General features: G+C 41.8%; 2 protein-coding genes across 4 annotated transcripts; one reads left to right on the top strand and one right to left on the bottom strand.

Annotated features, from left to right (window-relative positions):
• The first annotated feature begins 24,816 nt into the window (after positions 1 to 24,816).
• On the top strand, positions 24,817 to 42,490 carry ACTA2 (actin alpha 2, smooth muscle). The gene is made up of 9 exons (XM_055560018.1): positions 24,817 to 24,968; positions 28,272 to 28,426; positions 29,775 to 29,903; positions 32,846 to 32,956; positions 35,260 to 35,344; positions 35,723 to 35,884; positions 37,617 to 37,808; positions 39,094 to 39,275; positions 41,883 to 42,490. Exons 2-9 carry the CDS (start codon positions 28,298 to 28,300, stop codon positions 42,024 to 42,026), a joined length of 1,134 nt encoding a protein of 377 aa, XP_055415993.1. The 5' UTR covers positions 24,817 to 24,968; positions 28,272 to 28,297; the 3' UTR covers positions 42,027 to 42,490.
• Positions 42,491 to 53,315: 10,825 nt separating this feature from the next.
• Positions 53,316 to 106,678, bottom strand: STAMBPL1 (STAM binding protein like 1). 3 transcript variants are annotated; one of them, XM_055560268.1, is made up of 11 exons: positions 106,038 to 106,219; positions 75,421 to 75,503; positions 72,153 to 72,392; positions 68,415 to 68,490; positions 66,150 to 66,245; positions 63,389 to 63,764; positions 61,615 to 61,739; positions 59,021 to 59,158; positions 56,970 to 57,082; positions 55,058 to 55,157; positions 53,316 to 53,818 (listed from the first exon to the last, which is right to left on the bottom strand). In XM_055560268.1, exons 3-11 carry the CDS (start codon positions 72,353 to 72,355, stop codon positions 53,762 to 53,764), a joined length of 1,284 nt encoding a protein of 427 aa, XP_055416243.1. In that variant the 5' UTR covers positions 72,356 to 72,392; positions 75,421 to 75,503; positions 106,038 to 106,219; the 3' UTR covers positions 53,316 to 53,761. The 3 variants fall into 3 exon arrangements, with proteins under 3 accessions (XP_055416243.1, XP_055416242.1, XP_055416241.1); XM_055560267.1 differs by lacking the exon at positions 106,038 to 106,219 and adding an exon at positions 106,278 to 106,678 and having other exon boundaries at positions 53,317 to 53,818; positions 72,153 to 72,370; XM_055560266.1 differs by having other exon boundaries at positions 53,318 to 53,818; positions 72,153 to 72,370; positions 106,038 to 106,218.
• Between the last annotated feature and the right edge of the window lie 28,392 nt (positions 106,679 to 135,070).

Here is a 135,070-nt window from a genome sequence, read left to right as displayed (position 1 = left end):
CCACTATCTCCTGGAGTTTGCTCAAGTTCATGTCCACTGAACTCAGGTTTGTCTGACTCTAAAGTCTGTGCTCTGTCTTTGCCCAATGTCTTGACATTGCCTACCTTTTTTTAGTGAATGAGAGTTTGTCTCTTGCTTTCTTTTGATATAGCACCACTCTGAAACCTTGTCATATACCAGAGCATAGAGTAGGATGTATATTCTCTGGCACTGGAGCGCTTTCTGGAAGGGTCTGAAATACCTGGCCTAACTTTTCCTTAGTCTTTTCCCCACCTCACCTTTCCTTTCTTCCTGTGACCTCATGTCTGTCACCCCCATCCGTCGTCTCCGTCTTTGTGGTCTTACCAACAATTGCGACATTAGATGGGAATTGGAAAATGTCCCTCCCTCACCCTCCCTTGGAGCTTTCCCACGCCCTAGGATTGCATCTCTTCATTTTTCTTTCTTTAGATACTATTCTAGCCCTCATTCAAAACAGAATTTCCTATCTACTTTTCATGTTGTGAGTATAGCGAAAGTTCACAAACCACAATGACAAAGGGTAAAGCATTGGCCAATTTCTTCAGAAAAAGTATTTCCTCTCTCAGCCCAATGATTGACACATTACTAACCTTTAGCCAAGAGTTTAACTGTACGTAAAAGTGGAAGTTGCTCAGTCGTGTCCGACTCTTTGCGACCCCATGGACTACACAGTCCATGGAATTCTCCAGTCCAGAATACTGGAGTGGGTGGCCGTTATTTTCCTCCAGGGGATCTTCCCAACCCAGGGATCAAACCCAGGTCTCCCACATCGCAGGTGGATTCTTTACTGGCTGAGCCACCAGGGAAGCCCACTAGGAAGTGCTTTTTGCACAATCTCATGTGATCCTAACATAATCTCATTATGTAAGATTGTCCTCATTTTACAAATTAAGAACCTTTGGCTTGGTGAATTTAGGTTATTTGCCTTAGTTACACACGCCAGTATAGGGTAGATCTAGGTGGAACACAGGTCTCAGGTCTCCTAAGGTATCCCTCCATCAACTAACCCCACTCCCACTTTGATGATGTATTGCCTTTGCCCTTTGCTAACACTGACTTCCTGGCAGTCAGCCTCCCCATGCCCTGTCCCCAACCTCTCATCCAAACTGCCTATCTGGAAGGACCCTCTTCCTCCACTTTGACCCTGCAAATCCCACTTCTCACAGAAGGCAGAATTTAAAACTCTAGCCTTCTCTGGCTGTCTTTGTGACCTTTGTGACCTTTGTGACCCATTGTGACCTTTCAGAACATAGAACTTTCTCACCACTTTTGAAGAGTAAATGATATTGAGTTTCATATTTGGAATCTGTGAAAATCATCTTTAAAACAAAACAAAACCAAACCACATTTCCGGTAAATCTATATCAACGTGGAACTGAACTACCCCCCCCCCCCCATTCACCTTTGCCTTAAAAATGGACTTGACTTTATTTAGCACCAGATACATTGCTAAATCAGAAAACAAGGTACTTGAGAGAGGGGCATCCTTTACTACTGTCTTTGAATGGAGGCTTTGAACTTAAGTCTGTCTGGATCCCAACAATCTCCTTAATTAGATAAATATCTATAAGTATCTGCTTTGTGGCATGGGCTGTACTAAGTCCTGGGAATAGCAGTGAGTTGAACAGGTGTGGTTCCTGCCTTAACAGATTTTACAAAATGATTGTCATTCTCAGCCTTGACTCCCCTTGCCTGAGGAACACTTATCTCCTTTGGTTCACCAGACACCTCTCTTCTGGTCCTCCTCCTTCCCTGCCATCTTCACCCTGGTTATGCTTGACCTCCTGCTACTCTCCTCAGCATTTGTTCCCCTCACTTTCTCAAAGATGCCCTAAAGCTTTGACCATCCCCTCTTCCCAGATGACTTTCAGATCTCTCCCTCTTTCTCCCACTTAGGTTTACCTTCCCATTGCACTATTTTAATTCCTTTTCATTTTCCACTTATCACCTCAAACTGTTCATTTGTCTAAAACTGAGCTCTTTGATTTTCATCCAGACCACAAGGGTGAGGAAATTGAAAACAGTGAACAAAATAAAAAAGTCAAATTTCAAGTGGAAACAAGCCCACGATTAGTCTTTGGGCCCATCTGGCCATGCTCAGAACCCACAGACTTTGCAGCTGTGTTTTGCTTCTTCTGTCTTTTAATTTCTGTAATTAGATTGGAAGCTCCTTAAAAGTAGGAAGTGTAACTTTTACTGTTCCATATTGTCAGGGTCTACCCTCAAAGTCTCCTAGGCACTTTCTACTGTTTGAGGAGGTTTGTGGTGAAGATGCAGACACTGGAAATGGCTTTAGCTATTTCTATACAGACTCACCTGGAGAAGGCAATGGCACCCCACTCCAGTACTCTTGCCTGGAAAATCCCATGGACGGAGGAGCCTGGTAGGCTGCAGTCCATGAGGTCGCTAGGAGTCAGACACGACTAAGCGACTTCACTTTGACTTTTCACTTTGATGCATTGGAGGAGGAAATGGCAATCCACTCCAGTGTTCTTGCCTGGAGAATCCCAGGGACGGGGGAGCCTGGTGGGCTGCAGTCCATGGGGTTGCACAGAGTCGGACACGACTGAAGCGACTTAGCAGCAGCAGCAGCAGCAGCAGCAGCAGCAGCATACAGACTCACCTGTCACTTGATTGTGGAGTCAGGACTAGATGGCTAGCAAACTATAAGGCCAAACACCTATAATCCTTTCTGATTGAACGAGGCAAATTATAAGGCCAAACACCTATAATCTTTTCTGATTGAACGAGGTTTTAATTTTGCCCTGATTTTTAATAAAATGATCGAAAGAATTATATCCATGCTGTCCTTCCCCAAAGTTCAGGGCTTTGAGACATGTTAAGATAAACAACAATGTCATCATCCACAAAAGTAAAGCAGAGGGACAGAGAGGAAGAGAGAGATGCCTCAGCTTGAGACCATTAAGTTCTCTTTCCCATTCTTTGCTAGCGTGATGACTGCTACACAAACCAGAGTTTAGTATCACCCCTAGATGAGTAGCATACATTTTCAGGGGTCATGACAATTACTTGGCCAGACTTGCCTCCCTCCTGGATGCTGGCATCTTCTCCTCCTGAACATCTCTCTTTGAAGTCAGCAGGAATCTGGTCTGTGATGAATCACAAGGCCTGGCTTCTCTAGGAACCAGAGCTGCCAAACCTCCCTGCTGCAGAGCCTGACCCCATTTTTTTTTTCTTTCTTCGCTTTATTCTCAGCTCTCATCTCCCTCTCTCTGCACCTCTCCCCCTGCACGCACACCAGTGCAGCCCATTAGAACTGGCTTAATAACAGCTAAAGAATCTATCACTTGAATTGTGTTTGTTTTTCTCTGTTTTCCAGGGTTTTAGACAGTGGACCATGTTCCTAAACATAAAATAATGTTTTTTTTTTCCTCACCAGTGCCCAGTTTTTGGATGCACATTTTATTCTTCTCTTTACTCCGCCTCTGGTCATCCTGTTTTTTCTCCATTAAGCAAGGAGACATAAGGACAGCTGGATTAGTGTAGATGTACATCAGGACAGGAAAAATCCTCAGTTCTGTCCTGGGAGACTGTCAGGCGCCATCACGTTCTCAGGACTGAGCCTTTTGTCCATAGAAACCACATTTCCCCCATACTAACTACTTTCAAAGGCTCACTTGTATTAAAGATATTTCTCTACTGTTGATTTAGGGAAGATGGTAGGATTCTGGGTGTATTCAATGGGATGGCCGAGTGAAAATAGATTTGGTTTATTAAACAGGATGAGGGAGAAGAGGAACTTTCTAGGTTACCCTGACAATCAACCATGGCTTGACTTTCACTTGGTTTGTAATTCTTTTTTTTTTTTTGAATTTTAATTTTTTTAATTTATTTATTTTAATTGGAGGCTAATTACTTTACAATATTGTATTGGTTTTGCCATACATCAACATGAATCTGCCACGAGTGTACACATGTTCCCAATCCTGAACCCTCCTCCCACCTCCCTCCCCATACCATCCCTCTGGGTCATCCCAGTGCACCAGCCTCAAGCTTCCTGGATCCTACATCGAACCTGGACTGGCGATTCGTTTCTTATATGATATTATACATGTTTCAATGCCATTCTCCCAAATCATCCCACCCTCTCCCTCTCCCACAGAGTCCAAAAGACTGTTCTATACATCTGTGTCTTTTTTGCTGTCTCACATACAGGGTTATCGTTAACCATCTTTCTAAATTCCATATATATGCATTAGTATACTGTATTGGTGTTTTTCTTTCTGGCTTACTTCACTCTGTATAATTGGCTTATAATTCTGAAGGCATATGAGGAAACCTTTTTACCTTCAATTCTGTTCTCAATTAGTTCACATTGCTACGTGACCCTTTCATGTCCTTCAATGAGGACGTCATAACAAGCCAGCCCGTTCCCCCATCCAGAGTGAAACCAAAGACCAGTTCACTTCTGGGTTTTAATCCCAAAACTATGTATTGACATTTGGGCAAGTCTCTATCTTTGCAGCAGCAGGAGAAAAGGAAGACTTAGGATGTAGAGATGGATAGCATATGGGTCCTGTCCCCTAGAGAAGCTAGGCAGTCAATATAATTTATGGGGTCATAGCATGGGTTCTGGGAGTTGAACTGTGGCTCCACAACCATAAAGTAGGTGGGCATGGAGCAGTTACTTAGTTTCTCTGGACTTTTAGTTTGATCTGTAAAAAGTTGTTAACAACAGAATGTATCTTCTATGCTTGTTATGAAGGTATAGGTAATTCATGGAAAGGGTGTGTTTCACAGAATCTGACACAGAGTCATTTCCTGATGAGTGTTATTATTTCCTAATATTATTTCCTAATATTTCCTACTATTATTTCCTAATAGTGTTATTATTAGTATAAGAAAGTCAAATTGCCAAGAGATCCAAATGGAGGAAAGGTTGCTTCTAGCTTCAGGGACCATAGAAGACTATGGAGAAGCTGCTGCTGAGAGGGGTGGCCCAATTTACCATGTGTTAGTGGGAGAGAAAAAGTGAAAGTGTTAGTCCCTCAGTCATGTCCGACTCTTTGTGACCCCGTGGACTGTAGCTCACCAGGCTCCTCTGTCCATGGAATTCTCCAGGCAAGAATACTCGCCATTTCCTCCTCCACGGGATCTTCTCAACCCAAAGATCAAGCCCTGGTCTCCTGCATTGCAGGCAGATTCTTTACCAAGACAGCAAGCTCGCCCTAGTGGGAGAGAACATCCACTTGAATAAAAGTCCGTTCCCGGAGTGGTCCCTGACCCTTGAGACCCCTAGGTTCCCTGGCAGTAGGCTGAGCTGGAGCTTTAGTGTGAAAGGACTGATGACTACATCGGCTGTCAGCACAAGCCTGGTGGCTTTCGTTTCTTCCTTCCGTTGCAGTTGGTTCCAATAGAACAGTCTTTTGCCTCTCCTTCCACTTGCTGACAGGTCAGAGAAGGTATGCAGACGCTCTCTCAGTGTACACAGAAAACAGGCTCGTGCAGATTTGTAGAGTTCTGACAAGTGTACTGACAGTTATGTTTTCTCAGCTTCACCTATTTCTGTGAAACTGATAGAGACTTCTTTTAGCCTTTTAATAATTCAGTCCTCAAAAATATTAATTCATTCAATGCTGGAGAGGCCAGGAATAAGTTTCTCCTTTGGGATTCAGAGTAAAATATTTTTGCTGCTTATTCAAAGGAAACTGGGGATGTGGGGTGGGGTGGGGGAGCGTGGGCAAAACTCCCTAAACCAGAGTCAAGCATCTCAAACAACGTCAACATCTTTTACAAACATTGGTATTGATTTTTGCTAAGTCGCTTCAGTCGTGTCCAACTCTGTGCGACCCCATAGACGGCAGCCCATTAGGCTCCTCTGTCCCTGGGATTCTCCAGGCAAGAACACTGGAGTGGGTTGCCATTTCCTTCTCCAATGCAGGAAAGTGAAAAGTGAAGGTGAAGTCGCTCAGTCGTGTCCGACTCTTAGCGACCCCATGGACTGCAGCCTACCAGGCTCCTCCGTCCATGGGATTTTCCAGGCAAGAGTACTGGAGTGGGGTGCCATTGCCTTCTCCACATACACACTATACATGTACACTAATACCGCTACATTCCCCAAGTCTAAGGAGAGAAGACAGGTTTTTACTACCTTAACTCTTTAGTATCTTCCACTTTCTCTCCTTGCTCTCATTCTAGAAAGCTTATTCAGAGCCCACTATGTGCTGGGCACTGGTTTGTGTCCCGGCGATGCAGCAGTGAACACAATTGAAGAAAATTTCCTACCCTTTAGAGTTTACAGTTCAGGTGAAAAGCACGTGTGGCCCCACTTAAGCGAGCCCAGAACCCGCAGATTTATTTCCCCAAGGCTCTGTTCTTGCCCTTTCCATGCTGCTTCCCATATTCTTCTTGCCTTTCCACCTGAGATTCTTGCCTTAGAGCTTTGGGAAGCCAGAACCAACAGGAAAACTTTTGTTATGTCTACTCTGGAACAAACAAAACACTTCCGGTGTTTTTCGTTTCCTTAAAAAAGAATCACAAATTTATCTTCTTTTCAATTGGTTTCCCTTCCATGGAGCTAGGCTTCCCTGATGGCTCAGTGGGTAAAGAATCTGCCTGCAATGCAGGAGACACAGGAGATGAGGGTTCGATCCCGGGGTCAGGAAGATCCCTTGGAGTAGGAAACAGCAACCCACTCCAGTATTCTGGCCTGGAGAAGCCGTGGACAGAGGAGCCTGGAGGGCTGCAGTCCATGGAGTCACAAGGAGTTGGATGCAACTAAGCACACACGAAATACCCACGGGGCTAGTACCTCACTGAAGCACAGATGCTGACCTGTGGGGGTCCTCTCTGTCTCCGATTTATCGTCTTTCTTTTTATAAATTCAGCAGTCTTCTTCAGAAGCCTTAAAATAGCCCACATATTCGGAGATTTAGAAAACATAGAAGCAGTATCATTGTTTGCTCCTGCTTGAAAGTCATCTTCTTTTCTTTTTAATCAATGACTTAAAACACTGTTTCACTTTGACTCTAGTCGGCAATTTAATGTGATACTAATACAATCCATGATAATAGGGAAAGGCCCTGAGCACCTGTTTCCTGCTAGACATTGCACCAAGCAAAGTGCATTATTTCATTCACTGTCAGAATACCTATATCGTTTCCCCCCACTTTAAAGATGAAGTTTGGAGACCACCAACATTTCATAAATTACACACTTTGGCAATTGCTTTTTCCATATTTTCAAATTAATTGAGTGGGGCTTTAGCCTCAATATCTCTTTTAATACATAAGTCATCCAATTTTAAGTATAAATTCTTTGGACACCTATTCGGTGAAATACATCAAGAACAGTTTTCTGTTTGCTGTTGGTTTCTTAAATCAGGGTCTTGAGAGCCTCGTTTCTTTGCTGAAGAGTCAAGCCAAATTCAATATAGCTTAAATCAGGTTACATTTACAATTCACCTTAATGCCTGTCTTAGACCCAGCTGTAAAATTTAATAAACTTGGTAGCTCTGAAGGTACATGCTTATGTAATTATGCAAAACACACAGGTAATTATGCAGGTACATGTATATATACTTGTTTGTATTTGGTCTGACAAACACTAGATTGCCTGGTGACTTTGGTTCAGTTGCAAAAATGAATATAGGTTTTATCTGAATGTCTATAATTGAATGAGAGCCATTTGAGGTTAGTGCATTTTAAGCACTTTGTATCTGAAGAAAGAATGGCCCATTAAAGAGCTTTGGGGGCACTTTGCACTCTAAATGGGGCCTGCAGGCACATAGTCTTACATCCATGATACTTGATGGAATGATGAATCAGGATGAAGCGATACATTTTTGTTTAGAAAGGGATAATCTCTGGGACTGCATCTCCCTTGCCCCATCAAGACATTTCACTTCCTGTCTCTCTTAAAGATGCTGTTCAGATGGGGATGATATCCTCGAGATCCCTAAGGGTGTGGGACCCCATAAGGGTAAGACTGCATCTCCAGGGTCAATTTCCTGGGGTTTGTCTCCAAAGTTGTACCTGAAATTATCCAAATAAGGAGTTTCTGACTCCATGGGTCACACAGAGGAAAGAAGGGGGATGGTCAGTGGAAGAGAAGCAAAGCAAAAATAGAAAAATGAAATTTAGAAGTTAAAATTTATTTTTGGAAAGACCAAGGACTTACTAAGTTGGATTTTAAAATAAAACAACCACAAACACCATATGGGTTCATTCTTTAGTCTCCTGCAGTGGCTCTTTTCAAAAGTTCAGCCCTTACAAACACATGTATATAGAAACACAGTCTTTGGATCAGCCATCAAAAACACATGAAACACTACAAAATTGCCTTTAGGACTCTCAGTTCAAATACGTATTGGAGAAACAGTCCAGAGATAGATCAAAAGATAAACGAGGCGCTCACTTTGACAGTGCATATGCTCAAATAAAAATAAAGCAAAGTATATTAAAGCAAAAATTATGCGATTGTATGGGATTTATAATAGGCATTGTAACAGGATGAGAGGATAAAAGTACTTATGCACTTATAAGGTTTCAACTTTTTCCATGAAGTGAAACAGTATTAACTCTATGTGGATTGTGACTATTTAAGGAGGCACATTGTAGTCTTTAGAGCAACTGCTTAAAAATAGTACGAGAAGATACAGCTAAAGGGAAATGAAGTGTTAGTCACTCAGTCGTGTCCAATTCTGTGCTCCCATGGACTGTAGCCTGTCAGGCACCTCTGTCCGTGGAATTCTCCAGGCAAGAATACTGGAGTGGGTAGCCATTCCCATCTCCAGGGGATCTTCTGACCCAGGGATCAAACCCAGGTCTCCTGCATTGTGGGCAGATTCTTTACCATCTGAGTTACCACGGAGGCCCAAAAAGAAAATAGACACATTAAAATGATGTTTAGAAAATATTTACATAGCACAAAAGAAGTTAAGAAAGGAGAAAAAGAAAAACATCAATCACTATCAAAAATAATAAGAGTCCCTTATTTTCCTGCTGCCTAAAGACCAGCCAATGGCTGAATTTGAGCTCCTCTCCTCTTGTTAGCTGATGACTTTGTTTCATTTCACTAGAAACGTATAACCAATAAGTAGTTCCACTGACCAACAGCCTCCTAGTTGTCCAGGAACTGTAAATCTGGCTTGAATAAATAAGCAACTATTGGAGAAGCTACAGATCTGTATGTTAACTCATCCTCAGAGTGCTACCCTCCAAACACTTATTCTTGGCTATTTCTAGGGGAAAAGTATGCAGCAAGGTTAACAAGAGGAGTATTGCACAAATTGTTGAGCCACTACATGCTGTAGATCCTGTCTTCATTATACAAAGGTCCTATTAGTAAAAACAAAAAACAAAGGACAACACCTTCAACAAAATTCTCTTCCAGTGATTTGCACTGTTGCTTCTGCTTCTGATAAACCCATCAGAAAATAAATAAAACCCAATGGTCTGAAATGAAAGAGTCAAGTAACGAAATATGGGTCTTACCATTTAGCAGATGTGATTTAAGGAAATGTAACTTCTATTCATTCTTACCTTATTCTATTTACCCAAACATTCACATACTAACAAAAAATTTCAGGGGCCATGTTGACAATGGTTGAGACAGAATCTTATGTCTCCATGCCATTGATTCCTTTTACAAAACATACTACATGGGGTTTGCCCATTTTATGCTTGTATATGTCCTTAACTGTACTTGTTTCATCATGTTAACAATTGAGGATAAAAAACAAATGTATCATCTGTTATTTTACACACTTGGAAGTGAGATATTCATTTAAGCAGTTGAAATTTTAAACTCTAGGTGAAGCAAAAATAAGAAAAACACCTGCCTTCTCCAGCTTTGTTGTTGTTCAGTCACTCAGTCGTGTCCGAATCTTTGTGACCCCATGGACTGCAGCATACTAGGCTTCCCTGTCCATCACCAACTCTGGAGCTTGCTCAAACTCATGTCCATTGAGTTGTTGATGCCATCCAACCATCTCATCCTCTGTTGTTCCCTTATACTCCTGCCTTCAATCCTTCCCAACATCAGGGTCTTTTCTGAGTCAGCGCTTCGCATCAGGTGGCCACAGTATTGGAGCTTCAGCTTCAGCCTCAGTCCTTCCAGTGAATATTCAGGACTGATTTCCTTTAGGATTGACCGGGTTGATTTCCTTGCAGTTCAAGGGACTCTCAAGAATCTTCTCCAACACCATAGTTCAAAAGCATCAGTTCTTCAGCACTCCGCTTTCTTTATGATCCAATTCTCACATCCATACATGACTACTGGAAAAACCATAGCTTTGACTAGACCTTTGTTGGCAAGGTAATGTCTCTCCTTTTTAATAAGCTATCGCGGTTGGTCATAACTTTTCTTCCAAGGAGCAAGCGTCTTTTAATTTCACGGCTGCAGTCACCATCTGCGGTGATTTTGGAGCCCAAGAAAATAAAGTCTGTCATGGTTTCCATTGCTTCCCCATCTATTTGCCATTAAGTGATGAGACCAGATGCCATGATCATCGTTTTTTGAATGTTGAGTTTTAAGCCAGATTTTTCACTCTCCTCTTTCACTTTCATCAAGAGGCTCTTTAGTTCTTCACTTTCTGCCATAAGGGTGGTATCATCTGCATATCTGAGGTTATTGATATTTCTCCTGGCAATCTTGATTCCAGCTTGTGCTTCATCTAGCCCAGCATTTTACATGATGTACTCTGCATATAAGTTAAATAAGCAGAGTGACAGCCTAGGTGTTCTAAAAACTCTTTCCTGCCCCATTCCTAATTATATGAGAAGTGCTTAAAGATCAGGCTTAATCACTTAGAAAGATGTCTACTATTTATCCCTTTAATGGATAAGAGTAAGCCAAGAACAAAGTTTGTCACTACATTTTATTGTCTTTTGATGGTAAAATCCCAATGTCAGACACAAATTCAGACATATCTCTTTGTCAGATTTTTGGATTCATAAATATCGAGTGGAAAATTCTAGAGCTGTGCAAACTAATTTTAGGACTACCCAATGCAATATTAATATTCTAATGTGTGTCCTTTCTACCCTCTAAGACTCACTGCTGGGCTGAGTTGTTTTTAGCTAGAACCAGCTCTATTCAGATAGTCCCTGAATTCCTAACTGAAAGCCCTTTCTCAGGAGCAGGGACCTGAGCTCCAAGAAAACTTTGGAATAAAAGTGGTGATGGAGGACTTGCCAGGTAGGCTAATGGTTAAGATTCTTCACTGCCAAAGCAGAGGACATAGGTTCAACCCCTGGTCAGGGAACTAAGATCCCACATGCCTTGTGGCAGAGCCAAAAGATTAAAAAAAAAATTTTTTTTTTTAAGTGGTAATGGAAGTTGGAGAACACTCAACAATTTTCTGGGTTAGAAGGGAACTCAGAGGAGAGGAGAGTCAGGTCAACATGACTTTTCCAGCATGTTTCTGGAGAGTGGAGTTAAGAGGTGGAGGTTGGAGGAATGCTTCTTGGACAAATAGATCTGCTTGAATGGAGTAATGACATTGCCTCTGAGTGGAGAAAGAACTGGTGAGATCCAGTACATGCAAGTAAAAATTTTTCTTAAGCTGCATTTTAACACTAAATGTAAGGGATTTACAGATTGCCTGAATATTGAAAACACTTTTCTGTCACTAAAATTGCATCTAAATTCATCTCTTTCATTACCAGTATAGTCCACTATCAGCATATTTTGCAAGGAGTGCCTGCTTCTTGAAGGATTAGAGGCACTCACTCATCATCACTGGTTAGATAGCATTACCAACTCAATGGACATGAATTTGAGCAAACTCCAAGAGACAGTGAAGGCCAGGGAAGCCTACTGTGCAGTCCATGGGATCTCAAAGAGCCAGACACAACATAGAAACTGAACAACAATGACAAGTCATCATCAAGGCCCAGGTGGAGTTGGTCCTTTGCCAACATCCACATGAGAGACATTTACTGAGCACCTGCTATGCCCATGTCTTTTAAAAGACACCGGAGATACTGTGGTGAACACTCAGGTCCCTACCCAGTCTAATGAGAAAGGTGGGTATCACAAAGTAATCACACACTATTACAAAGACCAATAAGTACTATTAGAAAACAGTTGAGTGCTCTTAAAGAACATAATATCTAGTTGGGAGGGAGTGTGGTGGTCAGGGAAGGCTTCCAAGAAGCTGACCATCTGAGAGATCTGAAAAATCTGAGTGGCAATAAGGCAGCCATAAAAGGATGACGAGAGATGAAGCTGAAGGCTCAGAAAGTCTCCTTTGCGTGACAGAAAATCTGTTATTCTGGGTGGGTTGTGTCCTTTCCGATAGAGATATCAAAGGCATATCAAGGCAGAGCGGCAGCTCAGGTCACAGCATAGGCTTGGGCACAGTTGATGCCCCAAATACCCCAGAATGTGGAAATGTTTGTATCTTACAAAGCAGTTTTTTTTTTTTTTTTAAGATGGAATATTGACACTAAAGAAAGTTTTTTGGGAGATGAGAGAAGTGGCAAAGCAAACAGTGTATTGGAAAATCCATTTTAATTTTATGAAGACAGTGTGTTCCAACTTCCCCTACTCCCATCACTTAAGATTATACTTACTGGTTCAATAATCAAGATCCTTGTATAAAATTGTCTTGAGTACCATTCAATGTGAGGGGAAAAAACCCCAATGCAACACAGATAATAATGTTCCAAACCCCTAAATCTTTCTGTTTTCTGGGATGTTTCTTCTTATTCAGAAGAATCTTCTACCCAGACACATTTTCCATCTGTATGTCATCTGGGGAAAAAAAGCTTTTTTAATGTAGTGTTTTACCCCCAAATGTCAGACCTATATAAAGTTCTGACAGGCAGAAACTTTTCCTTCTTTAAGCCTGAGAAATCTTCCATCCACGTCCACTTTTCAAGAGGAAGACTTTAAAAGGGGTGAGTGAGGTGTAGGGATCTGTAGAATTTCCACAACACATACACAGTCTGTTACTAGAAAAGAGGACAGAAATTCCTAAATCAACAGTTGCCTGAAACATTTTTAGCAGAGCCTCATTCCAGGCCAGCCAGTGAGACAGAATTAAGCAGGAAAAGACTTTCTGTGACTCAGAAGCTGCCTTCCCTTATAAAGTCAAGGTTCTCCCCAGTGGTATTTTGACTACTTTTGGAGGAGGGGTTGCTTGCATCCAGCTCTCTGAAGAAGCCAGAATTTTCTGTTCCTCTCTACCAAAAAAGTACTCTGTCGACAAATATGTGTGCAAGACACAAACCCTGTTCACATTCTTTCAGGTCAGTGGAGTGCCCGTGTTACCAGCATCTACAGCTGGTTTTTGGATAAAGTCCTCGTTGTCATGGGTTCAATAAAACAAACATGTTTTATTGTTCTATGATGAATTTTAAACCCAAGGTGACCAAAGACCCTGCCTGAAGACTCCCTGCGTTCCTGTGCCTGTCAGGATGATTATATATGTAACCATCTCTACTACATGTAAGAAAATTGCTGCACAGTAAGGAAGTTTATTAATGCATAGGTGTGATCACATGGGAACATAATTAAATATTGTGACTAGTCAGACATGCTGGATGAATGAGAGTTGCTAAATCTAACAGATCTGAGTTAGAAGTTTGCAAAGACTTACATACAGATTTAATGTACAACATATAAATTGTACATAAATAATTATATATACAACCCCACTGAATTGAATACTTTACTTCCAAAGGAATGCTAGAATCATGCCACACTTGCAAGTCACAACTGGAAAATCTCAATTATTGTTATAAGCTACAGCAAAAAAGCAATCGTTATATGCATGATATAGCTTAAATTCTGGAGGAAATGTAAGCTTGCAGGATGATAATAATACCAGAAAAATCTTGAGATTAATTTAAAAAACTCAAATTTATATTTATTCCTATGAGAGATCCAATATAGGGGTTTGAGGGAAGACTTATCAACCATCATCCTATTTTTTAATTTAGTGATGAATAAAATGTGTTAAGGGTATAATCTTTAAAAATTGTGAATCACTGTGTTGTACACCTGTAACTTATATATCATTGTACATCAACTATACTTCAATAAGAGAAAAAGGATAAATGCATAAGGCAATCAGATATATTACCAGAAAAAGAGAATAAACTGGGTTCAGGGATGTGAAGCCTCATGGCTTCTGGACTAGCTGAAGTAATTCACAGAGCTTCATCCTGCTTGTCTTACTGGCCTTAACACGACACTGCCCATGGCAAGAAAGTTATGAAACCATTTGTTCCACGTTATATATTAATCTTTCATCTTAGAAAGTTTAAGAAGCAAGGGTTCTTAGGCTTCTTTTTGTTTGTGTTTGAAGGGTGTGTTTGCAGTTTGGTTTCAGGCAACGTAGCTTGTAATCAAATGCATGTTAGAATGGAAGACTGCTGAGGAACATTCTATTGAAAGTCACCAGAATTCATTATTCCACTGTGTTCTCCCGTCAGTCCTTATAATATTACAATATTCCTATTTTACAAACGAGAAAACTGAGATGCTCAGATGTTAGATGATTTGCCCAATGAGTCAAATTAGATTGTTGGGAAAAAAACCAGCCTTTGAATCCAACTTGATTCCAAAGCCCATATGTTTTCTCCTACTTTGTGAAACTTTTCATCACAGTGCGAATCTCAGCCTGATCCAGCTATGTCAAATTCCAATCAGGTTTTAAAGAAGCGGGAGTTCATCAGCCTGAAATTACCCTATAGGGTCTCAATTTTGTTGGAAAAGGAAATGAATGCTTCAGATTCCAAACTGAAGATTTTAGAATTCTTGAAGCATCCAAAGTTATCTCGTGGGGTCCTTCCTGTTCACTTTCTTTTCTGGGGGCTAAAAAGTATGTCTGATGCTAAAATGAGAGTGTTTGTGTAAACTCTCAGCCGATCTTGGCACTCAGCCTGTGCTGCCTCGGCTTGGATCAGGCCACTTTGCTTTCTATGGGATCTTCCCACTTAAACCTCAGGACCATCTAACGGCACCCTACATTCCCAGGGCTTCCCACAACACTCCGGACAACAGCATTGAAGTATCTCCTGCTATTCAGTTGAGTTAATCCTCGTTTTGGTGACGACTCATAATATGCTCCCTTGATTGGCATTTTAAAGTTTTCAAAGTACTCTAGCAATTTAAGTCTTTCTATAAAATTTATTAGCTCAGGAACCTTGTGCCGTGATTGAGCCGGTGTCATGGTCATTTTGCAAATGAGAAAACTGAGGTGAAGGTCACACCCCCAGCCAGGGAATAATAAAGTGCCAGTTCTTGGGGCAAAATTTGAGCCGCTGTATTTTTCATACCTTACCTTCTATGAAAACTATCAACATTATCAGCCTGTTACCTCATAGATGGTGTTGTAGAAGACTTTTTAGAGTCCCCTGGACAGCAAGGGGACAGCAAGATCCAAGCAGTCCATCCTAAAAGAAATCATTCCTGAATATTCATTGGAAGGACTGATCCTGAAGCTGAAACTCCAATACTTTGGCCACCTGATGTGAAGAGCTGACTTATTTGAAAAGACCCTGATGCTGGGAAAGATTGAAGGCGGGAGGAGAAGGGGATGACAGAGGATGAGATAGTTGGATGGCATCACCGACTCAATAGACATGAGTTTGGGTGGACTCTGGGAGTTGGTGATGGACAGGGAGGCCTGGCGTGCTGCAGTCCTTAGGGTCACAAAGACTTGGACACAACTGAGTGACTGAACTGAACTGAACTGAACCTCACAGATGCCCTCAGGCCAGTTTATACTTTGTATTTTCAGACAATATTTCAATCAGAGATGAGTGGTCATGAAAAGGACATTGAAATATATAGGCCCCCACACTTATAGTTATGAATGACAAAACCAGGGCCACAGGGGTTAGTGAACCATACAAAGCCACACAGACAATTAGTGACAGAGCCTAAAATAGAACAGAGACTTCTGGTCTTGCTCAGTTGCCTTCCCCTGTCTGTGTCTGCTCTCTGAGGACACATGCCTGGGACCTGTCATCTCAAGAGAGATGATAATGTTAATGATGACCCAACCTACACTGTTTTCCTATACTTTGGAGAGTCACATTATCCCCCTACACTCTGCGCTAGTGCTTCTAAGTATCTCTGGTTTAAATGCACATCTTCAGGCTCTGCCCCAGAGAATCTGGCTCAAGGAAACCCCAGAAATGTACATTTTGATAAACTAACGAGTAATTCCAATGGCTAAGGTTCTATAAGCCATGCTTTAAGAAACTGTTCTAACTCAGTATTTCCAAGGCCTGGGATGGGAAATGCACTGATTAACTACATTTAAGGGCCAACTTTTGTAAAGCTGTCCCAGAAACCAGTTATCATGCAATCAATAATCGGTTAGCAGCAAGTCAACCCAAACCCATGGCATATCATAAAATAAAGACTCCTCTAAGGAGTCTGATGTTCCTTTAGTAAAAGGCTCCTCTGCTCAGCAATCTTGGGAAAATCTGTCCCTTGCAGAAGTGCAAAGAGAAGCCTGATGGCTACCCCTGCCTGCCTTGCCAAATGACCTGGACTCTGGTCCAGCCTGCTCCACCCAGGGCTCTCTTCTGGTCATTGCTTTTCAGCAGTGGAAGTAGACTGATAGAGCTAGTGGGCCTGACCTCCTAAGGCTGAGATACTAGACAGCCACACTGTTTAAGGAAAAGAGGGCAATACTAGCATGTTTCCATAACCCTGAAATGTGCTAAAGAAAGCCTAAAGCCAGAGCGCTTCCTTATCATATGCATCTTATCTGTTCTTTTCTTAAAATACATTAGGAAATTTTTCTAAAAATAACAATGTCTGAGATGGTCACTGCAGCTCTTTTAAGGCTTGAGGAAAGTAGGAAGTTGCTTAACTGCATTCCTGAGTTCCCACTCTGTGCCCTCTGGGAATAACCAAACCACAGCCTGCCTGTAAAAGTTTGCAACCTAATGCTGAGTGCAGGGCACACATGAGAAAATCGAAGAGCTTTTAACAAGGAAATGTTATAACCCACTCAACTTTCTCCTTGGTGTAGCAGCTTTGTTACTAGTTCAAGGCTTCCGTTAGGGAAAAATGAGTTTCTGAATTTCATTTTACACCCTAAGCTCTCTCAACAGTTCATGTGCCAGAATTTCTTGCTAATGGTTCCATCTTCAGCTTGCCTTCCTTGTATCATTTCTCTGAAGTCAGCAACTTTCATAAAGGTGCTTACTTTTTCCTCCTTCTGGAGTAGAAACATGGTTGCTTCTACATCCTTTGGATAACTTTGGGAATGTCTCCTTTCTGTAAGAAAACAGCTGACCTAATCTTTTGTTTTAACCTCATATCCAAAGTCATACAGACCTGACTTTGAATCCTAAACCCATCACACAGTAATGGTGTGACCTTGGGTGAGTTACTTAAACTCAGTTGCAGTCCCTAATTTAAGGAATGGATATATTAATAGTACAATTGATGCTTGATATATGCAAATAGCTTAATAAATGTTTGTTGCTCTTGTTAATGCTACCGTGGCTCTGAAACGCCCTTTACTGCTCATGTGCCATGTGACCCTCTTCACATGGCCTTTTATCCCCAGGATTCTGGGCTCCTCCTTGACACTGTTCCTCTAGTTGACTTGGCTGATACTTTCTCCTCTGTAGCTGATCCCTCCGTGGTGTGTATGACTCCAGTCCAAAGCACTGTATATATATTCCCTTTGGTATGGCTTTTTTCTCCTCCAATATGCTGGGTTCCAATTCCAAAACACTCCATGGTGGTAATATCAACAGTTCTATATTTATCCACTGTTTTGTGTCTAGAGGATCCGAGACTTGGTTTCTAGACTAAATAAGTGACTATCAGTCTCCACGGAAGCCCAGCAAATCCATCCATGCACCATGTCGTCCACACTCAAACAATCAGCGAGTCATCAAGTTGGAAGAAAACCCAGGACATCACGTGATTCTGCCCTTCGGACCAGTGATTCCCAGGTTTCGGTATGGATAGGGATCTTTCAGGATCCTATCAAAATTAGACTTCATGCTGGATAAGCTTTATGTAGGTTCTCTGCCTTCAAGAAGATGGAGGGTAGCTCCCCATTATTTAAGTGCATATATAAGCTCCCCGTTATATAAATGCATATATGGGCTGTGCATAGTGACTTCATTCCAAACAGGACAGTGGGGAAGGGACTGGGAGAAGAGAAATTTCACAGTGCAGAAACCTGACAAGCCTCAACCAAGGGATTAAGGTTAATATCAGCTATAATAAGTCATCTTGGTAGCATGTACTTTGACAAGAAGCAATGAAAATGGTGGTACTTTACCTCTGGGCCCTTTCTCCCCAAAACTTAGAACCTCCCAGTCTAGTCATGAGAAAATCATCCAATAATTCCCAACTGAAGGGCATTTTACAAAATACCTAACCAGTATTGCTCAACACTGTCAAGGTCCTTAAGAAAAGCCTAGGCAATGGCACCCCACTCCAGTATTCTTCCCTGGAAAATCCCATGGATGGAGGAGCCTGGTAGGCTGCAGTCCATGGGGTCGCTAAGAGTCAGACACGACTGAGCGACTTCACTTTGACTTTTCACTTACATGCATTGGAGAAGGAAATGGCAACCCACTCCAGTGTTCTTACCTGGAGAATCCCAGGGACGGGGGAGCCTGGTGGGCTGCCGTCCGTGGGGTCACACAGAGTCGGACACGACTGAAGTGACTTAGCAGCAACAGATTGTCACAGCCAAGAGGAACTTAAAGAACTAAATGTTATGTGATGTCCTGGGTGGGACTCTGGAACAAAAAAAGAGGTGTTAGGTAAAAACTAAGGAAATCTCAATAAAGTATGTGTGTGCAGCTGCTCAGTTGTGATCACCTCAGGTGGTGGGTGGGGAGGCTTACTGGGGATTAGTGACCTAGCTGAGTTGAGAAGGATGAGTGGAACACGACAGAAGAATTGGATTTGGAGGAGGAATTGGAGAGGTAAATGGGGAAAGACTGTTCCAGGCAGAGGAAGAGCAAGAGCGAAGGTCCTTACCTATGAGCTAGTCTGATTTGTTAGTGGAAAAGTCCAGGATTATTATGGCAATGTGGGAGCATAGTACTTCTGAGTGGAAGTAGATAGTGTGGAAGATACAGGCAAAATGTAAGTGAAACTATAAGCAAGGTGAAAAGACAGCCTTCAGAATGGGGGAAAATAATAGCAAATGAAGCAACTGACAAACAACTAATCTCAAAAATATACAAGCAACTCCTACAGCTCAATTCCAGAAAAATAAATGACCCAATCAAAAAATGGGCCAAAGAACTAAATAGACATTTCTCCAAAGAAGACATACAGATGGCTAACAAACACATGAAAAGATGCTCAACATCACTCATTATCAGAGAAATGCAAATCAAAACCACTCTGAGGTACCATTTCACGCCAGTCAGAATGGCTGCGATCCAAAAGTCTACAAGCAATAAATGCTGGAGAGGGTGTGGAGAAAAGGGAACCCTCTTACACTGTTGGTGGGAATGCAAACTAGTACAGCCACTATGGAGAACAGTGTGGAGATTCCTTAAGAAACTGGAAATAGAACTGCCTTATGATCCAGCAATCCCACTGCTGGGCATACACACTGAGGAAACCAGAAGGGAAAGAGACACGTGTACCCCAATGTTCATCGCAGCACTGTTTATAATAGCCAGGACATGGAAGCAACCTAGATGTCCATCAGCAGATGAATGGATAAGAAAGCTGTGGTACATATACACAATGGAATATTACTCAGCCATTAAAAAGAATACATTTGAATCAGTTCTAATGAGGTGGATGAAACTGGAGCCTATTATACAGAGTGAAGTAAGCCAGAAAGAAAAATACAGTACACTAATTGGATACTGTATTGGAGCATCTTTATACCAACATCTGTATACCAATACAGTATACTAACGCATATATATGGAATTTAGAAAGATTGTAACAATAACCCTGTATACGAGACAGCAAAAGAGACACTGATGTATAGAACAGTCTTTTGGACTCTGTGGGAGAGGGAGAGGGTGGGATGATTTGGGAGAATGGCATTGAAATACGTATAATATCATATATGGAATGAGTCGCCAGTCCAGGTTCGATGCACAATACTGGATGCTTGGGGCTGGTGCACTGGGACGACCCAGAGGGGATGGTATGGGGAGGGAGGAGGGAGGAGGGTTCAGGATGGGGAACACATGTATACCTGTGGCGGATTCATTTTGATATTTGGCAAAACCAATACAATAGTGTAAAGTTTAAAAATTAAATTAAATTAAAAAAAAAAAGGACAATACATAGTGTCTTTCTCATCTAGAAATTCACCTCAGCCAGTAGAAGTCTCTATGATCAAACCTAATTTCCCAAGCTATCTTTTGGTGATAGTGAGAATATTAAAAGTTGGTCTGCCTCCCAAATCTAACAGGGTGCTCTTCTGCAATCCAACATACATTTTACAAATAATAAAGCACTTGAATACATCTTCAAATACATTACATATTCTAGACAGCCTGACAAGCTTAAAGAAGTGAACAAGCTAATTCTGCTTTTCCAGTTGGCTTTTATGGCATTGTGGACAGATAGTTTTATGGTTTTCTGATCCCTTTCCTAACACAGGACTTGTGCATTATCTCTTAAACGTCTATTAGATGTTAGTAAGTATATCTAATGTCAACACTATTGGTGGAAATATTGTTTTAACTGAAAAACTGTTACAAATGCCTTGATATGCAACAGGAAATGCATCTGCATGTGACTGGATATGGTGTGCAGAATAATGGCCTCTCAACACGTCTGCATCCTAATGCCCTGAACTTATGAATCTGCAGATGTGATTAAGTTAATCTTAGAATATAAAGATTATCCTGGGTTATCCATCAGGGTCCGATGTAATCACAAGGGTCATTCTAAGAAGGAGGCAGGGTGGTCAGAGTCAGAAAGACAGATTTGAAGATGCTACAGAACTGGCTTTGAAGATGGAGGAAGGGGCCATAAATCAAGGAATGCTGTAGCCTCTAGAAACTGGAAGAGACAAGTAAACACATTCTCCCTCAGAGCTTCCAGAAGAAAGATAATTATCTTGATTTTAATCCAGTGAAACCTGGACTTCTGACCTGAAGAACTATAATGAAATAAAGTTTTGTTGTTTGTAGAAAGTTTGTTTTAATTTGGTAAAGCAGAAACAGGAAACTAACACTCTGTCACATTCTACTGGTTAAGAGTTTATGGAGAGAGTAACATGGAAACATACACTACCATATCTAAAACAGATATCCAATAGGAATCTGCTGTGTGACTCACAGAACTTAAACCGGGCTCTGTAATAACCCAGAAGTGTGGGCTGGGGAGGGAAGTGGCAGGAGGGAGGTTCAGGAGGGAGGGGACATATGTATACCTACGGTTGATTCATGTTGATGTTTAGCAGAAACCAACACAATCCTTCAATTAAAAATAAAGAAATTTAAAAAAAAAGAGTTTAAGTCTGCAATTCTTTTTTTTTTTTGCCTGAGAAAGTATCTCTCTCTCACCTCTAGATCTAAATTTCCCTCATAGGACACTGGATAATAATAATAAACAATGATCCCACAGTGTTCTCCATGGGCAAGGGCAGCATTCCAGGTACTTCTCATTTATTAACTCTCCGCATCTCACTACCACCTTGTGATAAGATATGATTATTAACCCTGTTTTTCATATAAGAAATCTAAGGGGCAGAGAGATGACACAGAGCAAATGGTGGCTCTAGAACTTAAACTCTGAATCAAAATCCCTTCTGTTTTGCTCTAAATTTTTTGCACAAAGACAAGGACTGAGGGCTGATTTTCACTACATCTCCTCCGTATGCTGCAAGTCTTTGATCTCACATTTAGTGTGCCAAGTGTCTTCTCTTATAGGAAATTCCTTTGAATCTCTCAGATTTTTCAAATAAATGAGAACATTGTGAAAATAAATACCATCTTCTCAGTATTAGCATATCCCCAGAATATTAGCCTACCTTCCCATGTACCTGCGTGCATGCTCAATTGCTTCAATCATGTCCGGCTCTTTGGGACACTATGGATCGTAGCCTCCCAGACTCCTCTGTCCATAGGGATTCTCCAGGTAAGAATACTGGAGTGGGTTACCATGCCCTCCTCCAGCAGATCTTCCCAACGCAGGGATCGAACCCATGGCTCCTGTATCTCCTGCATTGCAGGCAGATTCTTTACCCACTGAACCACCTGGGAGGCCCTTACCTTCCCATCAGTTCAGTTCAGTTCAGTCGCTCAGTCGTGTCCAACTCTTTGCAACCCCATGAATCACAGCACGTGCCAGGCCTCCCTGTCCATCACCAACTCCCGGAGTTCACTCAGACTCACATCCATCGAGTCAGTGATGCCATCCAGCAGGTATCAAATCAAATTTGCCATAAAATTTTTGATTTTGCTCAAGCAAAGAACAGAACAGAGTTGGGCGCACCCATGCAAATGTGGTTAGAATGGCCATTGTGCCAGCGTGGGCTGGATGAGTTTGCTTGGGCTCCTAGGAGGACTCAAGCTTTGGTTCTGAGAATTCCAGAACTCAAATCCAAGAATGAGAGATAGAAAAGATAGCTTGCTCTCATTGAGTCTTCTCAGAAAAATGAATTCTATGAGCTGAACAAAATAGCTAATGACCGTGATGAGTCTAGAGAAAACAATTTCAACAAATATTCAACAGCAGCAGAAAATCATTTTCTTTGCCAGACATCCATCTTATGTGGCTCTGAGCCAGCATAGACACAGCCAATTGAAATCTACAGGGTACAGGAGATAAAGATTAATCAAGAAATCATTAGGCAATTATTGAACACTCACTGCTTACTCAGCTCTGGACTAGGCCCCAAAGAGGATTAAAATTGCCCCAGCTCTCTATGAATTTACAGTAAATCATCATTGGATTATGTTACCAAGATGGGGTGTGCTGTTTATAGAATAACACATCTGGAGATGATTCTTGACTGTGCTTATAGCCTGAAATTTATTTTATAGTTTTCCTGAACAGCAACCAAGTCATCAGACACTACTGTTTTCCTAATTGCTCTGTAGCTCCTTGGATACATGGCTGAAAGCCCCAGAAAAGATCTGGCCACTTGACTGGGGATTTCTCTGTACACACATCCATACTCACCCAGTGCTGCTTTCTCTCACTGAGGAGGCCTGGATGGGGTAAGCCTCAGACCCAGACAATGAGACCATTTAATTGCTGAGTCAAAAATTTATTTTCAATTACAGGTGCTCCCTCATTAGTGTTGTAAATTTGAAAAGAGAAGGAAAGAAGAAAGAAAGGAAAGAAGGAAGGAAGGCAAACTTGTAAGAAAAATTAAACATTGAGTCATCGTCTTGTAAGTCTGTTTATGTCATTATATTCTGGTTGCTGTCAGGTCTGTGAATATGCACTACCAGAATCGAGGGAGAAAATGAAGAACCATAAAAGTGAACATCAAAACTTATTTTCAGTATTTAATAAACATTCACTTCATAAAGCTATCAGGGACTACACAGACACTGCTTGAGACAGAAGTGAGAGGAGGGGGGTCCTCCTGCTACTCAAATTGCCCTCCCAATGAGGAAAATATGAAATTTTTGCTTCACATACTCCCTGTGATTAAAAAAAAAAACACTGGATATCCCAAATGCCCTATTTTATGTTGTACTGCATAGTCTTCTTCAAGTTTGAACATTCAGACAATTCTATTTTCTGGTTGCCAGAAACTAGAAACAGTTGACAAATGCTTGAAAATACAGAGAAATCTGTATTTTAGTTATTTAGTCTTAAGCTACAGAAAATTACATAATAGTCAACAGCACGATTTCTCAAAGATTAATGTGAGTTTCTGTCTGTACCATAAATCAAGTAAGTCAGATAGAGTAACGTGAGTGAAGAGCTGGCCACAGCTGTGAAACAGAGACATTCACCTTGGGATTTTTTCTCACATGTCAGCAGAAATGCTTATGGTATCCATAAAAAAATATTTCTGTCATGAATTTAGTGAGAACCGTGGCTTGGTGGAGGGGAGTAGGAAAACGTAAAACCATTGAAGTTATCCATTGCCACCTGGGGATGAGAGCTTAGAGCAGATGTGTGTTCATTCACTACCTTCCTTGGAGGAATGCCTGGGTCACACCATCTGTCTGTCACCTGTCAGGGGGTCGTCAGGGCAAGAGGAGGCTCTCGAAGTGCGTGAGAGCCTTCCCTGAAACACATGCTTTGCTCTTGGACTGCCTCTGTGACAGGGGCCTGCGTGGACTCTGCTGGAAGGATGACCCTCAACATGCTGCTACATGGGTCAGGACAAAATAGCAGACACCGCTAATAAACCAGGGACCAAAATGGTTAAGACTGTGCAGACTTCGAAGCGCCTCTGTGAGACACGGGCCCTCCAGCCTGCTCCACTGCAGCTCCTGCTTCCATTAATACCCCCACAGACTTGACTCACAAACCCAGCGCTGATGATCCTCACACCATCTCCATACTTCTGAACCACTGAAGCATCTCTTTCTTCATTGCAGGCCCCGTTTGTGGGAGAACTTTTTAAAGTCCCTACTCCTCAGAGGCTGCTGCTTTCTGTGCTCAGTTCATGAGGAAATGCCCCAAAATGAAACGCTAGCCTGACAGCCTGTTGGCATCTCCTGAGGAATGTGTGAACCGTGCCTGCATATGCCCCCTGAGACTTGCTCTGTACCTCTGGGCATTTCAGCAGTTGTTCTGGAGGCTTGGGGTGTTTATCTCCCACAGGCAGCTGAGCTGCCTCCCGTTTCATGAGCAGAGCAGTGGAATGCGGTGGAAGAGACCCAGGCCTCCGGCCACCCAGATTAGAGAGTTTTGTGCTGAGGTCCCTATATGGTTGTGTTAGACTCCACAGAGGGCTTGAGTCTGTCTTTGTTCCTTGTTTGGGAAGCCAGTGGGAGGGGAACAGGCCAAGGGGCTATATAACCCTCGAGCCTTCAGCTCTCCAGAACACCACCCAGAGCGGAGAAGCCCAGCCGAGAACTTTCAGGGTAAGTGGCACCGGCCCAGAGATGTGGCTTAGATTCCAGCAGCTCTGACATTTCCCAGTATAATCAGATGTCATCTATGGAGATTTTAGCCAGACTCACACACTCAGAAATGTTTGAATGAAGATTGTACTACTAATACGATTGTAGCCTTTAGCTATAATTATCTAACCTCAAAAACAAAGCTAAGATGCAGCCTGTGTCGGGGAGGAAGGGGTGAGGAAGATGGAATGAAATCTATGAGTGTCACCTGCAAAATTTGTTTATATTAAACCAGCAGCCCCGGTCTTGTAGTGCATTTCAGAGGTGCAGTCTAGCTGTCTGCAGTCAGCCAGCTACACAACGATGTATATTTAGACACTGGAAACTCCAGTATCTGCTTGTGGTTCAGATTTGGTATGGGGATTTTTCACTGGACTGTACTTTTGGTGCAACTGCGGTGTCTTGACAGTGGATTTTAGAACTGAACAGAGGTTAGCTGCCTAGCCTTTGATATTGGCTCTTTGTGTATTTGCATCTGGGTTCCTCTGGCTCTCATTGGTGGTATCTTCTATGGGAAAGTCTCTTGAGTGTAACTGTGAGCTTGCAGTTCAGGGTATATGCGCCTCCCTTGGTTGGTTTGCAGCAGAGCATAGCAGGAACTCAACTGAATCTTGGTGAGTAAAGAGGGAGGGAGCTGGCGTGCAACTGACAGCTGTTTGCATTTCAGCCTATGGGATGGTTTGCATTTCTCAGCCAGGCGGGACCACGGAGCCAGCCTCGCCACCCCAGGCTGATCTTCTCTGTGAATCAGGGTTTGGCAGCTCCAGCCCCGACTGGGGTTTTCACGCTAAGATTTTTCCTTCCATTTTGTGATTCATGACTAAATATGGTTTGTGTTTCAAGACCGTGGAGCTGGGAACTGGAGTGTTCCCCTCCCACTAACTCCCTCATTTTTGGCACAAGATGCACTCCAGTCAGTTGGAGCAAACCCCCCTGACCTGGGTGCCGTTCCAAGAGCAGACATTCTAGTGGGTTTTACCTAATTAGGAAATGCTTTGCTCCAAACCCAGCTGCTCATCAGGTTAGATAAGAGTTGTAAACCATTCAGCCAGCTTCTTTCTGGGGCATACAGATTTCTCTAAGGACAGTGCTTGGTTTAGAGATTTTAAGATTCTTCCTAGACATTTTTTTTTTTTTTTTTGGTCAAATAAAAGCACATTTACTAAATTTTGAGTTTTTTTCCCTTGCATGTTGAGGGTTCAATCTATTTCTTCTGCAGTGCATTCTGACACTCCCCCAAACCTTTCTTGCCCAAGGAAAGGGTTACTAAAGATGTGTATTCCTGGTGTCCATACCATCACATTTTCAAAGTCTCCTAATTCTGAATATTTTATCCTGTTTTCAGCTCTTCCTTTTGGTTTGGAAAGTCTGCTTAGCACTTGCAGAGAGGGTACTGATCTGGTGCTGGCCACCTCTGACACTTGCCTCAGGCTGCTGCTTCTGCCTCATCTCCCTTAAATTTCTCACCTCTCTCCTTACTTCTTGATCTGCTAGGAAGAAAGCCAAGTCACATGACTGCCAAACACAATTCAGTGTCAGGAAAGGGAAGGGAAGGGTGGGAAAGGAAAGAGTCAGCCACTTATAAGTTACATTTTCTATTCTTAAAAGTAGAATCTACAAGTTGAAGATCCCTGTCCTAAGCCTGGAAGTAGTGTGGAAAGGAAGCCAAGACTAGAAATAAAAAGATCTGGATAATGATAATAATCACACAATAATTATAATTTAAATTGATAATTTAAAAATAGTATTTACTGGGAATTCATAATGTATATGCCACTATCAATTATTTTAAATACTTTAAAATATCTAATCCCCATAAGACTCTATGTACTACACATGGATATTATTGTTCTTTCATAGATGGATAAAGAGACTGATTCAGAGATATTAAATAACTTACTAAATCACATAGCTTCTAAGTGGCAAAACCCACACTCAAATCCAGGCAGTGAGATTCCAGAGTCCAAGACCATAATCATTGGGTGCTATAATCTTTGCTGTCCCAACTTTACCACTTTTGAGATCTGGACAAGTCACTTCAACTCCTTGAGTCTTGATTTCCTTGTCTGTCAGTTGGCAATGATAGCAAGTGTCCTGGATTTTAAGTTATGTCCTCTAAGGTGAGGTTCATGTTTTTTGGCAAATCACTTCCCCTGAGTTTTCTCATTTGTAGAAATGAGGGTATTAAACGAAAATGTTCTCTAATAAGCCTTCAATTTCCCAAATCTTTAAGTTGTTACTTTTACTCCAACCTTCCAAATTCTGTCATGCAATTCAAGCTTAAATGTGGGATATTTAAAATACTGTGTTCTTACTGAAAGAATATATGCTCGATCTATTTAGAAAATATCACAGAACCCAGGGTTTCATGTAAAACACCTAGAATATCCACCACTTCAAAAATAACCCCCATCAACATCTTGGTAAATATGATTAATCTTTTTTCTAGTGCATCACAATACATTTTAATGGGATCATACAACGCATACCTCAAGCCTAGTATTGCATAAGAATGACCCATAACTTATCCTTTTATTTATATTTCTTAAGGACAATAGAACATTCTACTGCATGATATGTAATTTTTTGGACTCACTCTGCCTTGTTGGACTTAGAGGTTAGCAGTGATTTTTATTAATGGAATGACTGTGACCCCTAAAATTTTAAGCCCCTCCTTAAGACACTTTGATTGGTTCCTCAGGTCTTTAATTTTACCCTTGTATAAAATTAAAGTCCCCCGGATCCAAAAGAGAATATTCTTTTAAACATTTTTTACATGAAATGTTTCAGTACTTCCAAAATTTCACATGCTGCTCATTCCTCAAAATCTACTTTTTTGGAAAAAAATTTTAATTTATAGCATATCTAGAAAAATATGAGTATGGGTATATACAGACAGCAAATTCTAGGTACGTCATTAACAAATGACGGGTGACTTGTCCCTGTGAGATCAGATCTCGTGGGTCGATATTCCATCTGTATTCTGCAGTGGTTCATTCCTTCACTTGCTTAGTCAATCTTTAAAGTGCTTATAGCACACGTGATGTTCCTGTGCTGGAGACCTCCTGTATGAATGGACAAGTCTGAATTTAAGATTACAGTCTGATCAAAGTGCTTTGAAATAAATGGTGTGTTAGATAAGAATCAGCAGAGGGCGCTCTAGGAGAGGAGGAGTCTCAACTCCGGCTGGAAGGTGGGAGTGGTCAGGTAAGCTCCAAGACTGCTGGATCACACCTGCGTTGGCTTCCTCCCTGATCCCTTTAGGACCCTGTGAAGCAGCTGCAGCCGAGATGTGCGAGGAGGAGGACAGCACCGCCTTGGTGTGTGACAATGGTTCTGGGCTCTGTAAGGCCGGCTTTGCGGGGGATGATGCTCCCAGGGCTGTTTTCCCATCTATCGTGGGACGTCCTCGACATCAGGTGAGCAAAATTCTCTCTGAAGCAGAGAGAAACAAAGCCGTATAGATTTGGTCCCTCTATGTCTCTGTGTCCATGGATATTCATAGATTGTTGCTCTCTGCCTAGAAATTATGTAACTTTGTTAGAAATGTACCTCTGATGACTGATGTCCAGAGATAAGTGCCCGTTTCATATACATTGTTGACAGATTACCTGGTGGGAGACTTTTTTTTTCATAAATCGTTTTTGTCTAAATGTAACCACGGTCGTCAGCATCAGAAATATCTATGAGTTATTTGATGTATTCCATAGCTACGCTATGGAAAGAAACTACAGTAAAAAGTCAAGTTGCTCATTCTCAAAGAACCTAATGTGAAATGAAAGTAAGCGTTGTTACCCAATGTAATTTTACATCTGTTAGATGTCAACGAAATACATGTGGATAGACATATGGTAATTTTACACAACATATAGAAAGAAAATATGGATGGCAGCCACAGGGTAAAAGGTGAGAGCTTCATCCCAGAAATTCTCCTTTCACATCAGAAATGTATTTTGCACATTGAGCCTATCTGATTGATATTTAGACTTTTGATTTGGCATCAATTCACAAGAAGACATAATAGAAGCCTTCCCCAGTGAAAGAACTCTGTCTCTTTGTTGAACTTTAACAACCAAGATATTTTGCAAAAATCACTTCTTAAGGAACTATAGGAGCCCCACCTGTTTTGCAATTCTGTCACTCCAATGCAATTTTAAATTTTAGTCATAAGGATTCTTTTTTTCTAAAGATTCATATTAATGACTAAAAAAAAGCATCCCACTAGTTTAGGCAGATAGGGTAATATTGATCAGTATGATTTTATCTATTAGAAACCAAGTACTGAGTGGTCATTTGTAGAAATAATGCTTTTGCTTATAATGGTTAGATATACTCTTGAGTTAGGTGACAGTTCCAAACGTACAGTTTAAAGGATTCACGAGAGGCAAAATGCCATTTAACTAATGTGTAAAATTTTGTATATCCATTCAACAAATAATGATTGAGTGGCAGATACACGCCAGGCAATTTGTCTTACTGGCGAACAAGACAGATTCAATCTTTGCCCTAAGAGAGCTCATGAAGGAACACAGAAGATAAATGACAAAGTCGCCCTACCCTCAAGGTTCTCTGCTATTTGTAGGCCTGTTCAGGCCTGTTTCAAATCACCTAAGGGATGTTTCCTAAGAGCTCAGTAACTATAGGATCAGCCGGTCATTGCTGGTACTGGAAGGACTTTCATTGCAATGATTTAACCCTTTGTGTTTGGACAGTAATCAGTTCACAAGTTCTGAGAGAGGCTGACTTGTAATGTGTTGAACTTTTTAGGGAGTGATGGTGGGAATGGGACAGAAAGACAGCTACGTGGGTGATGAAGCACAAAGCAAAAGAGGAATTCTGACCCTGAAGTACCCGATAGAACACGGCATCATCACCAACTGGGATGACATGGAAAAGGTACTGGGAGAGGCATGACTGGTACCTGTGGCCTGGATCTCAAACGTCTGGCTACTGCTGGGGAAAAGAACAGGCTCACTTTGCCTGGTTGTGCTTTTACTTGTTGGTGATCCTTCTAGATTATTACTAACTGAATTTTTAAAATTCTGAACTTTATTTTAAAAAGCAAATTCCTTGACTACGAGGGTTTATAAATCAATTAGAGGCAGATGGGCTTCCCAGGTGGCGCTCGTGGTGAAGAATCCGCCTGCCAGTGCAGGAGATGCAAGAGATATGGGTTCGATCCCTGGGTGGGGAAGATCCCCTGGAGAAGGAAATGGCAACCCACTCCAGTATTCTTGCCTGGAGAATCTCACGGACAGAGAAGCCTAGTGGGCTACAGTCCATGGGGTTGAAGAGAGTCGGACACAACTGAGCGACTAAGCGTAGCACAGAGGGCGGTAGCTCTAAAAATAAGAACAGTAGTCCTTTGACAGTGGTGGGAATTATAGTCTATTGCTCAGACAACTGGCTTGCCCTCCAAGGACAAGCACTGTATGGGCTTCAAACAGGATAACAAGGGATGGAAGAGCTGGGAAGAGCCTTCACCCACCCACTCCTGAAAGTTTTTCATTAATTTACCCTGAACATTAAAAAAAAAACTAGTTGTTCTTTTTTTTTTTGCTTTTAGTTTTCTCTGTAGAAAAGGGGCTGTGACATTGTAGATTTGGTACATTCCTAAAATGTCCCTCAACATATTGAAGCACAAGCAACCAACACAAATTTTTAAATAAACAGTTCAAAAAATATCTCCCTGAGTGGCATTAAGTGAAGTCTTTCTCTCCCAGACCCATATAGAAGAGCTAATGAGAAGAGTTAAATCCGAGGATTTTGATGTTTGCTCTTAAGCATCATGGAAACAAAGTGATCAAAGAAAAAGCAGAAGAAATAATGAGAAAGTGACTTAAATTTTTAAATGCGGCAAATATGTTAGAACCAGAAAACCTGGACTTTTATATATCTGTCAGCTCCACACACACAGATACACACACATACTGTCTCTCACGATTTTAAAAGAGAATAGTCTTTGAAAGAAAATAATGTTGTTAGAATTTATCAGTGGTAATGCTGAAACCTCTGCTGCTCTACAAAAGAATGTGTTTCATTAGGTTTGCTGAGTCTAAGAGTCTGGATTTGGGTGAGACTGCAGGAGACACTGAGGAGGAGATAAGAATAGCGATGAGAAAATTCTCTTTTAAGACTTTCTCCATGCAGCTGGCAACATCACAGAAGGGATTCACCTGGAGAAAAACAAATGAAGCATTCTGTCATTTCTAAAATGTAAAGTGTCTTCTGGAGAGAGAGAAGAGAGACAGAGTGGGGAGGGATAGAGATTGGTTGGTTTCTAACGATGTTTCAGAGTATCCACGGTATTCAATAAGATTGGCAGAATTTCTTTTCTTTTTTTTTTTTTTAAATTTCTTGAGCACTGTGTTGCTTTTACTCCATCAAAGGAGTAGAACTTTCAGGAGTCTCATTTCCTTTCTAGAAACCGCAAATTCAAAACCAAAGAAACTGCAACAAGATAAAGAATCTTTAAAGTCAATCTTGCTTTTGTTAATGTACGAACTTTCACTAGCAGTTCTTGTTTTTATTTTGTTTCAATTCTAAATGAATTTAATATTTCAGGCACTACTGGAGAATTTTGGGGCTTTTAAAAATAATTAATCACCTGAACTCTTTTCACAACAGTTTGTTCTTTATGGCATCCAGGGTTAAAAAGGATGCTTACAGAGAACTCTACTCAATATTCTACAATAACCTCTATGGGAAGAGAATTTGAAAAAGACTTTTCAGTATAACTGAATCACTTATCGGTACACCTGAAACTAATACAATATTGTAAATTGACTATAATCCAATATAAAATAAAAATTAAATTACAAAAAGAAACAGCTCAAAAAATAAAAATAAAGCGCATGCTTAACCATGAAGCAAACACAAGCATATTCAAAGTACATCGTGCTAGAAACAGGGACTGGCTTTTTGGGGAAACACCTGAAGGCCAAGGTCTGTCCATGAATGAAAGGTCCAGTGTGTGCCAACCAGGGTAGGCGTCTTTCAACCCTGGGGAGCAAAAAGAGGAATGGAGGGGTGGAAAAATGCCCTTAAATATTAAAAATAACCATTAGGTTTTCAGATCTGCTTCATTCATCCATTCATATATTTATTCATTTGTCCTTTTACTTGCTACACTAAGTCACCTGCCCATGAATATTAATTAAAGTGGGGGCTTCCCTGGTGGCTCAGCAGTAAAGCTTCCTCTTGCAATGCAGGAGACACAAGAGACATGGGTTTGATCCCTGGCTCAGGCAGGTCCCCTGGAGGAGGAAATGGAAACCCATTCCAGTATTCTTGCCAGGAAAATCCTGTGGATAGAGGAGCCTGGTGGGCTACAGTCCATGGGCTTGCAAAGGGTTGGACACGACTTAGTGAGCACCAGTGGATAAAGAAGATATAGTTGAATAATGGCAACATTTGCTCTGGGCCAGGCATGGGGCTAAATAGTAATTCTATTTAGTCTCACAAAGACATGAATTATTTTTATATTCCCCATGAAGAGATTGTTGCAGGGAAGGGTTAAAATTTGCCTACACTCATATAACCAAGAAGTGCTTAAGCCAGGATTTGAACCCAGGTTTCACTCCAGAGCCTATGTCCCTAACCATTACCCTATCCTGCCTCGTAGATGTGGGTTTGGGTTTTTGCTCATTCACTTACTAGGTGTGAATTCTCAGGGAAGTTCCTTAGTCTTTAAGCTTGAGTCTCTGAACCTGTAAAAACGTGGGCACATAATGAGCACTTATGTTTGGACCTGGTTTCATGTGCTCATTCTGGTCCCTTTTTGAGGGCTGTCATGCCTCTGCTGCACCTCATTGCTGTGCTTTTCCTTGGTCCCCTAGATCTGGCACCACTCTTTCTACAATGAGCTTCGTGTTGCCCCTGAAGAGCATCCAACCCTTCTCACCGAGGCGCCCCTGAACCCCAAGGCCAACCGGGAGAAAATGACCCAGGTAAATACCACTCTAGGACCCAGCACTTTGGGGCTTGGAGGACGTCCTTGAAGGGGGTTGTATAGAATAGCAGATAAAAGGCCCACCCAACAGTCCACTCACAGGCTGACAACTTTCCTGGATTCCCAAGGCCACGGGCATCAGACATGCTTCCTGCAGGAATGGCCCCTTGGCTCCAAGAGCAATAGGAAATTGTCCAGATTTAACTGCAAAGGCCACATGTTTAGGTTTAAAGCTTCTAAGGAGAAGTCATTTCAAAGTGCAGGATAACATACAATGGAGAAGTTTGGTCCTAGAGTCAGATCCCAGTTTGAAGATTCCATCTGTCACTTATCAGCTGTGTGACTTTAAAATATCCACTTAATTTTCATAGACTCAGTTTCCTTGTCCATATGTTGAGAATAATATTAGTACTATTATTTTTCATATGATTTGAAGATTAATGAGACAAATGCTAAATGTGTTTCACGGTACCTGGTATGATAAACACCAAACACGTATTTACTATTATCTTTATTGTGACTTTCTGAAGCTCAGAGATTTTGGAACAGGAGACTATCTATTCCATCATCCAGACAAAGTTTCCAGTTTGGATGAGCTGCTTAATAAATACACCTAGTGTCAACTTCAGGCTTGTTATGGTTAAGCACTGGGCTAAGCATTTTATACAGATTGTCTCTTTAAATCTTAACTTAAAGCATGAGCTATTATTATCCTAATAATATAAATGAAGGCTTCCCTGTTGGCTTAGTCAGTAAAGAATCTTGCCTGCAATTCAGGAGACCCAAGTTCTATTCCTGGGTCAGGAAGATCCCCTGGAGAAGGAAATAGTAACCCACTCCAGTATTCTTGCCTGGAAAATCCCATGGATAAAGGAGCCTGGTGGGCTATATACTCCTTGGGGTTGTAAGAGTCAGACTTAGCAACTAAACCACGACCAATATAAATGAATAATTTGAGACTTAAGTACATTAGGTGATGGTCCCAAGGTCACACAGCTAGAAGTGTCAGAGCTTGGATTTGGCCCACAATCTTTTGACCTCAGAGAATAATAAACATAAACACTGCAAAGCCTTTTTCTTGGAAGAGCTCTGGATGCCTCATCAACACACTAGCAGCTGTTCTCTGCAGGGGAACATCTGTGTGTTTGGAAAGGACCCATGATGCAAGAGATGCTATTTCTTAAGGGAGCTTTTTTCCCAGTGAATTGTAAAAACGAACACTTGGGAATTATGGCCGTCTAGCAAACTATGCTCGAAGAAGGCAATGGCAACCCACTCCAGTACTCTTGCCTGGAAAATTCCATGGACGGAGGAGCCCGGTAGGCTGCAGTCCATGGGGTCACTGAGAGTCAGACACGACTGAGCGATTTCACTTTGACTTTTCACTTTCATGCATTGGAGAAGGAAATGGCAACCAACTCCAGTGTCCTTGCCTGGAGGATCCCAGGGATGGGGGAGCCTGGTGGGCTGCCGTCTGTGGGGTCGCACAGAGTCGGACATGACTGAAGTGACTTAGCAGCAGCAGCTGCAGCAGCAAACTATGCTAGATGTTTACTCTGGTTAATAGACCAGAGAGGGTTTTGCAGATGGAGAGATGGAGGCCTATGGGCATCTCCATGGGCACACATTTCCAACACGTGACCTGGAGGGGCTCTGGTGCTAACTATGCTCTGGACGGCATGAACCACCACATCAACATTCATATCTGGTTCTCTGTTACCAGCAGGCAGTTCTTTTCTTCCAGCAATCAGGACTCCTTCACTGCAGCTAGAATGGCCTCAGACTGTAGGGCTGACATTGACACAGCAACTACAGAAAAAAGTTGAACAGATTAAATGGAATCTCAGACAGATCACAGAATGGGGTTCATCTCAACCAGTCTGAGCTTCAGTGGTTTAGGCTTAGTGCTTTCACTGTTCAGGGCTGGGTTCGATCCCTGGTTGGGGAACAAAGATCCCGCAGGCCGCCCACATTAGTCAGTTGTTAGTTTGGTGAATTCTCCAGGTCACGTTCAAGTGAGGGCCAGGACCAGAAACTAGACCCTCCTAATACCTGGCTGATCATGTGTGCACACTGTCCCTTCCACCCGCCATGACACCAGGTCACCGGTATGGTAGTCTCTCCATTTACACCTTCCTTTCTCCTCGACCAGTAACCAAGGCTTCTCTAACCCTCCTTTACCTTAGTTTCCTCTACCCAGAACCAGCCAGGCCCATCTGCAGCCATCAACAAGATGCTCTCTTGTGCATGCTTGATGATACTGGCAGCATCATTAACTCATCTCTTTGGCTTGCTTTGCAGATTATGTTTGAGACTTTCAATGTCCCAGCCATGTATGTGGCTATTCAGGCGGTGCTGTCCCTCTACGCCTCTGGACGTACAACTGGTAGGTGGCTGGGCAGGGTGAAAGCCCTGGTTGAGTACACCATCAGTTACAGGATTGAATGGTTTATAAACATGTGTGTTGTGATGGACTGGAGGTTATTTAGAATTGACAGAGTTAATTCCCACCCCTTGAGGGCTTCTTCTCACCTTTGAAAATAAGCCCTTTAACTTGTATTTCCAGGAGGACTCCTATTGTTTCCCTCTTCCTATTTTTTTTTTCTCTTTCTTTTCTTTACCTTGCCCTGCCTCAACTCTCTTTTTCCTATCAAATGTCTTCCTTCCTTTCAAATAAAAGGGTTAGAAATTCCCCTTCTACTAGACCAGTAAGTGATCATACACCAGCTCCCCTGGTGACTTATCGTGCACACCTGTCCCCCAGGCATTGTGCTGGACTCTGGAGATGGTGTCACCCACAACGTGCCCATCTATGAGGGCTACGCCCTGCCCCACGCCATCATGCGTCTGGACCTGGCTGGCCGAGATCTCACCGACTACCTCATGAAGATCCTGACCGAGCGAGGCTATTCCTTCGTGACCACCGGTGAGGCCTGAGGGACATAAAGGGAGGGGTCACTGGGGCGGGGTGTTCTTCCCTGACCTGGTGACTATCCGAGAAAACAATGGGAGGGAGCCTTGCAGACAGCGAGACCTGACTCTAATGCCCAGGGCAAAGCTCTGACTGTTTTGCTATGTGTAACCACAAAACGATTACACCATTTCCGTACCACAAAATGATTACACCATTTCCTTGAGAAGAATAGTTTTAACCATCAGGTATTACGAGCTTGTCAGAGTTGCATTATTTGAACATTTTTTAATCCCTTCCATTCACACACAGAGACTGAAAATAGGGGAGGAATTGGGAGATTGAGATCGACATATATACACTCCTGATACTATGTGGAAAGTAGATAACTAGTGAGAACCTACTGTATAGCAAAGGGAACTCTACTTGACACTCCACCGTGACCTGAATAGGAAGGAAATCCCGAGAGAAAGAGCACATTATATGTGTATGTACAGCTGAATCACTTTGCTGTACAGTAGAAACTAATACAACATTGTAAAGCAACTACACTCCAAAAAAATTAATATGAAAAGAGCCTGAAAATAGTATGGCATGGTGATTGACAATCTTTGGAAACATCCTGACAGGGTTTGGGTCCCAGTTCTGCCGCTCGCTAACTGTGTGACCTGGGACAAGATGCCCAAGTCCACTAAGCCACAGGCTGTCTGTAAAATGGGAGCAATCATTTACTCTTTCTCGCAAGGATGTTGCATGTGGAATTCCTGGTCCCGAGGAAGCATGAGATACTTACTTGTTAGTGGTTAGTAATACCAACCCAGCAGGCAATGACATGTTCGTCTTCCGACTAAACTGGTACCCTTGGTCTCTCTCTATGAGAGGCAGAGGCAGACAGTCCTAGAGGCATCAGGACGACCTCAGTGCCCTTGACCCTGGCTGCCTGCCCTTCCCTGGCCAATTTGCTCTTGTCCAAATGTTCAGGTTTTGGGACATGCCCAAGACTTATCCTAGACTCCAAACTTGAGCCCTGACAATTTAAAAATCTCCTTCTGGAATAGAGAGTTGAATGAATTCTGACCCTTCTCTGCCCTCTCTGAGGAATTCCAAGAAGCCTCCAAAAAGTCCCCAGGGGCCTGGGTAAAGCCACTTGTTCAGAACTTCAGAGGACAGGAGTCGGAAAGGGGTCTGCCCACCCACTTCTTCCATGCACCACTGGGACCTTCTCTACCGGGACTGGTCCTGACCCTCTTTCTGGAAGGTGATGAGTTTTCCAAGGACTTGAGTTGGAATCCGCCTGGGTCAGACAACATGGGTCTTCAGAGCTTTTTAAAACTGTAGGTGCTTCTAAGGGACTCTTTTGGCATGAATCTTCCTGGTCAACTGAAAATCCAATATAACAAACTGTTATATAGCACGTATAACAGAGAGTCATTAATTAATCATGCAAAAAAGTTAACGTCCAAAAGGATTCCTGCTCTTTGTCTGGAGATAGCCAGCTCATTTTCATCCTACCATGCACTGTCCGGACATCATCTGCTTAGAAGTTTCTCTGTGTGAAGCACTTTGCTGGGAACAGAAGTGGTTCCCTAATGGACCTATAATTTAATTGTCCTTGTGGGTTTGGGGTTGCAGAACAGAACATACACTTTCAGGGAGAAACCTGTATCGTAAGTACTGTAGGGCAGGTGGGTTTTCACCGCCTGTGCAAATCTCGATGTTGACCACCGTGTTTGTATCTCATTGACAGCTGAGCGTGAGATTGTCCGGGACATCAAGGAGAAACTGTGCTACGTAGCCCTGGACTTTGAGAATGAGATGGCCACTGCCGCCTCCTCCTCCTCCCTCGAGAAGAGCTATGAGCTGCCTGATGGGCAGGTGATCACCATCGGGAATGAGCGTTTCCGCTGCCCCGAGACCCTGTTCCAGCCTTCGTTCATCGGTAAGCAGCACACCCGGGGAGAGCACCCTCCTCTCCTTCCACCAGCTGGTCTCAGCCCCCAGTGCCCTTCTGCGTGTGGCAGCATGTGACAGGGGCCAAAAAACCAAGGGCACCTCTGAGCCAGGGCAAGGGAAAGAATGTCACGTTTTTAAAGTGAGAAGACCTAAAGAAGCCGTGAAAGGAGTTTTCTTTTTAAGAAAACATTGTCTAGGTTGTAGTCTAGCCGAAGCATTCTTGGTGCATGGTTTATGGTGAAAGAATCAGATACTGTCCATGCTTAGGAGACAGCGGAGCCACCGGAAGGATGGGTTGAATGCTGAGTCTGGAAATAACAGGGGAAAAGAAAAATGGAGATGTCCGTCCCTACATTAGCGTTGACCTTGGGAGACAGGTTCGCATAGTTGTTTATAGAGAGGTGAGCCTGGGTGTGAATCTTAGTTCTCCTTTCATAATGTTGCCTTCTGGAGCCTCATCTGTAAAATGTCTTCATTTGCAAAAAGTGTCCTCATCTTTAAAATGAGATGTGTGGGGGCGGGGGCACTAAGTGCACTCAATGCTGATTAGGTGTTCCGTTAAGTTCAGTTGCTCAGTCGTGTCTGACTCCGTGCGACCCCATGGACTGCAGCACACCAGGCCTCCCTATCCATCACCAACTCCCGGAGTTTACCCAAACTCATATTGGCAGTAATCCATTACTAAGCATGCTTAGCAGTACATCATAAAACTGTAAAAGATGAAGAGCCATCTGGAGGTTCTTTTCAAAAGACCCATGTCAGAAATTAGCAAGAAATTCAGACAAAAAAAATATTATCAAGGTTGAAGAAAAACGAGTCTTTGTCCAAATAAAATGAAACCTATTTCGAATGTTCCAGCACCATTTAGCTTTGAGGGGTGAGAACAAGACAGCAGTCAAGGAGAGATTTGGGAGTTCTGAGCAACAGCTGTGATATTAGCTCAGCCTGGGACCTTCTCAAGGCTTTGGGAATTTGAAGGCTTTGCTTTTTATTTGAATCATTTATAGTAGAGAGTCTATTAAGACTGAGGACTGTGATATTATAGCCTCTCACCCTTCCAGAGATGCCGAAGCAGGGCTTCCTCCCTAGACAAATGGTAGGAGGACCTGGGACATTTCAAGGGTCTTTCAGTCCTGAGATGGTGGCAGCTAGAGCATTGTGCCTGCCAAGCTGTGGTCTAGTGTAAGATCATCCAGTTGCTCACATCGTCTTCCATGTCTGCCTGGGTTTTCTTTATCACCCAAGGACCACAACCTGTGTCTCTTTTCCAGGGATGGAGTCTGCTGGCATCCATGAGACCACGTACAACAGCATCATGAAGTGTGATATTGACATCAGGAAGGACCTCTATGCTAACAACGTCCTCTCCGGGGGTACCACCATGTACCCCGGCATTGCTGACCGCATGCAGAAGGAGATCACGGCCCTGGCCCCCAGCACCATGAAGATCAAGGTAAAGTTCTGTGACAGACCCTTCTATGCTGCTGGCAATGCCAAGCTTATAACCAGAAGTGAAGGATTCTTCAGAGGCTACATCTTGGTTGCATACACTTATGGGTCTTAGAGCTAGGCAGTGGGTAAAAGTCCTCAAGTATCATACTTTTAAGGGTCTAAGTCAGTTCCATTCATAGAGGAGTTGAATTATTTTGTACAAAATTTAATCAATACGTATCCATGTCAGTCAGCTACTTTCAGCGGACGCAGGAAAAGGTCAAGAGAGCCACTCATGTGCTCATATCTCATTGAAATACACAATATGTTGTTTTTCCTCATCATGAAACTGGTGCATCTCATGTATAGAACATTATAAACATTACAGGTGAGCCAGACCTTTCTAAACAGGTATAAATCCTGTAGCTTCAGTAGTATACTCCTCTTTCAGTACTAAATGTGATTCCATCTCAGCAGCCAGGAATTGGAACTTTATCTTCATCTCTCTTTCTGATGCACCTTTTGAAACGAGTGCTCCAAACCGAAGCATGACCCCAGGATGGCCAAACTCACTCCCTGAGCCAGCAGGACCCCTACACTGTGTGCGTTTTGAGTCAGTCAGAGGAACTCAGATTAAAAGGCTATCGTTCTTTGGAGTCAAGCTAACATGTGGCCGGAGACTTCGCAAAGACTACTGTTACTCTGAAATCAGGAGGCCAGGCTGGGACCCTCTGATCCATGTCCCAGGGAGCGGGAGAAAGGGCACTCAGGGTGCAGTTCACACACACAAGAGCTATTGAGACAAGGTCTCTGTTATTTGCGCTCCCGTCTCTTTTTTTAAGGAGTCTGCAGCTAACATAACAGGGTGTGCTAGACTGAAGCACACTCTCTCTCCACATTACAGGCGAGGAGGGACTGTGGGATGAGAGGAGAGAGCCTGTTTTCTGAGGATTTGTGTTCCTCGGATGATAGACACCCAGCCAGAGTTTGGTAGTTTCTGGTTCTCCAGTCTTGGAGTCTTGAATAGAAATGAGTGTAGAATTCTGAGCTCCAGTGTGGTGAGAGCAAACCATTGAAAACCTGGGGCAGTAAGATGATGACATTATGGGAAATTGAAACTGAATGGGGTTGGGGGTGGTCTGTAGGGATTCTGTACTGTCTGTACCACTCGTATATAAATCTAAAAGTATCTAAAACTGAAAGGTTATTTCTAAAACAAAACAGAAAGAAAAACCAGCTGGGAGAGGTCCTGGTTTGCATATTGGGTCTGACATGTACCAGTCGGTGTGACCAAGGTCAATTACTTAAACCTCACTCAGTCTGTTTCCTCATTAGAATATGGGACGGATTCAGCCCTTATTCTTCAAGATGGTTATGAAGATTAAATGAGATAGTACATGTAAAATGCTGGGCAAAGTGCTTGGCAGTAAGTTCTCAGTAAATATCAGCCCCTTGCATTAAAAATAAATGTTCAACCAGAGCTCAAGGAATAAAGAGAAATTAAACCGTTTCCCCACAGTTTCAGAAATATCTTATCTATTGGTCAATATTTATTTCTACCTAAGTATCCAAGTCTGATGTGGAATTTAGACTTACTCAGCTCTAGCTATTTTTAGAACCAGAGAGCAGAGATCAAGGTAGACGTACCCTTGTTCTGAATCACTGCTCTCTGGGCCTAAACCAGTCATTGATTTAAGAAACATCAGCATGTCCTTGCCTGCCAGGCCGGTTCATGCAGGTAGGGCCAGCCACAGTGCAAGCTTAGCCGAGACCTATCCCAGGGGAATCTTCATCCCACCAGCAATGGATCCCTCAGTGTTAAACAGTGCCTCTTGGTAGACTTAATCGGGTCTTACAGTAAGTTCTTATGTGCTCAGAAATTCTGACACCGTTAAAAGTTCCCCTGGAAGTTGCTGGTGTTTGTGTCCACAGAGTGTATGTGTCGTGCTGAGCTCTGAAGGACAGCTGATAGGAATCAGGGACAATGTCAGGACTTAAGTGGAGGTTGTGTAGAATTGGGGGCCAACTTTCCATTTGCATGATAGCAGACATCACTGACTCGATGGACATGAGTTTGAGTGAACTCCGGGAGTTGGTGATGGACAGGGAGGCCTGGCGTGCTGCGATTCATGGGGTGCAAAGAGTCGGACACGACTGAGCGACTGAACTGAACTGAACTGAGGCTGAATGAAGCTGAAGTGTCAGAAGTTTTGGAGTAGATTGTTTAACAGCAGTCCCCAACCTTTTTGGCATCAGAGACCGGTTTCGTGGAAGACAATTTTTTCCGCGGACTGGGGGTTAGCGGATGGTTTCGGGATGGTTCAAGTGCATCTATTGTGCACTTTATTTCTGCTGTTGTTACAGCAGCCCCAGCTCAGATCAGGCGTTAGATCCGAGGGTTAGTGACCCTGGCATAAAAGGGAGCCGGGAAATCAGAGGTGCTGATTGAAGAATCTATAAATCCACAACTGTTCACACCCCATGGGTTAGCGTCCAGTTTCAGCATCTAACAGCCAAGACTGTCCCCAAGGCCCAAGAAACTTCAGCCGGGGCCACAAGTCCTGACCATGCTGGAATCCCCAGTTCCCCTCCCAGTGCACTAACGGCCCTTTCTCATCCTGACCAACAGATCATCGCCCCTCCCGAGCGCAAATACTCTGTCTGGATTGGTGGCTCCATCCTGGCCTCTCTGTCCACCTTCCAGCAGATGTGGATCAGCAAACAGGAGTACGATGAGGCCGGGCCATCCATCGTCCACCGCAAATGTTTCTAAGACACTCCCTGCTCTCTTGTCTGTCTCTAGTACACACTGTGAATGTTCTGTGGAATAATGCCTTCAATTCTTTTTCAAATCATTCCTAGCCCAAGCTCTGACTTGTTACCTATGTGTTTTTTAATAAATCTGAGATATGGTACCTGTAATATGTAGCCTTGGCTTCGGATCAGCATCAGGCTGATCATGTTGATTTGGTTCGACTGACCTCACCTGTTATGGAGTTGCTCCCTCTAGTGGTGTATCTCGGGACATGACAACCAGGATGTGTGAGTTTCCCAGGAAAGGCTACAATTACATTAAGGTGAGAAGTGCCAGCTAATGCTGTACCAGGAAAAATTTGAAGATACACAGGAGATAAACATAAACATGGATTAAAGTGTATCAATAGGATAGTTCATACTGACTTCATAACCTTCGTTATATAACTTTGCTCTCTATAACCGCCTGATAGCCTGTGTACACATACATACATATATTATACATATACATGACTTTTTATATATGAGATATTAAACTTGGATATATATATTTTAAAAAGTGTGACTTTTAAGTTTCCCAGGGGAAATACAGATTTTTAAAAAACAGAAACACCGCTAAAATCTTACTACACATCGAAAGCATCTGTTTCCCTTCTCCTGATCAATACCTGTCTCTGAAAATGATACTACAGATACATTCAGGCTGGAAGGGATGGGAAAAATAACCATACTTTGTGAGTACTACCGGTGTCAGTCATCACACTAAGGGGTTTACACATGTCTCCACTCATTTGTTCTTCAGAACTCTTTGGGCCCATTTTATTTTATTTTGACATTAATTTTTTATTGAAATATATTTGATTTACAATGTGTTAGTTTCAGATGTACATCAAAGTGATTCCGTTATGCACACAAATGTATCTATTCTTTTTCAGATTCTTTTCCCTTATAGGTTATTAACAAAATATTGAGTATAGTTCCCTGTGCTACACAGTAGGTCCTTGTTAGTTATCTATTGTATATGTAGCAGTGTGTGTGTATTAATCCTAAACATTTTATAGAGAGAAAACGGCAGTTGTTCCCTTAATATCAAATTATATAGGAGAGCTGCCAAGTTCTCTTTTACTCATTTGGCCCAAGAGGTACAAAGACGTATAAAAGTATTTTCCCTGCCCTTAAGCATTTTTTCTCAAAGTGCTTTTCTTCCCAGGCTGCTTACCATCCTTGAAGCTCCCCGGTACAGTACCACTTGTCTTCCTGGGGACAGCTGCCACTCGTTGTCTTTGGGAATGAGGGAGTGGGTTTCCATCCATGGCAGCATCTAACTACAGGGAACTCAGAGCCAAAGACTGAATGCCTTTTTGATCCAGAAAATCCCCTGGTCTTCTCTGCCCTATAGCTTGACCTAATTAAATCAATACTACAAATAATAAGAGCTGGCATGTACTGGGTCCCTGTCATGACCAAGCCCTTTATATTAGGATCTCATTTTATCCTGAAACAGATCTATGGAGTAGATATTCTCACTGCCTTCTTACGGATGGAACAATCCAATGTCATACGACTGGCAGAGACGGGACTTGGGTTTGGTTCCAAATCTATACTCTTAGTATTGAAGCCAGCATTTCTCAAAGAACAGTTCACACAGGTCAACCTCGTCGGAGGCTCATCTTTTAAAAGATAATTAATTATGTGTTTATTTTTGGCTGTCCTGGGTCTTCGCTGCTGCATGGGCTTTTCTCCAGTTGAAGCAAGCAGGCTTCTCATTGCTGTGGCTTCTCTTGTGCCAATCCTAACTCTGAAATTGGCAGACAGATTCTTTACCACTGAGCCACCAGGGAATCCCCCGGGAGCGCATTTCAAATGGGCCTATTTCTGGGGAACCCAAAGCCTGCAGAACAAGGACGTCTGGAGCTGTGGTTGGGAACTTGAGCTTTAATCAGATTTCTCTGGTGATTCTTTTGCACATCAAAACTTGAGAACCACTGTAAAATGCTAGGATTAAAATATTCCAGTTTTAAATTTATGCTTACCAGGCAAGGCACTTAATACCCACTACACTGAAGCTTAACGATTAATATACAGATATTTGGAAACAGATCACAGTCATAATTGAGGAAAAAAATCACTACAATTTCATAGTCCCTACAGGGTTCAGGTAAAGTGAACCAAGTTGACTGTGCTGTGGTACTTCATATTCACCACCAGAGGGCGCGAGCTCTCTGGTAAAGGCAAGGGCGTCTAGAACCAAGTATCTAGAAACTGGCGTAGCTAGAGGTAAAAATCAGGAAAACCAGAACGACCCGCTGAATGTGCATTAGTGAAATGTTCTTTCTATATGAGCACCCAGAGGCAGTGCCTAAGCACCTTCTTCCAGTCATAGATCAGTAATTCCTCCCTTTGATTCCGCAGATGCTAATGACGTAAAGGGCTGGACAGGTGAGAGTCTCTTGTTGAGCCTCACATGAATCTCCAGAGGAGGGAAACCTAGCAACAGGCAGGCTCGGCTGCTTACTCAGTCTTCTTCTCTCCACAAACTCTAACACTCCTTCTGTGAGCACAAACTTTCCCACAACAGGCTTATATAGCCCTTGAAGATGACCTGGATTTTTAATAACATTTATTCATATCATGGAGAAGGCAATGGCAACCCACTCCAGTACTCTTGCCCGGAAAATGCCATGGATGGAGGAGCCTGGTGGGCTGCAGTCCATGGGGTCGCACAGAGTCGGACACGACTGAGCGACTTCACTTTCACTTTTCACTTTCATGCATTGGAGAAGGAAATGGCAACCCACTCCAGTGTTCTTGCCTGGAGAATCCCAGGGACGGGGGAGCCTGGTGGGCTGCCGTCTGTGGGGTCGCACAGAGTCGGACACGACTGAAGCGACTTAGCAGCAGCATTCATATCATGCAAGCTTTGCTGTGAGCATATGAGCAAGAGAAAACATTATTTTTGAAAAACAAATAATTCTGTTATCTCTGAAGCATCATTTGTGTGGTCAGGCTGAGCTTGAGTATTTTTTAGCAGGATTTCAAACAAAGAAGATTGTGGAAGAAAATCTGTGATTACTGCAATGGCGGGGGCTGTCTGGGCTAACACTCTCTCTGCAACTAAGCTTATTCAGAAAGATAGGGCAGAAAAGGAGAGAGAGCAAAGGGGATGGGAAAGCTGCGGAGATGGTTCTTCTGCATCAGAATATGAAAACCAGATGGTTATTTCATTCCTAGGAGAGCCAAGTCTATTCAGGTAGTGTTTGAAGAGCACATGCTAGAGATACAAAGAGCAAGTTTCTGCCTGGATGGAATTTACAATTTATGGAGAAAATGGACATGAAACAAGTAGCGAAGGTGCACCGTGAGGATTACAGAAGTGGAAACACATGGGGTATGAGCTCTTACGACTTCAGGAAGGCTTCCTGAAGCTCTTATAACTTCAGGAGGGGGGGCTTCAGCAGAGGCTTAAACAGCAAGAGTTAACTAGACTAAAAGGAGGGGGGGGGATGAAAGGGTTAAGGCTGGACAAAAGAAAGTAGAGTGTACGGGAATGTTCCAGGCACAGGCAAGATACGGGAGAGGCTGCTGCATATGTAGAAAAGAGAAGGCAAAGAACTGAGCCTACATACAGACTTCAGAAGTACACGCTGCGTGCTTAGTCGCTCAGTCGTGTCTGACTCTTTGCTATCCAATGGACGGTAGCCTGCCAGGCTCCTCTGTCCATGGGGATTCTCCAGGCAAGAATACTGGAGTGGGTTGCCATTTCCTTCTCCAGGTGTCTTCCAGACACAGGGAACCAACCTGCATCTCCTGCAGTGGCAGGTGGATTCTTTTCTTTAGATGAGACTCTGCAATAAAATTTTTACAATAAACAATTCAAGAAAAATGTAACTTTGCGTTAATTTTGTTCTTTTTTTTATACATCCACCTGATGGTTATAATCAAAGGACCTAGAGCACAAATAATATCTTCAGTTTAGTTCAGTTCAGTTGCTCAGTCGTGTCCGACTCTGCGACTCCATGAATTGCAGCACGCCAGGCCTCCCTGTCCATCACCAACTCCTGGAGTTCACTCAAACTCATGTCCATCGAGTTGGTGATGCCATTCAGTCATCTCTTCCTCTGTCGTCCCCTTCTCCTCCTGCCCCCAATCCCTCCTAGCATCAGGGTCTTTTCCAATGAGTCAACTCTTCACATGAGGTGGCCCAAGTATTGGAGTTTCAGCTTCAGCATCAGTCCTTCCAATGAATGCCCAGGACTGATATCCTTTGGGATGGACTGGTTGGATCTCCTTGCAGTCCAAGGGACTCTCAAGAGTTTTCTCCAACACCACAGTTTAAAAGCATCAATTCTTCAGTGCTCAGCTTTCTTTATAGTCCAACTCTCACATCCATACATGACTACTGGAAAAACCATAGCCTTGACTAGATGGACCTTTGTTGGTAAAGTAATGTCTCTGCTTTTGAATATGCTATATAGGTTGGTCATAACTTTCCTTCGAAGGAGTAAGCGTCTTTTAATTTCATGGCTGCAAGCACCATCTGCAGTGATTTTGGAGCCCCCAAAAATAAAGTCTGACACTGTTTCCACTGTTTCCCCATCTATTTCCCATGAAGTGATGGGACCAGATGCCATGATCTTAGTTTTCTGAATGTTGAGCTTTAAGCCAACTTTTTCCCTCTCCTCTTTCACTTTTATCAAGAGGCTTTTTAGTTCTTCTTCACTTTCTGCCATACGGGTGGTGTCATCTGCACATCTGAGGTTATTGATATTTCTCCCGTCAATCTTGATTCCAGCTTGTGCTTCTTCCAGCCCAGCGTTTCTCATGATGTACTCTGCATATAAGTTAAATAAGCAGGGTGACAATATACAGCCTTGAAGTACTCCTTTTCCTATTTGGAACCAGTCTGTCCTTCCATGTCCAGTTCTAACTGTTGCTTCCTGACCTGCACATAGCTTTCTCAAGAGGCAGATCAGGTGGTCTGGTATTCCCATCTCTTTCAGAATTTTCCAGTTTCTTGTGATCCACACAGTCAAAGGCTTTGGCATAGTCAGTAAAGCAGAAATAGATGTTTTTCTGGAACTCTCTTGCTTTTTCCATGATCCAGCGGATGTTGGCAATTTGATCTCTGGTTCCTCTGCATTTTCTAAAACCAGCTTGAACATCTGGAAGTTCATGGTTCACGTATTGCTGAAGCCTGGCTTGGAGAATTTTGAGCGTTACTTTACTAGCGTGTGAGATGAGTGCAATTGTGTGGTAGTTTGAGCATTCTTTGGCATTGCCTTTCTTTGGGATTGGAATGAAAACTGACCTTTTCCAGTCCTGGGGCCACTGCTGAGTTTTCCAAATTTGCTGGCATATTGAGTCCAGCACTTTCACAGCATCATCTTTCAGGATTTGAAATAGCTGGAATTCCATCACCTCCACTAGCTTTGTTCGTAGTGATGCTTTCTAAGGCCCACTTGATAATATCTTAGTGGATCCCAAAATCTAGTGCTGTTTTTTAACAATTAATCCCTGCCATGAAAGTAGAAGCCACTTGCTCCTTGGAAGAACGTGCTTATATGCTCAGTCTCTAAGTCATGTCCGGCTCTTTGTGACCCCCTGGACTGTAGCCCAGCAGGCTCCTCTGTTCATGGAATTCTCCAGGCCAGAACACTGGAGTGGGTTGCCATTTCTTTCTCCAGGGGATCTTCCTGACCGAGGGATTGGTCTCCCGCATTGCAGGCAGACGCTTTACCAACGGAGCCACCAGGGAAGCCTGTGAATGTATAAACCAGTGCATTTGATGAAAAGCTAAAGTAGTATTTTAGAGTGCTGTTACTGCAACTCTAGTTGGGTTGTTTGCTCTTATGCAGCCCAGAGTTGACCGTCCTTGATTAAAAAAAAATCTGCTTCTGAACTTAGTTCTAGTGAACTTGGTAAGGGCCTGGGATTAGTCACCCACAACAATAAAAGTGTGATAAGAGTAGATTCTAGAAGATTCAGATGCCTTCATCATTACTTCTGCTTTGATTATTAAGTTGACTTTGAAAGAATTAATAGTGTATTGTTCTGTCAAATGGAGAAGGAAATGGCAACCCACTCCAGTACTCTTGCCTAGAAAATTGCACGGATGGAAGAGCTACAGTGAGTTACCACATCACACCTACTAGGATGGCTATAATAATAAAAAATTAGGTTGTTGGCAAGGTGAAGAAATTGGAATCTTTGAACATTGTTGGTGGGAATATAAAATGTTTTAGCTGCTATGGAAAAGGTAAGCATAGGATTATGTGACCCTGCAATTCTACCACTAAATTTGTGCCCGAAAGAATCGAAAACACACACTGAAACAAGTACACGCACACACAGGCTCATAGCAGCCCCTGATGCCCACAGCAGCCAAACGGTAGAAGCAACCCACAAGCCCACTGATGGATGAATGAAAAGCAATGAGAAGGAATGCATTGCTGTATATTACAACATGAATGGACCTTTAAAATGTTACACCAAGGGAAAGAAGCCAGACACAAAAGTTCACATGTTGTATGATTTCAATTATATGAAATCTCTACAACAGATAAATCAGTAGAATCAGAATGCAAATTGGTGATTGCCAGAGGTTGGGGGAGGGGCATGGGGCTAAATGGCTCACCAAGGAGTTTCACTTTGCAGAGATGCAAATGTTTTGGAACTAGACAGAGATGATGGTTGTACAACTCTGTGAATGTACTGCGACTGACTTGTTCACTTTAAAATGGTTAATTTTGTGTTATGTGGATTTCACCTCAATAAATTTTTTAATAAAAAAGAAAAAATAATATACTGCACTGGAAAAAACATTGAAAGTTATAAAGTTTTATTGCTGAAAAAAACCTGCAAAATCAGTTAATTCAGACCCCTCATTTCTATAGGTAAAGAACCCTTGCCTAAAAAGTCAAGAACAGAGTAAATGTCTTCCAGTTGTTTGTTTTTCTTGAGCATCAGCTTTCTATTAGGAGGAAACATAATGAAGCTTATCTTTTGCACAACCTATAAATGCTTTTTTTTTCTTGAAAAACTGAAATTTTAAATATCCTCTTCAGATTCAAGAATACAGATTCACTACTCATTACATTGATACATCTGGAACACACCCATTCAATGACTAATTTGAGTAAACTAGTTTTTCATATCAACTCTTGTTAACATGATGCAAATGAAGAGTTAATCCTTCTTCATAGAAGTGAGACAAGACAAAACTAAACTAATTCTCTCCATTTGGTTTTAGAATGTCTTTTGGTCTAGATAATGCCCAAGACATTCACTTCACACAAATTAAGAAAAGTCGGTCTCCAGTATTCTAATTCTACCCTCTCTCCCCCAGGGTCCGTCTCTATTTTCCTGGTTTTTCTTTCATCCTCTGCATTTCCCAAACCCAACTAAACTACTGTTTTTGTCAGCTGCTCCCAAGAAAAATACATTCTTGCCTGGTGAAGAGCCAAGATACTAAAAAAGGAAACAAATTTCTTAAAAAACAAACAAACAAACAAAAAAACCCAGAAGAGTTTGGTTGTCTTATCATATCTTAACCCACAATCACATGGTTGTCTTCACAATAAGTAACAAGCTAAAGCCTTCCAAGAATAAGCAGATAGAAGTTTACCTTTCTTCTTTTATTTTTGCTAAAGACACGACCTTTCTCTCACATCCTTCTCAGAGAAGGCATTTGCTTACTAGGAAATTCTACAAGACATGCTGGAAGAGACACATCTGCTTTCCACATTCCGGACAACTATAGTTGCTTTTGCAACAGAAACTTCTATTTAAATCCAAACATTGTAACAAGGCAGTTGCCAGCATGACCTAGTGGCTGCAGCAGGGGATGAATTGAGGAGAAAAATACGGAGCCAATTCTAGGATGTGGCCATAACTGACATTTTATATCAAATATAAATGCCATTTCCCCCACAGCCAAATTCTACTAAAAAGAAACCAGAAATAACTTCAGTAGCTGAGAATAATCCATAGGCATCCTGCTTTTCTCCTCTATAACTGAAAAGGTCTGTGGAAAAGAGGATGATTTTTGCATGACAACAAAGAAACTCATTTCTATTCCCTGAGGAGGGGGGGAACTTAAGTAAACATTTTTGGAGTACTGTGCTGATTTGCTAGGGTGGCCGTAACAAAATACCACGACTGGGTGACTTGATCTAAACAACAGAAATTTATTTTCTCACGTTTCTGGAGGCTGGAAGTTAGACATCAAGCTGTTGGCAGATTTGGTTTCTTCTGAGGCCTCTCTCCCTGCAGATGGCCATCTTCTCCTTGTCCTCACAGGGTCTTCCCTCTGTATCTGTGTCCTGAGCTCTTCTTTCATAAGGACCCAGCCACACTGGATGAGGGCTGTGTGCTGTGCTTAGTCACTCAGTTGTGTCTGATTTTTTGCAACCCCATGGACCATTCTCCAGGCAAGAATACTGTCATGCCCTTCCCCAGGGGATCTTCCCATCCCAGGGATCAAACCCAGGTCTCCCACTTTGCAGACTTTTTTTTTTTTTTTTTTAGCCAGCTGAGCCACCAGGGGAGCCCCATCTAGTGGCTAAATTTTAACTTAGTTATGGGCTTCTCTAGTGGTTCAGAGGGTAAAGAATCTGCCTGCAAAGGAGACCCAGGTTTGATCCCTGGGTCAGGAAGATCACCTGGAGCAGAAAAAGGCTACCCACTCCAGTATACTTGCTTGGGAAATTCCATGGACAGAGGAACCTGGCAGGCTATGGTCCATGCAGTCGCAAAAAGGTGGACCTGACTGAGCGACCAAGTGCACGTGCACAGGCGTGTGCGTGGACACACACACACACACACACGTTGACCATAGAACATGGGTTGACTATAGACAAATACTTAACCTCCTAATAGTCACATTGGATTAGGGAGCCCTCTAGTGGCCAAATTTTAACCTCTCTGTGAAAGTTCTATCTCCAAATACAGTCCCATTCTAAAGTCTCTTGGGTTTATGACTTCAACATACAATTTCTGGGGGGGACACAACCAAGTCCATAACAAGTACATACCAGGTGCCAGGCGCTGAATACAAACAGAGTAGCATTAAACGCTGAAGGAAATTCTCAATATTCTGAAATGACCTATATAGGAAAAGCAGTTAAAAACGGGTGGATATATGTTTATATGTTAATATAATAGTACAACTGATACACAACAGAAACCAACACTACATTGTAAATCAACTATACTCCAATAAAAGGTGTAATTGGTTCTTTTTTCTATAGAAGCACCCATCTGAAAAGAAATGAACTATCTTTGCCTTTGATAGAAATGAAGTATCTTGGAAATGAACTATCTTCTCCTTTGAAGGTAAGGAGGTGGCAAATGGGGGTCTGGAATGGATTAATTTTCAAAAGAGTGAGTTGCACCGCCTGCTAGAAACGAGCCCTGCCAGAGGAAGCACTTCCAGGGAACATCTGTGGTCGCACCCACCCACATACGCTCACACTCACACTCGGAGAACCTCCAGGGTGACTCACAGCCCAGCCCTCAGGGGTGTGGCCACATGTCTGATGACTCCTCTTTCAGACACAGAGACTCTTCCAGGCAGGGCAAGTCACAGGTTTGCTGCCTTCAGCTCTGGGACAAGGTTCTCCCGGCAAATCTGGCTAGTTGGGTTTGCACCCAGCAATAAGGAAACCACACGCCCTTTAAGGGCAACTTTTCAAAATTTGTTTCAGGCCTGACATTTTACATCTCCTTGCAAGGGAATAAAAATGCCAAAAATGTTCCACTCCTTTAGGAGACATAATCTTTTTAATGAAAAATGAGTTGTCTAATTTGCTATTCAGAAGGGATATAATTGGCTCCAAATGGTCATAGTAGCTGTTTCTGTTCTCTCCAGAAAGCTAGGAAGCTAAAAGCTCTGGGCTTTCAGTTGGGTCCTTTCTATCTCTAGGCACCATTTCATGGCCATAGTTTTTTCATCAGATGTTTCTCATCTTACCTTGTGATCTCTTAGGATACTTAGGATCTCTTTCTACTCTGAGGATATTCATTTCTCAATTCTGCCTAGTCCTAACAGTTATTTTTACTTGAGTAAGTTATATAATCTTTTCCTGTGATCAAGTATGTCAGGATCACGCTGTCCTTAAATTCTAAGATGTTGAGCACAGCATCACTCAGGGGAAAGTGGGTTGTTCATGGAGCCAGGTTCACAGAGGTAATTTGCCCTTAGCTGACAGAGACTATAGACTCAAGTCTCGGTGCCTCGAGCAGGCAAAGATCTGCTTCTGGGGTCTGGAAACTGAACTTTCCAAGCCTACAAGTTGTCATAGGCAGAAACAAGCCACTGAGCTGCCCACAGCGAATGAGAACTGGAGTAGAAGCTGGCTGCCATGATACCTGTATTAGGGAGCAGACAAGAGGAGGAGGAATGTTATTTCATCTAAGCACAGAGTGCAGGGAGTATTCCTCCAAGGATTACAGAAATCCTGGCACTAAAAAGTGGATGCTTGTACATGCAGACAAGAGCATTTAGGATACAGTGCCAGGAGGAGGGTAAAATTTGGGAAAGCTGTGGTTGACAGGCAAGACTTTAAAGAGACATTAGATCAGGTTAGCTTGCCTTCCTTTCTTCTCCCTTTCTTTTGGGCTAAATTTTCTTCATAATGTTTCCACTCTCAGGGTTTTCCTACCAATTCAACTTGTCAACACACTCCATCAGTCCCTCTTTCCTTCTATTAATCCATTATCTTTCAATCCAGGTAAACACTTTTATTATCCAGGTACCAGTCACAAACCCATTCTAAGCCTATTGTATTCATGATACCCTATTCAGTTTAAACATATTTTTCTTCCTATTCCCTGTGCCTTGGTTTATATAGATACTTTCAAATACAAATGTTCTTTTCAAATGACTTTATTTCTTCTTTTTGGTTGAGAATTATCAGGATTTCCTATGCCTCATTTCTTCTCCCTGTTGCCCCACTGACTTTCACAGAAATAGGTTTTATGGTTCCATCTGAGCATTTTTTTTTTTTTTTTTATTCCTCTCTCAAGTGTCTCTGCTCTTACTCCTCTAAATCAAGTTCACGAATCACAGGTTATCTCAGGCCCTCTGACACCTGACCCCTGGATAGTAGCTCAGGCTCTGGTCTCCTACACTAAGATTGACTGCAGACTCTGAGACAGGACTCCCTGGCACTGAAAATCACAGGATGGACTCAACTGTCTGCCGCTGAACTTCTTCTCACACTCTTCTTGACCACCCACAGGGAGAAGTTGCAGAAACAGATGGCCTGTCCTAGAGATCACCTGGTACTCAGAATTTCTTGTTTGGAACTGCATTTTACAGGGAAAAAAAAAATAGTAAAACATGCGAAGCTCTGAAAACTCATGCAGAGATCTCTCAAAATACCAGACAGTATAACTTTTAAAAACTATGAATCACTATGTTGTACACCTGAAGCTTATACAATACTGTACATCAACTATACGTCCAAAAAATAAGCTTAAAACCAGACATGTTGTTTGCAGCACAATTTATTATGTGGTCATAGTATTCAGGCACACTAATGGATACTGACAAATCCACTGTAACCTCTTTTAAGACAAAGCAACCCAAAAATAAAGCGTCAAAATGTGCAAAAGTAATAAATATCAAACTCTCTGATCTAAAATGTATAAATATAAAATATCAGTCATCTCTGGAAACATCTTAAGAAAATCCGGCAACCATGGGTCCATGGGTAAGTGTCTGGCGTGGAGGGTGCTAATCTTCAGAACGTATCACCTCAGATCCAGCACGATTATCTTTATGTCTTTCACCAATACATGCCTGCATACCTAGGAAAGAAATACTGGCTTTAGCTCATAATGTTTAACATGATTCTCTCTAGAGGAGGAGTATGAATTTCCTGATCTAAAAATGTTCCTAATTTTGAAAAATATTTCCACTCAGAACAAACATAACCATATATATTCATTTTCAACAGCAAGAAAATATTTACAGAAGGTGCCAAGTAGCTTTCATGTTAAATAAATCCTAACTTCAAAATCATGTTTCTCTGATGTCTCAGACAGGGCAAAGCCAAGCAAACAGAAAAAGATGTATTCAGATAATATTACTCTGGAGTTAAACGAAGCTCATCAAAAAACAGGATTATAGTTTTCTTTGAACTGTTATAAAAAACTAATATGGTCGTATCAAGCAGTAATAATTCAAGACACATTTAATCTCATTTTCTTTAATAACTGCTTGCTTTTGGGGACTCCAGAGAAAACTATAATTATTTAAATATATATATACACACATATATACAGTGATGGGAAGGAAACTTTATATGTAATCATGCTACAGAAATACTCTTTACTTTGTAAATAAAATAATAATGACAAGACATCAGAAGGAAATACAAAGATTTTGATTAAGTTTTTGAGATAAGAAAATTCTAAACTAAGCAATAAAGGGTTTTATCCTATATCATCCTGCTACTATTTCCCTCTTAAAAAACAGAGGCTTATTTGTTTTATAACTGGAGATTTCTACCTCTTAATCTTCATCTGTTTCACCCTGCAAATCCCCTCCCCTCTGTCAACCACCCATTTGTTCTCTATATCTATTACTGTTTTGTTTCTGCTTTTCAGATTCCACATATAAGTGAAACCATATGGGATTTGTCTTTCTCTGTATGATTTATTTCACTTAGCATAATACCCTATAGATTCATCCATGTTGTTGCAAATGACAAGATTGACTGTATTTTTTTATGACTGAATAATGTTTCACTGTGTGCGTGTGCGTGTGTGTGTGTGTGTGCACATATACAACGCCACATCTTTTTAAGCCACAGGGGTGTCATATACAGCATAAGGAATATGGTCAATAATATTGTAATAACTTAGTATGGGGACAGATGGTATTAGACTTACTGTGCTGATCATTTCATAAGGGATGAAAATGTTACTATATTGTACAACTGAAACTAACATATTACATCAGCTATATTTCAATTTTCCAAAAAAGGAAGGGGTGGAAAGTAAATACTGTGTACAGAAAATAATCAACATTGTCTATCTACTTACGCTGAACAACCTGGGGTCCCTGGTGTGTGGATGAAAGCCCTTCTTTTTACAAGCGGAAACCTCAAGCATGCCAGCGTCAGTGAGCCTGAAGATGCCGGTGCTAAATTTTAGGGAAAAAAGGTACAAAAATTAAGGATCATCTGAGCTTTGCAGATGTTTTATTTGAATGGCACATGCATACATAGTCCTCAAATGGAACGGAGAAAGAAACTACAAACTATAAACTTTACAGTTGTTTTTTTTAAATCAATATTACGCTGGAGGCCTAGAGGAAGACTGGAGAGAGCAGTGCTAATGCCAAGCGCCTGAAGGATGGTAACGGGGCAGTGGGAGACCTCAGAGGAAAAGCCGAGACCCCATGGGAAGAAATTACAAGTGACGGATATTTCTATCCTCTATCTATCATGTATGCGTCATACGTAAAATGACCGGCATACTCATTTTTACTGCACTTCACTCAAAGCCCTTTAATGACAGTGCGTTTTTTACAAATTGAAGGATTGTGGCAACTTTTCATTAAGCAAGTCTACTGGAGCCATTTTCCCAACAGCATCTGCTCACTTCAAATCTCTCTGTCACATTTTGATAATTCTCACAATACTTCAAATTTTTTCATTATTGGATTTGTTATGGAAAAGCATGATCAGTGATCTTTGCTGTTACTTCTCTGACTTGGTGAAGACTCAGATGATAGCATTTCTGAGTAACATGGTTTTTTAAAATTTAAGGTATGTACAGTTTTTTAGACATAATGCTGCTGCTGCTGCTGCTAAGTCTGCTGCTGCTGCTAAGTCACTTCAGTCGTGTCCAACTTTGTGTGACCCCATAGATGGCAGCCCACCAGGCTCGCCCATCCCTGGGATGCTCCAGGCAAGAACACTGGAGTGGGTTGCCATTTCCTTCTCCAATGCATGAAAGTGAAAAGTGAAAGGGAAGTCACTCAGTCGTGTCTGACCCTTCGCGACCCCATGGACTGCAGTCTACCAGGCTCCTCCGTCCATGGGATTCTCCAGGCAAGAGTACTGGAGTGGGGTGCCATTGCCTTCTCCAAGCTATTGCACACTTAATAGACTACAGTGTGAACCAAAGTTCTATGTGCACTGGGAAACCAAAACATTCATGTGACTTGCGTTAGTTGCTTTATCGTGGTGGTCTGGAACTGAATCTGCAGTATTTCTAAGGTATAACTCATATTTATACAGTCACAGCAAATATGTATTGAGTGCTGGCTATAGTTCCAGGCACCATGCTAAGTAAGCCCTTTACATAAACGATCATCTAGGTTCACCTTCACATTAATCTGTGATGGGCAGGTATCAGGGATCTGACAAGACTGAGGCTCACAGTGGTCGCTAATCAAGCTGGGATTCCAATAGCTGACTCCTCTGCTCATAACTGTGCTGGAATAATCATTGTCCCCAAGACTTAAGATTTTGGAGATAATTAAGCTAAATCTGGAAATTTTCTTTCTTTCTTTTTTTATTGGCCACACTGTGTGGGAAGAGGCTCTTAGTTCCCTGACCAGGGATCGAACTCATGCCCCCACGAATGGACGTGTGGAGTCCTAACCACTGGACCACCAGGGAATTCCCTGAGCTAGACATCTTCTCACAAAAGAAATCATACAACAGAACTAAGATCCCAAATGGCAAACTGAAACAACATCTGGTTTACCCACTTCAAGGTCACATTAACTAAAGAAAGAATTCCATGGTAATTCTATCATGGAAAAGATCTTAAAAAGCAAAAGACTGCAGAGCTGCACATATTTGGAAGCCAGCAGGAAACAACCTCTTTTCCCTAAGGGCATGGTGTACCTGCTTATCCAAGGGCTTCAGCCTGGTGTGTGGGCACACCTGAGCCCAGCAGCCCCAGGTGAAACCTTACTTAAACCCTCTTGAGTTACACTCACTCTTTATGCTTTGGTGAACAGACGATGGCAATGGCCTCTGGCAACATGAGCTGATAGGAACAGTGAGTGTGGAGATCAACACTGGATAAGAATGCAGTTTGGGTTGGATGTGTCTATAAAAAGAAAAGAGGACAATCTTATTGAACAAGCAACAGATAAGTCTTAGCCAAAACCAGAGCCCATTCCAAGAAAAAACTCTAGCTATTTGCTTTATCTTTTTTACCACCACTAATCAAATGAGGGTTTTGAAAAACGTCTTACTGACATAATCCTTCCCTTTAAACATCTATGGAATAACTATAACTTTGAAAAGAGACTCTTGGGAGTGTTTATATACTGTCTGCTTACTGGGAAAGATAAAACTGGAGATTTGCCAGAGGCTTTAAATAGATCCTCATTTAATCATTGCAACTCATCTGGGAGATACTTATTATTAATATCTCAGTTTTATGTATAAAGATCCTGAGGCTCCTTTAAGTAACTTGCCTGCAAGGAACAGAACCTCAACTGCAAGATACTTAAGATATGAAACTGTGGACACAGAAGGAAAATTCTTGCTAAATATATCCCACTATGCTGGTGTCCTTTCATGGATCTCCGCCCCCTACAACAAGAGAAAGGAATTCGAAGAGCTGTTGAAGATGTTTGGCGCTCATCTTGCATGATGAGAGGAAAGGGGAGATTATAAATTAAAAGAACTATCTTCTAGGTTTTGGCTATATACGGAAGTGTTTATGAGAGGCAAATCAGAAGTCTATGTTTGACTATGAAAAATGCATGCATTCATAATGATTTTTAAATTCACAATAAACTCCAGCCACTTTCGAAAAGGAATGTGACCACTTAAATCATGAATCCAAGGTCGTATTCATGCGGGGTCCTGGCTTCCTCACTTGTTAGTTGTATGACACTGCAAAAATTCTTTAACATCCTCAAACCTATGTCATCAGTTATAAAATAACGATAATAATACTTTTCTTCATGGGATTACTATGAAAATTAAATGAGACAACCAATGTAAAATTCATAGAACAGTGCCCAGTACACAGAAAGCTGTCAAAATCATTAGCTGTTATGATTGCTGTTATTGCCGTTATTGTTATTTTAACATTGTTATTAAATACTTCTCTATAAAGCAAGCAAAATAAAAGGTGGTTCTTTCTCAGTCTTTGGTGAGACGACTTGTTCCTACCCCAGGCCCAGTGTGAGACTGGATGGAAAAATGTTCACCAAATAGGGAAAACATGGATAGCAAAAGTACCATGTCATCACCAATAACAATTGCTTCAATATTCTGGGTCCCTAGAAGAAAATGTGTTGAGAAATTCACTGACATATGAAGTCCATTATTATGTCCCTATTTTATGGAAGAAAAGCTGATGCTGAGGTTGCTTAAATCACTTGCCAACATTCCTACAGTGAATTCTTAGCAGAGCTGATATTTAAACTCATGTCTTTTGATTTGTAAGTCCTGTCCTGCTTCTATGGTGGCTTGGTAAATGTTGGAACACAAGGTTTTGGTCCCACTCCATGGCTATATACGCAACAGCACAAGTATCTGTGGCCTGTAGGAGAGGTATTTATACAATGGAGTGTATGGTCCCTATTTAACAAGTACAAACATTGTTTAAAAGAAACATTTTCAGAAATTTTCTTAATCTACTTTAGACTCACAGCCAATGGAAAAGGAATATTAATAATTGTCTAATCATATTAGACAGATAAAAATCTGCCTAGGCCTCCATTAGACTACATAAAATTATTAAGACAAGCCAACCTGACTTCCAAAAGTTCTTCTTTTAACTTGGAATGATAGTAAAAAAAGGATATTTATAATAGCACTCTCCAAATCCAGATTTGACAGATTTAGACATTGCCTCACATTGAAGAAAATGCTTTAATATGATGGCATTTATTACACTTGGAAAAATTAAAAATAATAAATTATTTCGATTAAGCTGAAATTCCTCCAGGAGGAAAAAAGCCTTACACACACACACACACACACACACACACCAGCAACAACCTAAAACCCAAAAGGCCAAACGTACATGGATCCACCCCAGAGTGAGGAGATCATGTTGATCCTGAACACTGAATAATTCTTCTACATTCTCCACGTCACAATAGTCTGGTCCCGCAGACTGCTTTGGCACTATTAAGTGGGTAATAGTAAATTCATTATGTGTCTGAAAAACAAAGAGCATAGAGAATAATAAACACCTGAGAGAGAAAAAAAAAAAAAAAGCCTGAGTAGGAAGTGTAATGTTTTAATAAGACTAGAAAGTACCCACCACTTACATCATCCTCCTCCCACCCACATCACAATTCAAAAACAAAGGCCCAGACTTGAAAACGGATCATTTACCAAAAACTTTGAGAGTCAATTGTTTGGCGCTTGAAACCCATTTTCACAACAGAAAAATGTGTCATAAATAGGAATCAGTATCCTGGGCTGATCCCTGAAGTTTAGATAGTAAGTAAAACGCTGCATTAGAACTGCCATAGAAAAATCAGAATAAAATAGCGGCAGGTTTCTCTGGGAGGGGAGATGGTCATTAAATAATTCTGTGGTTTTATTGAAGGACAATTTCTAATGGTTTGTGCAGGTTGATGGTCTTTCTTATTATTTAATTTCACCTGAAGACTCACGACTTTCTTTTACTATTGGGGGGAGGGATTCACAGGGATTTTCCATAATTAAGACACTGTTTTGGACAGGCAATTAGATAAAGGGGAAAGAAAAAAATATTTTATCCCTTTGTTGTTGTTCAGTCATTAAATCACGTCCGACTCTGCGACCCCATGGACTGTGCCATGTCAGGCCTTCCTATCCTTCACTATCTCTCACAGTTTGCTCAAACTCATGTCCATTGAATCGGTGGTGCCATCCAAACATCTCATCCTCTGTGACCCCCCTTCCTCTATCCCCTTAGGTAAAAGATAAAGAGTTGAAAGGAAGAGGGTTGTAGTGATAGGATCCTCAGATAAGAGATGCTTGTGCAGTGAGGAGCTATCCCTCCTTCGACGGCACCATCCTGTCTCTGCTCTCAGAACGCCTCTGCAAAGTGGGCACTATTCCTTTGGCCTTGATTATAACACTTCCCTCCACCCCAACCCCTCCTTTCATGACTAACTTTATGTATTCTAAACATATGTAATGTAACCATTACCTTTCAAGGGAAGCCCTTTTTTTTTTTAATTTAAAAAATCATTTATTTATTTTAATTTGGCTTCACTGGGTCTTAGTTGCTGCATGTGGGATCTAGCTCCTTGTCCAGGGATCGAACCCAGGCCCCCTGCATTGGGAGTGCACAGTCTTAGCCACTGGACCACCAGGGAAGTCCCAAGGGAAGCCCTTCTTGACCCTCTCCCATACACCTTCCCAGGATACCCTACACTTCCACTGAGAGCACCCAGCTCCATTTATAATTAATCATCTGTCTGGTTCTTTACAAGCATCATATAGGTATCATGTGGCAAGACAGTGGCTATTGCAGGCTTCTGAATGCCAACATCTAGGGCAGGGCCTGTGAATATTTGTTTGATGAAGGGATGAAGGAAGAATGAATGAATCAATCAAACTAAGTACAACATGTGGTCTTGGGGAAGACAAATCCATAGCATACTGCCCCCCTGCAGGGCAAAGAAGGTGAGCTGTGGGGAGGAAATGACAGGTTATTCTGTGCTTATCTTCTCTGCTTCCTCTGAGGAAACCTCGATAACGCAACACTGGAATACAGTAGGAGAATGTGTGTTGAATGAAAGTGAAAGTGAAGTCGCCCAGTCGTGCCGACTCTTGGCGACCCCATGGACTGCAGCCTCCCAGGCTGCTCCGTCCATGGGATTTTCCAGGCAAGAGTACTGGAGTGGGTTGCCATTTTCTTCTCCAGGGGATCTTCCTGACTCAGGGACTGAACCCGGGTCTCCCGCATTGCAGGTGGACGCTTTGCCCTCTAAGCCACCAGGGAATGAAACATATCATTAAATAACAGTCCTCAAGTAAATGTTTAGGAATGAAAATGTGCCTGAATTCAGAAATATAAACTGATACCCCAAAGAGAGTATATTTTTCTTGAAGCAGAAAAATATACACATCTTCTCTCTTTTATCTCCTTCTAGTTTGACATTGTCTTTCATCACTTATTTCTGATAAAATCTTCCATACTTAAACATGACTGGTGCTATGTGATTGCGGTTTGCTGAAGCTATTGCTTTAAAGAAAACACCACCACCCTAGCTTTATTCATCACATATCTGAAAAAGGGTGGCAAGATTATCACTGCCACAGATACAAGCAAGTTGAGTTAATTATAGGAATGCATGCAAAACTAACAATTACAAGGGAAATCTGATTTAGAAAACTAGACAATTCTGGAAATCTGAAAAACCCCCTTTTTCTAAACAAAGACTTAATTTACAGTGTGATTAGTTCTTTACAACAAACTTTACAGCCTCCCTGAGATTTTGCAATCTATTTTCTAGAAGGATAATTCCATTAATGACAGTATTTTTATCACGTTAGTCTATATACAGGTAATTTCATAATGACACTGAGGATGTTTCTGTTCTGCTCAACTCATCACAAGAAAGCCAGTTTTCCTGACAGTATCCTGTGCAGAGAAGACATGAACACAGTCCATACCAGCTTCCCACAGAGTATTCCACAGGTTTCAATTCCTCTCACTGTATTGGATTCTGCCAGCAGCAGAAATCTGTGGCAAAGATCTCTTGATAAAACGACGCATCTCAGTCCTTCAACCACTAAATCTAAGAAACAGAAAAGAGAGAAAAAGCTAAAAAAAAACAAACCTTAACATCCCCTCCCTCAAGTGACTACAGGTAAATATAAATTCTAAAAATGAAATGATTGGGTGTTCCCCTTCCTGCATTTTATTTTAAAACTTATAAAAGTGAACAATGACCAGAGGGAAGGTAGAATTACCCTTTGCGTACAGATTATTTCTATGTAAGTGGGAAAAAGTACAAGCGCTTGTACATCTTGGGGTCTTGGATCAACTGTTCACATGCGTGTGTGCCGTTTTCACTTGGCACAAAGCGCAGAGGCTGCAGACGACACAGCTCGTATTCTGTAAGCCTTAAGATATTCTTTTTTTGCGTTTGCCATGTGTTGCTTATATCTTATGGAGGTTGGTCATCATTAAGTAATAGCACCACGTTTTCAGAAATAGCTGGCAGTAGAGTAATTTATAGCATGACTGCTTATCATAAGTCTTTCCAAATAAAAAGAAATACAAACTCCATCTGACAGCGTTTGCTGGGAAATTTTCCCACTTGGTTTTGGAAACCTGCCAGCACTGATGTAACAGTCCCAAGCAGCACTAATTCTTGGCAGAGACACATAATCCATTGGGAGGTTAACCACCCATGTGTGCGGATCCTCCTGGGCCAGGGAAATGCTAAATATTTACATTTAATGACTGAGCAAAGTTCTGGACAAACAAGCTTACCAGCATCTTCTTTCTTCTCCAGTGTTAAGTGTTTACCTTTTAGGATTTATGTGTTTCTTGATTAAAATACATGAATGAAAAAAATGTTCAGAATTTTTCTCTTCTAAAATATCTGTACTGTGATCAAATATAATCTTGTTTATTATGCAGTCTCTGCTCTGCTGCTGCTGCTAAGTCACTTCAGTCGTGTCCGACTCTGTGCAACCCCATAAACGGCAGCCCACCAGGCTTCCCCATCCCTGAGATTCTCCAGGCGAGAACACTGGAGTGGGTTGCCATTTCCTTCTCCAAGGCGTGAAAGTGAAAAGTGAAAGTGAAGTCGTTCAGTCGTGTCCGACTCTTCGCGACCCCATGGACTGCAGCCTTCCAGACTCCTCCGCCCGTGGGATTTTCCAGGCAAGAGTACTGGAGTGGGCTACCATTGCCTTCCCTGAGTCTCTGCTCTATCAAGGGGCAAATCACATTCCCTGAACGTTAAGGTTACATATAGCAAAACGCAGATGACACAGTCATTCACACCACATCATGCAGGGGAACTACCATGGCTCATGATAAAATGAGTAGACCCTGCCCAGATGTTGCTATACGGTTCCATAGCGAACAGACTTGTGGACAGTGAGGGGAAGCAGAGGATGGGACAGATTGAGACAGTACCACTGAAACATATACATTACCATAGATAAAATTAGACAGCCAGTGGAAGTTTGCTGTATGACCCACAGAGCTCAAATTTGGTGCTCTGTGACAACCAAGAGGGGTGGGATGGGGTGGGAGGTGGGAAGGGGGGCTCAAGAAGGGGGCACATATGTATACCGATGGCTGATTCGTTGATGTATGGCAGAAACCAACACAATATTGTAAAGCAATTATCCTCCAATTAAAAATAAATAAATGAAAAACAAACCAAAAAAGAGGTGATTGCATGTTTTGTGGGCGTGTATCACTTACTCTGAACAGCACTTAGAGTGGCAGCTGGCTTTAAGGCCCTGTTGACGGGAGGTGAGTGGCCAGCATAACTGGTTGCGTCACCTTTATTAGACTGATCTGCAAGTACATTCAGCAAGGAATTGTTCTGGTGTGTGGAAAAGCAGGACAAAGCGCTGCCATCGATCTGCTCGGACAGTGCTGGCGTTTCCTGACTTCGCAGCTGACTCCGGGCTAATTCCTGACTCCGGGCTAATTCCTGCTTCTTGAGCTGATCTTCAAAAATCGAAAACTGCTCTGACTCCAGCTGCTGCTGGCGCATCTGGGCGATCCTCTTCCTTTCCGCCTCAATCAACCTCTGATGCTCCAGTTTTTTGAGGATTTCAGCTTTGTATTTGTTCTAGAAAATGTGGTTGCCACAGGAAAAGGTTAGTTTCCAGGCCAAATAAGAAGATGCTTTCAATCTTCCAGCAGACACAGCTAGATACTCCCACATGCCTACAGGGACACTCCTGAGACCACCAGAGAAATACATAACATAGTGGCAAAAGCCCCTTAGTCTGATTTCAGGAGCAGTTTGGAGTCCACTCATAATTTACCAGAGATGAGCCAGGATAATCAAGCTCCCTCCATCCTCCTGTGCTTTTAAATAGTAGAAAATCAAAGTCAGGACTATCTGCATAGCCTGGCTGATCAGACTATTTCACAGAATGGTCATATTACCCTAGACTGCACTGTCCAGTATAGTAGCTACTAGCTATATGTGACTACTGAAATTTAATTAAAATGAAATGAAATCCGAAATTCAATCCCCCAGTCTCACTAGCCTTGTGTTAAGTACCACAGGTTAGTGGCTCCCATATCAGACAGCGCCAGAGAGAACACTGCCTTCATCATCCAAAGCTCTTAGGGATAGTACCACACCCTTGAACCTTTTTGCATCTGACTCTTGAAGTCATAGTGCTGGGACTTCATGGAGAAGGGGGTATCCCTAAAAAGTGGTTCTCAGAATGGGGTCATCATCTCTATCAGAACAAACTAATGGGAACTTTGTTAAGAATGATGATTCCCAAACTCTCCAGCCTTAACAAAAATATCTAGGCTTTATTAGGTCAGAGAACTAATCTTTAAGAAGCTTCCCAAATAATTCTGTTGAAAACTAACTTTGGGAGCTACCAGGAGGCAGGGGCGAGGTGGGGGACATAGTTTAAAGCAGCACTTGATGTACATGAATCCCCTGGGTCTTGTTACAAGGCAGACTGGCATTCAGCAGGTCTGGGGTGGGGCCAGAGAATCTGCATTCTACCAGACTGCAGGTGACGTGAGTGTTGCCTGTACCAAAGGCTTATTGCTATGTCTGTGTCTCCCAGACATAAAGGCTGCTATGCTATCCCCCCAAATATTTCTACCTGTCATATACTTGGGATCCTATTGTGGACTATGAGTAATTGGTATCACTAACAGCAGACCACAACTGCTGATGCTGTTCCTCCCAGAGAGCGGAGGGGACTAGCGTTCACACCACTAAGTAGGGAGGGGAACTCAGGCTTTGCTCCCCCTTCCTGTTGTCCTGTCTGGGCCGCCAAAATTACTTCAGTCTTTTGCGTGTGTGCTTGCTAAGTCACTTCAGTCGTGTCTGATTCTTTGCAACTCTATAGAATGCAGCCCATCAGGCCCCTCTGTCCATAGGGATTTTCCAAGCAGGAATACTGGAGTAGGTTGCCATGCCCTCCTCCAGGGGAATCTTCCTGACCGAGGTCAGGCAGGGTCTTTACCACTGTAACCCCTTCCCAGGGGCCACCTGGGAAGCCCCAGTCTTTCACAGTTCAAATCAAATGATCACTATCCACCCTGGAGGGAATCTTCTGATTTCAACCTTCCTTCTGTTACTCAGTGCACACGGCTCACTCAAACCTACTTCCAGCGACACCAAAGGAAGTAAACAAGGCCTGTGACCATGTTCAGCAGCAACGAGACTGGACTGAACTGAGAATCAGTAATAGTGAAACTTTCAAAGCACATAAACACACAGTCAAACAAAATAGCAAAACAGAAGCTGTAAACCTTAAGAGTTCCAGTGCTGAACTGGAATATCTTATAGACTGATCGGTCAGTTTCATCGCTCAATGCCCTTTGATCTCAGACATAATTTTTCTTTTCACTCTCTATTTAGTAAGAATCCAGAAGTCATCATCCTTTGATGATATGATTACATTTCACGCATATGGCTAGATATTATTCTATGTTATTATAGTAATTATAATATTTAAGAATATAATAACATAACATTAAAATATTTAAGAATCGAATTAGATACCTCAGAAACTATATACTATTCTCCCTACCTCTCTTACTGACTCCTTTCATCGCTAAAGAGCAGCCATCTGGTTCAAGATTACACTGGCAAGAGTTGGTCAAAGAGCTCTGTTTATTCTTTTTTTCCCCCAACTTTGAACTTTTAATTTTGTATTGGGGTATAGCCAATTGACAATGCTGTGGTAGCCGCAGGTAAACAGTGAAAGAACACTCTGGTTAAATTACTGTAGAAAGTCTATTTTCTAATGCTTCTCTTTATTAGATCTTGTTGGGAAATAAAAATTACCACATCTTTGGTGCAAGTACTTAACCTGGACATCAACATCAAACTTTTTAATGTGTTTTCCATCACTGTTTCTTTAATTTCAACTTAAATGCATATGACATTTGAAAAACTCATGAAAATAAAATTCAAAAAAATATTTGCACAGAAAACAATTCATGAAATAAAGGCACCGATTGAACTTACTTTGCTTTGCAAATATTCTTGGTATTCTACGTTATATTTCTTTAAAAGGTCCTTTTTCAATTCATCTGTCCTTGGGAATGCAATCTCCTTCAGTTTCTTTTAAAAATATATATATACACACATTGATTAGTAGAATTTTCAGTATAGTCTTTCAGATCATCAGCTGAGAAAGAAAAACAACTGGTATGTGTATTAGAAATCAAGACACAAGTAACCAAACAGGAAGGTGGAAAAATCAGTATTTTCTAGGGCTCCAAAATACAACTTTTCAGCAGAGAAGAGAAAAAAGTATCTCCTTTGTAAGACCTTTATTGACTCCACTGGTTAGGTAAGCATTTTGTTTAGGTAGGTACCTCATTTTCAGGTAGTGGATTTGTAACTGCACATCCCATGGTATGTAAATTATATGGCATCATAGTTAAAAGGGACATTGGAGAACACGGTAAGTAGAGATCCCTAGGCTTAACAGACTGTAAAAAGCAGTTGAGGCACCTTTTATAAAAATATAGATTCCCAGGCCTAACCCCAGATTTACTGAATCAACATGTTCAGAGAAAGGATTGGGATCTGTATCTCAAACAACTTCTTGGTGATTCTTGATGGCATGAAAATACCATCCAAGTACCCACCCCAGCCTTAGTACAGATGAGGAAACAAAGGCTCAGAGACATCAAAAGGCTTGTCCCGTGTCATACAACTGACTTATGGCCTCCTTATGACTAAAACCCCAAACTCCTAACTCTAGCTAAGCTCCTCCATTAAAATTTCTGTGCTCTTAATCTTTTGTCATCCATCAATCCATTTATTCAATGAGCACAAACAGAAAATGTTTATGCTTTTGGAGAATTTTTTTTTCTCTATAAGTGAAAATAAGAATAATCCTAGAGTGGGCTTCCCTCGTAGCTCAGTCAGTAAATTATCTGCCTGCAATGCAGGGGACCCGAGTTCAATCCCTGGGCTGGGAAGATCTCCTGGAGAAGGAAATGGCAATCCACTCCAGTATTCTTGCCTATAAAATCCCATGGACAGAGGAGCCTGGCAGGCTGCAGTCTGTGGGGTTTTAAGAGTCGGACATGACTTAGCAACTACACCACCACCACCAAATTAGAGTAAAAGAGTCATCTTGGCAGCCTAACACCTTGATTTCCATCCAGAACTTTCTAACATTAAATGAACAAGAGAACTGAAGGGAAATGTTACACGAAGGCTGGATAAAGAATGACCCTGCAGACAGTGTACAGAAATTTAACAATGTAGATGACCATTTGTGTTCTACTTACAGGCACCCTCAGGCCTGACATAACTGGTTGTTGTAGTTTAGTTGCCAAGTGGTGTCTGACTCTTTGTGACACCATGGAGTGTAGCCTACCATGCTCCTCTGTCCATGGGATTTCCCAGGCTAGAATACTGGAGTAGGTTGCCATTTCCCTCTCCAGGGGATCTTCCTGACCCAAGGATCCAATCCACATCTCCTGCATTGCAGGTGGATTCATGACCACTGAGCCACAAGGGAAGCCCCACATAACTGGCTAAGAGAGTTTTTATTCCATTATGTGGTAAAATAGTTATGGAGAATAATTTCAAATTTCATGTTGTGATCGACTTTGTGTACATTATCTCCATCATATAAAATCAACCCAAACTACTTAAGACTAATAAATGGAAAACACTGTTTAAATGTTATCTAAGAGGATATATTCTCAGCTAAAGATATTTGAAACTATATATGTAGCAAACACCGATGCTAAATAAATACATTTCAACAGCCTTCCTTTTCCTTTGGAATATTTCAGATCACTCACTAAAGACTTTATTGTCTAAGAGGTGAGTACTATAAGAAGACAATGACTAGAACTTTGTGGCTGCCTTGATAATCAACACTGATTTTCAAACAGGTATTGAGTTGAGAATTGTATGGAATACCCAAAACCCGCCAAAATGATTGTCTTAAATAAGTATGGGGAAACAGACAACTATTCTCTCAATCTCTGAGAGGAATCATGAAATAATTCCTTCTTCATATCTTAAGATCAAGTGCATTCTTGATTTTTTTCTTTTCTTCTCCCAGTTTTAAGTAGACATCCCACAGTAATGATGACTAAAAGTCTAAGAAGAGATTGAAATATCACAGCTAATGGAATGATTTTTTTTTTTTTTTGCACTGAAACTCTCGAGAGGATTAGACAGAAGAGGAAAGAAAAGGGATGAATCAATAATGGATACTTGGGGAACTTGAACCTCCAGAGAGAGTTGATCACTCAATACCTTCATAATATCTTGCTTTTCGGGTACTGCACATTGCTGGTAATCTCGATGGTTGGGAAGCTTTTCTACAAATAAACTGGAGAAAGAGAAAACACATCCTTAGAGTTATATGACAGAAAAAGTTCAGTGATGGTTTCTAATATAAGATGAACCTCCTTTTCAAAAGGACATGGTTAATAACATTATTTATGTATGCTCAGTCGTGTCCAACTCGTTGTGACCCTATGGACTGTAGTCCGCCAGGCTCTTCCTTCATGGGATTTTCCAGGCAAGAATACTGGAGTGGGTTGCCATTTTCCTTCTTATTTAACCTATATTCTTTCCATCGGCCATCAAAGGTTGGTTTAATATGATTTGGGCACTACAGAGGAGTTAAGCTCGGCAAACTAAGCACTGAGGTTAAGAGGGTTAAAGTCAGGGTGCTCCTCAACAGATCACATCACTTTAGTTTTTCTCAGGTCTGGGGCACGTAACCCCACTAGAGCAGCATTCCACTTGAGTATAGCGCTGGCAACACTGAGCACCACGTGAACATGTCAGAGTCCGGAAAGACGGATAAAAGCACCTTCAACAGAAACAGACTCGAAGGGCCCCCGATGAATCAGCAGTGCCTTGGTGTGAAAGTCACCCAGTCGTGTCCAACTCTTTGTAACCCCATGGAATAGTCCATGGAATTCTCCAGGCCAGAATACTGGAGTGGGTAGCTGTTTCCTTCTCCAGGGGATCTTCCCAACCCAGGGATCAAACCCAGGTTTCCCACATTGCAGGAGGATTCTTGACCAGCTGAGCCACCAGGGAAGCCCGGCATGGTATATATATGTGTATTAAAAACTCATATATGAAAATTCATAACTCAGATAAATGTCAGCCAGAATCCTTAATGGAATCTCACACGCTAGTAAAGTAATGCTCAAAATTCTCCAAGCCAAGCTTCAGCAATACATGAACCATGAACTTCTAGCTGTTCAGGCTGGTTTTAGAAAAGGCAGAGGAACCAGAGATCAAATTGCCAACATCCACTGGATCATCAAAAAAGCAAGAGAGTTCCAGAAAACCATCTATTTCTGCTTTATCGACTATGCCAAAGCCTTTGACTGTGTGGATCACAATACACTGTGGAAGATCCTGAAAGAGATGGGAATACCAGACCACCTGACCTGCCTCTTGAGAAACCTGTATGCAGGTCAGGAAGCAACAGTTAGAACTGGACATGGAAGGGCAGACTGGTTCCAAATAGGAAAAGCAGTACGTCAAGGCTGTTATATTGTCACCCTGCTTATTTAACTTCTATGCAGAGTACATCATGAGAAACGCTGGGCTGGAAGAAGCACAAGCTGGAATCAAGATTGCTGGGAGAAATATCAATAACCTCAGATATTCAGATGACACCACCCTTGTGGCAGAAGTGAAGAACTAAAAAGCCTCTTGATGAAAGTGAAAGAGGAGAGTGAAAAAGTTGGCTTAAAGCTCAACATTCAGAAAATGAAGATCATGGCATCTGGTCCCATCACTTCATGGCAAATAGATGGGGAAACAGTGGAAACAGTGTCAGACTTTATTTTTTGGAGCTCCAAAATCACTGCAGATGGTGACTGCAGCCATGAAATTAAAAGACGCTTGCTCCTTGGAAGGAAAGTTATGACCAACCTAGATAGCATATTCAAAAGCAGAGACATTACTTTGCCAACAAAGGTCCATCTAGTTAAGGCTATGGTTTTTCCAGTAGTCATGTATGGATGTGAGAGTTGGACTGTGAAGAAGGCTGAGTGCCGAAGAATTGATGCTTTTGAACTGTGGTGTTGGAGAAGACTCTTGAGAGTCCCTTGGACTGCAAGGAGGTCCAACCAGTCCATCCTAAAGGAGATCAGTCCTGGGTGTTCATTGGAAGGAGTGATGCTAAAGCTGAAACTCCAATACTTGGGCCACCTCATGCGAAGAGTTGACTCATTGGAAAAGACCCTGATGCTGGGAGAGATTGGGGGCAGGAGGAGAAGGGGACGACAGAGGATGAGATGGCTGGATGGCATCACCGACTCGATGGACATGATTTTGAGTGAACTCTGGGAGTTGGTGATGGACAGGGAGGCCTGGCATGCTGCAATTCATGGGGTCGCAAAGAGTCGGACACGACTGAGCGACTGAACTGAACTGAATTAATAATTATTTTTCATCACCTTTTCAGGAACAAGGGACAGTAAAAATGAAGGGAAATCCTTACAGCAAACCAGGTTCATTGTTTCCAGGTAAAGTTAAGATTTTGCTTTCACAAGGGCATGAAATTCTGTTTTTTTCCCTCTTACTGATATATCCTCAGCCTGTAGAATAGTGTCCATCTCATCATTATAAATGCCCAATAAATATTTGTTAAATCAACGAATAGCCCTTAGAGCAAATACTAGTTTTGATTAACATAGTAGCATATTCTTCCTTCCTCCAAAATTGTTTAATTATTGATTCACCACAGACATGTTTCAATTAACTACTTAGTTTTTTTATTGGCTGAAAGAGACCACTTTTCATACCACACTAATTATCTTTAATTTCACCCATGGTAGAATCACGGATGCAGCATTTAAAACAGTTGATCTTGGACTTCCCTGGTGGTGCAGTGGATAAGAATCTGCGTGCCAACACCGAGGACACAGGTTTGATCCCTGGTCCTAGAAGATCCCACATGCTTAGGAGCAACTAAGCCCATGTGCCACAACTACTAAGCTAGTGCTTTATGGCCTGAGAGTGGCAACTACTGAAGCCCCTGTGCTTACAGCCTGTGCTCGACAAGAGAAGCCCCCCGGCACCACAGCTAGAGAGTAGCCCCCAATGGCTACAATTCCAGAAAGCCTGCACAAAGCACCAAACACCCATCGCAGCCAAAAACAAATTTCAAAAAACAGTTAATCTTTTCAACTTCTTGCATGGCCTCAGATTAAATCCCCAAGTAAATTAATACAATTAATCAATGAGTGACTTTCAGTGGAAACAAAAATAAGGGCTTCGGCTCTGATCAGATCACTTTTGGTAACAGGAGATCTTCACAATCGGTAAGATGGCAAATTGGTACAGAAAGTCCAAATCTCATTTTTTTAGTTCAAATGAGGATACATTATTAACAAATATCTATCTAATGTGAAGTATGATATTTTTACATGACTATTTTGATGTTGCCACTTTCAGTATATTGGAAGATCTTTTATACACAACAATTCTTACACAGCTAAATAATTGCCTTAAGAAATACGGACTACAATGTTAAATCAACTACTACACTCTGTCCCCCAATCAGTTCCTTCCTAGGATCATCCATTTATCCCTTGTTTCAACCCATCAAATTGAACTTCAAGAACGTTAATGGCACGTTTCAGATGCTCTAGATAGAGCCACAATATGATGTCGGTGCTCTAAGGCTTGGATTCTTGTGAAGGGAGAATGACAGGGAACAAGAAATTTTGTGAAGAGAGAGAAGTGGGCACTCAGGTTACAGTGCTGGTCTATGGATATACATCCCTGCACCTCACTTCATCTCTGATCTTCCACCCCTAAGCCTCAGAGACGGTATTGGGACACCTTTGAGTACATGACTTGGTAACTTAAAAACCTGACCCTCTCCTGCTTCTGGAGATTGTAAATTTGATCTGAGTATGAATACATGCCTGGCATTGAAGCTGTCTCATCAAAATAGCATGTAAATATTTGCTCCCAATGTTCTCATTTCAAAGATCTCCAAGATAAAATACTTACGTTATAAATTTATTATAAAGGACAAATGCACTTTCCAGGTTTCCTTCTTCCAAATACACAGACGCCATCCTCTCCATTTCTACCCCGGATCTAAAGTAGCGGCGTGGAGTGATATCTTCATTGATGGTGATGTTCCCGCCCAGCTTGCTCAGGGCACGGACTCGTTCTTCTGGGGTGAGGGAGACATCCGTGTGGTCGGGCATCGCAGCTAACTTTTTCTGCAGAGCCAAATTTGAATCTCTGGTTATAAGAAGAAATGAACAGACTGAAATTATAGATGTATTTTTTGTACTAAATATCTGACATCAGAACCTAAGGAAAGTTTTTTTTTTTTTAATGAGTTAATAACATGATAAAAGAGGTCTTTTTGCTTAAACATGTGGCCTGCACACCAGAAAAGCACATATCTGCAGGGTAAACATACACTTTTTTGGACTAAGGTCTCTTGCAGGTTTCAGCTACAGCTATGTGGCAGTTCCTGGGTATGTGTAGGTCATTTTAGGTAAAATATCATTGACCATTGCTGCGATCCATGGGGTCGCAAGGAGTCGGACATGACTGAGTGACTGATCTGATCTGATCTGATATCCTTATGGAAGTAAGCCAAGAGATGGATTCCTGCCAGGGTAAGCATCATATCATTATACTCGAAGGGTCTCCAAGACATGTTTTGGATCCAAAGTTACTGTATGTATTCAATTCTATTCCAAAATCAGATCAGATCAGATCAGTCACTCAGTCGTGTCCGACTCTTTGCGACCCCATGAATCGCAGCACGCCAGGCCTCCCTGTCCATCACCAACTCCCAGAGTTCACTGAGACTCACGTCCATCGAGTCAGTGATGCCATCCAGCCATCTTATCCTCTGTTGTCCCCTTCTCCTCTTGCCCCCAATCCCTTTTGAATATGCTATCTAGGTTGGTCATAACTTTCCTTCCAAGGAGCAAGCGTCTTTTTTTCATGGCTGCAGTCACCATCTGCAGTGATTTTGGAGCCCAGAAAAATAAAGTCTGACACTGTTTCCACTGTTTCCTCATCTATTTCCCATGAAGTGATGGGACCAGATACCATGATCTTCATTTTCTGAATGTTGAGCTTTAAGCCAACTTTTTCACTCTCCACTTTCACCTTCATCAAGAGGCTTTTTAGTTCCTCTTCACTTTCTGCCATAAGGGTGGTGTCATCTGCATATCTGAGGTTATTGATATTTCCTGGTTTAATGAGCTTTCAGGGCCTCTTTGAATCTTTACCAAGTGAATAAAACCCCACCAATAAGTCTTAAGAGAAGCCTTTTTCAGCATATGAACACACCACCTTCCTGCCCTCCCACTCCCACTCAGCCCCCCCAACATTATTCTACTGTTAATTCATCCCTGACTAAGAAAATAATGATAATAATTACTGAAAAAGGATCTGTGATATTAACACATTTGTGTTTTATTAATAAAAACACATACACATTTGGAAAAACACAGAACATATAAATTCAGGATAATTATTCAATAAAAAGTCAGTACTTCTGAAAGGTGAAAAAGTCAACAATTTTTTTTTTCCTGTTAAAGGCCCTATAGCACATCTCTTAGGCTCTGTGGGACAGAGTCTCCGTGGCAGCTTCTCAGCTCTGCTGGTGAGGAAACAGCATAAGCCCCATGTAACCAAATAATCCTGACTGTGTTCCAAGAATGCTGTTATATGACCACAGATTAATGCTTCAGTGACATCAGAAAAAAAATCTAGGAAAATTAGGGCAGATTTCAGCCTCCTGCATGCACAAAAGTAACTTGTCCATTTTTTTACTATGCAGTCTATGCTGAGTTATGATGATTTGTTTACAAGTATTTTTGACTCCTTATAAGCTCCTTGAAGGAAAGGAATCATTTTATACTCATCTTTGTGCTCTGGAATATAGTATATTCCCTGTAACACAAATGATAACCAATAAATATATCAAATAAAGGAGGAAGACAGAAAGGGAACAATGTGATTATAATTAGACTATCTTTTTACCTGAAGAAACAAATATTTATTTTCCATCTATGGGAATGTTGCTACTCTACTTAAGTTTAAAACTGATTTCAGAGATAAACTGGGAAAGAGCCTAAACGCTTCATCAATCTATAATTTTTCATTTGAATATGAACTTCTTGGATGTAAATAAAAATGACAAAGCCTTAGTGTTCATTTTTTACATTGACATGTCCACTAAAATTTTAATTATTTTCACATAACATTCTCGAAAAACACACAAGGAACTCCAGGAAAATGACTCCTTCTGCGGAGGTGGAAATGCGGCAGTCTTGACAATACAGTGTCAGAAAATGAAAAGTGCCTACAACTTTCTGCTCCTTAAACATACTCACAAAAGCAACTGGGCAACTGTGGAGGACTTTTTCCACAGAGAGAGAACACTACCCTGTTGCAGAGCGAGCACTAGGCCCTCTGTTTGTGTTCCGGTGCTAAGCTTTGTGTGTAGAAGGTATTCAGGATACTGCTGCCCCCAGGGCAACAAGGTTAGTGAGTGGGTTTGGGAGCGTCATCAGGAGAAGGTGGATGGTAATGACAACCTTTGTTTATCAAGCCCCAGTGATAGGCTCATAACATTAAAACTGGTTTCCAGAAGTCGTAAGGCACAAAGTACAGAACTGGGCCATGGAGATTATATAATGTCGCTATACTCACATTCAGAGACTGATCTGGGACGCACAATAAACCCATGGGACCTCTAGACCCCTGCTATTTCCTCTCTAGCACATTATTTCTCCTAAGATGTAGCTCAAGAATGTGTGTACTATGTTGGCTGTAAGGGGAAAAGATGAAAAGGACAAGTGTTCCAGGTATTTGCACATTTACACAAGGATTCCAAAGCCGCATCTCAGTGTTAAACATAAAATGTTTCCTTAGCTATTACCACACAAGGTAAACCTCTAATTTTTCATCTGTGACACACGGAGGCACAGAACAGTCGAAGTACCTGTTACAATGTCATCTCTGAAATTCTCTCTGGTGTCGTGCTAAAGAACTACACTCCTGGAACCACACCAGAGAATTAAAATTTCATACTTTCATGGAAAAAAAAAAGAATTATTTTTAATTCTAGCAAAGATGGTTTTATTAGTCACTTCCTCAAAGGAGAGGACCACACAGATGGATGAAAACGGCAAGTGTTTAACTTCTTGAAGTAATCGTGACTCATTTCACATTTGGCATGTTTCTGTTCTTCTTTCTGGGTTTTCGAAACATGTGTAAAATATCAGTTGGTGCCACCTACCAGGGAGTTCACAGTTAACGGCTGATCCATGTTGTCCTGTCTACAAGATGACGATGTTCACTGTTTCTTCTCAATCACTTCATCTGTTTCAAAGGCAGAAAAAGCAGAGCTAAGGTTATTTCTTGAGAACTCAGGTCTCATATCCCAAAACCCAGGGTTATTTCTGCCTGAGAAAAAATAGGAACCAATGGCAATAAGTTATATAATCAGAGACTACTGGAAATTTCTTTCTGAAAAGACGAAACTGCAGGTGGTTATAAGGTTTCTTGAAGCAGACTTTGAAAAGAGGAGGTATGAAGAGATTTAATTATTGCCTAGTACCCGGTAAGAATCTGCTGGGTGTTATCTTTCTTAGAACACCATGCAAGGTTATAAAGTGGGTTTACTTGCTTCAGAAGGAGAAAGAAGGTCATTGTGACTGAGAGCATGGACTCTTAGACCTGGATCCAGTCAGGGCTTAACCTAAGTCTTCCTGGCTATGGTAGGTGGAATTCTAATATGGCTCTGTGATACGCCTTGGGATGCGCAGGTTTATATAATCACCTCCCCTTGAGTGTAGAGAAGACCTGTAACTAGCTTTTAACCTCAGCAAAACACGGCAAAGGTGATGGGACATTACTCCCAGGTTTACATCCTGTCATATGGCAAAGAAGAACAGATTTTTGCAGATATATTAAGGCCCCTAAACATTTGACGTTAAGTTCATCAGAAGGGAGATTATCCAGAGTGGGAGACCTTTCAAAGAAAAAGACATTCTTCTGCTGACCTTGAAGACTCAGTCATCATGAGTCCCATAGCTACAGGGAGATGATGCTGCCAAGAATGACGTGCACTTGGAATACGACCTCAAGCCTCAGATCTGATCCTTACTTTGGTCAACACTTCCATGCTGTCTTGTGAGACCTCGAGCAGTGGACCTACTTATGCCTGGGCTGCCTAGGCTCCCAACCCCATGAAACTGTGAGATAATAAATGTATGTTGTCTTAACACATGAAGCTTGGGGTGATTTGTAATGCAGCAATAGAAAACAGAATATTTTATCAGGGTGACTGCAGGTAAATATATAGCTTTCTGTACATATGAATAAAGGGGAAAAGTAATAGTACCTAAGTCATGTCGATGTGGTAAGGATTAAATGACCTAACATATAAAGTGCTTAGAACAGTTCCCAGCACACAGTCAATATCATTTCAATGTTTGCTCTTATTAGAATCTTAATTTTGCAATTGAGAAAGCTGAGACTTCAAGATGTTAGGTGAATGTACCCAAGTTCAAATACTCAATAAATGCTAGTCTCCTACCTTTGTATGCTAGTTTAGATCAAGCACTGCATTATCACTTCCCACTTCTAAATTTATTTTGGCTTTTAAACTCCACTAATCAATTATGTGATGTTGGACACATAACTTCTCCTCAGTTCCTCATTCATGAAATGAGGGAGCTAAGCGCCTTTCAAGTTATAACCTTCTGTGATACTAGAAACTTCAGAGGTACATTATTCAATCCTTTTGTGCTATTTTCTGGCCTGAATCCATGAATGAAAAGCTTTCCAAGGAAAGTCTCTCAGTATGTTCCGATCTCTCACCTTCATCCTCTCCAGTGATTCCTGCAGTAAACATCAAGCTGTGGGCCAGCAGGCTGCAGAAATGCCCAAGAAAGAAATGACCTGCAAGAAGCCCCAGTCATGGTATAGTTTTAAAATCCAAATCAATCCTGGGACCACTGAATATAGGCAATCCCATTGAGGGAATTACTACTTCTCAGGGAGAATAAGCCAGAGGAAAAAAAAAGACATGAAAAGAGTTGAAGAGACAGAACAAAGAGGCTTAGGGAGAATTTGAGGCTGGGTGGAGAGAGAAGAGGACAGGGAATACTAGTTACTCATTGATTACTACTACTACTACTAAGTCAGTACAGTCGTGTCCGACTCTGTGTGACCCCATAGACGGCAGCCCACCAGGCTCCCCCGTCCCTGGGATTCTCCAGGCAAGAACCCTGGAGTGGGTTGCCACTTCCTTCTCCAGTGCATGAAAGTGAAAAGTGAAACTGAAGTCGCTCGGTCGTGTCCAACCCTCAGCGACCCCATGAACCGCAGCCTTCCAGGCTCCTCCGTCCATGGGATTTTCCAGGCAAGAGTACTGGAGTGGGGTGCCATTGTGTTACAGACAGTGAATTCTTTGAGGGCTTACTCAGATCTTTAAACAGAGCACAAATAATTTTAAAAAGTTGGAAACATTAGGAGAGCAGTTCTAAAATCATATAAACCTGAGATGTTTAAAATGCAGGTTGCTGGGACTTCCCTGGTGGTCTAGTGGTTAAGACTCTGTGCTCCAATGTAGTGGGGATGGGGGTGGGTTTGATCCTTGGTCAGGGAACTGAGATCCCACATGCCAGGTGGCATGGCCAAACAAAGAAAGTGTTAGTCGCTCAGTTGTCTCCGACTCTCTGTGACCCCATGGCTGTAGCCCACCAGGCTCCTCCATCCATGGGATTTTCCAGGCAAGAATACTGGAGTGGGTTGCCATTTCCTTCTCCAGGGGATCTTCCCAACTCAGGGATCAAGCCTGGGTCTCCTGCATTGCAGGCAGACTCTTCACCATCTGATTCACTAGGGAAGCTTCTTTGGCATAGCCAAAGAAGAAAAAATAAAATAAATGAAATTCAGGTTCCTGGAACTCAAAAGGATTCTGGATCCATTAGTTTCAAGTCCACCGACAGGCACGGATTGTTAGGATGTGGCCCAGGTAATTCTGATTCGTGAGACTTCCAAGCAATGCTTTGAAAGACACTGCATCTGAGAATGGATCAAGCAGGATTCTCAGTTTGAAGCAAAGAACCCACAGAATGATAATGGAAGGATCACAAATTTCCAAGAGGGCCGGAGAAACTGGGCTTGGAGGCTACATATCTGGGAGCATCACCCCAAATCACACAGCAGCTGTGGCCTGCTGCTTGTCGCTGACGGGTAGGACAGCCAGCAGCTCCCACTGCCAACAGCAGCTGCCGTCCTGGAAACCACCTGGGGAGCTGCCACACGCATTCTCATGTCACTGGTTTCTATTTCAAAATATGAGATGGAACTGTGTCTGACCGGCAGAACCTCGGTCACATGCCTGCAGTCAGGCTGCAAAGGTGGTTGAAAGTGCAAATATCTTTACTCTTCCATAGGAGGTAAAGTAGGACCTGCCAAGTGAGAAAAGGTAGATGCAGGGCTGGGTGGCCAAAAGCAATGATAAGTGTGCACAGAAATCAAAGCTTTCCATAATGAGCTTCTAGATGTATAAACTGTTTAATTCAATATATCTTAAACACCAGAATTTATTGAGTTGCTATAGATGAAAACCAATAGTTAAACCTCTCTTTAACTCTACTCCACAGAAACAAATCTTTTCAGGGTTCTTAGTAATTTTTAAGACTGCAAAAGGGTCCCAAGAACAACAAAAAAAAATTGAAAACCAGCTGCTCTAGACCTTTTATGCAAATAAAGAAAGAAACAAACAAACAAAAAACAAACCTCACCAAGCTACTTTGATAAGCTACTTTGATTTAACCAGAAATACAGAGGGTTATAAGAATCTAAAAGATGAAAAACTTATTGTCAAGGATCGCCTTCCAGGGCTTCCTTGGTGGCTCAGTGGTAGAGAATCTGCCTGCCCATGTTGAAGACAGGTTTGATCCCTGGTCCTGGAAGAGTCCACCTACAGTGAAGTGACTGAGCCCCTGCACCGCAACTATTGAGCCTGTGCTCTAGAGTCTGGGATCTGCAACCACTGAAGTCCTAGCACCCTCAAGCCCATGCTCTGCAACAAGAGAAGCCACTGCAATGAGAAGCCTGCTCATGACAACTGGAGAGTAGCCCCTGCTTGCTGCAACTAGAGAAAACCCCGTGCAGCAACAAAGACCCAGCACAGCCAAAAATAAACAAACAAATAGAATTTTTTTTCTTTTTTTTTTGGCTTTTAATTTTATTTTATTTTTAAACTTTACATAATTGTATTAGTTTTGCCAAATATCAAAATGAATCCGCCACAGGTATGCATGTGTTCCCCATCCTGAACCCTCCTCCCTCCTCCCTCCCCATTCCATCCCTCTGGGTCGTCCCAGTGCACCAGCCCCAAGCATCCAGTATCGTGCATCGAACCTGGACTGGCAACTCGTTTCATACATGATATTTTATATGTTTCAATGCCATTGAATCACCTTTCATTTGTACCACTGAAGTCTTACTAAAATAATTAGAAAATTGAGGATATAATAAGAGATACCTTACCTCAGAGAAGCCAATACCCACAAGAGCAAATGTGACAGATGGGTATATAATCTGCAATACCCATTCTCTTTTTCTACTATAAAAATGTAACTTTTTTATAGCCACCGGGGTAAAAACCTACACTTCTTGGCTTTCTTGGAATCAGATGTGGCCATGTTACCAAGTTCTGGCCAACGGGGTGTGAACACAAGTACTGAGATCAAAGTCTGGATCCTGCCTTTAAAGAAAGGGTCATGGCCTTCACCCATTCTTCCCTTCCCTTCCCACCGGCTGGAATGCTAACCTGCAGCTGAGCCATCTTTGGCTTATGAGAATGAGCCTTAGCGAATTGAGAAAAGGAGCACTCTAGTTTGCTTACACTCAGACCATTATGACAAAGATAAGTTTCTGTCTTACCTAATACTTTGTTTAGATCTGTATACTGACAAACGCAGTAAGTTTAACCTAAAAGGGTAGTTCAGTATAACCCAAGGGAGACTACTGCCATTACTGCTAAGAATATACCTCCTCCATCACCCTTCCCCAACCCTGGTGTCAGCACTCTGCCTGTCCTGCCTCAACACCTTTGCTCCAGGTACCAGAAGCCACAAAAAAAACACTCCTTCCCTCTTTCATCCCCACAGCACACCTAAATCCTGTCCATCCTCTAAGATCCACTTATCATCTACAAGTTTCAGACTGCTTCTGAGTTGATACCATGTTATCCTTCAAACTAGCAAATATTATAAGCAAAGCCCAAAGGCAACATATGGTGGTGATAAATATTTAATTTTGTTGTCACAGTAAGTTTAGACATTCTAATTTAGTTATCAACATTTAAAAACTGAGAGATTTCATATAAAAATTCAGATTAAAGCTTCTCTTAAAAAAAAAAAATCAGAGAATCTGGCTCCACTGAGCCTGATACTTGGAACACTTGTTATTATTTGTCTTCTATCCTAAGTTTCTAACAGTGCTTCCTACATAATAAGGTCTATATATACACTCACATAAATACACACACACACACACACACACGCGTGCATGCTCAGTTGCTTCAGTCATGTCCAACTCTTTGGGACCCCATGAACTATACAGCCTGCCAGGCTCCTCTGTCCATTGGATTTTCCAGGCAAGATTACTGGCATGGGTTGTCAAGCCCTCCTACAAGGAATCTTCCCCACCCAGATATTGAATCTGCATCTCCTGCATTGCAGGTGGGTTCTTTATCCACTAAGCCACCTGGGAAGCCCTACACACACACACACACACACACACACACACAATTTGTCGAACAAATGAAAATGTAATTTCCTTAAAGTATACAGTACACTTCCCATCACATTCCCTGGAATATAACAAAAGCTTACAAAATATTTGGCTGTAGATCTGTGTTAAAATGTATCTTCCAAAGGTGCTAACCAGCCTTTAAGAACTTACAGGTGGCTCATTTAATTTTCTTAATAGTCAATTTATTAATTCAATCCTATATTCATTCAACAAACATGGACTGAACACCTAGAACGTGCTAGGCATTATTCTAGGTATGTGGAGGTCATCGGTGAACAAAACTGGAAAAGATTTCTGCTCTTGTGGAGCAAACATACAGAGAATAAACCTGTTCAATAAATAAACTGTATAGAAGCTGGAAGGTAATATGTATTATTGAAAAAAAGTAAAATCAGGAATGCTGCAGAGGGCATCTGTCAGGCAGCAGGTAATAAATGGCATTTTCAAGACAGGTATCACTTTCAAGGGTTTCCCAGGTGGCTCAGTGGTAGAGAACCCACCTACCAATGCAGGAGATACAGGAGACATGGGTTTGATCCATGAGTTGGGAAGATCTCCTGGAGAAGGAAGTGACAACCGACTCCAGTATTCTTGCCTGGAGAATCCCATGGACAGAGGAGCCTGGTGGGCTACAGTCCATGGGGTTACAAAGAGTTGGACACGACTGAGCAGGCACGCACACACACACACCCCACACTTTGAAGCCAAAAAGAAGCAGCGGCTTGAAGGAGATGAGGATTAGGAAAGGGCCAGTGCAGATGCCCTAAAGTGGCAACGCGTCTTTTTGTGTGTTTGAGAAAAAGCAAGAGGAGCGGGGTGAACGGAGAGGAGAGTGGTGGGACATGAAACAAGAGAGGCAAGGAAAGTAAGAGGTCACCACAAGGTCACCAAACAGACTTTCACTTTTACTCAGAGTTAAATGGGGAACTATTTAGGGCTATGGGCAAATGAGGGGCATCTATGGCAGTATAATTTAAAAAGTGACCGTGGGGTGTGCTATTGAAAAGGTGCTGGCACCTTGCTGACTGCAGTGGATCAAGCCAATATGATGTCTAGTATTTCCTCCATTTCCAGCAGAAGGAAAGAGAAATTAAGTGCCATAATAAGAAGCAAATGGTCCTTAAAGGAAGGAAGTAATCCATGTAACATCAATGACAGGAGAGTTGGCATGATGCTGGAAATGCTGTCTTCTCCAGATCCTCACACTTCAGCACTTATCATGGGAGGACAGACTGAAGGTGACCTCAAGTGCTAGAGATAAGATAAACCTTGCAGTTTGGAGGATCAGAAATACACAGAAACAGGACACCCCAGAGGATGCCAAAGGCACAGGGAAAGGACTCAACATCATACACAAATAAAATATAAAGTCCCTTTTCAAAGTGGAGGCTCTGGGACTTCCTGGCGGTCCAGTGCACTCCCAATGCTGGGGGCCTGGGTTAGATCCCTGGGTGGGGAACTAGGATGGTTCTGTAACTAAGACTCAGCACAGCCTAAATAAATTTTTTTTTTTTTTTTTTTTTAAGTGGAGGCTCCAGGAGCACATAGTGCAAAGACAGCCTTTGGCTTCAGCTTGGGTGTGAGTCCCAACTTCAATATCTACTTGCTAGTCATCCTCACTGGACCCTCCCAGGCTCACTTCTCGCATTCACAACCGGGCTCCTCACCACTCCATCAATTCAGAGTGGTCTGTGCTGTACTTAGTTGCTCAGCTGTGTCTGACTCTTTGTGACCCCATGGACTATAGCCACCAGGCTCCTCTGTCCATGGGGATTCTCCAGGCAAGAATACTGGAGTGGGTTGCCATTCCCTCCTCTATACCCTTCTTGACCCAAGGATTGAACCAGGTCTCCCACATTGCAGGCAGATTCTTTACCATTTGAGCCACCAGGGAAGCCCAAGAATACTGGCTTGGGTAGCCTATCCCTTCTCCAGGGGATCTTCCTGACCCAGGAATCGAACCAGAGTCTCCTACACTGCAGGTGGACTCTTTACCAGCTGAGCTACTAGGGAAACCCTCAGAGTGGTCTACAACTAATCAAAAACATTCATCAGGAATGCCTGATTTAATCCCAACCTGCTCCCTACTCTCTGCTCCCAGAAGAGTCCATATTCCTGAAGCTTGCTGCTGCTGCTGCTAAGTTGCTTCAGTCATGTCCGACCCTATGCGACTCCATAGACGGCAGTCCACCAGGCTTCCCCATCCCTGGGATTCTCCAGGCAAGAACACTGGAGTGGGTTGCCATTTCCTTCTCCAATGCATGAAAGTGAAAAGTGAAAGTGAAGTCGCTCAGTCGTGTCCGACTCTAGCAACCCCATGGACTGCAGCCTACCAGGCTCCTCCACCCATGGGATTTTCTAGGCAAAAGTACTGGAGTGGGGTGCCATTGCCTTCTCCGTCCTGAAGCTTGATAACATCTCAACTATAGCCTTGTGATACATTTAGCCTGAAAGATACCTCTTGAAAGTTCTTTTTGTTTTAGAGCTCCTGTTTTCTTGCCTTTATCTCTGGACTGTAGGTTCTAAAGACACAACGTATTTCCTCTTTGAGTGGACCTTTTAAAGTGTAGAGAGTCCTCTCTCTGTTCATCCTCACATACAACACTGTGGGGGAATCAGGCACAGAAGGGGTATCGGGACCATATATTTACTGAGCACACGGAGACCAACCCTGGCACCCATGGAACAGCTAACAAGTAGCTCCAGGAACCATCTGAGCAATTTCTGACTGTGCCCAGAGGAGGTGGGGCAAAAATCAAATCTCAGCCAAGAGTGGCCTGGGAAGGGGCATGACCCTCTCCAAACTGATATAGCTTTGACTTTTACTCTCTCTATGCTCTCAAGGTATTTATTACACCCAACACCAGGATCCTTCTGGGTTCAGGGTCCCATCTGGATGTCTATGTGTCTCAACTGCCCCCAAGGAAATGTGGAAGCAGCTCTACGATCTTGCACTTTATAACCAGGAGCAAGTAATGCCAAGAATAAGAGGAAAATGTCCGACCGGTTAACACAGTGTTTCTTTTGAGCCTTAATTTTTAATTCCCTTAATTTTCCTTCTTTTTCTTACTTTGTGTATGTGTGTGTGTGTGTGTGTGTGTGTGTGTGTGTGTGTGTAAGCTCAGAATCCTAACTTCCTTGCACAAACAGAACCAGATTTTCCAGAATACAAAGTATAGAATACAGACCAACCAGGCAGTGAACAGTCTCCTTAGCGACAGAGCACACAAGACAGCAGAGAGACCTTGGCACAAACATGTCATTGGCTCCCTGGCACTCCTTTCAGACTGACTGCTGTACAGAACTGGATAAGCAGGTGTAGGCTTCTGGCAGATGAGAGAGGCCAGAACACCTCATGCATATCCTGGACTCTCATTTCTAATTGGTCAATCCAGCAGTCTTTCTTCTCCCTACTGGGTTATAGTTCATGTTTTCCAGGAAGAAAAGGGTGCAGTTCACAGCTGGAGATAAAGGAAATGATCATAACCCAGGCCGTGGGTTGCAGTGACCTAATCTGATTTAGATAAAAGGAAGCAAAGGGTCACTCCCATGCCTTTAATGACAGACGCAGAAAGATGGAGCTCCTGAGTCACACATTTACAGATTGGGACCTGCTTCAGGAAAAAAGAAAAAATGACCTAAGCCCATTCTTGCTATTTGGAAGGATTCAGACATTAAAACCCAAGATTATTTTTTTATACTTGAAAGTTATTTCTATGTAATATTTGTAAATCAGAAATATGCCATGACCCAGTGGATATCTTATTTGTATTAAAATATTGGTAAGATAAATGTGAAATTTGATCCAAATATGAGAACTAGCTTTTGTTGATTTTTTTATATGCTTGTTAAGTACTACATGCAAGCACTCATTGGGGATCAGGTGTTTGTCTCCTATCCCTAGGAGGATGTTGTGTTAGTCACTCAGCCATGTCTGACTCTTTGCAACCCTGTGGACTGTAGCCTGCCAGGCTCCTCTGTCCAAGGAATTCTCCAGACAAGAATACTGGAATGGATAGCCGTCCCTCAACCCAGAGATCAAACCCAGGTCTCCTGCATTTCAGGCAGACTCTTTACCATCTGAGCCACCAGGGAAGCCCATCCTCAGAAGGATATCCAAAGGTAAACACACCTCGGCAGTGTAGTTTAGATCAATCGGCAGGAATGCAGTTGCTTCAGGAAAGATTATGAAATAAATCACCACACCCAACATATGTTTTAAATTACTGTGAGGTAAATCTAGGCCACTCTGCGTGCAATCAAGTCGCACTTTGGGCCATAAAAGAATTATTTCTCATAGTGCAGTACAGTTTTCATTCTGACACCAGGAAGAAGTCGTTGCATAGTCTTAACCCAACAGTTCAGGCTTTGGGGCCATATACCTGTAGGAGATTCCAGCATCTACCACTTGTGAGACAGGAGTGCTATGGTGTCTTATTTAACTTTTTTGTGCACTTTATCTTCATCTATTAAATGGAGAGAAATAACAGCTTTCCAGAAGAACTGGAATGGAAATTTATTTAAAGAAACACACAAACAAAATTCTATTATAGTTCCTGGCTTGCAGTAGGAAGATAAAAAAAAAAAAATCAGCCCCTTTTCACATCAAATGGTTAGGAAAGTAAAGTGATACAGACTTTTATTATAGATATCAGAAATGACTAATATCTAACTACTTGCTTCATTGCAGTTAGCTTTTTGCCAGACACTGTCAGTTGTCTATCCAACAGCCGCCCACTCCTCCACACTCCACCATTCTTCCTGCCAGCAGGGTCCAATCTCACTAGAGATACTCACTTTTCCAGACTCTGTGGCACTCAGGACTTGACTAGTTGACAGTTGACCAAATTTTGGACAAAGGGACAAGAAGGAAGCAATTTGTTCAGAGGACTCGGAGAGACTTTCATCTCCAATACAAAAAGACTGCAGAATACGTGCCTTTTCATCAGCTGGACATGTGTCTTCATGTAGAACTTGAAACGCAGCAGCCATCTTGCAACCCAGATGGGTCAAGCCTAAGAGGCAGCTGGTGTGCGGAGGATGGCAGAGGTGGAGGGTGGAGGGAGCCTGGCTCCTTGCAGATACTGCTGAGCTGCTGAAGTTATCTTGAAACCATTCTCCTCTGAACTGTTATTGTGTAAGACACAAGTACAACTGTCTAAGGCACTCTTAGTATTCCATAATCTGCCGCCTAATTGATACAGGGTTACTCTAACAATATAGGGAAATACTGGTATTTACCTATGTGAATCCAGGGGTGAAAGTGGTGATTCTGAATATCAATAAGACAAAGAAGGAGAAGAATTTTGTGAGATTTAACTGTCGAAGTAAATATTTCTAAGATAATATTATATTTTTCTTTGATTAAAATATAAATAGTGGTAAAGAATTCACCTGCCAATGCAGGAGACCCAAGAGATCCCTGGGTTGGGAAGATCTCCTGGAGTAGGAAATGGCAACCAGTTCCAGTATTCTTGCCTGAAAAATTCCATGGACAGAGGAGTCTGGCGGGCTATAGTCCACAGGATTGCAAAGAGGTGGACGTGACTGAGCAACTGAACACACACACACAATTCATTATATACTCTTTCTTGGTGACTCAGTCTTATTTCAATGTACCTGCTCATAGCGATGTTTCCCTCTATTTCTAACTTGCTTTCATCTAGAAAATCACTTAGAAAAATAACTTCACCAAACTGCTCTGACTTCAGTCTTTCTCTCCTGTTAGTCTAGCTCAATCACTCTAATTTAAGCTTATTTGTAAAATCAAAGCTGAATTGGACACAGGTCTGAAGGGGTCTCCTGTATAGTCTCCTGTGAGTAAACTATATGCTGATTACGATGACTGCTACATGATTTATAATTTGGTTGCTCAAAAATCATCTTTCTTACCTTCCCCCCCCCCCACTTCCTTCTAGATAAGAGCAAGCTGAGTTCTGTGAAGGTGATGTAAGACTATGTATATCACCTTTAATTCAGCAAAAGCTATCATAATAATAATAGATAGGGCTTCCCTGGTGGCTCAGATGGTAAAGAATCTATCTACAATGCAGGAGACTTAGGTTTGATCCCTGGGTGGGGAAGATCTGCTGGAGAAGGAAATGGCAACCCACTTCAGTATTCTTGCCTAGGAAATCCCATGGACAGTCTGGCAGACTACAGTCCATGGGATCGCAAAGAGTCAGACACAACTGAGTGACTACCACACACACAACTAACTGAAAGCTTTCCTTCTCTGGAATGTATTAACCCCCGTGAGCTCAGTCCTCACAATAGCCTTATCAAACAGGAGGCAGTTGAGTCTAGACATTTGATATGCAACCTCCAGGGTCAACCACAGGAGTTCAAATTCCAATTCCAATCACTAACTGCAGAGTCACAGCTACCCAGACTTCAAAGTGGGGTTGATAATAGTAAGGAAGGAAAGAGCTGTTGAGAAAGTAAAGCGAGAAAATGCTTGTGAAACCAACGGTGGCAGGAGGCTTGGTGGCAGGAAGCACTCAACAACTGATAATGATCATCATCTCCATTTTAAAGGGGAGAAAACTAGAGCCTAGAATAGGTAAGCAAGTTAACTGAGTGGTGAAGTGAAAGTGAAGTCGCTCAGTCGTGTCCGACTCTCTGCGACCCCATGGACTGTAGCCTACCAGGCTCCTCTGTCCATGGGATTTTCCAGGCAATAGTACTGGAGTGGGTTGCCATTTCCTTCTCCAGGGGATGTTCCCGACCCAGGGATCGATCGAACCCAGGTATCCTGCATTGTAGACAGACGCTTTACCATCTGAGCCACCAGGGAAGTCCAACTAAGTGGTGAAGCAAAGACTTAAAACTAGGTGTGTAAGATCCCAGAGTTCCTACCATTAGTCACAGTGATACCGGTAACTCATATTTAATAGTTAATGATGAAATCATGGGAAGGTCAAATTCTTGGGCCTTTATTGCAGAAACGAGACTTCAGTTTGGCATTACTAGCATCTGATTCATAGTCTTTTTGCCGCCAAAAAGTAAAAGGGCATCCATTCCCTCCACTTGTTTCGTAGGCAGGATGATTCAATGTCTGTGGACTGAACACCTGGAATACGTAGTTAAGAAATTCAGTGTAGGGCTTCCCTGGTGGCTCAGTGGTAAAGAACTGGCCTGCCAATGTAGGAGACACGGGTTTGATCCCTGGTCTGGGAAGATCCTATGTGCCATGGGGAAACTGAGCCCGTGTGTCACAAACTACAGCCTGTGCTCTAGAGCCCAGGAGCTGCAACTACTGAGCCCACGAATGGCACCCACTCCAGTACTCTTGCCTGGAAAATCCCATGGACGGAGGAGCCTGGTGGGCTGCAGTCCATGGGGTCGCTAAGAGTCAGACACGACCGAGCGACTTCACTTTGACTTTTCACTGTCATGCATTGGAGAAGGAAATGGCAACCCACTCCGGTGTTCTTGCCTGGAGAATCCCATGGACAGGGGAGCCTGGTGGGCTGCCGTCTATGGGGTCGCACAGAGTCGGACACGACTGAAGCGACTTAGCAGCAGTAGCAACAGCTTCAACTACTGAAGTGTGCACGCCGTAGAGCCTGTGCTCTGCAGCAAGAGAAGCCTGGGCACTGAAATGAAAGAGTGGCCCCCACGGGCTGCAACAAGAGAAGAGCCTTCAAAGCAATGAAGACCCAGCACAGCCAAAAATAAGTAAATAAATAAAAATAAACATTAAAAGAAAAGAAATTCAATGCATAATTATCTAACCAAGAGAGTTCAATTTAAAATATTTGCTGGTTTTTAATATAAATTCTAAGTTGTGGTATTCAAATTACTTGGCCATAAGAAAGAATGAAATAATTGCCTTTGTAGCAACATGGATGGACCTAGAGATTATCCTACTGAGTGAAAAAGCCGTATTATATGATATCAGTTATATGTGGAATCTAAAAAGTAATACAAATGAACTTATTTACAAAACAGAACAGACTCAGAGATAGAAAACAAACTTCCCAAAGGGGAAATGGAGGTAGGGATAAATTGGGAGCAGGGAATTAACAGATATACAATACAATATATAAAATAGATAAAGAACAAGTACATCAATGTCATATAACTTATAATGGATGAGAATTAGAAAAAAATACATATGTATAAATGAATTGGTTTTCTGTACATCTGAAACTAAGATGATATTGTAAATCAACTATACTTCAATACAAAAATAAAATAAATTGTGATATTCAAAAGGCATTTCATATGCTCATAAATGTACTAATTTATGATTCTGTTGTATCTTTAAATGAGATGATTCAATTAATATTTTCATAAAACAATAACAACTTCATAAAACATTTGGAAAATGAGTTTGAAGTGCTGGGAAGAAATTCAGCTAATTTGTCACCATAAATTCACAAGAGCCTAATTGTGTTATCTTGCTGTTAAAATACTAAAATTTCCTATAAATTATGCATTCTAAAGATAAACCGCCCATAAACCACCAAACTCTAATATCCACTTGAACATACTTCCCTTTTATTGTAATTTGCTTTTAAGAAAATACCATCCAGAAGTTATCTAATTCAATAAAGCATAATGAATCAGAAATAAAATTTCTAAATATCATTTTCTTTGCCTGCCAGATGCCTGAAGCCCAGAGATGAGGTCAGTGCTTGGGCATTATTAATCAATTTTATTTAATTTTCACGTATTTCCTAAGGGCAGTACACGAACAAGATGAATTTAATCCAGCACTACTTTCAAAAGCAAAACCTCTCCTAGAATACCTCTCATCCACCGCTTCTCCAGGGTTCCTCAACCACAGGAAATATTCTAACTGTTCAACATATTTCAGTAGACAGCTGCAGTCACATTTCTGGTTTTGAACTAGACAATCTCTTCAATGCAGGGGACAAAATCCAAACAGGCTGTGTCCCTCCAAAAGTTTCCCTGGCAGATTACTTGTAAATGGTCAAAAAATTCCCTATACTGCCAATTGTGTGCTTAGTCGCTCAGTCGTGTCTGACCCTTTGTGACCCTATGGACTAAAGCCCATCAAGGTCCTCTGTCCATGGGACGTTTCAGGCAAGAACACTGGAGTGAGATGCCATTTCCTCTTCCAGGGAATCATCTCCTATGTCTCCTGCATTGCAGGTGGATACTTTACCGGCTGAACCATCAGAGAAGCCCCTGCTGCTGCTGCTGCTGCTAAGTCGCGTCAGTCGTGTCCAACTCTGTGCGACCCCATAGACGGCAGCCCACCAGGCTCTGCCGTCCCTGGGATTCTCCAGGCAAGAACACTGGAGTGGGCTGCCATTTCCTTCTCCAATGCATGAAAGTGGAAAGTGAAAGTGAAGTCGCTCAGTCGTGTCCGACTCTGTGCGACCCCACAGACAGCAGCCCACCAGGCTCCTCCGTCCATGGGATTTCCCAGGCAAGAGTACTGGAGTGGGGTGCCATTGCCTTCTCCCAGGGAAGCCCCTATGTATTGCCAAAATCATGAGCAAGTCCACTGTTTCTCTTTGCACACCCCACTCACTTCCTATTTTCCTTCCCTGCAGCTGACATCCCTCCATTCTGATGTAGTTTCCTCTGAGTGTGGTTCCTGGGCCACCTGCAGCATAATTACTCAGTAGAGGAGGAGGGTGGTTGTTAACAAGAAACAGATTTCTATGCCTCACCGAGTCAGAATTTCTGGGAAGGGTGCCCCACAGATCTCTATTTTTATCAAGTGCCCCAGAAGATCTTTATGTTCATTGAAACCTAAGACTCAGTGCATTAGGAAAAAGTTCTCTAAGACAGTAACCAATAACCTCTAAATGCCTGGCCTTGATCAGCTGAACAGTACCTACTCTAGAACAAACTCATGCCTCATTTTAAATGAAGTAGAGGTAGTTCCTTTCTCCTCCCACTTCCCTCACCTTTGTTGTTCAGTCACTCAGTCGTGTCTGACTCTTTGCGACCTCATAGACTGCAGAACTCCAGGTTTTCCTGTCCTTCACCATCTCCGGAGCTTGCTCAAACTCATGTCCATTGAGTCGGTGATGCCATCCCACCAGCTCATCTTCTATCGCCCCCTTCTCCCCTTGCCTTCAATCTGTCCCAGCATCAGGGTCTTTTCTAATGAGTCAGCTCTTCGCATCAGGTGGCCATAGTATTGGAGCTTCAGCTTCAGCATCAGTCCTTCCAATGAATACTCAGGACTGATCTCCTTTAGGACGGACTGGTTTAACTTCCTTGCAGGCCAAGGGACTCTCAAGAGTCTTCTCTAGAACCACAGTTGCAAAGCATCAATTCTTTAGCACTCAGCCTTTTTCTACTGTCCAGCTCTCACATCCGTACATGACTACTGGAAAAACAATAGCTTTGACTATATGGACTTTTGTAGGCAAAGTAATGTCTCTGCTTTTTAATATGCTGTCTAGGTGTGTCATTGCTTTTCTTTCAAGGAGCAAGTGTCTTTTAATTTCATGGCTGCAGTCACCATCCACAGTGATTTTGGAGCCCAAGAAAATAAAGTCTGTCACTGTTTCCATTGTTTCCCCATCTATTTGCCATGAAGTGATGGGACCAGATGCCATGATCTTAGTTTTTTGAATGTTGAATTTTAAGCTAGCTTTTTCTTGTAACACACTTTATGTTAAGTCTTTTCTCTTAATGTTCTTTTATTCCACGTTTCTTTCAAGGCTTCAGTTAAGGCTTAGTCTGAGCACTGTGTCTTCACTCCAGCCACTTTCACCACGGTATCCAACTGGGATTGAGTGAGAACTCAACAGTTCCAAGGCTAACTACCTCTTTCCCACAAGTATTCAGTTCAATTCAGTTCAGTCACTCAGTCGTGTCCAACTCTTTGCGACCCCATGAATTTCAGCACTCCAGGCCTCCCCGTCCATCACCAACTCCCAAAGTTCACTCAAATTCATACCCATCGAGTTGGTGATGCCATCCAGCCATCTCATCCTCTGTCGTCCCCTTCTCCTCCTGCCCCCAATCCCTCCCAGCATCAGAGTCTTTTCCAATGAGTCAACTCTTTGCATGAGGTGGCCAAAGTACTGGAGTTTCAGCTTTAGCAACAGTCCTTCCAAAGAACAGCCAGGACTGATCTTTAGAATGGACTGGTTGGACCTCCTTGCAGTCCAAGGGACTCTCAAGAGTCTTCTCCAACACCATAGTTCAAAAGCATCAATTCTTTGGTGCCCAGCTTTCTTCACAGTCCAACTCTCACATCCATACATGACTACTGGAAAAACCATAGCCTTGACTAGATGGACCTTTGCTGGCAAAGTAATGTCTCTGCTTTTTAATATGCTATCTAGGTTGGTCATAACTTTCCTTCCAAGAAGTAAGTGTCTTTTAATTTCACGGCTGCAATCACCATCAGCAGTGATTTTAGAGCCCCCCCAAAATAAAGTCTGACACTGTTTCCCCATCTATTCGCCATGAAGTGATGGGACAAGATGCCATGATCTTCGTTTTCTGAATGTTGAGCTTTAAGCCAACTTTTTTGCTCTCCTCTTTCACTTTCATCAAGAGGCTTTTTAGTTCCTCTTCACTTTCTGCCATAAGGGTGGTGTCATCTGCATATCTGAAGTTACTGATATTTCTCCTGGCAATCTTGATTCCAGCCTGTGCTTCTTCCAGCCCAGCGTTTCTCATGATGTTCTCTGCATAGAAGTTAAATAAGCAGGGTGACAATATACAGCCTTGACATACTCCTTTTCCTATTTGGAACCAGTCTGTTGTTCCATGCCCAGTTCTAACTGTTGCTTCCTGACCTGCATACACGTTTCTCAAGAGGCAGGTCAGGTGGTCTGGTATTCCCATCTCTTTCAGAATTTTCCACAATTTATTGTGATCCACACAGTCAAAGGCTTTGGCATAGTCAAAGCAGAAATAGATGTTTTTCTGGAACTCTCTTGCTTTTTTGATGATCCAGCAGATGTTGGCAATTTGATCTCTGGTTCCTCTGCCTTTTCTAATATCAGCTTGAACATCTGAAGTTCATGGTTCACGTATTGCTGAAGCCTGGCTTGGAGAATTTTGAGCATTACTTTACTAGCGTGTGAGATGAGTGCAATTGTGCTGTAGTTTGAGCATTCCTTGGCATTGCCTTTCTTTGGAATTGGAATGAAAACTGATCTTTTCTAGTCCTGTGGCCACTGCTGAGTTTTCCAAATTTGGTGGCATATTGAGTGCAGCACTTTCACAGCATCATCTTTCAGGATTTGAAATAGCTCAACTGGAATTCCATCACCTCCACTAGCTTTGTTCGTAGTGATGCTTTCTAAGGCCCACTTGACTTCACATTCCAGGATGTCTGGCTCTAGGTGAGTGATCACACCATCATGATTATCTGGGTCGTGAAGATCTTTTTTGTACAGTATTACCTCTAAGTAAAGTCATTCATTCATTGACTGATTCAACATTATTTATAAAGCTCCTACTTCATGCTAGGAGCTAGTGAGCAAAGATACAGACACTATTCATCTTATGAAACTTATATTCTGCTAGAGGCAGGAAGTTGAGCAGAGAGATGCTAAGATATTAACCATCTGCACAAATAAATCATTAAAACTGTGGTAAGTGCTACAAATACAAAATACAACAGGTAGTTATGCATTTTGGGGGCAAAAATACCTCAGAAGTGGTGACGTATTCGTCTCAGTACTTCAGGAAGACACCGATTTACCTTGTTACCCGATGTCAACTTCAATCACCTAAGTTACATCTGCCAGGTTTCTTCCCTGTAAAGACACTAGTTTTCCTCTTATAATTACAAAGTATCTTATAGCGAGTTACTTTGAGAAATGCAAATATACTTTTGCCTATTCATTTCAGCGTTCAAAGATGATTCATTCCTGAAGCAGTTATTTCTGTAGAGTTTGAAAATGGTGAATTTTATATTTCTGTCCTTCTATATCATTATTCTATATTTATTAGTTTAGTTGGAGTTTTTGTTGAAGGTTGTTTAATTTTTGTACCAAATTTTTAAAGTTTTAGCCTAATCGATCTATTTTTCCTTGATGATATCTGGGTTATACATCATTCTTTAGAGGGTCTTCAAACTCACTAATGATAAAAATTTTAACTATGTCTACCAATCTTTTTCTCCTAGTAATTTTATGGTTAGTTATTTTTGAATGAATACCTTTGATCTGTGTGCAATTTATTTTTATGTAAGGAGTATGACAAGGACAGTTTCTTTTTATCATGAGGCAACCTGACCCGGAATCTCTTCAGTTTTGCTTAGCTTCTTGTCTAATTCTCAACTCTGCTCAATAAGGTGATCTGCCCAAACTAGACACATAGTACATTATTTATTCAAATGAAGTAATCTCTGGTGGCTCAGGTGGTAAAGAATCTGCCTGCAATGCAGGAGACCTGGGTTCCATCCCTGGGTTGGAAAGATCGCTTGGAGAAGGGAATGGCTACCCCCTCCAGGATTCTTGCCTGGAGAATTCCATGGACAGAGGTCCCTGAAAGGCTTCAGTCCATGTGGATGCAAAGAGTTGGACATGACTGAGCATCTAACACTGTTAATAATACCTCAATGAAGCTGAAAAAAACAGAGTCTGTGAATGATGGGTAAACTTACATAGAAAAAAAGATACTGGCAATTCAGAAAAGAGGCAAAGATGCAACTGTGTTTGAGGTATCCCAGGACTGGACTGAGAGTGGTAAAAAGAATGTAGAAGGATAAATAGCTATTGGGAGAGATTCTGAGGGGAAAACACATAGAACTTGGAAGTGAAGTGGACAGACTGGGATTCAGGGGCACAAGCAGGCAAAGATACTGTGAATGTTGGCATGTAAGGGAAGCAGAGATGGTGATGCATCTGACTTCAGAAGAGATTTCTCCTGTATTTCAGTGCATGCCATCAACATCCAATCAGTTACACAAACCCGGGAAAACCTGGAAATAGTTGCCATACATCTCCTTCCTCCCTCAATCCACATCCATTCTATCGCTCATATCTACTGAGTCACCCTCCAAGATAACTCTCAAATCTGCATTTTCTCACCATCTTTCTTCAGAGGAGCCTAATCTGTGTCACTTTTTATTATGTCTGCATCACTAGAATAGCCTTCTAATTGGTCTATTTGTTTCCATCACGTCCCTCTTTGTTTAATTCTACATACAACCGGCATGCCATTCAAATATTGTCATTTCTTCCCTTAAAACCCTTTAACAGCTTCCCATCACTGTCAATATCACATATCTTTAATAGGTCCCACAGAGCTGGGTCTGATCCAGCTGCCAAACCACCAGCCTTCTCTGTACCCTCATTTCACACGTTTACTTCCTCTGTATCCTTCCAGGGTTAGTTTAAGCATCTCTTCCTCAGGCAGATATTTTTGGCTATTTCCAGACTAAGCCACACTCTTAGTCATACACTCATGAAGAAATATACGACAAACCTATATTGAGGGATTTTCTACAAAACAACTGGCCCGTGTTCTGAAAACGTGTCAAGATGATGAAAGACAGACAAAGACGGAGGGAACATTTCTGACCAAAAGGGACTAAGAAGACGTGACAGCACAATGCCATGTGTGATCCTGGATGGGACTCTGGACCAGAAGGAGGACACTGGTGAAGCGTGAATAAGATCTGTAGACTAGACATTATAGTACTGTAGCAATGTTAGTATCCTATTTTGACAACTACCATGATTAATGAGGTGTTAAAATTTGGGGAAAATGGGTAAAGGATACACAGAAACTCTGTGTACTATTTTTGCAGTTTTCTGTAAGTCAGAAATTACTTAAAATTAAATATTTGTAAAATGTTCAGCTAGTCCTTTAACAATTCCTTCAACAAAGGACAACAAAAGGAAAAAAAGTTTGCATGACATGCAATATATATAATACCGGCTATGTCTAAACTATAAGGCATATTTGGGTAACAGTAAGAAAGAGATAAAAAGTTGAATAAAAACAGGCAAATGAACAAGTCATAAGAGAACTATGAATGGCTAAGCAACATGTGAAAGATGTTAATTTCACTAGTAATTATGAAACTATGAATTTGAAATGGTATTTTCATTTATTTGATAAACTTACATGATCCATCATACTTAATATTGAAGACTGGAAGAAAAATTGGCTATTTAAAAAATAGTACTTGTTTCTGTTGACCCAGCAATTCCAAGTTTTTCCCATAGACTGTCCTGCCCAATAAAACACTAATAACACACGCACATACACACACACACTTAAACACACATTTGCTCTAAGTCAATGCAGAATAGCTTAAAAATATTACAATTCTGGAAACTGAAATATGTAGGAGGAAATGGAAATATGCAGGTTATTTGAAAAAAAAATTTCTATAGTAAATGAAGCCATCAGAAAAGACTTACATCTGTATGCTCTGAACCAGGAAGTTGTCCGAGTTACAGCATTAAGTGAAAAAAAAGCAAGTTATAAAATAACACAACTCCCATCTTGTATTCCTAATACATATGTATTTAATGTATTTTGGTGTTTGCAAGAAAAAAGTTGAACAACATACACTGGACTGTTTTCAGCTGGTGACTCAGACAGTAAAGAATCTGCCTGCAATATGGGAGACCTTGGTTCGATCCCTGGGTTGAGATGATACCTTGGAGAAGGGAATGGTGACCCGTTCCAGTATTCTTGCCTGGAGAATTCCATGGACAGAGGAGCCTGGTGAGCTAAAGTACAGGGGGTCGAAAAGAGTCGGACACAGTTGAGAGACTAACACTTTCACTTTCAACATAATTTGTTACAGATATGTATCACTTTATAATCAGACAAATAATACTTTTTTTTTTTTAAAGCCTATAAATCATAAGTAGGTAGCTCCAGAGTTTTAGTCCAGCCCTGCCAGTTTCTAGATGTATGGATTCTGATCAATTATTCCCTGAGTCTATTTCCCTTGTCTAATGTGAGACTCATGCCCAACCATGGTATGGCAGTAATACTAGTTGAAATATATAGTTATTCAAGGGCTCTCAAAGCTGAGAGAGACTATATGTCCTGATGGCTGGGCTGGGTGACCTTGATGTTACACCATAACATGCAGCTAGCTGCCTGTTGTTGTTTAGTAAAGTCACCTTTGAGTCTTTTGTGAACCCCATGGACTGTAGCCCACCAGGTTCCTCTGTCCATGGAATTTTCCAGGCAAGAATACTGGAGTGGGTTGCCATTTCCTTCTCCAGGGGATCTTCCTGACCCAGGGATCGAACCCGCGTCTCCTCTGTTGGCAGGTGGACTCTAACACTGTGCCGCCGCTGCGGCTGCTGGAGACAGCAATTTACTGGCCATAGGCCTTAAGGAAAACAGCTTGGGACAATTCTGCTTCATGAACCTTTCAGTCAGTCCTGCTAAAATCAAGGCCTAAGTGCTCACCTGCTCCCTTCTGCCTTTCATGAATCCTCTCTTCTGGACCAGGTATCAGGTGTCCCTTGCACAAGAGTAAGGCTTGTTTGCATCAGGTTAGTCCCCTGCTCAAAAAAGCAACTGGCAACCTACTGCCTACCAGAAGAGGTCCAAGCACTCTTGCCAGCCCTCGGTGCTGTGCACTATTGACTTTGTTTTCCACTGCTTCGTAATATATGGCTTCCTCTACTTCTCTTTTTGATCAAACCCTCTCTGTCCTACCCCAACATCCGCCATTCAGAAGGTTCGACATCCTTTCTAAAACTTCCCACCAACTCTGTGGTTTTCTGATTTCATCTATTTAAAAATAGGTAGTAATAAGGAAATAAAACACAGTATTGGGTGCCATTATAAAAACCCCAAGGCAGCACTGACACATGTTATTCCATAAAAATGTATATGAAAGTCAGAGGAATAAATGCATAAAACTTAAAAACAGAAGCACAAATCTGAATATGAAATTAAATTTAGCTTCTAAATAGGTTTTCCTCTAAGTATGGTTTATGGACCACCTGCATCAGAATTCTCTGAAAAGGTTGTTAAAAGAAGTCTCCCGGGCCCAGTCTAGACTTACTGAATAATAAATAACCTATGGGAGGACTTCTCTGGTGGTCCAGGGGCTATGAAATGTAGGGGCACAGGTTCAGTTCCCAGTTGGGGAACTAAGATCCCACATACTACATGGCCAAAAAATAAAACAAAATTTTTTTAAAACTTACAGGGGTGGCATGGAAGTCGTTCTGGTTTTTTGAGACAGTTTGAAATGCACTGCCTTAGTGACCTTTCTAAGTCTTTCAATAATATTACACTTGACCAAAAGAAAGGGCTTCCCTTGTGGCTCAGATGGTAAAGAATCTGCCGGCAATGCAGGAGACTCAGGTTTGATCCCTGGGTCGGGAAGATCCCCTGGAGAAAGAAATGGCAACCCACTCCAGTATTCTTGCTTGGAGAATTCCATGGACAGAGGAGCCTGGTGGGCTACAGTCCATGGGGTCACAAAGAGTCGGACACAACTGAGTGACTAACACATTCACTAACATTCTGATGAAAGAAAAAGAACCTTGATCTCCTAAGAATGTCATTTACATTTCTTTCAAAGCCATATTTGAATTTCTTGAACTTTTCAATATTTGGACAAAAAAGTTCCACACCCACTACTGATTCCAAATGATTTTCATTTTTTTCCCCCTTAAAGAGGTATAATGGTTCAGTAAGCAGTTTCTCTGCCCCATTTTTACAAAAACAGGAATGTATGAAGGATTTATTCCAGGTTTCTCTTTTCTAACCTCATTCTATTCACCACTTCCAATTGTTCTTCCCGTTAAAGAAAATTTACCTTATGGAACAACTTAAAAGCCAATCTTTCAAGGACAAAACAGATTGGAAAAAAAAAAACCTGGAGTCAACCCATCAGAAGACTGAAGCATGAACCCACAGGCATGAAGGCCTCCCCATATTTCTTCCCAGTGGCTGAAATTCATGCTTCCAGAGTTAAAAGACAAGGCTCCATAAACAGGTTAAATAAAATTACAGGGTCCTTAGATGAGCTGAAGTTAACCAAGATGGCCATTAGTGATTACAGTTTTCTTTCTGCTTTTAATGAAAAGGTGCACAGTTGATTATTGCCCTAGCCATTCAAGTCTGAAATGTAATACTCCCCTAGAGACCCACCCTAAGAGGTACCTTAGAGTGTACCTCTAAGTACCTGGGCAGACAAAACAGGCAGGCAGTGTTAACTGGGGCCTAGAAGGGTTAAAAATGACTCATCACTGGCCACCTGTTTCCAGATAAACCAGAGTCAAATTAAGTGAAGCAATCAAAGTGAATAATTTGTGATGGGTCTCTGAACAGTTATCTCTTATATGAACCTGGGTTGAATCTTTGGTTCAGTTACTGCAGTACTGCTGAAACCTAAGTATAGCAAAAGTGTAAAAACAAAACACCAAATTCATAAAAACTCAAATTCTTTCATCCTTAATCAAGTTTAAACTCACAAATTTTTAAAACAGTTCCTTTAAATAAACTGGACTTCAGTTAAATAATTACTAACACAAAAGGGTAAAATCAAACAGTGCAGGCTATATTTTTAAAAGTCAGATTTAAAAAATATTCCTCAAGTAAATAGTATCCATGAACTTTTTACACAAGACCAAGAATAGTTTTTGCCTCTTTAGAAAAAAACAATGAGTTACAAATTTCTGAAAGTTATTTATGAAAACAAATAATTATGAGGACTAAATTGCCAACATTCGTTGGACCATAAAAAAAGCAAGGGGATTCCAGAAAAAAATCTACTTCTGCTTCATTGACTGTGAGAAAGCCTTGGACTGTGTGATTCACAGCAAACTGTGCAAAATTCTTAAAGAGATGGGAACACCAGACTACATTATCTGTCTCCTGAGAAACCTGTATGCGGGTCAAGAAGCAACAGTTAGAACCTTACATAGAACGACTGGTTCAAAATTGGGAAAGGAGTACGAGGCTGTATATTGTCAGCCTGCTTATTTAACTTATATGCAGAGTACATCATGTGAAATGTTGGGCTGGATAAGTCATAAGCTAGAATCAAGATTGCAGGGAGAAATATCAATGACCTCAGATATGCAGATGATACCACTCTAATGGCAGAAAGTGAAGAGGAACTAAACAGCCTCACCTTGAAAAAGGTGAGTGAAACAGTTGACTTAAACTCAACATTAAAAAAAACTAATATCACGGCATCTGTTTCCATCACTTCACAGCAAACAGAAGGGAAAAAAGTGGAAGCAGTGACAGATTTTCTTTTCTTGGGCTCCAAAATCACTGTGGATGGTAACTGCTGCCATGAAATTAAAAGACACTTGCTTCTTAGAAGGAAAGCTACGACAAACCTAGACAGCATATTAAAAAGCAAAGACATCACTTTGCCAACAAAGGGCCATATATAGTCCAAGTTATGGTTTTTCCCGTGGTCATGTACAAATGTGATAGTTGGACCATAAAAAAGGCTGAATGCCGAATTGGTGCTTTCAAATTGTGATGCTGAAAAAGACTGTTGAGAGTCCCTTGCACTGCAAGGAGATCAAACCAGTCAATCCCAAGGGAACTTGAATATTCACTGTAAGGATTGTTGCTAAAGCTGAAGCTCCAATACTTTGGCCACCTGATGTGAAGAGCCAACTCATTGGAAAAAACCTCGATGCTGTGAAAAATTGAAGGCAAAGGGTGAAGAAAGTTGCAGAGGATGAGATGGTTAGATAGCATCACCAACTTAGTGGACATGAACTTGAGCAAACTCTGGGAAATAGTAGAGGACAGGGAAACCTGGCATGCTGCAATCCATGGGGATGCAAAAAGTCAGAGACAATTGAGTGACTGAACAACAACAACAACGTAATGTTAAAATATTGAAATCAGTGATGACATACTCCTTCCTAAAGAAGTTGTGGAGGAATTGAGAATTTTTTATTCTTTGTTGCCGTAGCAGTCTTCCCACCTCTAATTAAAATCTGATATCTATTTTTTTTTAATTGAGGTATAGCTGAAGTATAATATAATGTTAGTGGTAGGTCCAATAATAAAAAAGATCTGGCCTTTTATAATTAGATGTGATGTAATTATTTCAACAAGTCAAAGAATAGCTGATATTTAACTTTAATATTAAATTTAAATTAAACTAAAATTAAATTTAATTTTAATATTAAAGTTAAAATATTTAAATTAAAATATTAATACTCTAAAATATTCTGAATAAAAATGGTCATGAAATAGCATCATAACTTCACCATGGTTTATGAATGGGAGATATATGAGACTCTTAAAAAGTGGATAAAGGTAGATGGCATAGAAATTTTTCAAACTACATTTCCAATAATTTCCAATAATATAATATTGGAATTATTATAATATTGGATACATTTCCAATAATATAATATATACATACTCATCTGTAACATCTCTCCTTATCCAGTGATTATATATAATGTAAATATCTCCCTAATATAATGTATTATACAGCATATATATTACATATAATGCATATTTTTATAATGCACACATTTATATAATGAACACATTATATTATGTATACACTACATACACTGTAGCTTCCCAGGTAGCTCAGTGGGTTAAGAATCTGCCTGCAATGCAGGAGACACAAGAGACACAGGTTTGATCCCTGGGTCCATAGGGTTGCAAAGGTCTGGTGGGTCCATAAGGTTGCAAAGAGTTGGACACAACTAAAGCGACTGAGCACACACACACATTGTATAAAAGATACGTAGTACATATTACACGGGCTTCCCTGGTGGCTTGGCTGGTAAAGAATCTGCCTTCAATGCAGGAGACCTGGGTTTGATCCCTGGGTCAGCAAGACCCCCTAGAGTAGGAAATGGCAGCTCATTCCAGTATTCTCACCTGGAGAATCCCATGGACAGAGGAGTCCGGCAAGCTACAGTCACTGGGGTCTCAAAGAGTCGGACATGACGGAACAACTCATGCACACACACACACACACAATCTTCCTGCCTCCAGCAAAGGTTCACTAGGTATAAGAAGGGATGTCACAAATGAATATAATATATATTACACAGGTCAACTTTTAGGCAAAAACAAATTGGAACCCTTCTTAATAAGGAATTTAATGAAAAATACCACTTACAAAACCATTAAACATCAAGGAAAAATAGAAATAATTTTGTACAAGAATCTGGGTACTAATTCTATACAGGAGATGATAAACTCTACAGTGGAAATGATTGGAGCACCAACTCTCATGAAGACAAGCCTCCACTTTTCTCACTCTAATAAGTGTCCCCACCTAAGTCAGGAAAGCAGACACTCAGTCAGATTGTCTAAGTTTGATGCTCAGTTCTGTCACTCTCTGAGCAATGACCCTGAGCAATTTACCTAGCTTCTTTGTGCTTCAGTTTTTTAATTTGCAAAATTGTACCTATTGCATAAGATTGTTTTATGAATTAATAATAATAATAACAAACATGTTGCAATTAACCTCATGTCAGACACTTCTTAGAACTTTCCATTTATATCTATTTATTCATTTACTCCTCCCCCAAACCTCATGAGAGAAAAACTAACACCCCAATTGAAAGACGAATAAACTGAAGCTCAGAGAACTTAGGAACTCACCCAAAGACACATAACTCATAAATGGCAAAAAGAGTTCATGTTCCTAACCACTACATCATCTTTGAGATAACACACGTAAAGGCTGAGTACAGTGCCCAGCATATGGCACATGTCTCATAACTAATGCTTTTATTAATAAGCATTTGTCAAATGTTTGCAAGATTCTGAGGTTACATCAGGGCTTGGGAGGAAAGAATGCTTTGCATCAAGTGGAGAGGTGTTCTGTGGATGTGGAATACGTGTGTGACCACACTGTATGTACCCCAGGTTAACACCTCCTCTTCCACATAAAACAAAGAATCCTGATGTCTGGCTGTCTAAAGTTTTCCCTTCTTCATCCCAGTGTCACTGGGATCCTCTGTTAGGCTGTCATTATCTGACACCAGATTATACCTGTACTCTCTCCTTTTGCCAATCCACTCCCCACCCAATTGCCAAAGTGCCCTTCCATAAAGATTCTTTCACGCCTACTCCTTTCAAGAAACCTATCTTGAATTGGCTATGTTACCAAAATCAAATTTCCACTCCCTTGCTTTCAAGGACCTTAATAAGACATGAAAGGAACATGACTTTAACTTTAGTTCAAGTGCTCTGGTGCCTACTTACCAAATAAATACTTGATAAGAATGGCTGTGTTTCATTATGCAGAGAAGAGCAGTGTTTGTGCTACTTCAAAACCATGATAAGCAGTTTTAAAATTTTATTTATTTTGGGCACAGCCCAAGAGAAAAAAACTTAAATATTTAAGTATCTCATCTTAAACAGCTTGACTGGAGTCTCAAAAGGGAAGAATAACAGAAAAATCTGCTTTATTATATGCACTATAATGTTAATATCTAGGCAAATTTCAGTCAGCTTTCTGATCTTTCATTCTGAAATTAGATCATGAATCACAGGGTAAACCTCCAATGACTGAGGATGGAAAATGAGAACTATTAAAAAAAGGGGGGCGGTGGGGGCATAACACCCTTCATATTCAAGATCACACAATGCATTCATTTCCAAAAGTGTCTTGAAAGGCTAACTAGAGCTAAGCAAAAATATGAATTACTGGTTCTTATCTCACAGGGCTGCTTTTAATAAATACAAGTTGCTAAGTAACCAGTGGTCTGAATTAATGTCTTTTTTCCAACCATATCAACGGACAAAATAGTATAGATTTAAATTTAAAACTTAGAAAGAAAATCAAACATGAACTTCAAAGACTTAGCTATTTGTCAAATGTTTAAGTGACTTTTCCACTCAGCATGAGAAGATGAAGGATTGTACTAGAAGTTCACCTGATTTGCTTAGAAATCCAACTAATTTCTGACAAAAGGCATATCCAGATGTAGCTACATCCAGATCATTCCTGAGTTGAACATTCTGATGTCAACTCAGGATTTCTGAATGTACACTCAACACATCCAGTTGCACAACTCACATGTTCAGACAGCTGAAATAAGCAAGTCAGTAGGTACCACTACAGTGGTTTTTCATTTTGTTTTAGAAGGATTGCTATTGTTCCTTCAGTTGGTCTTAGTTGACTGTATCAATTGGCTCCATTTTGACAAAATGTTTAATGATTCCTATAAAATGATGGCTAGAAACAGTCAACATTAAAAGAGGTTATATAGTAAGCATAGGAAGATTCTAGAATTGGTATTCGTTTAAATGAATATTTAGTGTACAGCTAAATATTTAGTGTATTAGCCTCCAGAGACAGAGAACTGACCATCATATTTTCCAGAATGACCATGAGTCACTTTTTGTAGTTTCAACTGAAGTTACTTCTAAATTTTTCACAGGACCGAGAAAAAAAAAAAAAAAAAGCTAGGATTAGACAGAATCACAAGCCCAGTGGTTTAAAAGTGTGTCTAATGGGTAAATGTGTCCGCCAGGGAGGCACCTCGTAGTTTCTGGGCAGCATGTACTATTTCTTCTACCCCTCAGATTTTGAGCAAGAATCACCAGGCTTTCCTTCTCTGTAAAAGGCAACCTCACTCCCTGGATTGTAGCTGTAAGTAGGTTTGAGAAGAATCCTTGAGGGAGGAATGTGATCAAACTGTGTTAAGTCCTTTGTGCTTAAAAAAAAAAGAGAGAGAGATAACCATTGCTAACAATTCTTTAACTATTTTTATCAGTCCTTCTCGGAAGCCAATCCCAGAAACAGTCTCCTCTCCAGGAACAAGTCTCTTTACTGAGGTCCCCTCCATCCTGGGGACCACGATGCTCCCATTTCTCCCTCCAAGCCTCTCACTGGGAATGAGGCTTATGAAACAGGATGAAAATATGCAAGAAACTGACCCTGAAGACCACAGTGGATAAAGCAGTAGGGCTCTTTACCTGCTGATTTAAATGGTGCTTCCTTGACAAAAGAGTGTAAGAAAACAAGATTCTTCCTAAAATTCCCAAGAACCAGCTGATACATAAATTACAGTTAAAGTAGTATATTCAAGAGCAGATTCCCAAGAGGCAAGCAAATTGCTGTATATACGCTTGAACAGAAAACAAGCAGACGTTCATTTTCCAGGGGGATTCCAATAACATCTCAAGTTTCCGAATGAAAAAGATGTAACGGAGTACATCGTAAAGAGGAACCTAATTCTCAAAGGCACTGACTCAGTATTAAATGGAAACATAGATCTTTACAGAGAAGCTACATAATGCCCACTATAACAGAGTCACAGAGTACATCTCTGAAGTTCAAGTTAGCATCCATCCCACAAAGACTGCCAACTAAAACAAGGTTTGGAAAAACAGATAACAGGCTTCATCTCTATATAAAACCACCATAGAAAACTACTCCCCTAAACTGGAAACAGAAAATCAAACATTCAGGTGTAACTGAACTGCTGAAACGAATCTGCCATACTGACCTTGACAGGGCCTTGAATCGTGAAATCATAAAGCAGCATCCTGATGATTATCCATTATAAAGTCGGAAACGCCTTAAAACCCAGGACTTCATTTTATTCTCAGTGGCTAGCAGGATGTTTGGAACGCAGTGTGCTCTCCGGAGCTCACTTAGATTTCTGTTTTACTTACTACCAAACACTGATTTCCATAAAGCCACCCCCATGCCACTCAAGCACTTAAGATTTCCTTCAATCCTCCCCATCAGGTTCTGCTTCCTGAATTACTTCTTGTTTATTTCTTTATTTCTAAATGTCTGTAATTACAACACCTTAGGCTTTTGACTATCAGCGGTGTGGGGTTGTTTCAGAAAGTTCTGGAAAATTATGTTTTAGTGACATGCCACTTTGTGCATTTCATTAAGGCTTTCAGTTAAGGCTTATACGTTATTCAGGTGAGAAAAAAAAGCCTTAAGAGTGGCTCGTCAAGGGCATAACAGTAAGCATCAGATACAAAGACCTGCCACACGTCCCTCCGGGACGCCTGTTTTTCCAACCTCGCCCCTTCCTTCCCCACACCACGCACCCCCAAAGACAGTGCGGTGGGCTCTCTGAACCATCTCCGAGGCCGCACCCCAAGTCTATACCAGAAACACACGCGGGTACATGGATCACCGCCAGGGTCCCGCCCTGCCCCCCAGGAGTCACAGCTTCCTGCTTTCCCCATCAAGGTGAAACTAACCCCTGGGGGCCCGCCGGGGGGCGGACAGAGGCAACGCAGGCGGAGACAGGCGATCGCAGGGCTGGCAGGAAGGAAGTGAGCGGCTGGCAAAGCGCATTTTCCTCCCGCGGAGCAAGCCCGGGACAGGACGCCGCTAGCGGAAGAGGGGCGAGAGCGCGCCAGGCCGGTGGCACACGCGCCCGGCGTGCACACGCATCTGTGCCGGTGCGCGCTCACCCGCGGGCGCGCGCGCCTACTCACCAGTCAGTCTCTGATGTCCGGAGCCCGCGTGGCACGGCGACTGCAGCGGCTGTCTCCACGCCTGCTGTGTGGCCTGGGCATCCGTCTGGCCGCTGCAGCCCGAGCCGCGGTGGCTTTCGCTAGAAGGCAGTGCCGCCGGGTGATAGCGCGCCCAGGGAGCAGGCGCCCGCTCCCTGGCTTCGGCGACCCTCCTCCGCTGCTCTGCGGGCTGGTGGTGCTTTGCCGCTTTCACTTGTTGGGTCTCGGTGCGCTCCTCCCCTTCTTCTCTTCGCCGCCGTGGCTCCCCAGCGCCGGAGCAGATAGCTCCCTCAATCCCAGACGCGCAGGCCTGGCGAAACCGAGCCTGCAGCAGCCGTCCCTGCTACCGCCGCGGCAAGAAAATAAACTGCCCCTGCGAAAGTCCTGGCCGCCTCTGCTCGGGCCCCTGGGTGCCGCCTCCGCCTCTGCCTCAGCCCCCCTCCCTCTCCCCGGCGGCGGCGGCGGCGGCCTCCAGTGGTCCCAGAGAGAGCTCGCGGTTGGAAGCGGGTCTCTGCTTTCGGCCTCGAGGGAGTGTGAAACGATGGAGCGAGACTTTCTCTCCTGAAACTCTGCCCCTCCCTTCCTCGCCCGGAATTCTCATTTTGCTCCGCCATCACTGTCACCCAGGTGGACCAGAGTAGGTGCCTTTTAAGTGTACACGTGTGGTGATACAGCAGGATTTGAGCGTGAACTCGTGGCGCAGTGGTAAAGAATCCGCCTGCCAATGCAGGAGACACAGGAATCTGGGGTTCCTTCCCTGGCTTAGGAGGATCCCCTGGGGGAGGAAATGGCAACCCAGTCCAGTATTCTTGCCTGGAAAATCCTATGGACAGAAGAGCCTGGCGCGCTGCAATTCATGAGGTTGCAGAGAGTCAGACACGACTGAGCGCGCACACACACTCGCATTGGAGTCAGAGGAAGGAAAGGGTTTTGATGGAAAATCTCATTAGACCTCCTGTTAGGAATTCCATCTTGAGATTTATCCATTACCCACCACCACCATGAAACACTTTAGTCCTCTTCCTTTCTGCCCACTCTTTGTCCTCTGGTAATGAAAGCTATTATATATGCTGGATATTATATTAACATGTGTAGTGTTTTTAGTATGGCCTTGGCATTGAGCCGGGCACTCTTGACGTGAAATCATACGTCATCCTCTCCACAGCCTTAGAAAAGTTACTGCTATTTTCCCCATGACTGAGATACAAAGAAGCAAGGTAATTTGTCCCAGGTTACCTACCTAGAGGCCTTCTCTGGTGGCTCAGCGGGTAAAGCATCTGCCTTTAGTGCATTAGACACAGGAGACGCCAGTTCCATTCCTTGGTCAAGAAGATCCCCTGGAGAAGGAAATGGCAACCCACTGCAATATTCTTGCCTGGGAAATCCCTTGGACAAAGGAACCTGGGGTCCTTAAAGAGACCTGACTAAGAGACTGGACACACAACACCTGTGCTGGGTTGTGAAATGGAGAGGTCTGACTATTACAGGCGGTCTGCACCCTTGAATTTTAAGAAGCAATGATGTCATTGGGGTTGGGGGGAAAAGTCAAGGGGGGGGGTTGTTTTGCTTTCAAATTTTAAATTTGAGTCTAAATTTTAAAATCAGGAAATTTGGGGATTTCCTTGATGGTCCAGTAGTTAAGACTCTGCCTTCCAAAACAGTGGGCACGGCTCCATCCTTGGTTTGGAAACTAAGGCCTCACAGGCTGTGGGGTACAGCCAAAAATTAAGAAAATAAATAAGTAAAATCAGGAAACTTTATAAAAATTCAGACTTTGGGCATGTGCTAGAAAGTTGGAAGAACTTGCAATTTTTCAATCATGGTGGGTTCTAGCAGCCATCATCTGGAACGGAATATGCGCTTCAATTTCCCACACTCCCACCACTCCTTTGTACCCCACCTCACTGACCATGAGGATATGGTAGACAGTTGAGTGTGTAGTCCTCAACTAGATAATCTCATGATGCTCAGTCACGTCCAACTCTTTGGGACCCAACCTGTAGGCTATAGCCCTCCAGGCTTTTCTGTCCATGGGGATTCTCCTGGCAAGAATTCAAGTGGGTTGCCATGCCCTCCTCCAGGGGATCTTCCCAACCCAGGGATTGAACCCAAGTCTCCCACATTGAGGGTGAATTATTTACCATATAAGCCACCAGGGAAGCCCCATGACCTACTAGACAATCTAAAATTCATTGGCTATTTAAAAAATTATTCAAGATTTCTAAAAAATATTAATACTCTGAAACAAAGAATCCCACATAAATATTTACAGTAGTCGTTGATCATGGTCTTGTTGCCTAGAATCCCAAACTCTCATAAAAGCCAAAATGGCCATACTCAGGGTCTCCTCCCTGTACCAGCTAAGGTACTGTCTCGTGACCTACTTTATCCATGTCTCTGAATCTGGAATCTGATTCAAAGAGACATTTTTGAAATAACACCATTATCTGTAAAGTGGCTTTTGGTGCCCATAAATAGCAGTGCCAGAGGTGAGAAGCGGGGCAGTCCAATAGCGGTATCAGTGGTGTCCTCCACAGGCTGTTTGGGCGGTGTTGCCTGTTCTGATGCCAACTACCCAGCGGCCCTGCCTGTTTGATGAGCCTGCTTTTCCAACCTTCCTGTCTCTTCGGTGTTTGATGTAATGGCCTTCAAAGACATTTCCCTTCTGCTTAAGTTAACCAGAATTGGTTTCAGTTTTATCTACGAGAGCTCTGACACAGTGCCATTGGGTTGATCCAAACTCTGCTTCCCTTTCATTAACTGAATTAATGAAAAGTAGGCACAGATACTTCTGTTGTGGTCTAGTGGTTAGGACTCCATGCTTTTAATGCAGGAGGCATAGATTCGATCCCTGGTTGGGGAAGTAAGATCCCTCACGCTGCACAGTGGGGCCTAAAAAAATAATAATAAATAATGATAATGATAATAACAATAATAAGGTGGGCACAAGTATTTATACAACTTTTTAAAATTAATTAATTTTATTTTGGCTGTTCTGGGCTGTGCTGCTGCACAGGTTCTTCTCTGGTGGCAACTGGGGGCTACTTAGTTGCCATATTTGGGCTTTTCATTTCGGTGGCTTCTCTTGTTGCAGAGCATGGGCTCTAGAACACAGGCTTAAGAGCTGGGCTTAATTGCTTCAAGAATATGGGATCTTCTTGGACCAAGGATTGAACCCGTGTCTTCTGCATTGACAGGTGTATTCTTTACCACTAACCCATCAGGGATGCCCTACAACTTTTATCTTAGAGAATTTTAAAGTGTTCTATAATTTTTCTTCCACTTGTAGAGATTCTATTTCAATATTAATCCCTTTAAAAGATAGGATTTTCCACCTTTATCCATTGTATTAACAAAGATTGTGTATAAAAAAGTTGACCTCAATGCTAGTGAGGATGCAATAAAATGAGCCCCTTATCTGGTGGTGCAATTTGGATATTCTCCCAGGGATGGAATTTATCAGTGTGTTAATTTATATAACAGAAGCTATAAAATACACACATCTCTTTGCCCAAAGTAATTCCACTTCCGGGAAGCAATTTATCCTAAGGAAATTGGAAATGAGTAAGATTTTTTTCCACTGAGATATTTATCACCAACTTTGGATTTTAAAGTTATGTTTATTATGAAGCTGCTTACAATACAATGTTAAATAAATAAGAATGGTACAAAACTGCATATATATATATATATATATATGTATATATAAAATCTCAAGTAGGTAAAAACAGAGGGAAAACACATAAGGTAATTTATTAAAATTACCCCCTAGAGATTAGTTATGGGCAATTTTAATTGCCTTCTTTACACGTTGCTATAATTTAAATTTCCTGTAAAGGACATGGTTTTGTCTTATTCAGGGAAAATAAATATTAAATAAAAATAAAAATAAATAATATTGTAATATTGTAATATAAAAAATAAAAAATATTGTAATCAGAAAAATAGTAATGTTTTATCTGTCACAGTGGGCTTCCCTGGTGGTTCAGTGGTAAAGAATCAGCCTGCCAATTAAGGGGATAAGAGTTTGATTCCTGGGTCAGGAAGATCCCCTGGGAAAGGAAGTGGCAACCTACTCCAGTATTCTTGCCTGGGAAATCCCATAGACAGAGGAGCCTGATGATCTACAGTCCATGGGGTCTCAAAAGAGTTGGACACAACTTAAGGACTAAAACAACAATAATTTATCACTGCCTCATTTGTAATAGTTACATAACAAATGTTTGAGAAAAATCTAAAGGTAGGAATAAAGAAGGGAGGGAGAAAGGAAGGTCACACTATTTCACAAAATGAATTAAGGGATAGTGTCTCCCCTGTCATTTGCTTAGTTGATGGTACATATAGAAACTGGAATGCAACTCTAAATTGCTTTATTAAGTAATGCTGCATTTGAGTATTTCCCAACTGTAATAAGTGGCAAAACAGTAATACCTTTCTCACTGGATGAGTAGTAGGGAGTTTTTTTTTCCTGTTCCACAACATCAGCGATAAGTCTGTTCAGAGAAGTTGGATGAGCACAGGGTGTTGGTGTTTAAGACAAAGAGGCAACTTCTTGCCTCTGATTGGCCTTTACCTGGCGGCTGGCCAACTCTCCTTGGGGCACCCAAAAGTCCCTAAGTTTGGAGTAGTCTTTGTTCTCCCCATCAGTCAACATCCTAATAGAATCGTATTTGCTGAAACTGACAACACTTGCACCTTGGAAATAAAGCTATGGGACAAACCTAGACAGCATATTAAAAAAAAAACACACACATCACTTTGTCCACAAAGGTCTGTATGGTCAAAGCTATGGTTTTTCCAGTAGTCATGTAAGGATGTGAGAACTGGACAGTAAAAAAAACCTGGGCCCGAATTGATGCTTTCAAAGTGTGGTGCTGGAAAAGACTTTGGAGAGTCCCTTGGACAGCAAGGAGATCAAACCAATCAATCCTAAAGGAGATCAACCCTGAATATTCATTGGAAGGACTGATGCTAAAGCTGAAGCGCCAATACTTTGGCCACCTGATGCAAACAGCTGACTCATTGGAAAAGACCTTGATGCTGGGAAAGATTGAAGGCAAGAGGGAAAAGAGGCAGCAGAGGATGAGATGGTTAGATAGCATCACTGACTCAATGGACATGAATTTGAGCAAACTCAGGGAGATAGTGAAGGACAGAGGAGCCTGGCGTGGTGCCATCCATGGGTTCTCAAAGGGTTGGGCACAACTTAGAGTCTGAACAGCAACAATAGTGCAAAGAGAAAGTGGGCAGGGTTGAGTTTAAATTGATTAAGAAATTGAAATTGCATTTGTGCATTCCCCAAATTGTTTGGTGTGTGCACATAAAATGGTGGTCCTTGGAATGCTTCTCTGGTGGCTCAGATGATAAAGAAACTGCCTGAAGTGCAAGAGACCTGGATTTGATTCCTGGGTGGGAAAGATTCCCTGGAGAAGAGAATGGCAATCCACTCCGGTATGCTTGAGTGGAGAATTCCACAGACAGAGGAGTTCTCTGTCCGTGAAGAGTCCGTTATGACTGAGCAACTTTCACTTTCTTTACTGGGGGTCCTTCCTGAGACCAGATGAACTGGGATTCTTGTTCTTTGTTTCACATATTTAAAATTTCCTGACTCTGGATTATCTTTAAAATCAAGGGGGAAAAGTGAATGAAAATGACCAACTCATTCTACTGGAAGAAAAACTCATCTCATAGATTGTGTGTTTAAAAGCATGTGCTTTAGAAATTATTATATTTTTAAAAACATTTGTTCTTAAAACTCTTGGGTTTGCAGTTGTTTATACCAATGGTTCTCAAAATATGAAAGTGACCTTTGAAATCTTTTCAGACAGTCAAAACTATCCAGTCTGTTCAGCAAGGTCAAAACTGTTTTCATGAAAACATAAATCCATGATTTGACATTTTTGTCCTCAATCTCTCATGAGTTTGTAGTGAAGTTTTCCAGAGCTGCATGGATGCTGTCTCCACAGCCAGAGTACAGACACAGGTGTAGAATCCAGTCATGTCCTATGAAGCCAGAAGCTGAAAGAGACTTGTAATAATATAAAATAGGGCCAGTTTTCGTACTAATTTGCATTATGTTTGGTGAAAATACCATTATATTGTAATGAAAGTGAGTTGTTTGGTTTAACATGGGATCAGTTTATTATTTTTATTACATTGATAAATATTTTAAATGTGTCTATATTATTTTTAGTATAGTAAAAGGAGAAGGCAATGGCAACCCACTCCAGTACTCTTGCCTGGAAAATCCCATGGGTGGATGAGCCTGGTGGGCTGCAGTCCATGGGGTCGCTAAGAGTCGGACACGACTGAGCGACTTCACTTTCCCTTTTCACTTTCATGCATTGGAGAAGGAAATGGCAACCCACTCCAGTGTTCTTGCTTGGAGAATCCCAGGGACGGGGGAGCCTGGTGGGCTGCTGTCTCTGGGATCGCACAGAATGGGACACGACTGAAGTGACTTAGGAGCAGTAGCAGTAGCAGCAGTATAGTAAAAAATGGATAGATGTAACTCACATAAATAAAAGCTCTCTAGAGTCCTCAATAATTTTGAAACTTGTTTTAAGACTGTATAGATGTACACTTAAAACTAACACAACATTGTAAATCAACTATACTTCAATAAAAAAGAAATTAAATTCAGGATGGGGAACACATGTATACCTGTGGCAGATTCATTTTGATATTTGGCAAAACTAATACAATTTTGTAAAGTTTAAAAATAAAATAAAATTAAAAAAAAAAAGAAATTAAAAAGAAGAAGATTGTATAGAGTCCTCAGGCTGAAAAGTTTGCAAACCAATGATCTGTGACATCAAGGAGTTATTAATAATAAGGGGCTTGTTATTATCTGAATAGGGACTTCCCAGGTGGCTCAGTTCAGTTCAGTTCAGTCACTCAGTCATGTCCAACTCTTTGCGACCCCATGAATCACAGCAGACCAGGCCTCCCTGTCCATCACCAATTCCCAGAGTTCACTCAAACTCATGTCCATCGAGTCAGTAATGCCATCCAGCCATCTCATCCTCTGTCGTCCCCTTCTCCTCCTGCCCCCAATCCCTCCCAGCATCAGAGTCTTTTCCAATGAGTCAACTCTTCGCATGAGGTGGCCAAAGTCCTGGAGTTTCAGCTTTAGCATCATTCCTTCCAAAGAACACCCAGGACTGATCTCCTCTAGAATGGAGTGGTTGGATCTCCTTGCAGTCCAAGGGACTCTCAAGAGTCTTCTCCAACACCACAGTTCAAAAGCATCAATTCTTTGGTGCTCAGCTTTCTTCAGAGTCCAACTCTCACATCTATACATGACCACTGGAAAATCCCAGGTGGCTCAGGGGTAAAGAATCTGCCTACTGATGCATGAGACACAAGAGACACAGATTTGATCCCTAGGTCAGGAAGATACCCTGGATTAGGAAATAGCAAGCCACTCCAGTATACTTGCCTGGAAAATTGCATGGATAGAGGAGCCTGCCAGGCTACAGTCCATGGGGTCTCAAAGCGTTGGCAGGACTGAGAACACACACCACCACCCAAGCTCTGAATAACCTATTTTCCCCTCAAACCTCATTGAGGAAATATATCATAACTATGGCAACTAGCCTGTGTCAGTAAACGCAGGAAACAACTGCTTCAAAAATGGAAACTGCAGGCATGTTTGGCTTTTTCCACTCCTGGGATTTATTTTGGTGCTCTCTTCCTGTTAGTTACTTAGGCTTCAGAGAATTCTATGCCCATTATGTTCTCATATCCAGTATATTGGATACTCAATGAGGTTTCAGAATTCCTGGAAACTTGTCTTCTCCTACAAACTGCCCTGAGTCTCATCCTTCTGAGCCTAATTTTTCCTGCAGAACTTGGGAATCATGGCCACGTTACAAAGGTAGCTGTGAAGCTCTTAAGGTAGTTATGAAACTGGTAAATATGAGAATATTTTGGAAACTACAATGAGCTTTACAGATAGAAGGCTTACTACAATTTAACATGTTGACATCCAGACATTTGATGAAAATGTAAATTCTCTCTTCAACTGGTATTATTTAATCCCTTGGATTCAGGTACATAAGATGTTGATAAATGTGGATAAATAGTAGCAGTGTTTGGAGCAATAGACTTTTTTCTAAAGACCTTTGTTCGCAGGCTGACTTACATACAGACATAAAGGATGTGTTTGGAGGGACAGACGGGTAGAGGGAGAGCAGGAGAGAGGCGGTGGTAATAGAAGAGCAGCTGACCCCTACGCTTACTGTCACAGCGTGTCCTGTGACAGCGGCCTCTCCCCTGGGGCTGCTTCACGTAATAGAAATCCCTCTGTGGCAAGCTTTACTATTATTTAACAGCTATTCAGTAGATTCAGGCAGAAAAGCACACAAGATAGCATTGTATTTGTTATTTAAATTTAAAATGTCTGGGCAATGCAAGAAGAATATCTTCTGTTTATAGAAAAATGTGCCCAACTGAAGTTTTCATTGGAGAGAATAAAAGCTTCCTAAAATACAACTCTTAATCTATTGCTGTGTGAGCAAAGACATGACCCTCTCCAAAGACAAATAGTAAAAATAGCAGATCTCTAAAGATACCTGTGCAACTGGGCTTAACCTTAGTCTCATAATGTAGATACATGCTAATGTCTTTGTCTGCTCAGGCAGCTGCAAAAAAAAGGCCACAGACAGGGTGGCTTAAACTACAGAATTTTTCTCATGTTTCTGAACACTGGCAAGTCCCTATTAAGGTGCTCGCCAACTGGGTTTCTGGTGAGAGCTCTCTTCCTGTCTTGCAGACACCAACCTTCTCTCTGTGTCCTCACATGGAGGCCCAGGGGAGAAACAGATCTCTCTCTCTTTTCATCTTATTATAAGGCCACAAATTCTTTAGCGTTAGGACTCTACCCTTCTGACTTTATTTAATCTTGAAAAGAAAGTGAAAGTGTTAGTTACTCAGTTCTGTCCAACTCTTTGAGATTCCATGCGCTATAGCCCGCCAGCTTCCTCTGTCCATGGAATTCTCCAGGCAAGAATAGTAGGGTGGGTAGCCATTTGACCCAGGGATTGAACCCAGGTCTCCTGCATTTACCATCTGAGCCATCAGGAAAGCCCTTATTTAACCTTCAGTTCAGTTCAGTTCAGTTCAGTTGCTCGGTTGTGTCCAACTCTTTGTTGACCCCATGGACTGCAGCACGCCAGGTCTCTCTGTCCATCACCAACTCCCGGGGTTTACCCAAACTCATGTCATTTAATCACTCCCTAAATGTCTTGGGACACTCCCTCATGTCCTTAATCACTCCCTAAATGTCTTGGGACACTCCCTCATGTCCTTAATCACTCCCTAAAAGTCTTGTCTTTAAATATAGTCATATTGAGTCACATTTGTGGGTACCCAATTCATCTCTAGCAACATATTTCCCATAGAAGTAGGTATTTGATACAAAATAGACCTTGAATGAAACTGCATAGTTTCATACAAGTCTCCTAGGAAGCACAGGATTCTTCTACTCCAGGGCACGAAATACTCATGACTCTCATGTTATGCACTCACTTATTCAGTTACTCTGAATAAACGTCAAACTTTGTCATCATAGGTCACTCTGTCGTAAGGTTTTTAGACTCAAATAGATACAAACACAGTCTGCCCTGCAAAAAGAAGGGCAGACTAATTGCTAAGAGGTTATATTTATTCCCTGTCTTTGACTTTGTCATTTTTTTTAAATCATAAAGATTTTGTTATCATTTTTTTTGAGGTGGAAAATAAGGTATATTTTCTTGAGCAAGCAGAATTTTCAAGTTTGAGAATCCGAAGTTACCACAGATATCATCTAGCCCAACTTCCTTGCTTCACAGAGGAGGAAACTGAGATCTTGAAAGCAGCAGTGACTTGTCAAGGTCACTGCAGACTGCACCACAAGCTTAGTCTTGAACCTGTTCCATTACGGTCAGGAAACATGCTTAGCTCACCAGTAGCTAGTGTTAGATCTTACTTTTACTGATTGTACATTACTTTCCCAGGCATGATATTAATTGGTTGGCTCTCTTAACCCTGTGAAACTAAAAGGCTGTATGTGAGGCCAAAAGGTGAAGGATTGTGTTTCTAGAAAGGGTACACAGAAAGGAGTGGAGGCGAGAAGACTGAAAATCTGCAAAGCACACGAGAGTAAGGGTCAGAAATAAAGTGGAACTCAAGTCCCATATAGACGCAAGTGGATATCTTTTCTGCATGATAGAAGATAAATGAATTTGTGAAATTGGATGTGAAGTGGCAAGATAGTAGAGGACAAAACATGGATGCTTTTAGTCGGACAAATTTTACATCAAAAGCGAGTTGGTTAAGGGACTTGCATGATGGTCCAGTGGCTAAGACTGTGCTTCCACTGCAAGGAGTAGAGGTTTGATCCCTGACTGGGGAAACTAAGATCCTACATGCTGTGTGGTAGCATGACCAAAAAATATAAATAAATAAATTAAAAAATTAAAAAACAGTTGATTTATCTAAGCCTCGGTTTATTGATGGGTAAATACAGTAGAATTATAAAAATAAAACCATATTTAGCTTCTTCCTGTGTAAGGCAGGAAAGGAGGGAAGAAGGTTTTAGAGTCTGGACTACAAAAAGAGTGGTGCTGTTGTTAACTTAAAGCAATAAAATAGCCATTTATTTATTTATTTATTACCACAGATGGATCTATTTGGGAACAGGAAAGGCGAGGAAGCTGTACTTTTATAGAGGAGACTAGGACATTGGGAAAGCCTGTTGTAAAAAATGAGTCCTTTGGAAGAAACTGGGAGGTCAAAGTCTAGTAGCTTCTCATTGGCTGAGTTGTGGCAGTCTCTCATTTGTGGAGCTGTTACTAGATAAGAAGAAAATCTTCCTCCTGTTGGTGGTAGTGAAGTAGTCACTTCCTGCCAGAGGTGCAAGGTAGATCTTTTTGTTGGAATCTGTATTGATGGCAAGTGGTACATGTGTGAGGGCTCCCCCTGCTGGGCCCCAAATCTATTTTCATGAGTTTCCCTTTATTAATTTTCACACTATTTTTGCTAGGGAAAAAAATCAAGCAATTATATAGGCTATGTAAGATGGTGATGTGTTGGCAATGAATGCAGAGCTGCTGCTGCTGCTGCGTCGCTTCAGTCGTGTCCAACTTTGTGCAACCCCATGGACTGCAGCCTACCAGGCTCCTCTGCCCATGGGATTTTCCAGGCAAGAGTACTGGAGTGGGGTGCCATTGGCTTCTCCAAACGCAGAGCAGCCAAGTGGAAATGCCTCGCAATCCTGAGACCTTAAGGTATAGATTTGGAGATTAGTTGCTGAATGGTGATCAGAAAATGAATGAAAGCCTAAAGGCTTAATGGGAAAGGCCTGCGCATCATGGATGTCCATGTGTGCTGGGCTGAAGAAGGAAGAGGAGCTAGAAAAGGGCAGTCTTAGAAGAGAGCCAGGTATAACTGAGTGTGGGAAATGTTGTAAAACTGCTGACTTTTCCTGGCCCATTTGCTTACATCCTCGCACTTAATCCACACAACTCAACAAAGTAGGTCATATCATCACCTTTATTTTCCTGGTGAGAAAATGGAGTGATACAGCCATGATGAAAGCTGGCATTCTGAACCACAGGGAGCAGAAGATCTCATTAGGTAAGGGGTGGTGGACAGGGCCAAATGTGCAGCGATGGCAAGAACAAAGTCTGAAGGAAGGCAATTGGATTTTCCCATTTACAAGTCACTGGTCGTAAAGAGTATGCTTTCAGAAGAGGGGTAGCATATCAACCAGGTTATAGGGAAGTGAAAAGAAAGTGTTGGGAAAGAAATGGGAAGGCAACTGTGCACCAGTTACCCCAAAGGAAGGCAAGGACTAGACTGGTAATCAGGGAGTCCCCAGAGCCTAGCACTGATAGCTTCTTCGTCCGATCAGGGAAGCAAAGGGAAAGACCAGGTATCAAAAGGCAGAAAGAAGACTGTGCAATATGGAAAGAAGTAATGAAGACAGCTTTATTACTTCTTGGGCTTCCCAGGTGGTGCTACTGGTAAAGGACCTGCCTGCCAGAAGACTCAAGAGATGTGGGTTTGATCCCTGAGTCAGGAAGATCCCCTGGAGGAGAGCAGCAACCCACTCCAGTATTCTTGCCTGGATAATCCCATGGACAGAAGAGCCTGGCGGGCTACAGTCCATGGGGTTGCAAAGAGTCAGACACGGCTGAAGCAACTTAGCATGCATTCAGTGAAGACAGCAAGATCTTAAAGGATGGGATCAATAATGCAGGGAGAGAGGAACTATCTTACCAAATAAAATAATTCAATGGATATCTACCTCACGGTAATTACTGACCCCAGACTATTCAATTTTAGGTTTCAAGGTGGTATCTTTGAGTTAAGGTTTGAGTGCATGACTCTTTACTCTTGGTTCAGTGTTTTCCTCTGAACTTGGATTATTAGAACCATGAACACCGGCCATATCTGCCAAAAGCAAGGTCATTTACGGCACTGATTAAGAGAGAAAGTGGTTTGGAGTCAGACCTGGGTTTAAATCTTAGTACTGCCACTTTGCAGCTGTGTGACCTTTGAGCCAGTGAAGTAACTTCTCTGAATGTTAGTTTACTCATCTATAAAATAGGGATAATAATTTACTTCAAAGGGAGTTTATAGCTATGCACTGAGCTATTATAGTAAGTACTTAGCACAGTGATCAGCACCCTGTGGGCACTCAAAAACTAGTCACCATTACAGCTAGTGGTGAAAAACAAGTCCCTGGTTAGCAGGTCAGTCAGATGGGCAGAGTCAGATGGAGAGACTTTTCTGAGCCATCCTGCAAGTTCTTTAGCCACAAAATAGGATCAAACCAGTCAATCCTAAAGGAAATCAACCCTGAACATTCATCAGAAGGACTGATGCTGAAGTGGAAGCTCCAATACTTTGCCCACCTGATGTGAAGAGCCACCTCATTGGAAAAGACCCTGATGCTGGGGAAAATTGAGGGCAGGAGGAGAAGGGGATGACAGAGGATGAGATGGTTGGATGGTATCATTGACTCAATGGACATGAGTTTGAGCAAACTGTAGGAGATAGTAAGGACAGAGAAGCCTGGTATGTTGCAGTCCATGAGGTCACAAAGAGACATGACTAAGAAACCGAACAACAACAAAAGTGTGTTTATGGGGCAAGGGCAGGGGGTACAGTCTGTCTATGTACTTACCGGCTATTTAGTATGCAAATAGCCAAGCTTACTTTTCTGGAAAGTGATGTGTTCTACCTGGAAGCATTTGGATACTCTTTCAGCCTTGACAAAAGTGAAAGTGAAATTGCTCAGTTGTATTTGACTCTTTGCGACCCCTTAGACTGTAGCCTACCAGGCTCCTCTGTCCATGGAACTTTCCAGGCAAGAGTACTGGAGTGGGTTGCCATTTCCTTCTCCAGGGTATCTTTCTCACCCAGAGATCGAACCCATGTCTCCCACATTGCAGACAGATGCTTTACCGTCTGAGTCACCAGGGAATCCCTATATCAAAGCTAAAAAGATATACTTGCAATGCAGGCTAGACTAAGGAGACAAATGCATCTGTCAGCAGATACTTGATTAAAATCTGATTTAACTTGATTAAGATGGATATTGACTTAGCCTAAGGAAGTTGTTCGGAGAAGGCGATGGCACCTCACTCCAGTACTCTTGCCTGAAAAATCCCATGGACGGAGGAGCCTGGTAGGCTGCAGTCCATGGGGTCGCTAAGAGTCAGACACGACTGAGCGACTTCACTTTGACTTTTCACTTTCACTTTTCACTTTCATGCATTGGAGAATGAAATGGCAACCCACTCCAGTGTTCTTGCTTGGAGAATCCCAGGGACAGCGGAGCTTGGTGGGCCGCCGTCTATGGGGTCACACAGAGTTGGACATGACTGAAGTGACTTAGCAGCAGCAGCAGGGAAGCTGTTGCAATAGAAATAACTTACTCTAGCATTACGTCAGTGCCTAGAAAATGACTTGAATTCTGGGAAGCTCTTGGGTGATGGGGGATGGATTCATAAGTGATTTTAAGCTTCTTTATTTTTTGCAGTTTTTCTAATTGTATGGTTTTTCTATTTTTTCAATATTTCTGCAAAGAACACCTATTACTTTTATAATAATAAAACTTTTAAAAGTTATAGAAGAAACACATGTCTTTCACTAAACACCCCTTTATGAAAAGCCAGTTTGAAAGGGCATCTGGCCACTGTGTTCAAGATGACTTGGCAGGACTTCCCTGGGGGTCCAGTGGTTCGGACTTGGTGACTCCATTGATGGGGCCAGGTTCAGTCCCTGGTTGGAGAATTAAGATCCTGCATGCTGTGTGAAGTAGCCAAAAAAAAAAAGGCATTTAAAATTAAGTAGTAAAGGAGAAGATGACTTCTAAGGCTCTTCTCACTCTATCAGTCCATTATTCTTTAAATTAATAGAGTTTTATGCGATATTTAATTAACTTGAAATGTTGTTCAGTTGCTCAGTCATGTCCGACTCTTTGTGACCCCAAGGACTGCAGCATGTCAGGCTTCCCAGTCCTTCACTGTCTCCCTGAGTTTGCTCAAATTCATGTCCCTGGAGTCGATGATGTGATCCAATCATCTCATCTTCTATTGCCCCTTTCTCTTGTCCTCAGCCTTTCCCAGCATCGGCGTCTTTTCCAATGAGTTGGCTTTTCACATCAGGTGGCCAAAGTACTGGAGTTTCAGCTTCAGCATCAGTCCTTCCAATGAACATTCAGGGTTGGTTTCCTTTAGGATGGACTGGTTTGACCTCCTTGCTATCCAAGGGACTCTCAAGAGTGTTCTCCAGCACCACAGTTTGAAAGCAGCAATTCTTTGGTGCCCAGCCTTCTTTATGGTCCAACTTTCACATCCGTACATGACTACTAGGAAAACGATAGCTTGAAATGTAGAGTTGGAGTTTAGTCAAAGTAGCTACTCTTAGAGAGAAGATGATACAATATACACAATCCATCTTAGAAAACTGTTAGAATGAAAAAGAAAATGAAAGTCGCTCAGTCATGTCCGACTCTTTGTGACCCCATAGACTATACAGTCCATGAAATTCTCCAGGCCAGAATACTGGAGTGGGTAGCCTTTCCCTTCTCCAGGAGATCTTCCCAACCCAGGGATTAAACCCAGGACTCCCGCATTGCAGGCGGATTCTTTACCAGCTGAGCCACAAGGGGTAGCTCCCATGGCTCCTAACAGAGATGTTTATGCCACTTGGCAAAAAATGCACCAGATGGCACTCTAAGCAGTAAATACATTTCTCTGTGTGTATGTTTGTGTGCTCCGTCATGTCTAACTCTTTGTGACCCCATGGACTGTAGCTTGCCTGGCTTTTCTGTCCATTGGATTTCCTAGGCAAGAATACTGGAGTGGATTGCCATTTTCTACTCTTGGGGATCTTGCCAACCCAGGGATCAAATCCGAGTCTCCTGCATTGTAGGTGGATTCTTTACCCCTGTGCCACCTGGGAAGCCCTAACAATTTTTCTACTCTGTTCTAACCACACTGGATGATTTGGAGGGGTTGTTTTGCTTTTGTTTATTTGCTTGTTTCATGGCTTGTTGATAGAAAGGCAAGTCAAGGCACACCAGAATCCTTCCAAGAGAAGAAGAGAGATATGGCCAAATTCCAGTGTTTGTTTTCATATATCTCAAATAAGATGGTTTCCTGTAGAGTCATGGATGACTCAGGGTTAGGATGAGGCAAGTCACAGGTGTCCAGAACCATTATCATCATTGGGGTTAACAAGGTGAGGGGCAAGGTTGCAGATGGGATGACTCCCCAAGAGAATGGTGAGTTGGTAAACATGGGAAGCAGCACCAGGGGAGAGGGTCCTAGGAAATCATGTTTGTTAAGCCTGCTGGCAATGGGCTCAGCCCATGGGAAGTGATAAATAAATAAAAGCTGTTATCTTTGATATCAAGGAATGGCTAGGTAGTCACTAAAAATGATATTAAAGACTATTTTATAACATGGAAGGATGTTACTATGTACTGTTGAAGGGCAAACATAGGATGCAAAAAAGTCATGCAAAAATATCTCATTTTTTTCTCAAATAACTAAATAGTGTATACGTATTTATAGGAAGAAGATTGAAGGGTATATACCCAAAAAACACTTTATTATAAATTGAAACCAAACACACAAAATCCCATAACAGCTTGAGACTGCATTTCATAGGCTCATAGGACCATTTCACAGGACCTCATAAAGGAGTAGACATAAATCATCTTTTTTTTTTTTTTTTAAACCCTGAAAAGCACCAGGAATAAAATAAACTTGTAGGTCACAGTGTAAAGTAGGCTGCATTCTTCATTCTGGGTCAGAGTAATAAACTCACACCCTGAAGTGTTTGTCTCATACTGTGAAACTGGGTTTACAGCGAAATTGAAAGACACTTACAATTTAAGTCATCCAGCAGATTCTTGAGTCAGTGTAGAAATAATGGAAAATTTGCAGAAGTAGGCAGCTGTATGTTGAAAGAGCCATCAGTGTGATAAGATTTGTTAGTAATATATTTACTTCCTAAGTTTTACTTTCTGTTTTTACCAAGAAATAAAAATAAACTCTCTTGTTTCTTGTTAAAGGGACTCTTGAGAGTCCCTTGGACTGCAAGGAGATCAAACCAGTTAGTTTGGAAATCAACCTTGAATTGGAAGGACTGATGCTGAAGCTGAAGCTCCAATATTTTGGCCACCTGATGTGAAGAGCCAACTCATTGGAAAAGACCCTGATGCTGGGAAAGATTGAAGGCAGGAGGAGAAGGTGATGACAGAGGACGAGATGGTTGGATGGCATCATTGATTCAATGGACATGAGTTTGAGCAAGCTCCGGGAGATGGTGAAGGACAGGAGACCCTGGTGTGCCGCAGTCCATGGGGTTGCAGAGAGTCAGGCATGACTGGGCGACCGAACAGCAACAAAAATAAACTTGCTTGTCTCTTAATAAATTTGAAAAAATTAGGAAACAAAAATGTCGCCATTGCAAAGACTATGGGGTCGCAAGCATGGTATTTACTCTTTTGTTTCCATTAAAGCATGTTATAATTAATTCTGCAAATACATGGTGAAGAATGACACAGAAGTAGAACACACCATGGAATTAATCATTGCATAAGAGCTAAACAATTAAGTTCTCTATTTTAAATCCCCACTTGCAATGCTCAGATTTTTAAAAATTTTCAGGGCTGGCTGACCCCATTTCCTTCTCTATTATCATAAATTTCTCTATTTACTGGAAAATTCAAAAGTGATTTCAAATCTGACAAGATTTTTTAAGTCTTGAAGTAAAGATCCAGTGTTAGTACAAAACAAGAAGTATAATTGCAATTTGACTTTGAATCCTGGGCTTAATTTTAAGTGAATATTACAAAACAAGAGAGAATTACAGAAAGAAATGTCAGGGCTCATTGAATACATGAAAGTCAGAAACATATTCTGATTAGCAAAAGTCCTTATCTAATTAGATAGCAGTTCTTAACATTAAAAGGTGCTCAAATGAAAAACAAATGTCCTTGTATTATTTCAGAGAAGGCAATGGCAACCCACTCCAGTACTCTTAAGATATAACTATACAACCAAGGAATCTGTACAGTTGTAGACAAGAAAAAAAGACTGTAACAAGGTATCTAAACTCTCTTATTTCTTACAGTAAAAAGTATTGATTGATATGCTAATAATTCTCAAAATCTTTATCTCTACAACAGTTTACTCCAAAGTTCTAAAACCACGTAACAAACTTATATGAGTTAAACCTGTGTCCCTTATTCACAATTTTGCAAAAACTGGAACAGATCATCTCTCCCTAACCTTTCCCTAGTCTTGCTCCTAGAGTTTGGAATTGCTGTGAAAGGTATCAAAATCTACCAAATTTTCTAAATGGGAAACCTGCATGTCACCCTTGATATGCTATTTCCTGTGTATCTCATATCGGACTAAGAATTCATGCTATATTTAGTGTCTAAACATCTCTAGATTATTGTATCAGTCAGGGGGCTCCAGTGAGGACAACCACACTGGTTATTTCAAAAAAGGGATTTGATATAAGGAAGCAGTTAAGTGGGTATTGGAGGGTTGGAAAAAGAAAGAGGGATCCCTGAGCTAACTGAGAGAGTTCAGGGGCAGCCACTACCTCTTGGACTGGAGGAACAGAGAGCACAGGTTTGGATCATCAGAATTCAGGAACTTTCGGGAAGGACCCTGAAATTCTTGAGACCCAGGCACGAAGAGGGGCCATTGTCTGGTTGTTGCTAATGCTGCAGGAGCTCAGCAGAGGAGCTGCATCAAGTTGGGAGAGAGAGAGCTGGTCCTGGGACCGCTGAAGGGTGTGATTAGGTTGGTTCAGGGAGTGTGGAAGGAAGCTGGACCAATGGCTATTCCTAGAATGAAACGCTGTCCTGGGCTTACGCGGATAGGCTCAGCAAACATGGAGGCATGAGGGAGTCTCTTTCTCCCTCATTAGCCGTGTAGTCTCCCTTGAGATTTCCCTATTGGGAGAACCCAACAGGAAGCCAATGGAGAGAAAAGAAATGGTAGTTTACAGAGTTCCGATGTCAGCATCACAGGCTAGAACAGAAAGCACTGTGTTTGGTGCCAGGAGATAGTAGCCATCAAATGACAAAAATAAAACAGTTCAATATGATGTCCTTTGTTTAAGGGAAAGCAATCCATGGACTGGAGGAGGAGAGTGGTTCAGAAGTAGTGGAGTACTCTGCCTGAGGGATGTTTGGGCAGGAGTGAATTTTATAGGTTGTTAGGAGCAGCGACACAGAAATAGGGCATGATGGGTTAGGAGTGTGGAGATTTCTTCATAAGGCTGGCAGGTCATTTACGGAATAAGGAAAATGTTTTGACATTTGTCTTAAACTGATTACTCTGGGGTTCCCATCTGATCTTATTTGCTTATTCATTTATTTGGCCTCACTGAGTCTTAGTTGCAGCATGCAGGTTCTTTTTAGTTGCGGCATGCCAACTCTTAATTGGGGCATGTGGATTCTAGTTCCCTGACCAGGGATTGAACTCAGGATTCTTGCATTTGGAGCACCGAGTCTTAGCCACTGGACCATCAGGGAAGTCCCTTTGACCTTATGTAGAACAAAGATATGAAAACAGGTTCTTGATATTTGAGGACTAGCAGGCTGGAAATACTGTGGTTTTGGTCAATCAGAGCATTTATAAGGACACAAAAGTTAAATAAGCTTTGGTCTGTTGACCTGGCTCCCTGCGGCCTTCAGAGTTCTTCCTTTTCTCTCCAATCCCACTACTGCTCTTCTGCTTTTGGAACCATAATCTCTCAGTTGACCTAATGCAATATTCTCCTCTCTGGTCTTGCTGCTTTCTCTCTTGGCTACTTCAAATCCAGTCTCCACACAATGGCCAAAGTGATAGCTTTATTATATAAACGAACTTCTGATCATGACATTCCTTTACTCAAGTGCCTCCTATGGGAGCCCTTAGACAATGTGATGAGTCAAGATCTCAGAGGAAAACTCTGAGGTTGTGTGGCCCACACTCCCTAGGTATGCTCTACTGAACTCTCATGATGATCAAGCCTTTGGGTTATACCTTGTAGGAACCTCTTTTCCTCACAGACAGTAAGGTGCTGGGCAGCTGGAGTTGACTCTATCCACAGCCGGAGGAAAAGGGGGCAACAGAGGATGAGATGGTTGGATGGCATCACTGACTCCAGTGGACATGAGTGTGAGCAAACTCTGGGAGAGAGTGAAGGATGGCGAAGCCTGGCATCCTGCAGTCCACGAGGTCACAAAGAGTTGGACACAACTGAGAGACAGAACAGCAAAAGCCATATGAAATGGACACTTTTAATTTTAAGCCTGCCAGTGTCTGACTCAAACATTATTTCTTGATAGAAGATATTCATGTGTGAAAGTTGTTTCATGGAACTTCTTTTTTCTTTTTTTTCCCCCTGTAATTATGGCTCAGTTTGCCAGAGCATAAACCCTAAACAGGTTTAAAAAATTATGTTTCTCATACTTCAGTGGGCTTCCCTGGTGGCTCAGCTGGTAAAGAATCCACCTGCAATGTGGGAGACCTGGGTTTGATACCTAGGTTGGGAAGATCCCCCAGAGTCGGGAAAGGCTACCCACTCCAGTGTTCTGGCCTGGAGAATTCCATGGACGGTATAGTCATGGGGTCGCAAAGACACAACTGAGCGACTTTCACTTTCAGATCTCATTATGACCGTGTTTCACCATGAGGGACACCAGAACATGCTCCCCCCAACTATGCTTCTTTGGCAAATGAATTACTTTAGTGAACTAAAGTCCATTGAGAACCAGCAGATGCAGAAAAAGATTTAAAAGCAAGATACAAGTTTTCCTTTTGTGAAGAAAATTTGTATCTATAAAGGAAAGGGTGGAACCCTGGAGCCCCCTGCATTGGAAGCTGGGAGTCTTCAACACTGGACCTCCAGGAAAGTCCCTGTTGTTCTCTTATTAATCTATCTTTTCTTAACAGCCCCTCGGAATTCTGTGGTGGTCCACTGGTTAAGACTTGCCTAGCGTTTAGGACTCAGTGCTTCCACTGCCGAGGGCATGGATTCAATCCCTAGGGAAGTAACTAAGATCCCACAAGCTGAGAGGCACAGCCAAAGGAAAAACAAGCAAACTGAACAGTTGTTAAGAGCCCCCAGCAAGAACCTAGAAGGGTAGAAGGAAAAATAAATATTTTCTTTCTCCTCTACAGTGATACTCCATTCTCACACTACAATTGATCTAGTCCTCTATCTTCACCTTTAATTCTCCTGTTGGCCCAGAAGAGGGTTTCTCTACCTCAACACTATTTGGGAAGGATAATTCTTGGCTGGGAGAACTGTCCTGTACCAGGATGCTTAGCAGCACCCCTAGCGTCTACCTTCTTGAGACAAGTGGTAAGCCCCACACACCTGGTTGTGGCAACCAGAAATGTCTCCAGATAATGCCAGGTGTCTCATTTTGAGTTAAACAGAAATTTCAGTTAAATGACATGATTATTTAGTATAAGCATGTTCCCTGCAACATTTTAGAAATTGATCTAAAATTTTCATTTAACTGAACATCCTATATTTTTATGTGCTAGATCTGGCTGTCTTACCTGGGGAAGAAAATCATCCCTGATCGAGAGTCTCTGGTTCAGAGATTAATGAAAGTGTTTCACCACTTGCAATGAATCAGCTGCTTTTTTATTACTTTGCTTTTAGTGTCCGCATCACTGACTCAGTGGATATGAATTTGAGCAAACTCCAAGAGACAGTGGAGAACAGAGGAGCCTGGTGTGCTGTAGTCCATGGGGGAGCAAAGTTGGACACGACTTAGCCACTGAACAATACAACCATACCTACATTCAAACATTTCATTTTCCACGATTTTATAATAAGTATCATGCCTTTAAAAACAGATTATAGGGCAGGAAAAAGGATTTTCCCTCTACCCTTCTAGATTCTATGGCTAAGAACCCCCCTGTAATAAAGGCAGATTAACAAGAGAAAATTGAGCAGAAGTTTACTAGCATGTATACCTCATGTACTGGGAGAGAACCAGGAAAACTCTTGGAAATGGCCAAGTCACCACCTTAAATACCATCTTCAGGCAGAAGATGTTGGGGGAGCGGCAGTTATGGGAGGTGATCAAGAAAGCACAGAAAACAAGGGTAATGGTGTTAGGCAGATTTAAGTCATTCCTTTCTCCACGGATAAATTTCTAGAGATTTAGAATCACCCTTTCTCTCTGGTGGGGTTTCCCAAATGGCTCAGTGGTAAAGAATCTGCCTGTAATACAGGAGACACAGTTTGATCCCTGGGTCAGGAATATCCCTTGGAGAAGGAAATTGCTACCCATTCCAGTATTCTTGCCTGGAGAATTTCATGGAGAGGAACCTGGTGGGCTACAGTCCATGGGGTCGCAGAGTCAGACAGACTTAGCAACTGAGTAGGCACGTGCACATTTTCTTCCCGGTACAGTGAAGGAGACGGTTCTACAAATGGAGACTTTCACTATAAATGTACATCTCCCTCGCAAAAGAGTAAATTCTACTGTTTTCAGATCACCAGTCCAGGTTTGATGCATGAGACAGGGTGCTCGGGGCTGGTGCACTGGGATGACCCAGAGGGATGGGATGGGGAGGCAGGTGGGAGGCAGATTCAGGATGGGGATCACATGTACACCCATGGCTGATTCATGTCAGTGTATGGCAAAAACCACTACAAAATTGTAATTAGCCTCCAATTAAAATAAATAAATTAAAGAGTAAATTCTACTGTTTTCAGAGATTCTCTTGTGAATTTGCAGTTTTAATAATAATCAATTCAAAATAATCCTTATGTCAAAAAGGCCTATTTTAGGATGACATATTCTGCTACCATTTATCAGGAAGGAAAAAAAGATTCTCTACTCTTCTAGGTTCTTCTGGCTGGCCTAAAAATTTAATTGACAAGAAACAGATTAACAGGAAATGATCAGATTTAGTTTTGTACACACTGGAACTGCACATACATGAGAAGTTCAGAGAAAGAAAAGTGAATGAGGTATATATGCCATCCTGAGCTAAGGAATGGAACAAGGGCCTGGGGTTTCAAAGGACAGGAAATTCGTTTGCAAGATAATAAGAGGAAATGTTTGGTAATTTAATATTTGCCCTGCAGTATTAAATAGGTCACTTAGATAAAATTTATCTCCAGTAGCAAGGCTTTTTTTGGGAAAAACTCCAAACTTAAGTTCTTCTGGGTAGTTAGTTCAGTTCAGTTCAGTCACTCAGTCGTGTCCGACTCTTTGTGACCCCATGGAGTGCAGCACACCAGGCCTCCTTGTCCATCACCCACTCCTAGAGTTTACTCAAACTCATGTCCATTGAGTCAGTGATATCATCCAACCATCTCATCCTCTGTCATCCCCTTCTCCTCCCACCTTCAATCTTTCCCAGCATCAGGGTCTTTTCAAATGAGTCAGTTCTTCACATCAGGTGGCCAAAGTATTGGAGTTTCAGCTTCAGCATCAGTCCTTCCAATGAATATTCAGGACTCATTTCTTTTAGGATGGACTGGTTGGATCTCCTTGCAATCCAAGGGACTCTCAAGAGTCTTCTCCAACACCACAGTTCAAAAGCATCAATTCTTTGGTGCTCAGCTTTCTTTATAGTCCAACTCTCATATCCATACATGACTACTGTAAAAACCATAGCTTTGACTAGATGGACCTTTGTTGACAAAGTAATGTCTCTGCTTTTGAATATGCTGTCTAGGTTGGTCATAACTTTTCTTCCAAGGAGCAAGTGTCTTAATTTTACGGCTGCAGTCACTATCTGCAATGATTTTGGAGCCCAGAAAAATAAAGTCTTTCACTGTTTTCACTGTTTCCCCATCTATTTGCCATGAAGTGATGGGACCGGATGCCATGATCTTCGTTTTCTGAAAGTTGAGTTTTAAGCCAACTTTTTCACTCTCCTCTTTCACTTTCATCAAGAGGCTTTTTTAGTTCCCCTTCACTTTCTGCCATAAGGGTGGTGTCCTCTGTATATCTGAGGTGATTGATATTTCTCCTGACAATCTTGATTCTCAATTTGTGCTTCATCCGGTTCAGCATTTCTCATGATGTACTCTGAATATAAGTTAAAGAAGCAAGGTGACAATATACAGTCTTGACGTACTCCTTTCCCGACTTGGAACCAGTCTGCTGTTCCATGTCCAGTTCTAACTGTTGCTTCTTGACCTGCATACAGATTTCTCAGGAGGCAGGTCAGGTGGTCTGGTATTCCCATCTCTTCCATAATTTTCCACAGTTTGTTGAGATTCACACAGTCAAAGGCTTTGGCATAGTCAATAAAGCAGAAGTAGATGTCTTTCTGGAACTCTCTTATTTTTCGATGATCCAACAGATGTTGGCAATTTGATCTCTGGTTCCTCTGCCTTTTCTAAATCCAGCTTGAACATCTGGAAGTTCACGGTTCATGTACTGTTGATACTGGCTTGGAGAACTTTGAGCATTACTTTACTAGCGTGTGAGATGAGTACAATTGTGCAGTAGTGTGAGCATTCTTTGGCATTGCCTTTCTTTGGGATTGGAATGAAAACTGACCTTTTCCAGTCCTGTGGCCACTGCTGAGTTTTCCAAATTTGCTGGCATATTGAGTGCAGCACTTTCACAGCATCATCTTTCAAGATTTCAAATAGCTCCACTAGAATTCTATCACCTCCACTAGCTTTGTTCATAGTGATGTTTCCTAAGGCCCACTTGACTTCACATTCCAGGATGTCTGGCTCTAGGTGAGTGATCACACCATCGTGATTATCTGGGTCGTGAAGATCTTTTTTGTATAGTTCTTCTGTGTATTCTTGCCACCTCTTCTTAATATCTTCTGCTTCTGTTAGGTCCATACCATTTTTGTCCTTTATTGTGCTTATCTTTGCATGAAAAATTCCCTTGATATCTGTAATATTCTTGAAGAGATCTCTAGTCTTTCCCATTCTGTTGTTTTCCTCTATTTTTTTGCATTGATCACTGAGAAAGGCTTTCTTATGTCTCCTTGCTATTCTTTGGAACTCTGCATTCAAATGGGTATATCTTTCCTTTTCTTCTTTGTCTTTGCTTCTCTTCTTTTCAGTACTATGTGTAGGGCCTCCTTAGACAACCATTTTGCCTTTTTGCATTTCTTTTCCATGGGGATGGTCTTGATCCCTGCCTCCTGTACAATGTCACGAACCTCTGTCCATAGTTCTTCAGGCACTCTGTCTATCAGAGCTAATCCTTTGAATCTATTTCTCACCACTGTATAATCATAAAGGGATTTGATTTAGGTCATAGCTGAATGGTCTAGTGGTTTTCCTACTTTCTTCAATTTAAGTCTGAATTTGGCAATAAGGAGTTCATGATCTGAGCAACAGTCACCTCTGGGTCTTGTTTTTGCTGACTGCATAGAGCTTCTCCATCTTTGGCTGAAAAGAATAAAATCAATCTGGGTAGTTAAGGGAGGGGCAATGGATTCTCTTGAACCCACTGGGTTTCTATTGCCTTTAGTTCAAAGTAATCTTCATGTTAACATGGCACATTTGGGGAAGCTTGTTTCAAACTCCTACACCTTCAAGATGCAGTCAAGAGAGAGACACAGATTCCAGTTAGAGGAGTTGTGATCCTGAAAGGAAATTAAAGAAGACTTCTCAGTTCAGTTAGCATGCAAAGAGCTTGGAGACGCCAGCAGCAACTTAGTGTGGAGGTAGTGAAAGTGAAGTGTTCTGTTAGTTAGAAGAGGTTACAATGGAAGCTAAAAAGGGTTACAGAAGATTTACACAAGAGAGTGAAAATAGCATTAATGTTTAGGTCAATGGGAAAGACACTGAATGTCTTAAGAATAAAGAAATGCAAAATCAAACTAAGCCAAAGTGGAAGTCAGCTGCAATCTTAGTGGATATTGCAGACTTCCGTCTCCATGTCTCCAACAGAAGTATTAGCCAATTCTTAAAACTATTGGGGGGTTGGCTCCAAAGCCAAGGCATAGTAGTGTATAATTCTCATTATAACAACAATAAGACTAGCCCACTGTGTCCATCAGTGGAGTAGAAAGAATTTCCCTGGGGAGGAAAAGAAATTCAAGAGCTCAGGTTGAATCCTAGCTCCTTAATCTTGACCAGAAAGAACCCCAATTGATCAGAGAGTCCCATCTGTTTGCTTGGGATGACTGAACTCTTTTCTCCTGAGTGTGTGTTTTAATGAACTCTTTTCTCCTGAGTGTGTGTTTTAATTCTGGGAACGTTTAGCACTTGGTGTGATTGTGTTAAGTTCAGAGAAAATGTGTGAATATTTTGTAATATATTTGGTACAATACCAAATATAACAACTTCCCGGATGGCTCAGCTGGTAAGGAATTCGCCTGAAATGTGGGAGACCTGTGTTTGATCCCTGGGTTGGGAGGATCCCCTGGAGAAGGGAACTAACTGCTATCCACCCCAATATTTTTGCCTGGAGAATTCCATGGACAGAGGAGGCTCTGAACCGGCAGGCTACAGTTCATGGGGTCACAGAGTTGGAGATGACTGAGCAACTTGTACTTTCACTTGGTATATAAAATATCTGGTTTTCCTAGATGGCGCTGCTGCTACTAAGTCACTTCAGTTGTGTCCGGCTCTGTGCGACCAGACGGCAGCCCACCAGGCTCTGCCATCCATGGGATTCTCCAGGCAAGAACACTGGAGTGGGTTGCCATTTCCTTCTCCAATGGCGCTAGTGGTAAAGAATCCACCTGCAAACATGTACAATATCATGTATGAAACGAGTTGCCAGTCCAGGTTTGATGCACGATACTGGATGCTTGGGGCTGGTGCACTGGGATGACCCAGAGGGATGGAATGGGGAGGGAGGAGGGAGGAGGGTTCAGGATGGGGAACACATGTATACCTGTGGCGGATTCATTTTGATATTTGGCAAAACTAATACAATTATGTAAAGTTTAAAAATAAAATAAAAAAAAAAAAAGAATCCACCTGCCAATGTAGGAGGAGTAAGAGAACTCCATGGGTTTGCTCTCTGGGTCGGGAAGATGCCCTGGAGCAGGAAATGGTAACCTGCTCCAGTATTCTTTTTTTCTTTTTTCTCCAGTATTGTTGCCTGGAAAATTCCACTGATGGAGGAGCCTGGCAAACTACAGTCCATGGGTCTGCAGAGAGTCAGCCATGACTGAGTAACTGACTATTCACACACACACACACACACAAAATGTCAACAGTGCTTAAGAATTTGGCATGTTAGCCTATTTGACCACGTGGCCTCGTGATTCCATGAAAAATGTATTGTTGCTGTTCAGCTGCTCAGTCGTGTCTGACTGACTGCACACCAGGTTTCCCTCTCTTTCATTGTCTCCCAGAGCTTTGCTCAAACTCATGTTCATTGAGTCTGTAATGCCATCCAACCATCTCATCCTCTATCGTCCCCTTCTCCTCCTGCCTTCAGTCTTTCCCAGCATCAGGGTCTTTTCCAATGAGTTGGCCCTTGGCATCACGTGGCCAAAGTTTTGGAACTTCAGTTTTAACATCAGTCCTTGCAATAAATATTCAAGGTTGGTTTACTTTAGGATTGATTGGTTTGATCTTCTTGCAATCCAAGGGAGTCCCAAGAGTCTTCTCTAATACCACAGCTCAAAAGCATCAAATGTATAATAGAGATTTTAGACTTATGATTTTTAAATGGAATATTATAAATTAATTTGACTAAATTTGAAAAAAGAATGTTTAAGACAATTTAATGTTTGTTTTATTAGAGTAAGTTTAGTTTATTAGATTAACAAGGTTGTTTAGCTGTGAAAGTATTACTTGTTATGCTCAGAATTACAGTACTTATAAAGAAAAATCAAATATGGTAGTACTATAAGTATAATTTAAACCTTTCAAAGTAATTGAACTGACTAGAATGTAAATGGGACTAATTTTTCCAAAATTCAGTTTCTTTTTGAGTTGCTCAAACTTTACTCAGAGATGCCCTTGAAAGTCATTATGAGTATATTTATGTATATAAAATAATATAGCTCACAAATTGGCTTTATTATTTTAGTTTATATTAAAACATCAAGGAATATTAAATGAACTTATCTGTGAATAAAGATAGCAATAATCCATTAGTTTTAAAGTTGATTTTTCACAAAGATCAAGTCCTGTGCAGACATATATGGTTCTAACAAGTGAGTTTGTTTGCACTTAGCCTTTCTCAATAGCCACTGAAAACCAGATTTCAATAGGAAATGTCCCAAACACAGTACCCCCAGATTTCAATAGGAAATGTCCCAAACACAGTACCCCCAGATTTCAATAGGAAATGTCCCAAACACAGTACCCCGTTTTGAGCCCTGAGTCCTTCCTGCCCCTGTGAGAACTTTCCTTCCCTCTTCAGCTCTGCTTCCTTCTTTTCACATGTCACCATTGGCAGAGTAGATATGACTCAGAAACCGGTTCCTCGGGGTTGTAACATTAGATGATGCAGGACTTGGGTCATTCATTACATGGTAAACCAATGCCCTTGCTTCACTGGGCTGGGCTCTCTGGAAGGTGTGCTGCTGCCTGGGCTGCTGGAAGAACACTCACCGGCGTGGGAAGAAACGACTTGCCACTGACCGACCTGGGCTTCTAGAGACCTTTCTCTGGACTGGGAAGGACTTGGATATTAACTGGAAATACCTCAAGAAGATTCAAGAAGCTGTAGAGGTGAATAAATCCGTGAAGGACCAGTATGGGAATCCTATACTCTGAGGTACGTAAGTTCTCTGGAAATAAGATTCCCAGGGTGTTAAAACTGGCTCCTGCTTTTCAAATGGAACTTCCTATCCCTGTTAATATATCTCCTTTTCTTCTGTCTAACTTTCTGTAAGAGCTTTAAGTCGAAACAAGGTCCTGTGTGCTAGTCTTTTTGATATGTTTAATATTTTTAAGGCAATATTATTTGCAGCTCTAAAACTTTAGCTAGACAGAGCCATAGTGTGAACAAGTCATGATGTCCAGATGTTTATGGGGGTAATTTAGATTCATAAAATGAAGTTTATGAAGATGGAGTTAATGGAGTTGTTGTTTTCTGATGTTAAATATCCAGGGGATAAGTAAAACTTGTTCTCAGCTGAATTTTCTAAACAGACAAAAGATAGCCTGGTTCTTTTATGGAACCATTTGTATAATACAGAGTAACACCTTTCTTCTTGCTATTTGAAAGGAAATTCAAATATTAGCATTACTAATAAAGCCTGTACCTATATAGAAGACAGATAAAAACAGAATGCATTTTGATATTTTTCTTTTCATATCTGATGGATACAGAAATACTT

The sequence above is a fragment of the Bubalus kerabau genome, chromosome 22 (genome assembly GCF_029407905.1).
Source record: "Bubalus kerabau isolate K-KA32 ecotype Philippines breed swamp buffalo chromosome 22, PCC_UOA_SB_1v2, whole genome shotgun sequence".
Classification (NCBI taxonomy): Eukaryota; Metazoa; Chordata; class Mammalia; order Artiodactyla; family Bovidae; genus Bubalus; species Bubalus kerabau.
The sequence above is the reverse complement of the archived record's forward strand: the minus strand, read 5'-3'. Positions and strand labels throughout refer to the sequence as shown.

Excerpts from the sequence above, each read along its gene's own strand:
- ACTA2 (XM_055560018.1), top strand. The coding sequence starts at position 28,298 with ATGTGCGAGGAGGAGGACAGCACCGCCTTGGTGTGTGACAATGGTTCT. Across the intron at positions 28,427-29,774 it reads TGGGACGTCCTCGACATCAG|GGAGTGATGGTGGGAATGGG; the intron begins GTGAGCAAAATT and ends TGAACTTTTTAG. Across the intron at positions 32,957-35,259 it reads ACCGGGAGAAAATGACCCAG|ATTATGTTTGAGACTTTCAA; the intron begins GTAAATACCACT and ends CTTGCTTTGCAG.
- STAMBPL1 (XM_055560267.1), bottom strand. The coding sequence starts at position 75,450 with ATGGATCAGCCGTTAACTGTGAACTCCCTG. Across the intron at positions 63,765-66,149 it reads AAGAATATTTGCAAAGCAAA|AACAAATACAAAGCTGAAAT; the intron begins GTAAGTTCAATC and ends CACATTTTCTAG. Across the intron at positions 55,158-56,969 it reads TGTTCACCAAAGCATAAAGA|CACCGGCATCTTCAGGCTCA; the intron begins GTGAGTGTAACT and ends CCTAAAATTTAG.